The 144,179-nt window shown below is 38.0% G+C and overlaps 5 protein-coding genes across 7 annotated transcripts; 2 read left to right on the plus strand and 3 right to left on the minus strand.

Moving 5' to 3' along the window:
• The first annotated feature begins 55,971 nt into the window (after window positions 1-55,971).
• Window positions 55,972-67,127, plus strand: LOC104220684 (uncharacterized). Its single transcript, XM_009771589.2, has 18 exons — window positions 55,972-56,387; window positions 57,469-57,538; window positions 57,836-58,465; window positions 58,566-58,757; window positions 58,873-58,986; window positions 60,050-60,108; window positions 60,349-60,415; window positions 60,568-60,619; window positions 60,730-60,822; window positions 61,006-61,089; window positions 61,227-61,651; window positions 63,514-63,575; window positions 64,397-64,466; window positions 65,180-65,260; window positions 65,357-65,458; window positions 65,665-65,789; window positions 66,036-66,156; window positions 66,774-67,127. Exons 1-18 carry the CDS (start codon window positions 56,326-56,328, stop codon window positions 66,870-66,872), a joined length of 2,508 nt encoding a protein of 835 aa, XP_009769891.1. The 5' UTR covers window positions 55,972-56,325; the 3' UTR covers window positions 66,873-67,127.
• Window positions 67,128-69,368: 2,241 nt separating this feature from the next.
• Window positions 69,369-77,581, minus strand: LOC104220681 (protein TONNEAU 1a-like). Of its 2 annotated transcripts, none has more exons than XR_709562.2 (8): window positions 77,350-77,579; window positions 76,504-76,636; window positions 73,199-73,287; window positions 72,973-73,095; window positions 72,540-72,673; window positions 72,433-72,458; window positions 72,175-72,327; window positions 69,369-69,648 (listed from the first exon to the last, which is right to left on the minus strand). XR_709562.2 is itself a non-coding variant. In XM_009771588.2 (8 exons), exons 1-8 carry the CDS (start codon window positions 77,434-77,436, stop codon window positions 69,603-69,605), a joined length of 795 nt encoding a protein of 264 aa, XP_009769890.1. In that variant the 5' UTR covers window positions 77,437-77,581; the 3' UTR covers window positions 69,369-69,602. The 2 variants fall into 2 exon arrangements, 1 of the variants encoding a protein (XP_009769890.1); XM_009771588.2 differs by having other exon boundaries at window positions 72,175-72,331; window positions 77,350-77,581.
• A 7,729-nt stretch (window positions 77,582-85,310) lies between these two features.
• On the minus strand, window positions 85,311-86,194 carry LOC104220685 (large ribosomal subunit protein uL10c). The gene has a single exon (XM_009771591.2). The coding sequence runs from the start codon at window positions 86,130-86,132 to the stop codon at window positions 85,449-85,451; it is 684 nt and encodes a 227-aa protein (XP_009769893.1). The 5' UTR covers window positions 86,133-86,194; the 3' UTR covers window positions 85,311-85,448.
• A 1,032-nt stretch (window positions 86,195-87,226) lies between these two features.
• Window positions 87,227-91,820, plus strand: LOC104220686 (protein IN2-1 homolog B-like). 2 transcript variants are annotated; one of them, XM_009771593.2, is made up of 10 exons: window positions 87,227-87,472; window positions 88,278-88,352; window positions 88,747-88,807; window positions 88,921-89,007; window positions 89,476-89,574; window positions 89,652-89,754; window positions 89,832-89,908; window positions 90,498-90,605; window positions 91,450-91,530; window positions 91,623-91,820. In XM_009771593.2, exons 1-10 carry the CDS (start codon window positions 87,297-87,299, stop codon window positions 91,632-91,634), a joined length of 879 nt encoding a protein of 292 aa, XP_009769895.1. In that variant the 5' UTR covers window positions 87,227-87,296; the 3' UTR covers window positions 91,635-91,820. The 2 variants fall into 2 exon arrangements, with proteins under 2 accessions (XP_009769895.1, XP_009769896.1); XM_009771594.2 differs by having other exon boundaries at window positions 88,281-88,352.
• A 1,120-nt stretch (window positions 91,821-92,940) lies between these two features.
• On the minus strand, window positions 92,941-101,083 carry LOC104220687 (uncharacterized). Its single transcript, XM_009771597.2, has 12 exons — window positions 100,941-101,083; window positions 100,390-100,489; window positions 99,472-99,599; window positions 99,246-99,396; window positions 98,961-99,070; window positions 97,731-97,814; window positions 97,597-97,645; window positions 97,386-97,477; window positions 96,098-96,227; window positions 94,901-95,924; window positions 93,888-93,998; window positions 92,941-93,614 (listed from the first exon to the last, which is right to left on the minus strand). Exons 2-12 carry the CDS (start codon window positions 100,480-100,482, stop codon window positions 92,995-92,997), a joined length of 2,592 nt encoding a protein of 863 aa, XP_009769899.1. The 5' UTR covers window positions 100,483-100,489; window positions 100,941-101,083; the 3' UTR covers window positions 92,941-92,994.
• Between the last annotated feature and the right edge of the window lie 43,096 nt (window positions 101,084-144,179).

The raw sequence follows: 144,179 nt of genomic DNA on the forward strand, positions 1-144,179 counted from the left end.
AGGCCTGAAAGACTGACCTCTACCATGCTGGAACTGGCCCCTCGAAGGAGCACCACTATAACTGCCCGATCCTCGAGGCCTCTTGGCCTCCCTCTCTTTTCGATCCTGACGGTGAACCGTCTCAATCTTGCGAGCGATATAAACCACTTCCTCGAACGTAGCACCCAACACCCTCTCTCAAGTCATAAGAATATGGAGATGATAGTTAAGGCCATCAACAAATCTCCTGATCCTCTCACGATCTGTCGGAACCATCCAAACGGCATGACGAGCCAACTCAGAAAACCTCGACTCATACTGTGACATAGTCATATCCACCTGTCTCAACCATTCAAACTGTCTACGCAGCTCCTCTCTGCGAGACTGCAGTACATACTTCTCCAAGAAGAGAGTGGAGAACTCCTGCCAAGTAAGGGGCGCTGCACCAACCGGCCTATGCCTCTCATACACCTCCCACCAAGTGAAGGCAGCCCCGGTAAACTAAAAGGTGGTAAATGCCACACCACTAGTCTCAAGAATCCCTGCTGTACGGAGCATCCGCTCACACTTATCAAGAAAACCCTGGGCATCCTCGCCCTCAGCACCACTAAATGACAGAGGCTGGAGTCTACCAAACCTCTCAAGATGACGCTACTCATCATCCGGCATAACCGGCACAACAAACTCCTAAGCTAGTGCAACCGGCTGGGCTGGAGGTGCCTCCGGTTTCTGTAGTCCCTGCACAACCTGCTCAGGTGTGCGAGCAGCGGGGGTCTGATTGCCTCCCCCGACCTGTGAAGTAGCTGTTGTTGCTGTGGTGGCTGAAACTGCCTGAGCCAAGCCAGTGCAAACTATCAAAGATTTGTGCCAAGGCCTCCTGTAGACCCGGGATCACGATGGGCACAGCTGGTGCCTGAATTGGTATTGCTGGAGCCTGATCCGGAGTTGGGGCAGCTGGTGGACCAACATGTGCTACCCTCTCTACTCTGCCTTTGCCATGACCATGACCGCGTCCACGGCCTCTGGTGGCCTCAGTGGGTGGCACTGGTGGTCGTCCACCTCATCCAGTAGCTCGCATCCTCGCCATCTGTGAGAGAATAAAATAATAGAAGTTTAGTTCTCGGATCAACAAGGTCGCACGACAAGAATTTCAAGAATATGAAGTTTTTCCTAAAGGTTCTGCAGCCTCTCGAGGATAAATACAGACGTCTCCGTACCGATCCGCGAGGCTCTACTAAACCTGCTCATGACTCGTGAGACCAAAGTAACCTAGGCTCTGATACCAACTTGTCACTGTGAGCACGTGATTTTTGCATCACATGAATTACTCCAAAAGAATTCCCAAAGTTAGATATTTTTTTTAATTATTTGTTATTTCAGGAATTATCGTAGAATTTTTTTTCTAATTGTTTGCATATGTTTGTGTGAGTATTTAATTTTATTAATGCATTAAAAATACAAAAATATAGTATCTGCATTTAGGATTTAATTTTATATTTTTTAGATTAATTAAGTGAATTGTTGTTTTACAAAAATAAAAAAATAAATTCAAAAATAACGTATTTTGCATTTTTAGTGTTTAATATCGAAATTTCGTGATTTTATTTTTGATTTGGTAAATAATATTTGGGATAGTTATAATTTAGAATTAATTAATATTTTTGATAGAATGATTTGGTTTTATAATTTAATTTAGGATTTTAGTTTTAATTTTTTTTTTTTAAAAAGGAAGAAAAGAAAAGAAAAAGAATTAAAGAGAAGGAAATCAAAAGTTGGGCCAATTTAATTTAAAATCCCATGCCCAAATCAAATACCCACCAAAACCAGCCCAAAAACCATGTTTCACCCGGTCCAAACCTTCAGCATGTAAAGCCATTGAAACGATGTAGTATAAGTCGAATACTACGTCATTTCACGATCAACAGATGTCAAATCGTCCATTCCACCCACATCCAACGGTCAAGATCTCGCCGCATCGCCCGTTACCTGACCCGACCCGTCTTTCCCGTATCCGGTCCAACCTCACTAATAACAAAATGACCCCATTTTTATTAAGGATTTAATCAGAGCCGTTGGATTTCAATCATCCAATGACCCCAGTTAAAACGTTAATTTAAAATATTCAAAAACCCATCAGACCCCTTACCCTAAAATCAGACACCTCATTGTCCCTTACTAACCCTAGAGACACCACTGTCTCCCACCGCCTCACACCACCTCCCTCCGCCCACCGGAAATCGCCTCACGGCGGTTCTGGTGGCCCAAACAACCTTAAATTAACACCATCGATTCTCCTTTACCTCCCCATCCCAAATCCCTAAACCGTTTCCTTCGAATCGCAGCCGAACTCGTCGAATCTTCGATCGAAGTTTGAACCCCAAACCCTAGGTTACCCAATCGACCTCAAACTAACACCTCATAACCTCCTTGACCTACCCATACCCAATACATATCTGGTTTCCCTCGAATCTGGTTGGAATGGGTCGAATTTCAAATCTTGAGTCCGCATGCTAAAAGACAAATTTAAACTCAAGGATTGTTGATAATTTCAGGGCCCGGTTTCGTCGCAAAATGGTGTTAATCACTTGTTCTAACAAAGAACAAATGACTAACATCATTTGGCGATGAAATCGGAAAAGATTCGAGTGCTAACTGAACCCGTTGAATTAGTGAGTTCTCCAGTATTATTATTATTATTATTATTATTTCTTTTCTCTTGTTATTATTTCACTTCTGCCTCGTCTTCTTCTCTTCTTTAAGCAATTTAATTAAGTCGAATTAGGTTTAAAATTGTGGACTATCCGTTCGTTGTCTTTAGTTCATATTCACGTATGACGTTAATCAATTTAATAGCTGATTTTGATTTTCAATCCAGTTGAAGGTTTTAGTCTTTTGTTTTCTGTAATTGTGATAATTCAAAACTTAGGAGTGATAAATAACATAAGCTTTGAGAGTAATTTGGGTAGTTTAGCCTAAGGAAACTTGTCAATAATTGAATTAGGAAGCTTCTCAATAGTGGTAGGGTAGAAATTGCATTGCTGAATTAATTAAAAAGCACTAAGCTAGTATAGATAATTTAAAAAATAGAAAAGCTGAAATTGATAATTGGAATGGCACTAATTGATTAATTTAGAGAAAATGAGTTAGTGGGGATAATTAAAATAAGGGAAGGGACAATAGGAATGGAGATTGCATTAATTGAATGCCTATAAAAGGCTGAAGAATACATAGAGTTAAGAAGCAGAACATTCTGAGAGAGAGGGAGATAGGCATTGAGTTCATATACATAGTCAGTCTGAGATTCTGAAAATACTGAAAACAACAGAGCATTCACAGAGAGAACATTGAGAAAAATACACAGATTCACATACTGATATACAGAGAGGTCTAAGAGAGATATACACACAGACACACACAGAAAAGCATAGAAGAAACTAAAAATACTGCAGAGGATATTGAGTTTAACATTCCAAAAATGTTGAAAGTTGAAATAACTTTGAATCCTTGGCAGTTTCCAGAAAACTATTCTGTTTAGTTTTAGTCTTTCTGATCTTAAGAGTTTAGTTCAAATCATTGGAAACTAAAGCCTGCACCTGGGCTATAATAGTTTGAGATTGGGTTCTTTAGAGTCTGGTTTTTAAATTTTGTGGCTAAGGGAACACTGTTCCATTGTTGATTTCTTTAAGCTAGTGTGTTTGCTTCTGTTTGGTATGAGAAATGGTTTAAGTTTTGTTTGGAATCAGTTTTTTTGAAGCTCTTCTATTGTTCCATTGATTCATCCTGAGATGTGCACTATTGTTTGGTTAAATCTGGGCTCTTTTCCTGCTTCTGCTTACTGTTGATCTTCTTACCTCTCTTTCATTTTGCCTTCCAGGTACATGTTTCTACACTTTACTTAATTTAAAAGTTGGACTTGGGAATTGAAAATGGAATTCAAGAGATGTGATTAATAGCCATAGCATTTATGGTCATAGTTAGCTCTTTTGTTTTACTTTCGATTCCTATCTCTTGTTTTTAAATATGTAACTGGAAAACTGATATTCAGTACATCATATATTGGTTTCCAAATTGGATGAAGCCTTTGGGATGTAGTTATTATGTGTTGCTCATCTTTGTTTAAGATTTGGATTCAAAACTGTATAAATATGGCATGATTCAGGTTGTTCTGGACTTTTAAAATGTGTATTAGATAAGTTATCAAGTCTGTTGTAATATGAATCTCCTATGCAAGTCGGGCTGAGGGACAATACTATAGTATCTGAACTTGATTCGTATGCATGGCTGCTCCCTTACATCAGGAATTTGGACATGTTTCTTCGTTTTCTTTAAGAACCAGTTTAAGTTTGTTTTCAGGCTTAGCTTAGTTTTTTTTTGTTTTAGAACCTGAGTTTTTATATCTTAGTCTTTCATCATTTGTTTTGGAATTCGAGGGATGCATTTATGGTCTTGAGAACTAGGACTCAAATAATGAGTTTATGGTTTGGCAAGTGACCAAAATTAGTTAGTCAATTCAATGTTTCACTCATTTGCTATTGTCAAGTTTGTGACTAGGCTTTATATTTCATCTCATGCGTTCAAATCTAGTGTTCTGCACAATGTTCAACTTTTCTTTTTTTTTTCTAAAAAATGACTATTTGAGGCAGACCATAATACTGGTTTCGTGTGCATTTGTTGTTATGTTTTGGTCAATGCTATTGGGCCCGGATTTGGACGATTATGTGGGCCTTGGACCATGAGTCCATTTGAATTAAATTTGCCGGCCTCATTAGTTGGGCTAGTGCAATTGGCTTTATGAATTACTAGTTGGGGCAACCATGGCAGGTTGTTGGGCCTCACGCCTAGCCCAAGCTTTTATTTTAAAACCTTCAGCTTTAGTCTTTCTTGAATTAACCCATGCAGTAGTACAGTTCTGACTCTTTATTTTCTCAAATAATCAATTTCCTCTAAATAATTGAGGTGCGCCATATTAGATAAAACAAGTAGTTTGTGGCCCTCCGAGCTTTAGTTTAAATATATTCACTTTTAAAAAATGGAATCGAGGCGCGCCGCGCTAATCAAAATCTCAAATGCGTGGCCCTCACTTAATCATACCTTTTAAAGTTCTTAGAATTCGAGGCGTGCCATTTAGCACATTTTCATGACCCTCGCAAAGCTAAAAACGCCTAGTTGTTTTAGGCGCATTATTTTAATAATGCTACTTTCCTAAACTTGGGTGCGCATTTATATGACCCAAATCCAAATCTCAACTTTGGATAAAATGTGTTGCGGACTGCGGGTGCATTTATGTGACGTGGTTCAAAACATATTTTAAATAACGTTGCAATCTTCCTTTAGTTAATTAAATAAAAGCGATTAAAATTTAAAATTGCACATAGGTTCAAAAATGTTTTAAAATCAGATAAATAAGCCGAATATAACAGTTGAGTGACCGTGCTAGAACCACGGGACTCGGGAATGCCTAACACCTTCTCCCGGGTTAACAGAATTCCGTACCCGAATTTCTGATTCGCGGATTGTAAAACAGAGTCAATCTTTTCCTCGAATCGGGATTCAAACTGGTGACTTGGGACACCATAAATATCCTAGATGGTGACTCTGATTCTTTAATAATAAATCCCATTTAGATTGTCCTTTAATTGGAAAAACTCCCTTATACTCCCTTTCGGAGGGGTGTAGGAAAAAAGGAGGTGTGACAGCTCTGGCGACTCTGCTGGGGACAAGAACCCAGAATTTCTGGTTCAGGGTTCAAGAATTTGAGCTTAGAATAATTGTTATATTTGGCTTTATTTATTATCTGGTTTATTCACATGTTTGGGCTTAATGTGCTAAATGTTGCTTTTTACCGCTTTGATATTATTTGAACTGTATATATAAATTGTTACGAAACCCTTCTTCTTTCTGAGTCTTCTGAATTTATGGTGCACACGTGCGCGTAACCCACTTTTCTGTTAGAATTCATACCAAGTAGAACGAGGTTGGGTTAAGTAACTAGACCGACTACACTTTCGTGCTCCCGGTACGTTGCCCTCGCTTCGGCTTGAGTTGTCCGCTCGGGTACGCCAGGTCTTGAACAATAAATCCAGGTTTTCAAACCTAGTATAACATAGCCTCATGCCGGATCCCTAGTAGGAGCGCTTGCTTGCATCATGTGCATTTTGACTTTGGGAACTCAACACAGAGGTTGGGTCCGTCTAGGACAGGTGCACCCAAAATAACAGACCATCTTGATGCATCCTATGTGCCACATGTTGCATTTATTCAAGGGTAAAAGGATCATTTGGCGTACCAATGATAGTTGAGGGCAAATGAAAAATGAAAAAGAAAAAAGAAAGAAAAGAGAGAGTGAAGTGTGGAGATAAAGCAAGTTGGCCCAATTATGTTGTTAAAAAAAAGAGTTTGAAAATTCAGAAGAAAAAAAAAAGATTTTGCACTATTTCATCATTTTTCGAAAATCAAAAAATAAAAAAAAATAAAAAAAAAATCCTAAAAGATTTTGCATGTTTCATCATTTTTCAAGAAAAAGCAAAAAAAATATGTTTTCTCTAAATTAGTTGTTTTTTTTAATTATCGCCCGTATCTAAGCTGCCCGAACTACGCGAACCTGATTCTCGTCTCTCGGGGCGGGATACGTAGGCAACCCACATAGAGTCCGGTCTTCCTAGTAAATCTTAGGTTCTTGGCTTTGCGGGGTCTTAGCCAAATTTTGCACTTCTAGCCACCTTTTGGCCAAATAAGCCATTTTGCAAAAATAGCCTCAAGCATGTCTTACATTTGTCCAGTAGGGAGTGTTATTGTCTCACATAGTGTTGGTTTAAAGTTTTCTCATACAGGTGTGGATTTATTTACCGGAGTTTGAGCATGACAGACACCCCGTGACCATCCAGTCAGGATCGCTCAATCAGGAGTTGCTTAAGGAGATTTGTTTTATTTTTATGTTTTGAGTCTGTTCTTCATTTTATGTCGTCTTTTACTTTCTAGTTTTGTACAGTAATGTTAAGTCTTTTGTTATTGTATTTTCTTCTTTATATTTGAAAAAATGTGTTGTAACTCAAAAATCCAAAAAAAAGAGATATTGCATTTTATATTTCCGTTATAAGTTTTCTTTAGATTACTAATTCTAGAAATGAAAAAAAGAAAATTTTTTGAGATTGTTTTTCCTTTAGGTAATTAATATCTAGGACTTAAAATGAATTCTTTTTATGTTTCCTTTAAGTATATTGGGATCAAAATTAAAAAAAAAAAAATTTTCTTTCAGTACTTCTTTAAAAGCTTTATTTAAGGTGTTAATTCAAAATCCAAAAAGATTTTCTTTTGAGAAGTTTCTTTGGGAAATTAGTGAAAAATGAAAAAAAAATTCTTTTTATTTTCATTAGAACTTTAGGATATTGTACATAGAAGAAAAAAAGACAACATACTTTATCTTTGATTTATTTAGAGTTTCACTTTTAGGCAATCAAAATTGAAACCCAAAAATATTTTTTTGCTTGTTTCGAAATCTTGCGTCAAGATATCAAATGAAAATTCAAAATATTTTTCTGTGGTTTATTCTTTAGATTTTCTTCCTAAACAAAAAAGAATAAAAAAAATATATTTTTTTCTCTTCTAGGATATTTCCTTAATAGAATATTTGTTTCAAAAGGATAAAAAAAAACTCATGCCCGTTAAGCTTGAGTTTAGAATAGGTCATAGAATGTTAAGTCTAGAAAATTCAAAAAAAAAGGATTTGCTGATTTTATTTATCTTTTCTCATCAGAGTAGTCGTGGAGGTAAAAAAAAGAAAAAAGGAGAATGTCAGTTTGTTTACTTTATTCCCGTTCTTCCAGAACTACGCAAAGATCTGATTCATGCAGCATCATAATACGTAGGCAACCTACATAGGGTTTGATCGAATCATTTTATTTTATTTTACTATTAAAAGAAAAAAAAGTGAAATTATGGGACGTGAGAAATGAGAGGAAAGAAAAGAGTGATAATTAGAAAAAAAAAAGGAAGGAAAATGATCAAGCAAGTGCTAGAAAAGCAAAGAAAAGGGAGGTTGAAATGAACAAATTGGGATGATGCCAAGTGACCTTATGACCCTTGAAGTCATTCTAGAACCGTTAATTGTGGCTAGGTACATTGCACGCAATGTGACATTTTTGCTGTTAAATGCCCTAACGTTAATGTGATAGCCTCATTTTGTTATATTCATAGTAGAAAGATGGTTGGTTTGTGGTTTTTAAAGTGGTAACTCTTCTCTACAACACAAAGTCAAAAGGCAATGGCACACAACAACAAAACTGAGTTGGTTGATACCGGTGTCCGAAAGTAGTTGGTTGAACATGACAGTGGGTTGGTTGAAGAGGTAAAGATGTTAAGACAACACATGGCAGACATGTATCAGGCTTGGATGACTGGGAAGGCACCACCCCCGCCACCACCTAGCTTCCTAGATGCTGCCCTTATCCAAACTCCGGACACAATGCCAGATGATCCTCCATACTCTCCAGATCTACCCGCTTATCACAGCTTTCCCAACCACCCTAGTAGCTCCATCACTCGTCCTCCAACTATCTTTTCCCAAAAGTGCCCTCCTGTCATATCCACTATTCCCAACAATGAATATCCACTCAAAGCTCATAACCAAAACCACCCCGTAGAGGTTGCCTACAAGGTTCCTGACTCATACAAGAAGAGCCCTCGGGATAAGCTTCATGTTGAAAATGAAAGGTTCACAGGAAGAAAAGGGAAAGATGGGATATCCAGGAGGCTGAAAAGCATAGAACAATCCTTGAAGAACAAACAAGGAAGGGAAGACCAGGGTAGCATGGCTTACAAAGAACTGTCTGTGTCCCCTGATGTTCGCCTGCCCGCGGGGTTCAAAGTACCAAAATTTAATTTGTATGATGGGTGTGGAGATCCGGTAGCCCACCTGAGAATCTATTGCAGCGAAATGAGAAGCGTTGGAGAGAAAAATGACATGTTGATGACATATTTAAGTAAGAGCCTGACTGGGGCAGCTTTGGACTGGCATATTCATCAAGATGTTGGTAAGTGGCCTACATTGGATGACATGGCTCAAGATTTTGTTCGATACTTTCTATACAGATTAGGCGTTACCTCAGACCGCTCCTCCCTATCTAGAATGGAAAAGAAGTCGGAGGAAAGCTTTAGAGAATTTGGACTCAGATGGAGGGAGCAGGCTGCTCGAGTCAATACCCCTATTGGCGAAGAAGAAATGGTTGAGCTTTTCCTAAAAGCCCAGGGCCCCAGCTACTTCAGTCATTTGATCCCGGCCTTGGGAAAGCCTTTTAATGATGTGTTAAAAATGGGGGAGCTAGTAGACGAGGAAATCAAGTCAGGCAAAATCATGAGTTGTTCGAAAGACATTCAGAACATCCCAATAAGCTTGGGTGGAAGAAAGAGAAACAGAAAAGATGATCCGATGGGCTTTCCCGATCAACATTTCCAGTCTCGACATCGTCCCCGTGGATATCCTTGTGCACCAGATAACCCTCCCCAATGCTACTTCTCTCCACAGAACTCCTAAAGTCGCACATCACTTTTCCATTACCCAGCTCCACAAAATGCCTTTCTACCCCCACGAGCCTACCGAAAACCCCCTGGATCAGGTTTCCGGCCCAATCAAGCCTTTAAGAACGAGAAGTTATAGAAGAAGAAAACATTCACTCCATTGGGAGTGTCATATGTCAGTATGTTCCAGAGGCTAAGGAAATTGGACATGTTGAAGCCGACCCAGATAAAAATGTCAAACCCTCTTTCAAAGAAGTTTGTTTTTTCTCAAAGGTGCGCCTATTGCTCAGATGCCCCGGGGCATGACACAGAGAAGTGTTGGAATCTGAAGAATGCGATTCAGAAGCTTATTGATACAGGCGACATTGTCGTGCAAAGTCCAGATGCAGTAGACACTAGCTAAAGTCCATCACCTGTGCATAATGAGAGACATATGGTAGGTATGATTTGTTTTGAAAGGAATATGAGAATTCTTTTGAGGTCATTGGAGGTCCACGTGCTACGAAACTTTCAACGCTATCAGAGGTTGATTCTAAGAACGAGCAAGCAAAAGGAACCCAAAAGCAATTTGTTAAGAACAATGTGATGGAGACTTGTGAAGGTCCTAATATTGTTGATGCAGAAGTCAGTGGCTAAGATATTGAGTTTGGCAATTGGAAAGATGCTCCATCTCTTGGCTAGCCAGGGAGGAGTCTTGATGGTTTATTTTGTTGTCATTTCTGTTGTCCGGGTTACTTCAGGGTTGTAATCCGGGTATTGTCTTGTGATTCAAACCCTTCTATCCTTTTATCTTGTCTAGTTCCTTTAGTCGTAGTATCTCATTAAGTGTTATCTCGGTTTGTTCTAGGGTTGTACCCCAGTTTATTTTGCTTGTTCTGTTGTTCAAACCCTTTCACCGTCTGTCTAATACAATTCTTTGTTTTCTACTATTTCTAATCATTTTTGTTTAGTTCTCTTCTCCTTTTATAGTTCTTTTCATGCTGGTCCTAGTGACATGACATGCACGCATAATTCTCAGCCTAATATTTAAAAGTCAGTTTATTCAGGAAGTAATGAAACAATTTTGAAGATGATAGAGACATTTCAGGGAAATAAGTTAAGGCATTATAAGAACACTTCAAGTCCGAATTGTGTGAAACTGGGCAGATAAAGCATAAAGAGACCCTATTGAAACGCATCATGCCATATCAGGTTGAAGCTAACGGCAAGTTTGCCCAAATTAACAGGGGTCGTTCGTGGTAATGAGAGTGAGGGTGTTGTCCAATGGTGCTTTGTAGTTAACAGATGTAGAAAGCGAATGCGTGGATATAGTTATCATGTCTAGTACAATCAAAAGATGATACAAATATTTTCCTTGGTTTGTTTAATTGTGTAGTTTGCACTTGGCATGTTTTGGAGATTGGAATGACAAAGGCATTTTGTTCTGCTATCTAAACACTTTATCCTTTGTTACCCCTTTGAGCCTTATTTATTTTCTTTCATACCCCTCTTTCGGAATCAGTAGCAAAGATCAGAAATGCAAGCGTGAAAGATAAGTAAAGGAAAAAAAAGAATAAAAAGAAAAGAAAAGAAAAGAAAAGAAAAAAACAACAACAAAACAACAAAAAGAGAAAAAGAAGAAAGAAGAGAAAGAGGAAGAAAAAGGAAAGAAAAATCACAAAAACAAAGTAATTTCTATGACATGAACTACGTTCGACCTGATTCCTTTTAAGGATACGTAGGCAGCCTCACGGTTCGGTTCCATTAAAATAAAAATCCAAAAGTCCCCAAGCAAAGAAACTGGGGCAGAAATTATGTTTGCTGTAGGAAATCTGATTCTGAAAGTTGTAATTTTGAACCCATTTGAATTGTTTTGAGCCTTTTATACCTTTTTTTTCTAATCCCGTCCAAAGGCCTACGTTACGGTCCAAAGAAAGACCTTCTGATCAGTCTTTGAGAGATGCCAAGTCGAGCAAATAGAGGTGATTCATATCAGGGGCAACACTCTGGTCCAAACAGGAAAAATAATGAAAATGAGAGAGGCTTGATGGTGAAAACCCTTTGGGCACTACAAGTGGAATAAGGAGTGTAAATTAGATTGGATAATCGGAGCATTGAAGCCCAGTTTCACGGTTTAGGGGGTACAACAATAGTTGAACATCAGACTTGCTTGACATAATAGGCCACAGGTGCATGTCATGGTCGTTAGAGCTGGTATCCAATCTGATAGGTTTCTCCTTTGTAGTTTTCTTGTTAGGAATCATCTCTTTCCCTTGTCCTTACTCTGTTTCTTTTGTCGTGTTTACTTCCTTTTTCTGAGTCTGTTTGGTTAAAACAAGCGAGAAATGACTTCAAAATTTTCCACCAGCTTTCCAAGTGCACAAAATGAGATCTGGCTACCACATCAAAGCGTCATAAGTCAGGAAAGAACAATAAGCGCACTGAGCTAGTAACAATCAACATGTTTTGGGATCCTCGTGAAATACAAAGCTTTGGTACATATCAATCCCTGGACAATGCAACAAATGGAGGGTGTTAGGTGAACGGATCAAAGGTATCTTCTGTGGTAAGATTGACAAAAGTGGTTAACCAGTGGCAAACGAGGTCTTCCAAGCAGAAATCAAAGTTATCATGGCAAGCGAGGGAACAGTAGACCTCAAGACCAAGGCCAGTGATTTAAATCAGGAAAGAACAACGTGCGCATTGAAGTTGGTAATAATCAATATACCATGGGGATCATGTGAAACACAAAGGTTTGGTAGATGTCGGTTCATGAGCAATGCTACAGATATAAGGTATTGGGTCTGAACGGATCAGAAGTATTTTCTGTGATAAGGGTGATAGAGAAAGTGGCCAGTCAATAAACAGGCAAGGTCTTTCAAGTTTAAACCAAGGTTATCATGGGAAGTGAAGGAGCAATCGCCCTCAAAGTCAATGCCACAAACTAACCACCATATTTATAAACTCACAAGTTTTCTTTGTTTGAAACAGGGACAAAAATTGTGTCCAAATCAAAGCTTGGAAGTTTGATTTTTTCTTTTTCTTTTTTTATTTCAAGTGTCATGCCAAAATTTTGTCAGCCTAAAGGCGGTTTGAGAAGGGGAAAGGAAAATTTGTTCGATCTGTAGGAACCCTCAATGAGGAAAAGCATGGTTCAGAGGCAAGGAATTTTATTCGTTCTGCAGAGATCCTCCAGAAAGAAAGCATGGCTCAGGTAAGTTCATTCTCGGCTCTTCAGGACCCTCCTGGATAATGGGATTTAGTTTTAAGTGTTCAGGACCCTCCTGGACAATGGGATTTAGTTCTAAGACCTTCATAGAAAATAAGATTTAGCGTAAGTTTTACCTTTAGGAAATAGGATTTAGCTTTGAAGTTGTCACTATTAAAGTGAGATTTATTTTGAAAATTTTAGGACCCTCCTAGAAAATGGGACCTAGTTTAAAATTCAAAACAATCATGAGTAGCAAGATGTACCCCAAAAGGATATAAGTTGGCTTTAAAGCTTTCATTCTTAGGGTAGGATTTAATTTAAAGTTTTCAGGACCCTCTTGGAAAATGGGACCTAGTTTAAAAATCAAAACAATCATAAGTAGCAAAATCTAGCATAACTATACCCCAAGGAATATAAGTTGGTTTCAAAATTTGCATATTTGAGACAGGATTCAATTAGGAGTTGTCAGGACCCTCTTAAATAATGGGATCTAGCTTTAAGATTTCCATTAGATAACAAGGTTTAGCATAAGTTCTGTTGTAGGGTAATATAATTTAGCCGTAAAATTGTCAATCTTAAGATAAGACTTGATTTTTGATTGTCAGGACCCTCCTAGATAATGGGACATAGTTTAAAACTGGCTTGGATAACAAGATTTAGCATAAGACATACCTTCAGTAGATATAATTTAGCTTTAAAATTGTCGTTTAATTAAGAGTTGTCAGGACCCTCCTGGATAATGGGGAATAGTTTAAGACCCTCTTAGATAATAAGATTTAGCGGAAGTAACACCTTTAGAAGATATAACTTAGAATTGTCGTTTAGTTAAGAGTTGTCAGGACCCTCCTGGATAATGGGGAGTAGTTTAAGACCTTCTTAGATAACAAGATTTAGCAGAAGTCATACCTTTAAAAGATGTAGCTTAGATTTAAAATTATCGTTTAGTTAAGAGTTGTCAGGATCCCTCCCTGGATAATGGGACCTAACTTTCAAATTCTTAGTAATACTTGGTAATATGATTCAGTTTAACACTCACAGATGCGCCCAACTACCAAACTGGGGCAGAAAATTTTCTTTTGTTTTGTCTATTTTGTTGAAGTTAGGTGCCCATCTAAAGAACAGGGAGAACAACACGGATCTTAAAGATAAGAGCGTGACCAAGTACTAGCAATCAGGCGTCCACCTGGAGAACAAGGAAAAAGAGTTGAAATATCAGCAATCAGGCGTCCACCTGGAGAACAAGGAACAACAGTTGAAGTATCAGCAATCAGGCGTCCACCTGGAGAATAAGGAACAACAGTTGAAGTATCAGCAATCAGACGTCCACCTGGAGAACAAGGAACAATAGTTGAAGTATCAGCAATCAGGCGTCCACCTAGAGAACAAGGAACAACAGTTGAAGTATCAGCAATCAGGCGTCCACCTGGAGAACAAGGAACAATAGTTGAAGTATCAGCAATCAGGCGTCCACCTGGAGAACAAGGAAAAGCAGTTGAAGATTCAGTAATCAGGCGTCCACTTGGAGAACAAGGAACAACAGTTCAAGTTTCAGCAATCAGGCGCCCACCTGGAGAGCAAGGAGTACAGTTCAAGTTTCAGCTTTCAAGTTCTTACTGATATTTGGTAACATGATTTAGTTTACACTCACATATATGCCCAGCCACCAAACTGGGGCAGAAAATTTTCTTTGTTTTGTCTATTTTTGTTGAAATCAGGAGCCCACCTGGAGAACAAGGGAATACATTTCAAGTTTCAATAGTCAGGAACCCACTTGAAGAACAAGGGAATGCAATTCAAGCTTCAGCAATCAGGCGCCCACCTGGAGAGCAAGAGAATACACTTCAAGTTTCGGCAATTAGGCACCCACCTGGAGAGCAAGGGAATACAATTCAAATTTTAAGTAATCAGGAGCCCGCTTGGAGAATAGAGGAAAGGAAACAATAGTCAAAGGAAGACATTTAAAAGGTTCAGCAATCAGGTACCCGCCTGGAGGAGAGGGAAAGCATCTCAAAAATACAATTCAAGTCAGCAACAAAGAAACTTCTGAAGAAAATACAAGTCAACAAGGCAACAACAGTCACAAGACCAAGTTTGAAAATAAATCTTTGTAAAGCATAGATTATAGCTTAGTCTAGCTTCTTCATTTTGTCATGGTGTAATAAGGAGGTCAGTAAGCAGTATCAGCAGCAGCAGCAGTAACAGTGAAACCACAGCTTTATGGTAGTCCCAGCTACCGAAACTTTCCGAACTACATTGACCTGATTCCTTTATAGCCAAGGATATGTAAGAAGCCTTTGAAGTAGAGGTTCGGTCAAATATTTCAAAAAAAAATGCTTCCCACGGAGTATTCGAATGGGCAAAAATCGCTCGTATCCGCTCACTTTATCTTTGCATGAAAACTCTTCATGTTTTCGGACAAAGAGGGGCAGCTGTGAGCACGTGATTTTTGCCTCACATAAATTACTCCAAAAGAATTCCCAATGTTAGATATTTTCTTTAATTATTTGTTATTTTAGGAATTATCGTAGAATTTTTTTCTAATTGTTTGCATATGTTTGTGTGCGTATTTAATTTTATTAATGCATTGAAAATACAAAAATATAGTATCTGCATTTAGGATTTAATTTTATATTTTTTAGATTAATTAAGTGAATTGTTGTTTTACAAAAATAAAAAAAAAATCAAAAATAACGTATTTTGCATTTTTAGTGTTTAATATAGAAATTTCGTGATTTTCTTTTTGATTTGGTAAATAATATTTGGGATAATTATTATTTAGAATTAATTAGTATTTTAGACAGGATGATTTGGTTTTATAATTTAATTTAGGATTTTAGTTTTAATTTTTTTTTGAAAAAAAAGGAAGAAAAGAAAAGAAAAAGAATTAAAGAGAAGGAAATCAGAAGTTGGGCCAATTTAATTTAAACTCCTAGGCCCAAATTAAATACCCACCAAAATCAGCCCAAAAACCATGTTTCACTCGGTCCAAACCTTCAGCCTGTAAAGCCATTGAAACGACGTAGTATAAGGCGAATACTACGTCGTTTCACGATCAACAGATGTCAAACTGTCCATTCCACCCACATCCAACGATCAAGATCTCGCCGCATCGCCCGTTACCTGACCCGACCCGTCTTTCCCGTATCCGGTCCAACCCCACTAATAACAAAATGACCCCATTTTTATTAAGGATTTAATCAGAGCTGTTGGATTCCAATCATCCAACGACCCCAATTAAATCGTTAATTTAAAATATTCAAAAACCCATCAGACCCCTTACCCTAAAATCAGACCCCTCATTGTCCCTTACTAACCCTAGAGACACCCCTGTCTCCCACCGCCTCACACCACCGCCCTCCGCCAGCCGGAAATCGCCTCACGGCGGTTCCGGTGGCCCAAACAACCTCAAATTAACACCATCGATTCTTCTTTACCTTTCCATCACAAATCCCCAAACCGTTTCCTTCGAATCGCAGCCGAACTCGTCGAATCTTCGATCGAAGTTTGAACCCCAAACCCTAGGTTACCCAATCGACCTCAAACTAACACCCAATAACCTCCTTGACCTCCCCATACCCAATACATATCTGGTTTTCCTCGAATATGGTTGGAATGGGTCGAATTTCAAATCTTGAGTCCGCATGCTAAAAGACAGATTTAAACTCAAGGATTGTTGATAATTTCAGGGCCCGGTTTCATCGCAAAATGGTGTTAATCACTTGTTCTAATAAAGAACAAATGACTAACATCATTTGGCTATGAAATCGGAAAAAATTCGAGTGCTAACTGAACCCGTTGAATTGGTGAGTTCTCCAGTATTATTATTATTATTTTTTCTTTTCTCTTGTTATTATTTCACTTCTGCCTCGTCTTCTTCTCTTCTTTAAGCAATTTAATTAAGTCGAATTAGGTTTAAAATTGTGGACTGTCCGTTCGTTGTCTTTAGTTCATATTCATGTATGACGTTAATCAATTTAACAGCTGATTTTGATTTTCAATCCAGTTGAAGGTTTTAGTCTTTTGTTTACTGTAATTGTGATAATTCAGAACTTAGGAGTGATAAATAACAGAAGCTTTGAGAGTAATTTGGGTAGTCTAGCCTAAGGAAACTTGTCAATAATTGAATTAGGAAGCTTCTCAATAGTGGTAGGGTAGAAATTACATTACTGAATTAATTAAAAAGCACTAAGCTAGTATAGATAATTTAAAAAATAGAAAAGCTGAAATTGATAATGAGAATGACACTAATTGATTAATTTAGAGAAAATAAGTTAGTGGGGATAATTAAAATTAGGGAAGGGACACTAGTAATGGGGATTGCATTAATTGTGCCTATGAAAGGCTGAAGAATACATAGAGTTAAGAAGCAGAACATTCTGAGAGAGAGGGAGATAGGCACTGAGTTCATATACATAGTCAGTCTGAGATTCTGAAAAAACTGAAAACAAGAGAGCATTCATAGAGAGAACATTGAGAAAAACACACAAATTCACACACTGATATACATATAGGTCTAAGAGAGATCTACACATAGACACATACACAGAAAGCAGAGAAGAAACTAAAAATACTGCAGAGGATATTGAGTTTAACATTCTAAAAATGTTGAAAGTTGAAATAAATTTGAATCCTTGGCAGTTTCCAGAAAACTATTCTGTTTAGTTTTAGTCTTTTTGATCTTAAGAGTTTATTTCAAATCATTGGAAACTAAAGCCTGCACCTCGACTATAATAGTTTGAGATTGGGTTCTTTAGAGTCTAGTTTTTAAATTCTATGGCTAAGGGAACACTATTCCATTGTTGATTTCTTTAAGCTAGTCTGCTTGCTTCAGTTTGGTGTGAGAAATGGTTTAAGTTTGGTTTGGAATCAGTTTTTCTGAAACTCTTCTACTGTTCCATTGATTCATCCTGGGATGTGCACTATTGTTTGGTTAAATCTGGGCTCTTTTCCTACTTCTGCTTACTGCCGGTCTTCTTACCTCTCTTTCATTTTGCCTTCCAGGTACATTTTTCTACACTTTACTTAATGTAAAGTTGGACTTGGGAATTGAAAATGGAAGTCAAGAACTGTGATTAATAGCCATAGCATCTGTGGTCATAGTTAGCTCTTTTGTTTTACTTTCGATTCTTGTCTCTTGTTTTTAAATATGTAACTGGAAAACTCATATTCAGTACATCATATGTTGGTTGCCAAATTGGATGAAGCCTTTGGGATGTAGTTATTATGTGTTGCTCATCTTTGTTTAAGATTTGGATTCAAAACTGTATAAATATGGCATGATTCAGGTTGTTCTGGACTTTTACAATGTGTATTAGATAAGTTATCAAGTCTGTTGTAATATGGATCTCCTATGCAAGTCGGGCCGAGGGACAATACTATAGTGTCTGAACTTGATTCATATGCATGGCTGCTCCCTTACATCAGGAATTTGGACATGTTTCTTGGTTTTCTTTAAGATCCAGTTTAAGTTGTTTTCAGGCTTAGCTTAGTTTTTTTATGTTTTAGAACCTGAGTTTTTATATCTTAGTCTTTCATCATTTGTTTTGGAATTCGAGGGATGCATTTATGGTCTTGAGAACTAGGACTCAAATAATGAGTTTGTGGTTTGGCAAGTGACCAAAATTAGTTAGTCAATTCAATGTTTAACTCATTTGCTGTTGTCAAGTTTGTGACTGGGCTTTATATTTCATCTCATGCGTTCAAATCTAGTGTTCTACACAATGTTCAGCTTTTCTTTTTTTTTTTCTTCTAAAAAATGACTATTTGAGGCAGACCATAATACTGGTTTCATGTGCATTTGTTGTTGTGTTTTGGTCAATGTTATTGGGCCCGGATTTGGACAATTATGTGGGCCTTGGACCATGAGTCCATTTGAATTAAATTTGTCGGCCTCATTAGTTGGGCCAGTGCAATTGGCTTTATGAATTACTAGTTGGGGCAACCATGGCAGGCTGTTGGGCCTCACGCCAAGCCCAAGCTTTTATTTTAAAACCTTCAGCTTTAGTCTTTCTTGAATTAACCCATGCAGTAGTACAGTTCTGACTCTTTAATTTCTCAAATAAACAATTTCCTCTAAATAATTGAGGTGCGCCATATTAGATAAAACAAGTAGTTTGTGGCCCTCCGAGCTTTAGTTTAAATACCTTCACTTTTAAAAAATGGAATCGAGGCGTGCCGCGCCAATCAAAATCTCAAATGTGTGGCCCTCACTTAATCATACCTTTTAAAGTCCTTAGAATTCGAGGCGTGCCATTTAGCACATTTTTATGACCCTCGCAAAGCTAAAAACGCGTAGTTTCTTTAGGCGCATTATTTTAATAATGCTACTTTCCTAAACTTGGGTGCGCATTTATGTGACCCAAATCCAAATCTAAACGTTGGATAAAATGTGTTGTGGACTGCGGGTGCATTTATGTGACGTGGTTCAAAACATATTTTAAATAACGTTGCAATCTTCCTTTAGTTAATTAAATAAAAGCGATTAAAAGTTAAAATTGCACATAGGTTCAAAAATGTTTTAAAATCAGATAATTAAGCCGAATATAACAGTTGAGTGACCGTGCTAGAACCACGGGACTCGGGAATGCCTAACACCTTCTCTCGGGTTAACAGAATTCCTTACCCGGATTTCTGGTTCGCGGACTGTAAAACAGAGTCAATCTTTTCCTCGACTCGGGATTCAAATCGGTGACTTGGGACACCATAAATATCCCAGGTGGCGACTCTAATTCTTTAATAATAAATCCCATTTCGATTGTCCTTTAATTGAAAAAACTCTCTTATACTCCCTTTCGGGGGGTGTAGGAAAAAAGGAAGTGTGACAGTCACGACCCTGACTTCGAACCCGGTCGTGATGGCGCCTCTTGTGAAGACAATGCCAACCAAACCAAAATAGAACACCTCATTTAAATAATTAAATACCATAAATAGTTCTAAATCATGATATAATAGCCATAATTTGCGGAAATAACGATAACAACAGTAGAAACCATCCCGACACAGTCCAAACCGGGGTGTCACAAGTCATGAGCAACTAAGAGAAATCCTGATACAGTCTACTAATCACTAAACCCGATACAATAGTTCTAAGAACATGAAAATGATAAGATAAGGGAGGCACGGGGGCTGCGGACGCCAACAGCTACCTCGTGATCTCTGAAACACTGCCTGAACGGGAAGATCAGCACTTAGGAGCGGACTCTGCGATGCCTGAATCAGCACACACGGTGTAGGGAGTAATGTGAGTACTCCGATCCAGTGAGTAATAATCATAAATAATGGCTGAAAGCAAGAAAACACGTAAAGGCACAAAGCAGTTCTATATCAAGCAGTAAAATCACTTAAAGCAATAGATCAATAAAGAAGTCAAATGGAATCCCTTTAAACCAAGTAAAACAGGTAATTTAGCAGGTAATTAACAAGTAAAAATCCGCCCCTAGCGCACAGCATCAATCACTCAAAACAGTATCAGCTCCTAGGGCTCACTCTCATCACTTAGTGCTCATTCTCAGCTCTCAACCCATATATCTCTCATAATAACAGAAATCAGAATAACCGTTGTGGCGTGCAACCCGATCCGTACATCGCTGCAGCGTGCAGCCCGATCTATATAGATAGTCGACTGCGCTCACTGGGGGTGTGCAGACTCCGGAGGGGCTCCTACAGCCCAAGCGCTATATTGTTGCGGCGTGCAGCCCGATCCATATAAGTATTGTTGTGGCATGCAGCCCGATCCATACATATATAATATCCTCACCATTGGGTTCTCAACCTCTCTCAGTCATTAACCTCACAGCCTTTCGGGCACAATAATAGAAGATAGGGATCTCAGCCCACAAATTCCTCTCATTTAGGAATAGTATGATAAAAACCAGCCCGAATCGTTTAAAACAGATAGAGCCATGACCGAGGATATGATTGTTAACAAGTATAGTGAGGAAAAATCAGTCAAAATCCCCGAAGGGTTCAAATAGTTGGCACGAAGACCAAATATGGCAATTAGCCCATTTCGTGATGATAACAAATAAGTTTCAATCAAATACGCGGTAAAATCATCAGTCGGGACGGACCAAGTCTCAATCCCCAGTAGTAAAAGACCCTACGCTCATCATCCAGCGTGTGTCTCACTTCAATATAGCACTACGATGTGCAATCCGGTTTTTCAAACCCTTAGGACATCATTTACAATCATTACTCACCTCGAACTGGCTAAATCTCTAGCTCGTGACGCCTTTGCCCCTCAAATAAGCCTATACGCACGTCGAATCTATCCAAAATCAGAACGAATACGTCACAATATGCCAAGGGAGCAAAGCCCAAGCAAAAACAATCGAAAAATACCAAAAATCCCGAAAATAGCAAAACCCGAGCCCCGGTCCCACTTCTCGAAACTCAAATTTTTTTACATCATTAGATTCCTCGTCTCCCCACGAGTTCATACATATCAACAACATCAAAATCGGAGTTCAAATGGCCCCTCAAATCCTCCATTAAAGGCCTCTTAAACTCAAGCCCTAATCCTCCATTTTTAGCCCTTTAAACCCATTAATTACAGCCTTAATTCATGAAATTCTATCATAAGAATGTGTTTTAAGTCCAAAATCTTTACCTCCACGAAGTCTCTTTGATTCCTCTCTTCAAAATCGCCCAAAGCTCCCAATTTCGAGTGCAAAAATGGTTAAACCCTTCAAAAATCGCGAAGGAAGTACATTCTGCCCAGACATAACCGCATCTGCGGTCCAAAAATCCACTTTTGCGGTATCGCATATGCGATCAACACATTCGCTTCTGCGGAGTTCATTAAACCGGCCCAAGCCGCATCCGCGAACCTCTTCTGCATCTGCGCTTCCGCAGATGCGATCCCTTTAGCCGCTTTTGCGGTCCAGCTCACCTGACCCATTTTTGCTTCTGCAAAGAAACACCTGCATCTGCGGTCCACAAACCGCAGATGCGAAAATACCAGAAGCAGCAAATCTAAAGCTACAACACAAATTCCAATTTCTCCGTTAACCATCCAAAATCACCCCGAGACCCCCGGGACCTCAACCAAAAGCACCAACATGACCCAATATCTTATTCTAACTTGTTCCATCATCAAAACACCTCAAACAACATCAAATCTACTAACTCACATCGAATTCAAGCCCAAGTTTCTAAAATCTTCCGAAATACGCTTTCGATCAAAAACCCAACCAAACCACGTTTGAATGGCCTGAAATTTTACACACTCATCCCAAATGACACCACGAAGCTACTGCAACTCTTGGAATTTCATTCCAACCTCTATATCAAATTCTCGCCTAATAACCAGAAATCGCCAAAATACTAACTTCGCCAATTCAAGCCCAATTCTACACCGGACCTTCAAAACCAATTCCGATCACACTCCTAATTCATAAATCACCTCCCGAAGCTAAACGAACCATCGGAACTCACATCTGAGCCCTCTAACACATAAGTCAATACCAGGTTGACTTTTCCAAATTAAACCTTCTTAAAAGAGACTAAGTGTCTCATTTCTTACCAAATCCACTCTAAATGCAACCTACCCAACTCGATCATATAAAATACGGATAACAAAGCATAATAAAGCAAAAATGGGGGAAACAGAGTGGTAACTCATGAGACGACTGGCCGAATCGTCACACCTTCCTTCTTCGATCTGCACTTCGGTGAATCGAAGGCTTATTAAAAGCATAGGCAAAAAAGCATATTTATAGGACTTATTAAAATGTCTTATAACTACAAATAGTGATTCTAGTCTTACTTTTCCAATGTGTTCCATCCTGCATGAGTCAATGGAAGTATTTTTTCAATCAGCACAGATATTCAGCAAGCACTAGCACACAGTTTTCTCCCAAATTGTGAAATACAGATTCTGATTAGATAAAGGGAAGTGCAAATCCCTAAAGAAGGATATGAAGGATAAAGAAATGTTAGTAAGAAAGGTAAAATACTAATTATAGATAATTGTTGCTAGAACTCATTTGTAACCGTAGACAATTAACAAAATAGTTGTGAAATAAAGCTAGGTAGAGGACTGAGCTATAGAGAATTCTAGATGGAAAAACATGAAGAAAGACATGTGTGTTATTAGAGAAATAAAAAGTTTAATTTCAAATCAGCTGAAATTACAGAAATACTTACTAAAGTTGGAAATCAGTAATCAAGTGTTTTTAAAGCAACACATAATAAAATAGATGAAACCTAAAAGTTAAAAATTCGAAAACTCTTCCATGGCAAAGGAATTCTCAAGATATCTATTTCTATATTAGCATTAAACTTAGAATTTGAGACTTTAGGTCTAAACAAATTAATAACATGAAAAAAGTGCATTAATTTTTTCAAAATTATGGATACACCACGATAATACACATATATTATTCAAGATAATAATCATTCAGTGTGTGCAACCAAGCATAAGTCATTTGCGACTTCATTTATTTATTCGATATTCTACTCCGAATGTCAAACCAGAAACAACAATTCTTTTTCTCTTTCATCTGGACATGAAATTAGAATTTGACAACATCCAATGCTAAAGAAAAGAAACTCTAGGAACTCTTGTTATCTCAACAGAGTAACATGTAAATGAAAAAAGTGAGCAAGCAACTAAAGATGGATCGCCTCAGGAAAATTATTTCAATATTGCAACCTGGAATAGGCCTCAATAAGTCCCTCAATGAACTTTGTCACAACATCTGTAAATCATTGTACTTCAGTATGTACAGAAAATAGATATTTAGTCTTTCAATAGATAATATAAGACCAGTAGTATCTATTATATAAGAATGACAGAACCATACATCATACACACAAATGTACATACACAGATACTGAAACAGAATCATTTTCACTCCTCAATACGAAAAAACTAAAATGAAAGCCCCTAGAAGAGAAATATTTATCGGGCTCTGAATTGATGAACACACAAATAAACAAATATAACTACCACTACAAAGAGCAAAAAGTTAAAGTAAATAAGATAAAACAAAACAAAGTAACAAAAGCATCGGTAATAGACATTCGCAGACAAAAATCCGAAGAAAAGGCGAAATTTTACGACAACATGTGACGACCCGACCAGTCGTCTCATTAGTTATCGCTCTATTTTCCCCATTTATGCTTCTTTATGCTTCGTTATCCGTGTTTTAGGTGATCGGGTTGATTAGATTGAGTTCGGAGAGGATTTGGTAAGAAATGATACACTTAGTCTCTTTTAAGAAGGTTTAAGTTGGAAAAGTCAATCGGGTGTTGACTTATGTGTCAAAGGGCTCGGATGTGAGTTACGATGGTTCGGTTAGCTTCGGGAGGTAATTTATAACTTAGGAGTGTGATCGGAATTGGTTTCGAAGGTCCGGTGTAGAATTAGGCTTTAATTGGCAAAGTTAGTATTTTGGTGATTTCCGGTGGGTAGGTGAGATTTTGATCCGAGGGTCGGAATGAAATTCTGAGAGTTGATATAGCTTTGTTATGTCATTTGTGATGTGTGTGCAAAATTTCAGGTCATTCGGACGTGGTTTGGTTGGGTTTTTGATCGAAAGCGTATTTCGGAAGTTTTTAGAAAACTTAGGCTTGAATTCAATGTGAATTGATGGATTTGATGTTGTTTAAGGTATTTTGATGATTGGAACAAGTTTTAATGAGGTTTAAGGATGTGTTGGTGCTTTTGGTTGAGGTCCCGGGGGCCTCGGGTGAGTTTCGGATGGTCAATCGGACCATTTTGTAATTTGAAAGTTGCAGAAAAATCTGCCCAGCTGTTGCAGAGAATTATCTCTTCGCGTTCGCGAGCGGAGCCTCGTGTTCGGGTAGAAGAATTGAGGAAGGCCAGAATTAAGCCTTCGCGTTCATGAGAGGTGCCTCGCATTCGCGGAAGGCTAGGAGTTTGTGCTTCGTTCGCATGAGGCTCTCCGCATTCGCGTATAAGGATTTAGGGGTCTAGTGGAATTGGCTCTTCGCGTTTGCATCAGGTGTCTCGCATTCGCGAAGGTCAAGACAGAAGAGGTATCGCATTTGCGACTGGCATGTCGTGTTCGCATAAGGTAAAAGTTGGTCAACGTAAATTTGTGCTACGCGAACGCGAGAGGTAGACAACGTTCGCGTAGAAGGAAAGACAGACCTGGGCAGAAGGTTTATAAGTTATTTCATCCACGATTTTGAGTCATTTTTCCTCCATAGTTGACCATTTTGAGAGATTTTTGAGGGTGATTAATGAAGTATTCAAGGAGAATTGATTGGAGGTAAGATTTTTGAACCTAAAACGTGATTCTATTGTGAAATCAACCTAGAAATTCTTGGAACTTAAGCTAAAAATGGAAAAACTAGGGCTTGGAATTTTGAACTTTTAAATTGGATTTGAAGGACCATTTGAGGTCGGATTGGAGAACTTTTGATATGTATGAACTCGTAGGGTGATAAGAAATCTAATGATGTGAAAATTTCTGAGTTTCGAGAAGTGGGCCTGGGGCACGGGTTTTGCTAATTTCGGGATTTTTGATATTTTTCAATTGTTTTCGCTTGGGTTTTGTTCCCTTAGCATATTGTGACGTATTCGTTCTGATTTTGGATAGATTCGACACGCGTGGAGGCCGATTCGAGGGGCAAAGGCGTCGCGAGCTAGAGTTGTATCCGGTTCGAGGTGAGTAATGATTGTAAATGATGTCCTCAGGGTTTGAAACCCCGAATTGCACATTGTAGTGCTATATTGAGGTGAGACACGCGCTTGATGATGAGTGTGGGGTCATTTACTATTGGGGATTGTGATTTGGTTCGTCCCGACTGATGTTTTTACCGCGTATTTGACTGGAACTTGTTTGTTATCATCATGATTTGGGCTGATTGCCATATTTGGGCTTCGTGCCAATCATTTGAACCCTCTAGGGATTTTTATCACTATTTCCTCACTGTATTGATTATTACTTGAACTCAGTCCTGTTATTTCCTACTGTTTTATAACTCAGCTACTTTTACTCAGTTTTGAGACTTAAATGATATTTCTAAATGATGTTTTGGGCCGAGAACCACTGTTGTACTAATGCCCGAGGGGCTTGTGATGAATTTTCGGACTGATTGAGGCCGAGGGCCATATGTGAGGATATGCTGAGTGATATGAGGCCGAGGGCCTGAGATACTTTTATACCCCACGAGGTGGCTTGAGTGATGTGAGGCCGAGTGCTGAGAGATGATGCCACGAGGTGGCTTGATATAGCGCTTGGGCCGTAAGGGGCCCCTCCAGAGTCTACACACCCACAGTGAACGCAGGTACCCATCATGATCTGAGAGTGAGCCCGAGGGGTTGATACTATACTGAGAGTGAGCCTGAAGGGCTGATACTGTTCTGAGCGATTGTTACTGTGCCCGAGGGGCATATTTCTACTTGTTATTTACCTACTAAATTATCTGTTTTACTTGGTTTAAAGGAATTTTAAAGTCTCAAAACTGAGTAAATGATCTATTGCTTTACTAAATTATCTGTTTTACTAAATGATCTATTGCTTTAAGTGATTTTACTACTTGATATAGAATTGCTTTGTGCCTTTACGTGTTTTCTTGTTTTCAGCCATTATTTATATTTATTACTCACTGGGTCGGAGTACTCACGTTACTCCCTGCACCGTGTGTGTAGATTCAGGCATCGCAGAGTCCGCTCCTGAGAGTTGATCCTCCCAGTCCAGGCAGTGTTTTCGGAGACTACGAGGTAATTATTGGCGTCTGCAGCCCCCGTGCCTCCCTTATCTTATTACTTTTATATTCTTCAAACAGTTGTACCAGATATTATATCTAGTAGACTCGTATCAAGATCCTTAGTTGCTCATGAATTGTGATACCCCGTTTTGGGATGTGTCGGGATGGTTTCTACTAATGTTATCGTAAATTCCGCAAATTATGGTTATTATATCATGTTTTAGAACTATTTATGGTATTTAACTGTTTAAAAGAGGTGTTTTACTTTGGTCTGGCTAGCCTTGTCTTCACGAGAGGCGCCATCACGACCGGTTTCGGGGTTAGGGTCGCGACACAACAAATAAAGCAATAATGCACATGCAACTAAGAAATAGCCTATGCCAATAATGTAATTTTATTGAAGTAAATAAAATCCTTATCTTCTGAATATGCCTCTCATAAGAAATTGAATATCGGGAAGGCTGTTACTGAAAAAAATGAATTGTCACTATAACTATTTATAACCAAAACAAATAGGTTTCTTTATAGTAAATTGCAGTACTCCCATGAAGCCAATTGAAGATTGGATTGAATTCACTTGAACAGAGGGAGCACCAACAGATTGAGGGAATTATTTTCCGTTATGCCTTACTTTGGAATTCCCAAAAAAATACAATCAAAACTTTTACAAAAGAAAAAAAGTGAAATTATAAGTCAGATAAGGTAAGGATGAAGAATCAGACAGATTGAGGGAAAATTGAGTCTAGATTTAGCCGAAAATTCGTTTTTCAAACCCATAATGAGAAGTCCACCATTGTTTCCTAAAAGATTCAAACTACAAAGTTTTTTAGAAAACCTACAAAAGTGCATACAAATTTAAAAACAAATAGGAAGACATGGCCAAAAATCGAAAGAGTAGCTAACCTGAAAATTTAACACCACAGTTGAGAAGAGAGAATAGAACTGAAAAATGGGTAAGAAAAGAAGATGAAAAGAGGCGGTGGGTGAAAAGCTCAATAACAAAGTTATAGAGCCCGTTTGGATTGGCTTAAAAAAGTAGCTTTTCAACAGAAATAGTTTTTATACCAAAAAGCAGTAAGTTGGGGTTGCCCAACTTATTGCTTTTAGCTTGTTTTAAGCATTTTAAAACTTATTTTAAGCATTTTTTGCCTTTTGCCAAACACTGAAAAAAAAGCTAAAAGGAGCTTAAAAGCTAATTTGACCAGCTTAAAAGCCAATCCAAATACCCTCATAGACAGGTAACCACTTTTATGGCTGTGCGAAATGACTCTTTTACCCTTGGTCGACTATCTTCTCTTTTCTATATAATAGAAAAATAGTAGAATATATATATATATATATATATATACACATACACACACACACACACACACACACATATATATTTTGACTAACATGGATCATATTATATATATATATATATATATATATATATATATATCACGTAATAGTAGAGACAATATTGTTCATATTGCTCGGAGGGGCATTATCTACTTTGCTATTACAAACCAAAAATATGTCTCTAAGGACATTTTTGTTACCAAGAGCTTCTAGTCTAGAGCAAACATCTTTGTTAACGAGCCTAGCTACATAAGTCTTGCCTTCACAGTCTTATTTCAAGATATTGGTTACAAAATCAGTAGCATAGTAGATAACATTGAGATCCCTGTTGTTGTTGCCACTCAACGCTTTTTTAGCCAGCATGTGTGTCGGCTTGTTTGCCTCCCTAAAAATGTGTTGTATTCCCTGATCACCTGCCTCATTAACAACCTGCACTCATGAATAATGTCATTTAGCATTATCATTCCATTATCCAAACAATTAATGACATCAGTTGAATCTGTTTCTACTTCTAATTTAGTGAATCCTTGTCTAATGGCAGTCTGCAAACCGATCTTCAAGGCCATTAATTCTGCCTGAAGCGGTGTTGTTCCTGGGATGTTTCCATGGAAGCCAACTATCCATTGGCCATTGCTGTCTCAGAACACTCCACCAAATCCACAAAGCTATTGGTCTTCATTGAAGGAACCATCAATATTAAGCTTAATGAGTCCTCTAGGGGGTTTACTCCACATAACGTTTATTGGAATTTTTACTGACGTTGTATTTTGTTTTTCAGTTAAAAGCTTAAACTCTAATGTTAAATTAATAGCACTTTTAAGGCTAGCTAAGTACGTATAGTTATTGTATAAATTGTTGTTTCTGTTAATCCAAATTGTCCATATGAAAAAGGAAAATAGATCGTGCCATGTGATAATTAGGTTTTTAAAAGTAGAGTTATGGTCTCGAATATAAGTTAGCCAACTATTGACACCATTACAATTTTTGGGATCAATTCCTAAGTGTGACCACAATTGTCTAACTGCCATGCATTCCAAGAAGACATGTTTAATAGTTTTCTTATCAGTTTTACAAGTAGAACATATAGGATCAATGTTTATACCAATATGGTCTAATAAGCTTCTTGTTGGAAGTCTATTATGGTAGCATTTCCATAATAGAAATTTTAACTTGTTTGGGCACTTAGCTTCCCAAATCCACGTAAAATCCTTGTTGCATTCCATCTGACTGCCTAAGAGGGAGTAGCATGATTTGCTCGTAAAGAGACCATTGTTGTTCAGCGACCAAACAGGTGTATCATAGGATTTGTTTGTGGGGTGTGTAGCATTTATCTTCTTAATAATCCCTGGTTCAAGAGTCATTGAGAGCTTTGATAACTCCCATGTGTTTTGCTTCCATATATTCTTTATGGTTAGGGTGTCATCTTGGAGGGTCAGAGGACCCTGAATACATTGACGGAGTGGATTCGATTGGGGAATCCAACTACTATTCCACACACTCAAGTTTGAGGAATTATGAGGCAGCCATGTAATCCCTTTGGTACATCCTTCCCAGCCTAGTACAATACTATTCCAGATAAATGAGTTATTTTTCAGTGCTTTCCTAGTACTATATAGACCTAAAATTATTTTTGCCCAGGGTGATTGAGTATTGTGAAGGAGTCTCCAAGTGAGACTAGCCAGGCTTACTAGGTTTTTCTTTTTTGCGCCATGAAGACCTAGCCCACCATCTTTTTTGTTATGAGTGATATTATCCCATTTTATGAGATGGAGTTTTTTTGAGGTACCATTAGTACCCCATACAAAATTCCGTTGGATCTTATCAATTTTACTAAGAATCTTAGCCGGTAGAAGGGTGTATTGCATTAAGTGATTTGGAAGGCAGTTTAAACAAGAGGTTGTTAAAGTGCATCTACCAGCCATGATTAGTAAATTGGATTTCCAAGTACTAAGTATAGAAATCATGTTATCAAGGACAAATTGGAAGTCTTTGACCCTAGGTTTGGAGCTCGTAATAGGAAAACCTAAGTATTTTCCGAAAGAGTTACTAACTTTGATCTTAAGGATTTGTGAGAGGATAGCTTGTGTAGGCTTAGGGCAATGTTTGTAGATAATAATTTTGGACTTAGATTTGTTGATGGATTGTCCTGATAGGGGACAAAAGGATGTAAGACAGTCTTTGATGGCTTCAATAGATTTATCATTAATTTGAGCCATTAAGATTAGATCATCTGCAAAAAATAGATGAGATATTTGATACTTTTTTATGCCAATTGTAATGGGGTCACAACAACCTAGATCAACTTTATGGTTAATTAGGGTAGAGAGTATCTCCATACAAAGGATAAAAAGATATGGAGACATAGGGTCACCTTGTTTAATGCCTCTACTTGGTGAAAAGTAACTAGTTCTAGTGCCATTAACTAAGATGGCTATTCTACTAGAAGAAATACAGTTCATTATGAGCTTTGTAATATTGGGAGGAAATTTGAAAAAACTTAAGGCTCTATAGACAAAGGACCATTCTAAATAATCAAAAGCTTTTTCCAAGTCAATTTTTAAAATCATGTTGTGCTTATTACCACAATATTTATTTATTTTAAGAATTAATTCTTGAATAATAATGGCATTATCACAAGCTTTTCTATTTTTTAAGAAACTACTTTGGAAAGGGCTAATTATGTTGTTCAGGAATGGTTTCAGCCTGGTTGAAATGATCTTAGTAATGATTTTATAGACAGTATTGCATAGGCCTATAGGTCTAAAAATGTTTAAATTATTAGTATTTGGAATCTTAGGAATTAGGCATAGCAAAGTATCATTAATATTTCCAGGGATAATGTCAGTCTTGAAAACTTCTTGGCAGAGATTAGTGACAGAATTACCAATAATATTCCAGTAATTTTGGAAGAAAAAGGGGTGAAGACCATCAGGCCCGGGTGCCTTATAGGGTTTAAAAGAAAAACAAGTTTTTGTAATTTCAGAAGTTGTAACGGGGTCATCTAGGGAGAATAAATCTAAGTTAATAAAACACCTAGGATCTTCCTTAATATGTCTCCAATTGCTACTAGTATGAGAGGTTGTGAAAGCTTTTTCACAATATGAAAAAACTTGTTTTCCATATGGCAAAATTTTAGGTCATTCGGACGATATTTGATAGACTTTTCAATCGAAAGCATAATTTAAGAGTTCTTGGAGTTCTTAGACTTAAATCCTATGTTAAATTGGTGATTGATACTGTTCTGAGCGTTCCGAAGTTTTGAACAAGTTTGAACGATGTAATGGGATGTGTTGGTACAATTGGTTTGAAGTTCTGGGAGTTCCGGGTAGGTTCCGAGATGTTTTAGGCCGAAAATCATAGTTGTAGCAGGTCTAGAAAGGTTGCAGGCCTCGGAACTCACCTGCGCGGTCCGCACAAAAAGGTGTGCGGCCACGGTATGTTCTGTGCGGACCGCACAAAATGAAGTTCAGCCGCGGTAGGTGTTGTGCGGACCGCACAAAATGGTATGCGGCCGCGGTGAAGAACATTCTGCTGGTCCTATTTTAGAAGCTCATATCTTTTGATCTACAAAGAATTTTGAGATAATTTAGAAATGAAGGTTGTAGCCCTTCGTGTCTAGTTTTCAAAAAAGTAAAGATATAGCAATTTGGACATTTGTGGCGAAAGTTATGGCCAAAATACTAAAGCCTATTACTGTAGAGGAAGCATGTGCGGCCGCGGTCATTTTTGTGCGGACCGCGGTCGATTTTCTGCAGCCCGCGGAGGTGGAGATCTCTGGGATACTCTATAAATACGAGGTTTTGGATTTTATTTAATATTTTTACCTACAGAGCTAGGATTTTGGCAATTTTTCGAAGGTTTTTCAAGAAATTCATCGGGGTAAGTGATTCTAACTCAGATTTGGCTAGAGTACATGAATCTGTCATTGAATTCATCATTTAATTCGTGATTTGGGATGGGATTTGGGAAGAAAATTGTGAAATCTTTCAAAAATGTAAAATGATGATTTGAAGGACCAAATGGTATCGGAATTGGATAATTTTCATATGGTTAGACTCGTGAGAGTATAAGGATTCGAGTTTTGTGAATTTTGTCAAATTTCGAGATATGGGCCCGGGGGTCGGGTTTGACCAAATTCTAGAATTTTGTGGTAATTCGATTGTTTTCGTTTGGGCTTTGTTCCCTTAGCCTATTGTGATGTATTCGTTCTGATTTTGGATAGATTCGACGCGCGTTAAGGCTGATTAGAGGGGCAAAGGCGCCGCGAGATAGAGATTTAGCCGGTTCGAGGTGAGTAATGATTGTAAATGATGCTCTGAGGGTTTGAAACCCTGAATTGCACATCGTAGTGCTATATTAAGGTGAGACATACGCTCGATGATGAGCATGGGGTCTTTTACTACTGGGGATTGAGACTTGGTCCATTCCGACTGATGATTTTACCGCGTATTTGACTGAAACTTATTTGTTATCATCATAATTTAGGGCTAATTGCCATGTTTGGTCTTCGTGCCAACTATTTGAACCCTTCGGGGATTTTGACTGATTTTCCTCACTATACTTGTTAAAAATCGTATCCCCGGTCATATTTCTCTCTGTTTTAAACGATTCGAGCCGGTTTTGTCATACTATTCCTAAATGAGAGGTATTTGTGGGCTGAGATCCCTATCTTCTATTATTGTGCCCGAGAGGCTGTGAGGTTAATGACTGAGAGGGGTTGAGAACCCAATGGTGAGAATATTATATATGTTATAAATCGGGTTGTACGCCGCAACAATACTTATATGGATCGGGCTGCACGCTGCAGCAATATAGCGCTTGGGCTGTAGGAGCCCCTCCGGAGTCTACACACCTCCAGTGAGCGCAATCGACTATCTTTATGGATCGGGCTTCATACCGCAACGATGTATGGATCGGGCTACACGCCGCAGCGGTTATTCTGATTTCTTTTATTATGAGAGATATATGGGTCAAGAGCTGAGAATGAACACCAAGTGATGAGAGTGATCCCGAGGAGTTGATACTATTCTGAGTGATTGACATTGTGCCCGAGGGGTGAATTTCTGCTTGTTATTTACCTGCTAAATTATCGTTTTACCTGATTTAAAGAGATTTCACTTGTCGTCTTCACTGATTTACTACTTTAAGTGATTTTTACTGCTTGATATAGAATTGCTTTGTGCCCTTGCTTTCAGCCATTATTTATGATTATTACTCACTGCGTCGGAGTACTCACATTACTCCCTGCACCGTGTGTGCAGATTCAGGCATCACAAAGCCCGCTCCTAAGTGCTGATCCTCCTAGTCCATGTAGTGTTTTCGGAGACTACGAGGTATCTGTTGGCGTCCGCAGCCCCGTGCCTCCCTTATCTTACTATTTTCATGTCTTTGAACTTCTGTATCGGATTTCGTATCTAGTAGACCGGTATCCGGATTTATTAGTTGCTCATGACTTGTGACACCCCGGTTTGGGCTGTGTCGGGATGGTTTCTACTGTTGTTATCATTACTTCCGCAAATTATGGTTATTATATCATGTTTTAGAGCTATTTATGGTATTTAACTGTTTAAATGAGGTGTTCTACTTTGGTCTGGTTGGCATTGTCTTCATGAGAGGCGACATCACGACCGGGTTCGGGGTTAGGGTCATGACAAGTTGGTATCAGATCCTAGGTTACTTAGGTCTCACGAGTCATGAGCAGATTTAGTAGAGTCTCGCAGATCGGTACGGAGAAATCTGTATTTATCCTTGAGAGGCTGCAGAACCTTTAGGAAAAACTTCATATTCTTGAAATTCTTGTTGTGCGAACTTGTTGGTCCAAGTACTAAACTTCTGTTATTCCATTCTCTCACAGATGGTGAGGACGCGAGCTACCGGACGAGGTGGACGACCACCAGTGCCACCAGCTGAGACCACCAGAGGTCGTGGACGCGGCAGAGGTAGAGCAGCAAGGGCAGCACCTGTAGATCCACCAGCTGCCCTAGCTCCGGATCAATTATAGCGGTGCTCCTTCGAGGGACCAGTTCCAGCATGATAGAGGTCGTTCTCATAGGGCATCTTTGGGTCATGGTTATCACGGTACTCACCAGGGCCAGTCATCACTTAGTGCCCTCCCAGCTCAGAGTTCATCTCGTGCCCTGTCAGTTTAGGGTTCTTCCAAGCCAGGTCCTTATACTGGTCATTCCGGTGCTAGGGGTTCCCTTCAGTCCCCATCTCCAGCACCGAGTAGTTGTTATGAGTGCGGAGAGTTTGGACATATGAGGAGGTAGTGCCCTCGACTTCATGATGGTCAACTTCAGTAGAGGGGTTAGCCCTCGACTCCTGCTCCAGTTACTTCACCACCCCCCCAACCAGCTAAGGGTGGGGGTCAGGCAGCCAGGGGTCGCCCCAGAGGGGGAGGTCGAACAGGCGGTGGCCAGGCTCGTCTTTATGCTATTCCAGGCAAGACAGATGCTATTGCTTCAGATGCTATCATTACAGGTATTGTTTCAGTTTGCCACAGAGATGCCTCTGTATTATTTGATCCCGGTTCCACCTTTTCCTATGTGTCATCATACTTTGCTCGTTATTTGGCTACGCCCCATGAGTTTCTTGCTTTACCTATTCATGTATCTACCCCGGTGGGTGATACTGTTGTTGTAGACCGTGTGTACCGATCATGTGTGGTGACTATTGGGGGTATGGAGACCCGAGTAGATCTATTGCTATTGAGCATGGTGGATTTTGATGTCATTTTGGGCATGGATTGGCTATCTCCTTGTCATGCTAAGACAGTCACCTTGGCTATGCCGGGTGTACCGCGGATTGAGTGGCGTGGTGTGACTGATTATGTTCCTAGTAGAGTGATATCTTTCTTGAAGGCCCAGCGTATGGTCGGGAAGGGTTGCCTTTCATATTTAGCATTTTAAGGGATATGAGAGCTGAGACTCCTAGCATTGATTCTATTACAGTTGTAAGGGATTTTCCCGATGTGTTTCCTGCAGACCTACCGGGTATGCCACTGGATAGGGATAATGATTTTGGTGTTGATCTGGTGCCAGGCACCCAGCCTATTTCTATTCCGCCGTATCGTATGGCACCAGTGGAGTTGAAAGAATTGAAGGAGCAGCTTCAGGGACTCCTAGATAAGGGGTTCATTCGGCCTAGTGTGTCACCTTGGGGTGCGCCAGTCCTGTTTGTGAAAAAGAAGGATGACACCATGAGAATGTGCATTGATTATAGGCAATTGAACAAGGTAACAATTAAGAACAAGTATCCTTTGCCTCGCATTGATGATCTATTTGACCAGCTTCAGGGAGCGAGAGTGTTCTCCAAGATTGATCTCCGTTCGGGCTATCACTAGTTGAAGATCAGGGATATAGATATTCTTAAGACTGCTTTCAGGACCAGATATGGTCATTATGAGTTTTTTGTCATGTCTTTCGGACTGACCAATGCCCCAGCAGCGTTCATGCATTTGATGAACAGTGTATTTCGACCTTATCTAGATTTGTTCGTTATTGTATTCATTGATGATATCTTGGTGTACTCACGTAGTCAAGAGGAGCACGCAGAGCATTTGCGAGTTGTATTGCAGAGATTGAGGGAGGAGAAGCTTCATGCAAAATTCTCCAAGTGTGAGTTTTGGATTAGTTCAGTGGCTTTCTTGGGACACGTGGCATCTAACGAGGGTATTAAGGTTGATCCAAAGAAGATAGAGGCGGTTCTGAGTTGTCATAGACCGTCCTCAGCCATAGAGATTCGTAGCTTTCTTGGATTGGCTGGCTATTATCGCCGGTTTGTTCAGGGATTCTCATCGATCGTATCGCCCTTGACCAAGTTGACTCAGAAGGGTGCTCCATTTGTATGGTCGGACGAGTGTGAGGAGAGCTTTCAAAGGCTCAAGAGAGCTTTGACCACAGCTCCAGTATTGGTATGTGATGCTTCAAGAGTTGGGATTGGTTGTGTATTGATGTAGGAGGGTAGAGTTATTGCTTATGCTTCTCGTCAGTTGAAGCCCCATGAGAAGAATTACCCCGTTCATAATTTAGAGTTGGCTGCTATAGTTCATGCATTGAAGATTTGGAGGAACTACTTGTATGGCGTATCTTGTGAGATATTCACTGATCATCGCAGTCTTCAGCATTTGTTCAAGCAAAAGGATCTTAATTTGAGGCAGCGAAGATGGTTAGAGTTGCTTAAGGATTATGATATTACCATATTGTACCATCCGAGAAAGGCCAATGTAGTGGCCGATGCTTTGAGCCGAAAGGTAGTGAGTATGGGGAGTTTGACATTATTCCAGTTGGGAAGAGACCCCTTGCAGTTGATGTGCAGGCCTTGGCCAATTGGTTTGTGAGGTTAGATATTTTGGAGTCTAGTCGGGTGTTAGCTTGCGTGGTTTCTCGGTCTTCCTTATTTGATCGCATCAAAGAGCGCCAATATGATGACCCACATTTGCTTGTCCTTAAGGACAGAGTTCTGCATGATGATGCTAGAGATGTGACCATCAGTTATGATAGGGTGTTGAGGATGCAGGGCCGGATTTGTGTACCCAATGTGGATGGTCTGAGAGAGTTGATTCTGGAGGAGGCCCATAGCTCGCGGTATTCTATTCATTCGTGTGCCGCAAAGATGTACCAGGATCTGAGGTAGCACTATTGGTGGAGAAGAATGAAGAAAGATATTGTGGGATTTGTAGCTCGGTGTCTCAATTGTCAGCAGGTGAAATATGAGCATCAAAGATCGGGTGGATTACTTCAGCAGATGGTTATTCCTGAGTGGAAGTGGGAGAGGATCATTATGGACTTTGTTGTTGGACTTCCACGGACTTTGAAGAAGTTCGATGCTATTTGGGTGATTGTGGATCGGCTGACCAAGTCCACGTACTTCATTCCTATCTGTTCGATGCTATTTGGGTGATTATGGATCGGCTGACCAAGTCCGCGCACTTCATTCCTATCTGTACTACCTATTCTTCAAAGCGGTTAGCAGAGTTATATATCCGAGAGATTGTTCGGCTGCATGGTGTTCCAGTTTCTATCATTTCAGATCGGGGTACTCAGTTTACTTCCTAGTTTTGGAAGTCTGTTCAGCGAGAGTTGGGTACTCAGGTAGAGTTGAGCACAACTTTTCACCCTCAGACGGACGGGCAGTCCGAGCGTACTATTCAGATATTTGAGGACATGTTGCGTGCTTGTGTTATTGATTTCGGAGGTTCATGGGATAAGTTTCTACCGCTTGTAGAGTTTGCTTACAATAACAGCTACCAGTCGAGTATTCAGATGGCTCCATATGAGGCTTTGTATGGGAGGCGGTGTAGATCTCTAGTTGGTTGGTTTGAGCCCGGCGAGGCTAGGCTATTAGGGACAGATTTGGTTCAGGATGCCTTAGAGAAGGTGAAGATGATTCAGGAGAGGCTTCGTACAGCGCAGTCGCGACAGAAGAGTTATGCGGACCGGAAGGTTCGAAATGTGTCCTACATGGTTGGTGAGAAGGTCTTGCTGAAGGTTTCGCCCATGAAGGGTGTTATGAGATTTGGGAAAAAAGGAAAGTTGAGTCTGCAGTTCATTGGGCCTTTTAAGGTGCTTCGGAGGATTGGAGAGGTGGCTTATGAGCTTGCTTTGCCACCCAACCTGTCGAATGTGCATCCGGTATTTCATGTTTCTATGCTCCGGAAGTATATTGGGGATCCGTCTCATATTTTGGACTTCAGCACGGTTCAGTTGGATGATGATTTGACCTATGATGTGGAGCCAGTAGCAATTTTGGGTTTTCAGGTTCGAAAGTTGAGGTCAAAGGATATAGCTTCAGTGAAAGTGCAGTGGAGAGGTTGGCCCGTGGATGAGGCTATCTGGGAGACCGAGCGGGAGATGCGGAGCAGATATCCTCACCTGTTTGAGTCTTCAAGTATGTTTCTTGACTCGTTCGAGGACGAACCGTTTGTTTAAGTTGGGAAGACTGTGACGACTCGACCAGTCGTCTCATGAGTTACCGCTATGTTTTCCCCTATTTTAGCTTCTTTATGCTTTGTTATCCGTTTTTTATGTGATCGGGTTGATTAGTTCAAGTTTGGAGAGGATTTGGAAAGAAATGAGACACTTAGTCTCTTTTAAGAAGGCTTAAGTTGGAAAAGTCAACCGGATGTTGACTGTAACGACCCGACCGGTCGTTTTGAACTTTTGCACTTTGATCTCTAGTTCCCGGGCATGACTTGCCCCGTGTAATGTATTATGACTGATGTAGATCGTTGGTTTTGGTTTTCAGGAAAAATCGGAATGAATTTGAAGGAACAGTCTCAGTTGAAAGCTTTGAATTTGAAAGGTTTGACTTATTTGTATATGAGCTCGGATTGAAAATTTTATGATTTGGATAGCTTCAGTGGGTGATTTATGACTTAGGAGCGCGATCGGAATGCATTTTGGAAGTTCGTGGAAGGATTTGGCTTGAATTGGCAAAGTTAATATTTTGGCGAATTCCGGTTGATAGGTGAAATTTTGATCCGAGGATCCGAATGGAATTCCGAGAGTTGTTGTAGCTTCGTTATGTCATTTGTGATGTGTGTGCAAAATTTTAGGTCATTTGGACGTCGTTTGGTTGACTTTTTGATCGAATTCGGATTTCGGAAGTTTTGGAATTCTTAGGCTTGAATCCGAGGGTGATTTGATGTTTTGATGTTGTTTTGAGCGTTCCGAAGGTTGGAACAAGTTTGAATTATGTTATGGGGTGTGTTGGCATGTTTGGTCGGGGTCCCATGAGTCTCGGATAAGTTTTGGAAGAGTTTTTGGAAGATTTTGTCGTTTTGAGCATAAGCATGTAATGATCCAAAGATCCATTTTGCCGTTTTGAGCATAAGCATGTAATGATCCAAAGATCCATTTTTAGTTCTAGAGATCGAAATTTGATTTCGAGACTTCCAGAATTTTGATAATGAATTATAGGACTGATCTGAAAAGTTTGGTCTAGTTTCATCAAGTCGCGATTGAGTTTTTGACACGACATGAGTTAATTGTTTAACGAGTGAAATGGGCATTGAACTGAGCAAATGAGCTCCGAATTGAGTTTCGACTGAAGGGCTATGTTCGTATTATTATTTGTGACTCATAGGAACAAGAATCATCGAATTCCAAGTTCGTATGATGGAGTTAGAGCCTTTTTAGTGAAAAGAAAAGCTGTTGCAATTTTCTAGGCACTTTCTGCATTTTTCGCACGTGTGAACAGTGACCGCACCTGCGTGAATAGTACCATGTACAGTACCCCGTGAACAGTGTGAACAGTTTGAATAGTACCAGACAGAATGTTAAGTTCTAGAAAATGGGACGAATCCCATTTTCCATTTTTACCAAATTGGAGCTCGGGGAGAGGCGATTTTCGGGAGATTTTCAGAGAAAACAATGGGGTAAGTGTTCTTAACTTAATTTTGGTTAGGTTACCCGAATCTATTACTAGTTTTGGTATTTAATTGGTGATTTTAGTTGAGAAAATCTTGAAAACCCTCTTGGTTTAATTTGAAGATTTGAGGGTCGAGTTGATGTCGGATTTTAGTAAAATTGGTATGATTGGACTTGCGGTTGGATGAGGTTTCATATTCCGTAATTTTTGTCGGGTTCCGAGATATGGGCCCCACGGGCGAATTTTGAGTGCAATTTCGGATTTTTAATGGAAAATGTAGAATTTCATATGAAATTAATTCCTATAATTTTTATTAACTGAATCGAATTATTGTGGCTAGATTCGAGGCATTCGGAGGTCGATTTGAGAGACAAAGGAATCGCAAGCTAGAGGATTAGCCGGTTCGAGGTAAGTAATGATTGTAAATACTGTCCTAAGGGTTTGAAACCCCGGATTATACGTCGTTGTGTTACTTTGAGGTGACTTGCACGCTGGATGACGAGCGTGGGGTAGAGCACCGCTGGGGATTGTGACCTAGTCCATCCCGAACGAATATTTTAATGCGTATTTGATAATTAATTGTTTGACATTATTATATTTGGGTTGTATGCCATGTTTGGGGCCTTGTGCCGACTTGTTGAGACCCTTAGGGGTATTTTTACTATCTTTCCTCACTTTATTTGTTTAAAAGTATATTCTCAGTCATGTTTTACCTATTTATTGCTCAAATCTGGCTTTATCACTATATTCTTAATATGTGAAAATTGTTTTGGGCTGAGTTCTCTATTTTACTGAGATAGACCGAAGGTCTGATTGTGAGATTGATGACTGAGATAGACTGAGAGTCTGATGGTGAGGTTAGTGACTGAGAGAGGCCGAGGGCCTAGTTGTGAGGATTATATATCTATGGATCGGGCTGCAAGCCGCAGCAATGTATATATATATATATATATGGATCGGGCTGCACGCCGTAGCGATACTTATATGGATCGGGCTGCGCGTCGCAGCAATATAGCCTTTGGGCTGTAGGAGCCCCTCCGGAGTCTGCACACCCCCAATGAACGCAGTTGACTATTTATATGGATCGGTTGTGCGCCACAGCGATGCATAGATCGGGCTGCATGCCGCAGCGGTTACTTTGATTTCAGTTATTGTGAGAGATATACGGATCGGGCTGCACGCCGCAGCGGTTACTCTATGGTACTAATTGAGTGTGAATGCTGAGTGCGAGTAGTGATTGGTAAGAGTTGAGTCTCGAGTGACAGAGAGGCTATCCCGAGGGGCGATAGATATATACATGCATATGAGTGGTGTTTTGCCTGAGAGGCCTGTTTATGGACTTATTGATTTCACTCCTCTTAAAATAAGTTTCTATCGAATATGTTGATTTATTGACTGTTTTCACTCATCTTTATATTGAGCCTCTGTCGGAAAGTTGCACAAATATTTTAAAACAACTTTTATTTAAACTGGGGTTTATGAGATGTTCAAAAATTAATCACTGATTTGACATTGGTTATTTCCACTGAGATTTTCAAGTTATGAAGTGTTTGTGATTACTGTTTTGCCCGAGGGGCTATTTTACGAACTATGCTTTGTCTGAGGGGCCGATTATGACTTTAATCTCTATTATTATTTTAAATGGTATTGAACCCCTACTGAAACTGTTGGAAGGTATTTCAAAGATGATTTTTACTAAAAACTGGATTTTAAAAGGGAAGATTGACTCGTATTATGATTTAAAAGCCTGTTGTGTTTATTGAACCCAGCGTAAATGTGGACTCATTGTTTCCTACTGCTCAACCTTTATTTACTCTTATTACTTACTGGTTTGGAGTACTCACATTACTCCCTGCACCTCGTGTGCAGATTCAGGTATATCGGAACCTGGTAGCGGGTGTTGATAGCTCAGCTGTGGAGTCATCAGAGTTAGCAAGGTGGCTGCATGACGTTTGCAGCACCGCTTCCTTCCCCTCATTGTTGTTACTGTATTTAGTACATTTTTAGACTTTTGTTGTATTCAGACCTTGATAGTTGCTCATGACTAGTGACACCCCGATGTCGGGCTGGTATTTTATTCCGCACTGTTATTCCAAGATTTTATTATGAAACATTGTTCAATTTAAAGACTTAAAAATGATTCTTAATGCTTAAAGGGTTAAGGTGAGTGTTGTGTCGACTGGCCTTGTCTTCACGAGAGGCGCCATCACGACCGGGCCGGTTTGGGGTCGTGACATTGATTTATGTTTTAGAAGGCTCAGAAGTGAGTTCTGATGGTTCGGTTAGCTTCGGGAGGTGATTTGTGACTTAGGAGCGCGATCGGAATGGGTTTTGGAGTTGTAAGAGAAGATTTAGGCTTAAATTGGCGAAGTTGATATTTTGGCAGTTCCGGTTGATAGGCGAGATTTTGATATAGGGGTTGGAATGGAATTCCGAGAGTGACAGTAGCTTCGTTGTGTCATTTGGGATGTGTGTGCAAAATTTTCGGTCATTCGGACGAGATTTGATAGACTTTTCGATTGAAAGCATAATTTAAGAGTTCTTGGAGTTCTTAAACTTGAATCCTATGTTAAATTGGTGATTGATATTGTTGTGAGCGTTCCGAAGTTTTGAAGTTTGAACGATGTAATGGGATGTGTTGGTACAATTGGTTTGAAGTTCCGGGAGTTCCGGGTAGGTTCCGAGATGTTTTAGGCCGAAAATCATAGCTGTAGCAGGTCTAGGAGGGTTGCAGGCCTCGGAACTCACCCGCGCGGTCCGCACAAAAAGGAGTGCGACCGCGGTATGTGTTGTGTGGACCGCACAAAATGAAGTGCCGCCGTGGTAGGTGTTGTGTGGACCGCACAAAATGGTGTGCGGCCGCGGTGAAGAACATTCCGCTGGTCCTACTTCAGAAGCTCATATCTTTTGATATTCAAGGAATTTTGAGATGATTCAAAAACGAAAGTTGTATCCCTTTGTGTCTAGTTTCCAGAAAAGTAAAGATATCACAATTTGGACATCTGTAGTGTATGGCCAAAATACTAAAGCTTGTCACTGCAGAGGAAGCCTGTGCGGCCGTGGTCGTTTTTGTGCGGACCGCACTAGTTTTGTGCGGACCGCGGTCGATTTTGTGTGGCCTGCGGAGGTGGAGATCTGTGGGGTACTCTATAAATATAAGGTTTTGGGTTTTATTTGATATTTTGACCTACAGAGCTGGATTTTGGTGATTTTTCGAAGGTTTTTTAAGAAATTCATCGGGGTAAGTGATTCTAACTCAAATTTGGCTAGAGTACATGAATCTGTCGTTGAATTTATCATTTAATTCGTGATTTGGGATGGGATTTGGGAAGAAAATTGTGAAATCTTTCAAAAATGTAAAATGATGATTTGAAGGACCAAATGGTATCAGAATTGGATAATTTTCATATGGTTAGACTCGTGAGAGTATACTGATTCGAGTTTTGTGAATTTTGTCAAATTTCGAGATGTGGGTTCGGGGGTCGGGTTTGACCAAATTCTAGAATTTTGTGGTAATTCGATTGTTTTCGCTTGGGCTTTGTTCCTTTAGCCTATTGTGATGTATTCATTCTGATTTTGGATAGATTCGACGCGCGTGGAGGCTGATTTGAGGGGCAAAGGCGCCGCGAGATAGAGATTTAGCCGGTTCGAGGTGAGTAATGATTGTAAATGATGATCTGAGGGTTTGAAACCCCGAATTGCACATCGTAGTGCTATATTAAGGTGAGACACGCGCTCGATAATGAGCGTGGGGTTTTTTACTACTGGGGATTGAGACTTGGTCCGTCCCGACTGATGATTTTACCGCGTATTTGACTGAAACTTATTTGTTATCATCATAATTTAGGGCTAATTGCCATTTGGGCTTCGTGCCAACTATTTGAACCCTTCGGGGATTTTGACTGATTTTTCTCACTATACTTGTTAAAATCGTATCCCCGGTCATATTTCTCTCTGTTTTTAAACGATTCGAGCCGGTTTTGTCATACTATTCCTAAATGAGAGGAATTTGTGGGATGAGATCCCTATCTTCTATTATTGTGCCCGAGAGGTTGTAAGGTTAATGACTGGGAGGGGTTGAGAACCCAATGGTGAGGATATTATATATGTTATGGATCGGGCTGCACGCCGCAGCAATACTTATATGGATCGGGCTGCACGCCGCAACAATATAGCGCTTGGGCTATAGGAGCCCCTCCGGAGTCTGCACACCCCTAGTGAGCGCAGTTGACTATCTTTTGTGGATCGGGCTGCACGCCGCAGCAATGTATGGATCGGGCTGCACGCCGCAATGGTTTTTCTGATTTCTGTTATCATGAGAGATATATGGGTCGAGAGCTGAGAATGAACACCAAGTGATGAGAGTGAGCCCGAGGAATTGATACTGTTCTGAGTGATTGACATTGTGCCCGAGGGGTGGATTTCAGCTTGTTATTTACCTGCTGAATTACCGTTTTACCTGATTTAAAGAGATTTCACTTGTCGTCTTCACTGATTTACTACTTTAAGTGATTTTTACTGCTTGATATAAAATTGCTTTGTGCCTTTACGTGTTTTCTTGCTTTCAGCCATTATTTATGATTATTACTCACTGAGTCAGAGTACTCACATTACTCCCTGCACCGTGTGTGCAGATTCAGGCATCGCAGAGTCCGCTCCTGAGTGCTGATCCTCCCAATCCAAGCAGTGTTTTCGGAGACTACGAGGTAGTTGTTGGCGTCCGCAGCCCCGTGCCTCCCTTATCTTACTATTTTCATGTCCTTGAACTTCTGTATCGGATTTCGTATCTAGTAGACCGGTATCCGGATTTATTAGTTGCTCATGACTTGTGACACCCCGATTTGGGCTGTGTCGGGATGGTTTCTAATGTTGTTATCGTTACTTCAGCAAATTATGGTTATTATATCATATTTTAGAACTATTTATGGTATTTAACTGTTTAAATGAGGTGTTCTGCTTTGGTCTGGCTGGCCTTGTCTTCACGAGGCACCATCACGACCGGGTTCGAGGTTAGGGTCGTGACAAAAGGTGACTGGATACTGGGCTACTACGAGAAGTATCCCACAACATCTCATATTCAGGCAGAACTCCAAGCATTACGACATGTGTCACACCTCCTTTTTCCGCCCCCGCGAGGGTGAAGGAGTTTTCTCCAATTAAAGGACAGTCGAAACGGGATTTGTTTGTTTGTTTCAGAGTCGCCACTTGGGAATTTTAAAACGTCCCAAGTCACCAATTGTAATCCCTGAATCGAGGAGAATATGACTCTGTTTATTATTCTGCGAACCAGAAATCCTGAGTAAGGAATTCTGTTAATCCGGAAGAAGGTGTTAGGCATTTCCGAATTCCGTGGTTCTAGCACGGTCGCTTAACTGTTTTTATTCTTGGCTTAATTATCTCGATTTTACATTTTTATTGCATGATTTTGTTACCGCTTCTGTTTAGATTGTTTATAATTAAAGACCCTTCTTCGAATCGAATCACGCGTACGTGTATTCGTTTTATATATTATATATTTTTTTAACGTGAGGAATCGTGTCACGCGTACGTGTACACAATGATATTGATAATATATTTATTATAAACATAATTATTTTTATTTTTTTTCGAAATTGTGTTTAAAAATAAAATCAAGAACATTCGCCCTTTGGTATAATTAAGTAGTGAACATCACATCTCGGGTTTTTATGAAATTAATAATGATATTCTCCGAGAAATCTCTTTTTAGTAAAAATTTGCTCGAAGTTGCGCGAACGCATAATCCGAATCGCCTTTAGAAGTATAATCAAGTCACGCGAACGCATCCTTAATTATGCAAATATTCTTGACAGTAATATAAATTCTCTACAAATGTTTATTGCATCCATCTATTTTTAAATGTAAGAGTCATGGAGAATCACCGATTGGGATGCCACCAAATTTCTTGACAAAGAATTCAAAATTTATTAGGCGTTGCTACAAGTCTTATTTTACGCGTATGAATTATATACCTCAAAACTATTCAAATTTTAAAGAATTAATGATATGAAAAAGAAACAAACAACATGTAACTAAAAATACTACCATTCTTATCGTGGATACGACATTAATATATCCAAAAATCGAATCGCATATAAAACTGGAAAAAGAATTAATTTGATAGACAAATTAATAATTTCTGAAGAATTTTCATTGTTATATTTAATGCGAACTCTATTTCTACATATCCTTGACATAAAATGTTGCAATTCGTGCTTATAAATCCCATATCCTTCTCATATACTTGTTTTTAGTCCAAAGTTATAATTATTTAGTTAATTTTTGATTACGAAGATTGAGTTTGAGATAAATAAACCAATTCTTATTCTCTGCCTACGCGAATATTTGCAAACACTAACTCTATATTTTGTAAAAAATCATCGACATTATTTCATACATTAAAAGAAATGAGTTGATCGCGTTCCTAAAATAACTATGCCATTTGTTATTAAGAAAGAGAACTAATCTACCAATTGATTTAATAAGACGACATCATCTAGCCTTAAACAAAATTGGATATTTGACAAAATAAGCTAGTAATGTAATTTCTGGGTATTTCCGTACTATTCTTTACTTAGCTAACAATATCACAAGATTTAATTAATGGCCAATTTTCTGCAATGTTCCCTATCTCAACAATTTAAACAGTAAATGTCATCACTAGTCCTCAAAACATATAAGATTATCGTGGAATTTACTACTCCAGAAGGTTAATTAGTTAACAGTTTATCATGTCAAGTATAATACTATATTAACCAACTAAAACAAAACTGAAACTTAAACTAATAAAATTTAAATGAGTAGAAGACATCCTTATAATTCCAAACTTCATTTACTTGCCATGTTGAAGCTTTTCATGCCATGAATTTAAAATATATACCTGATATTGGAAGCAAAAGAAAATGATGATGAGAATCAGCAGCAGTAATAACAGTACAATAGCAACAACTGCCCAGCAACAGTAACAACCCAGTAACAGACCGGTGGAGTAGTAATCCCAAAAACAAAAGCTTTAAGCTTTAAATGAAACAACAACCATTAATACTAATTTCAAACAAAGAAAGAAAGCAGTAGATTTTTTAGCTTTTATTTTTATTTTGAAAGCTTAAATATTTTTCGGAATTTTTCTCTCTTCTATTCTCTGTCCGTTTTTTCTCTCTATCTGTGTGTGTATTTTTTCTTATCTGTTTCTCTTGTTGTCTATCTTGTCTTGTGTTCAAGACTTCATATATATAATCTCATCCCATAAATCTTTTAATCAATTAAAATCAATACTTTTTCTCTACCCAACTCATTATCTTCCCACTCATCCCCATTACATTAAATAAACATATCACACCACCCCATTATATTTTGTCCCCCATGCTTCACATAAAATAATGCAAGATTCCCCCTTTAAATTAAATCTTGTCCCCCCTTTATATTAAATAACCATATCACCACCCACCCCATTTCATTTTGTCCCCCATGCTTCAAATAAACAATTACAAAATGTACAATTCCTAAACTACCCCTCCGACCCTATTGCAAATTACTATTTTACCCCCGAAAGTACTATAAATTACCAAACTACCCATCAGCTATAACACATCAATTAATCAAACTTAACCAAAATATAGACAATATGATCAATTTCTAACAATGTTCAAACAACAATATGAACACGGATGAACATCATAACAACAATATCACATGAACACGATTTTAACAACATTTCAACAACAAATCACATGAACACAAATTGAACAACAAAGAACAACTAAAATTTGATTGAACAATATTTTAGCAACAAACCTATTTTCGGATTTAAACAACAACAACAATCAAACAAGTACATTTAGATTAAATTCAATAATATTGAACTTAAAATCAACCATAACAACATTACAACCAACAATTCCTATATCAAACTTAAACAAGATTATGAGACAAATTCACGAAATAATCATAAATGATAAACAAGAAATCAAACTATACAAAATTCGGATTCAAGATCATCCAAACAAAGTATGAACATGAATGAATCTATTTTAACACAACAAACATGACGGATTAAACGATTAAATCAATATATTTCCTTTAACACAACTAAATTCTTTTTTAGACAAATAACAAGATTTGTTGTTAGAAACAATTATGAACTTAAACTTGAACTTAACAATATTAACAATTTCTAAAAATACATAAACACATGAAACAAATTGAAGAAGCATTTAATTAAACTTCAATTTGAATCTAACAAACATCAAACTAACAAACATTCACTTAAACAATAATACAAACGTGAAATGAATATGAAAACAACTAATTAAACTTCTATTTGAATTTTGAAAAATTAATTTTAACAAAGCACATGAACATGAACAAACTAGAAAAATGATTTCAACAATGAACAAACACAACAAGAATTGAATCATTTAACGATTTTGGATCCGGAAAATATCAAACAAAAATATGGACAAAATAAAACTCAAAAACTACTAACCGGATCGAAACGAAATATGTACGGACTATTTCGACGAGCCTCGACCTATGTAGGGACTGTTTTGACGACCCCCAACCAAAACTCGACGTACCGGACCTCGACTCAACCAAAGACCCTTGAACTTTGACGAAGAAGATGAAGCAACAATAGAAGCAGCACGTGAAGCAGAAGCAGCTGGTCGTGGCAAAGGTTGAAGCAGCAGCAACAACATCCATGTGCGCGGCGAGCAGAAACAGGAGCGTCTGGTTGTTTGGACGTAGCGAAGCAGGAGGAAGCCGCTATGGTTTCAGAGAAGGGACTGAAGCAACACCAAGGAACGGACAGCAACAGCCATGTGCGATGGAGGTCGAAGCTAAGGCAGCAGCTACCATGGGTGTCGAGCTTCAAGCTCGACGCCGGAGAAGACGAGACAGTAGCCATGGGGTCTGTTTGGATGTAGCAAAGCTGCTGGGCAGCGACTGAAGAAGATGAAGCATCGGACGACGTCATGTTTCGTGGTGGAGCTTTGGTGTTAAAGGGCTGTGGTCGTTTGGGGTTATGTCCGGCGGTGAGGGGTTGTTCGGAGGTGACGAACGTGGAGTGGGGTTTGCTTGGAAGCTTGGCCGGCTGTGTGGGGGGCGGGGAACAACCATGGCTTCTTGAGGTTGGGGGTCGTTTGGGGAGAAGACGAGAGAGAGAGGAGGGGGGGCGGATGGGATTAATTTTTAGGGTTTTCTTCTTTTAATTTTTTTTTTGTTTTGTTTTGTTTTGTAAAAAATGAAAGACAAATGGGGTTTGGGTCTTTTGGGTTATGGACTGGGTCGACCCAGTTCGAAATGGACTGGGTCGTAGGGAAGATTGGGCCATTTTTTGGGCTTGTGGCTTAAATTTGAAGAAGAGATTCAATTCCGACTTTCTTTATATTTTCGCTCTCTTTTCTTCTTTTATTTCTCTAAAACTAAATTATAAAAATACTCAAACTATTATTAAGAACTAAATTAAGTTATAAAAGCGCAAATTAACTCCCAATAACAATTAACGCACAATTAAGTATTAATTAAGCATAAAATTGTATATTTGGACATTAAATGCTAAAAATGCAAACGATGCCTATTTTTGTAATTTTTTAATTTTTGTAAAACAAATTTAATTACTAACAATTGTAGAATTAAATCCTACATGCAAAATGCGACATATTTTTGTATTTTTTATTAATTTAGCAAATAAACATGCACAGACAAATACAAATAATTATTCAAAATATCACAAAATATCACAAAATTGCACACCAAAGAAAAATCATTTTATTTTTGAATTTTTTGGGAGTAATTCTCATATAGGGCAAAAATCACGTGTTTACAACATGCACTTCAAATAATTATCAAGGAAAACATATTCCCAGTTAAAGTTGAAACAGATGCCACGGAGGTCATACGCTTCCTTCATGACGATTATCCAACTTACAATGATTTAATTCATGAATGCAGGTAGTTAATGGAGAAGGAAACCCAGCAAGGGGAGATCACAATGAAGCATAGCTTTCGTGAGGGGAACATGATAGCACACCAGTTGGCAAAAGAAGCTCTAATGGCACCTAGTTATAATAAACCTTATTATTTTATCTTACCTCCTATCTTTGTAATGGATGCCTATTGCAAGGATCAGGGTGGCCATATGTATGTTAGATCGTGTTCTATGAATGTGTAGTAACTTAACTACATTAGGCAATGACAGTGCCTTGGAAGGCATATCTCTAGCGCCTCGAGGCGTATGTACTAAAAACAATGCATGGGTTACGTCTCTAGCTTGCTACTATTATTATTAGTATTTTTTAATAAAAACCACCTTTTTGGTGGTGGTGGTGGTGGTGGTGGGGATTACGCAGACCTTTACCTGTGGATTAATAATCAAATGATCTATGTCATTCTTCGTAGTATACCTGACAAAGCGGGAGGTGTAGCCGCAATAGCACCAGAATGAGAAACATACAACAAAAGGAACCAAATATCTATGTTCCTATATGAAGTAGAAAGGACTGGACATGCCCAATCCAATATAAGTTTACACCAAAAAATGCCAGCTATGTTAATACTACTATGATTACAGGAAGTGAGTCTTCCATGTACATGTGAGTACATGTGATGCTATGACAAAAATGTACAAACACAAACGTAAATACAATAATCATCCTATTCCATCTAGGCGCAGGTTCTTCATTTTTGATCTCCTGAATCTAAATGAAGGCATTTGCCTCCTATCCATTTGATATACCCCAACAATCTCCTTAGGTAGATCTTGGACATTAAGGAAGATGGTAGTAATAGGTAGAATATCCAATGTAGCACCATATTTTGAAAGTGTGTCTGCCACTGAATTTCCTTCTCTTTAGCAATGTTGAACTTAAATCGATGACTCTGATTAATCTTTTTCATCTTTAAAATATCATCATGAATCTCCCAAAACGATGAAGAAGATCCATTAAGCATATTAACAATCAATAAAGAGTCCATTTCTAGAATTACATTGTGAATCCTATTAAAGGCAATCCACTCAATTCCAAAAAGTGCAGCTTGTGTTTCAGCCGTATTGTTAGTGCAGAAGTGAAGAGTCTTAGCATATGCCATGACAAGCTTTCCACTGCTATCCCTAACAATACCCCCAATATCGGCCACTCTTTTCATAACATTACTACTCCCATCCGTGTTAAGCTTCAGTCTACCTGAAGGAGGAAGTGACCACATCACCTTGAGAGCTTTCATTGGAGGTTTAAAACCTTCCAGGAACCTGCAAATTCCAGCCTAGTCGTCTTGCCATTTGATTCCCTTGTAGTGAACTTAAGAAGCATGATTATCAGTGATTGCACTCGATCTAGCAAGCTTCGTACAGAAGCATATGAACCTTCATATTTACCTTTTTCCTTCACAAAAAAAAAGAAGAAGAACTCTCTCTCTCTTCTTTTTTTAAGGTAAACTACTTCCAACATCCTAATACTTATAAAATATATATAATCTACAATTTTTTGTCAAACTAATTTATCAATTATTACATTTTACACTATTACTAGTAAATTATAGTATTAGCTAAAACAATATTTTATAACAACTAATTTCAGTCACGTTCGATCATATAAAATGGAACCAAATGAATATTTTATTTTTTATTATACAAAGAAAAAGTAGGCTATAGAAAAATTTAGTGGCTAATTGTAAAGCGAATTTTGCATATTTCCAATTATCACGCTTGTAAATAAAAAAATTACGACTCCTTAACATTTAAATAATAAGGTTTATTTAAGATTGACTAACATAACATCACAGTTTAATTATATTGAGAGCATAAGATCACTACAAGTTTTTTTCTCCTTCCTTTTTCATGACCTTTTTGTTTTTGTGTTTTGCTCCATTAGAAAACTACTAATTGAAAAGAATGTTGCATAGAATAAAAAGTCATAGACAGCTGAATCTTGATGTATAATGTTCCAATTAGAATCTGCCACCTTGTTGTCCTCTTAGACACAAAGGCAGAACTACGAGTTTAATCTTATGGGATCAGGTTTTTTGAAAGATGACTTTAAGTTTTAATGACTGAGTCTTAAATTAATATTTATATATATTATTTGAGCAAAAGCTGATAGGTTCAGCCGAACTTATTATCTCAACTTAAACTGTATATTGCACGGGGCTCGAGGTGCTATATTTTTTGTGCTGATCAATGATAATTACAATAACGGGTACTCCTGTCATATATTTAATCCGGGGGATCACTCAATTTTTTTTTATGAGTGTAATGCAATTTTCATTTCCATTAATCATAATGAGTGTTGCGTGCTAGTCCATGCCAAAAGGGACAGGGTGAGTCCTTTTTGAAGGCCCTTTTGATAGTGGCAGATACCAATTTTGCTGGGGTGTCGGTGGTGTTATGTTAGCTCCATCAGTCACCACTTTCTTTTTTAATTTTTTGCCTTACGTTCAATATTTGCGTTAGAACATTATTAATTCGGATTCACGTCGTATAAGGGTTATTAAAGTGAAAAATGGTTCTTACTAAAGATATTTATTCTCAGAATTTGAATTCGAGACCTATCATCTTTGATGGTATCTATTTACCATATTCACTACTATTTGTGGATGAACCTTGAGCTTGAATCCTACTCCGATGGAAAATCTCAATCGGCATTTTTCGAACTTACAGTAAATTCTTGATAAACTTATAACCTCAATTAGATAATATATATGGCATGCCTTGATTTTGGAGCAACAATGATAAATTAAGAGAAATTTTCATAAAGCACTATCTTTTAGTAGTAATTAGCTATCTATAGATACCATTTGCTATATTACGGATTGTAGATACCTTTTATGTGGTTATATGATGTATTTGATGTATTTAAGCTATTGTATTCATGAATACAGTAGCAAAAATAGGCGTGAATCAGGGAAGTTCAGCTAATCAGTTGTTGTATTCGAATGTATTCGACTGTATTCATGGCGCGAAACATGAGATTACAACTGGACAGATTACTGTATTCGACTGTATTCACGGCGTGAAACAGGGGATTACACTATTTTTAAACGGAAAGTGTATCAATTAACATAATAGACTCCTAATATAACTCAACAAAATCAATTATAACACATAAAATTTGTATTTCCGGTTATAAAAAAGATTCTCAACTGCAAAAAAAAATTAAAAAATATAGCAATCTTCAGGGAAATTATATAATACATATGAATACATAAATTATGTTAATTAAAAAACATATGAATACATAGAATACATCGGGATACACTGAAATACAATGGAAAAAAGACAGTGAATACAATGAAATACACGGAATACAGCAAGATACATTGAATTGCAATTAAAAAAAAGACAATGAATACAATGAAATACATGAAAATGCAGCGTGATACGTTGAAAATACATTGAAATATATTAACAGAAAATCAAGTTGCTCAGTCCCAAACTCCGTCGTCTTTGCTCAAGAACAAACCCTAATTTCCGCCTTATGGCCAAATAGTCCTTCCATCTTCAAAGATCTTGCACGCTCAAACCTGGAGGAAGTGATGATGTCTTTAAGGTTTCAGTTGGGCTTTACTTGATTGGAACTATAGTTTTGAATGCCTTTTCGACTGGTGAGAAGATTATTGACTGAAACTTGTAAGTGATTTCCATGGAGGCAGCAACTTAAGCCCTTCGAGTTATGCTGGACGATAGCTGCAATCACAAAGGCATGACTATTCGAGTTGAAAAGAGTTTTAGACCGATTTAGTTGAGAATAGGTGGGAATACTTTTGGCAATGCCAGAAGACGAGAATGGGGAAGGAGGAGGAGAGCAGAAATTTTAATGGGATGGGGGAAGAGAATGAGATGTATCAAAGTAGAGAGAGAAAAAAAATAGTGTAACTAAATAGCGTAATTAATGGCTTAGGGGTAGGAGGTAACCAAAATTAGATATTTTGCTATAAACATTAAAAGGTATCTATAGAATATAATTTTTTTAAATGGTATTTATTTAAAATAAATAAGATGTTAATATTTGCTATAGGAGGTACAAATTCCATAAATTAATACTTCTTCGGTAATTTAATAAGATGCAATAAAATCATATGTTCCAAATATAAGTGAAACCAACAAATAGACAAAAAATGTTTATTGGGCCTTATTGGATTAGTTTTAGTTTGTGACTTTGTGTTTTCATTACTTTATGACCACTTTTGTAATACTTATACCGGGAGAAATTCAAAAATAGTCAGATTTACAAGCGGTCATTCAAAAATAGCCACAGTTTCAAAAGTAATCGAAATTTAGCCACTTTTCATGTAAAGATAAATTTGAACGAAAACACTGTTCAAAATCCGGAAAATGAGCTCCAGTATAATATACCGGTCCAACATAATATACTGGAGTTTGGAGCACCGGTGCTCCAGTATATCGGTCCAGCATAATATACTGGAAGTTCATATATAGATGCACCGAACTCCAGTATATTATGCTGGACCGATCTCTGTTGCAGCAAAATAATAGCTATTTTTCAATGACTTGGCAAATGTTGGCTATTTTTGAATGACCAGTTCGAAAATTGGCTAGACGTGCCATTTTAACATTATACTTGTTGCACTTGTTTATCTATCTTAATGAAGAACGTTTTTTAATTTATTCTTGCAATGACTTATGGGCTGGGATTAAAACCCAGTTTGGAATAAAGCAAAATAATGGAGTCCGCTTGGATTAATTCAGAGGAAACATTAAATGTTGAAAAGCATTTTTAAATATTGGAATTCATTTTTAAATGGGTTTGATAGGAAAGCTGCAATTATCAAACGGCTAAGGTGTTATGTAAAAAAATTAATGATAAGAAAATTTTCTATTAGTACGACTAACATAACCATAACGTTCTTTACAAAAATTACAAAATAAGAAGACCTATAAAAGGGGAAGAATGAAGAACGAGAATGAATGGGAGGTTGCCACATACCACCAAGTATTTTATAGTCGGATTGATAAGATCCTCTTCTTTTTATTAAAGTTTGGATACCTTATTGTATACTTGTGGAGACACTTATGTATTGGTCAAAATCTTACCACCTCGACCAAGATGGTCACGACCCCATTCTTGCCACTGGTAGAAGAAGTCAATGAAGTTAACCTCATCCCTCCTTTAAGACATTCAGCACAGCGACAAAAGCAACGCCTTTCCATGACCAGGAAGCTCTGCTGACCCAGACACGCCAAGTCGTGGCAAGGGTAAGAAGGTTTTTCGACTATATATACAAGCAAAAGGAAATTTGAAGAGGGAGGCAAGAGGGAGGCTGCTCTTTTCTCCAGGCCCTCTCATAGAATAAAGAGAAGAATAAAACTGCACTAGAAAGAGGAAGGAGGGAGGTAAAGAGCTCCATTTTCTGGTACCTTGAAAGGGCAAAACAATTGTAATTCTTCTTCCCTCTCTACGGAGAGGGAAGACAATGCTCAATTTTAATAAGATCTTTGATACTCAATTCGTCTATTATGCAATTGTTGTCATTCAATTTTTCGATCCAGTATTAATTATGTTTGACTATGATTTACCCCTTCATCTTTGATTGATTTGCTTAAAAGGAGTTCGAAATCTTTTGAGTCAAACAACTTAAAATTAAAGTTGTTATGGTTTTTTAATTAGACCTTATTTCAATTGAACATATGTAATAGGCTTAAAATATGACAATCAAATATATTTTTTATTGGCTTGGAAATACCTCAAGCTTATGTTTACCCGCGCTCCATACATAGAATAATTAACCATTTAAATCACTTTGGTATGAAAGATGAACCTAAGAAATATGAAAAGCAGTCCAAAAAGGTTTGATAATGATCAATTCCAATTGTAATTAAGGATTTAGTTGGCTAATTAATCCACGTAAGGAGCACTTGTGGACACATGCTTGAGGTATTTCCAAGCTAGTGCAGGTGTAATATAGATGTCTAATTGGAGCAAGACCTAGTTGAGATGTCTATATGAAAAAATCATTGCAACTTAGGTGTATGCTTATGTATTCAACCTTAGACGTTTGGAGTTCAAACATTGGGAATGAAAAAATCATGACCAAGGGGCACTTTTTTTGAATGAGCCTCAAAGTCATGAATTCTCATGTTCAGAAGATGCAAGTATTAGAAACGAGAATACGAAGATGAAGGTGTGAGCATACTATGAGAGATAAGATTAAGAATTGAGATATTCGAGACAAAGTGGGAGTTCGCCCCTATGGTTAACAAGATGAAGAAAGCGATGCCGAAATGGTTCGGACATGTAAAAATAGATGCATATATTTCCCACTAAGGAGGTGTGAGAGGTTGATCTTGGTAGGTCCAAGGAGAGGTAAATGTAGGCCCAAAAAGTATTGATGAAGGGTGATTAGATAGCACATGACCCTTGATAGGAAGTTGTGGAAGTCGAAAATTAGAGTAGAAGATTAGCAGGTAGTCGAGCGTATCTTTTTTTCATACCAGTAGATTTGATATTATTCTCCTATTTTCTTATCCTTAGATTTCTATTGTTACATGTGTTCTTTTGCTTCGATTTCTTATTATTTTGCTGTTGTTACTGCTTTTATTGCATGGCTTCTCCATTACTATATTTCTTTTTCAACAGTGTTGTGAGTGTCCTTTTCTTGAGCCGATGGAAAACAGACTATCTATCTTCACTAAGATAGGAGTAAGATTTGTATACACATTGTCCTCCTCGAACGTACACTAATAGCAGGTGTAAAACAAAGAAATAGGATTGCCACATAGGACATTCTTTGTAAAATAAAGAGAGAAAAAGGATAAAGGTAGACTCTTAAATCCTTAAATGCAGTCCTTTCGGTTAAAAAAGTTTCCTACTTTCAAAATGGTAAAAATTTGGTCCCCTCGGCGTCATGGATAAATAGAATTAAGAAAATTATTTTGGAGTTTGGACAAAAGACATGGGCCAGCCACTGGCCTAGTTTTTACCTGATCCAAAACTTCCTGCCCCCACACTTTCCCTGAGATCTCTCAACATTGAAATTCGCTCTGACGCTAAACTCGCTATTCCATGTGAATGCCACGTCTCCTTCCTCATACATTGAGTAGAATGCTAGTCACCGACTTCACTATATGAAACTGCATTTTGAAGTGTTATCTTCATCTTTGAAAAATGGAAGAAAAAGCCTTGAATTTTAGTTGAAAGTCAGAAATAGGGAAGAAATTCAAATCAGAATCGACGAATTTTGGCGAAGTGTTTGATACTGTGAACTGTCTACCGACAATGAAGGCAAGGGCAGAAACAGTTGTGTTGAATCCTTGTATCATCTCTATCGACCACAAGAGGTACCATCTATTCTCTGTACTACCTGCTTTCTCTGCCCTCCACGTGTCCCTTTCACATTGTTTTCTGTTTTTCTGAATCGTTTCTCTCTATTTGATTCTATGGATTATATACTTCGCGGGAAAAAATAATATAGAAAATTGATGATATTAAGTGCTCTAGTATTCAGATGAACTTTTTCACTCACTGTTTTGATATGATTTGGTTCCAAGTGAGCATATTGGTAAGTGCGGTTGAGATTTGAGGTGTTGAGTAGCTATTAAAAACTGAGCTTTTTGTCGAAAACTTGTTTTCTAATGTAATCAGTGATTTTAGTCGCTGCCAGCTGGTAAACAATGAAAAAAGTAGAGTGGATAGAGTTACTCGCTACCTGTATGAAGGATGCATATATAAGGTGGAATAGTCTAGGTGTTCACGAGGAAAAATAAAAGCAAAAATAGAACAGTAAAGACACGTGCTTCAAACTTGGTTTCTGTTTCTTGATAGTTAGGATGGCTCTTCACATTTTTTCCGCATTAATGCACTTAATTTGTGACTCATCTAGGCCACATTGGGAGTGTAGTGCATTTGACAAATAATTGCGTTTTAACATGAATGCAGATATTTAAGTAGTTGGTAAATGCTTACTAGTTGCGTTAATTTGTACCAGAAGTTTTGCAATAATTACATTTGGCAAAAGATCAAGCTAGGAATTTATGGAACTGCTTCAATGCCTAAAGTTTGTCCTTCAATTCAAAAGATAATTGGCTCCACCGTCAAATCAAAGCAAAAGTTTATTGTATGAGGTCATATGTAAATATTAAACACTAAAAATGCTTTGCAAAGTAATTATACTGAACTCTTGGTGAAATATTATTTGGAAATTTTCAAAGTGTTTCTTTTAAACATACTGTTTTAACAGGCAGTTACTGTGTTCAATTAGTTCAGGTTGTCTTATTTTGATTTTTATAATGCTCAGTCATGAAAAAGAAATAGCTAAATTAATGTGGTTTTTGAAAACTTCTGCTCATAAAGATTTTGTTTTAGTAAAACTTTGTCCTTAAAAGTTTTCGACTAATAACTATTAAGTATTAACATGGACAGGGATGCTTATGGGTTCTCTGTGCGGCCTCAGCATGTACAAAGATATCATGAATATGCAAATATCTACAAGGTATTTCTTCTCATTATTACAGGTTTACTAATTAATATCCTGTTTATTGGTGAGGAAGTTTGTGTAAAGAAGAGAGAAGGAACAGAAGAAAGAGGAGCATTAAACTAAAAGAATTTTCGTCTAATTATTTAGTTACATAAGAAGCATAAAAAACCAGCTGAATCACGTTGAGAACAGCTTCCTTCTATTGTACTTCTACCACATTTCTCAGCAATCATTCCCATGTAGAAACTTTTCTTTGATTGTCTTAATTTAAATCTTTCTCTGATTGTGTCAACCTGTTTGCGTTGTTTTAAGGAAGAAGAGGAAGAGAGGTCGGATAGGTGGACGGACTTTTTGGAACGGCAGGCAGAGCCTGCTCAGTTAGCCATAAATGGGGTGTCTGCAGACGGCAACTCCGGCAAGCCTGGTACTGAATCATCCATGCAGGATGCAAGCTCCTTTTCGCAGAATGCAGATGAAACCAATAACCAAACTGATGAAAAGCATGGTTCTGAGGGTCATCTTGAAGGTGCAAGAAAGAAGGATGATACAATAACCTCAGTTGAGAGGAAAACTCATCAGGCCCAAATATGGTCGGAGATTAGACCAACTCTACGTGCCATTGAGGATATGATGAGCATTCGTGTAAAAAAGATGGAAACTTTGGCCAAAAATGAGCAAGACCATGGTCCGCAGGAGCATCTTCCTGCAATTGAAGAGGCTAGAGCCACAAAAGGAGAATCTGAAGAGGACTCGGACGATGAGTTTTATGATTTAGCAAGATCAGAATCTTTCGACAGATCTGAACTGGATTCCATGCAAGATGTTCCTCTAAATGAAAATAATAGCCATTTGGCTACTAAGGATCATGAGTCTTTACCTCCGTGGAAAGAAGAATTGGAGTGTCTTGTTCATGGTGGAGTACCCATGGCTCTCAGGGGAGAGGTTAGATAGAATGCTCAAAATTTTCTTATGCTGTTGCTCTTTTAGTCATCTGAGTTCATGAGTTAGCTTTGTTTATGTAATGCTGATACTTGAATCACAGCTTTGGCAAGCCTTTGTGGGCATGAAGGCACGCCGAGTGGAGACCTATTACCAGGATTTACTTGCTTTAGGCACTAAATCTGGTAATAATGCAGAGTGTAAAAATATTGTACCAAAGGGTAATGGAAGTTGTGTGGACCCAAGCATAGATACTGTATGTCTTCCTGAAAAATGGAGAGGGCAAATTGAAAAGGTCATTGAGCATGCTACTTATCAACTCCTTTTTCAGTACTGTCTACATGAAGGCAGATTGAAAGGTCATTGAACATCCATTTTGGCTTCAATCTTGTCTTGCATCTTTCATGCAGGATCTACCACGAACATTTCCTGGACATCCTGCTCTAGATGAGGATGGAAGAAATGCTTTAAGACGTTTACTTACTGCCTATGCTCGGCATAATCCCTTTGTTGGCTATTGCCAGGTAATTCCGTTGTTGGCGATCTCTTACTTTCTTTTCTTTTGGGGGGAGTGGGGGAATAATTATGTCTGCTTTGATGTTTGACATTTGGATTGACCATCATGAACTGGTTATCGATTTAGTTTTGGCGTTTGTTGTGCTTATTTAGAGAGCTAGAAATAACTAGTGCGAAGTTTTTGTTCAAAATATGTTTTGAGAGGACATAATATAGTTGCTGAAGTTTGAAATACAGCCCAAAGCATCCTTTATCTTCAGTTGCTAGATTACAGCTTCCAACTTCTGATTGAAATTTATGTATTACAGTGTCGTTTATGTATTTCTTTGAAATCTGCTTGCAAAGTTGTCTGCAATCATTTAAGCAAAGTTAAAATGTGTTTAGAAAGCACCATATAAAAAGTGTTTTCACAGTGTTACTGTATAAATTTTCAAATGACAGCCGCCCCCAGTTGGAGTTTATGAGAGTTAACAATAGTTGTAGCCTGAAAGAAATGATTTCCACATTCTTTTGAATGCCTATTATTATCTAACACGGAACCAAAAGATCATAAAAGAAAGTTTTGAAAACTTTTTTTTCAAAAATTCCGGATGAGCAAGATAGAATGAAGATATATAAAGGGGCAATTTTTTCAAAGTTGGAAATAACGAAAAGATGAAATTTAGGATGATCGAATGATAATATTTGCTACCTAGTTCTAAATTCTTCTTTTTTCCATTCACGTGCAATTTGAATGGTTAAGCCACAATTTTTTATTTTTTAGCTTCAGGTTCTCCATCAAGTACTTCTCTATTATTTGATTTCTGTTGGTCATAAGAAGTGTTGTAGACACGGTTTTCTTTCTTCTGTGTCAATGCCGAATATTTCATTGAATTTCATTATTTGGGAATTTTACCAAGTTGTTTTTTATCCTCTATTGCTTCTGAAAATGATTGTAAACATGGTGATATATTTCCAGTTCTGTATGAAGGTGTTGATTCTTTCAACTTGTGGTTCACCCGTCTGGTCATTACACAAGCTTTCTTTTCCTTCTAAGTTACATTGCTCAGTTTTGCTCGTCTAATAATGCAGGCCATGAATTTTTTTGCTGGTTTGCTATTGCTTCTGATGCCTGAGGAAAACGCCTTTTGGTATATTTTGAGCTTCATCTACATCTTGTTCTTCCAGATGGATATGTCATCATTTATGTTCTAAAATAAAGTTGCTTCTGCTATTGGTTTATTTGAAATTGCAATTCAGAGTTGGAACAGCTTTAGTCTTCTTTAATACCTTGCACTTTAAGAGTTATGTTTGGTCTGAAGTGCTAAATGTGTGTCTGTATATTTGGGTCCGTCTGGCTTAGTTAAATAAATATGTTGTTAAACTTACAGGACTTTAGTGGGGATTCTAGATGACTATTTTGATGGCTATTACTCAGAAGAGATGATAGAGTCTCAGGTAACAAACAGGTTTTGCTTCTACTAGCTGTAGTTCACTATTTCATCTGCAGACAATTACTTTTCCCCTTCATTTGTTCGACACGGATAGATTGCATTGTGAGAAATATGAAGATATCAACAGTTTTTATTTGCTACATTGTCTCTTATCAGGTTGACCAAATTGTTCTTGAGGTGTTGGTGCGGGAGAAATTTCCAAAGTTGGGTATGTCTCTTGTTCCCACTTCTTTAATTCAAGCTCCTTCTCCAGATCTTTACTGATTATATTGCTTCCCATATGTTTTGACTTCCTTCCCCATTGATGCATCTGCGCAGTTAATCATCTTGATTACCTGGGAGTGCAGGTAGCATGGGTTACTGGGCCATGGTTTCTCTCCATATTTATGAACATGCTTCCATGGGAAAGTGGTCAGTTGTTTTTATCTCATCTTGAAATGTCTGATCTGTAGTGTGGCTGATACTACATATTTAATTAGGTTTTAGGTTGACGAGATATTAAAGTTGACGTCAATTGTCTTAACCTTATTCTTGGCACTTGGATTGTTTTACTGGTTGTTTGCTTCCTTTCTCATGAAATTTTCTTGGTTTTAGTCCTTAGAGTCTGGGATGTAATTCTGTTTGAAGGAAATCGAGTGATGTTATTCCGTACTGCACTCGCTTTGATGGAGCTTTATGGTAATTCTTTTAAATTCATGAGAGCTGGAAAGTTTCTAAACAGTGTGTTAATGCAAGTTCTTTTCTTCCTTGCCATTGTCGTTCAATTCTCTTGTTTGTGGAGCTCAAAAGTGATATACATATTTGATCTTGTTCAGGACCTGCATTAGTTACCACAAAAGATGCAGGGGATGCAATTACCCTGCTGCAGTCACTTGCTGGATCCACATTTGATAGCAGTCAATTGGTGCTGACAGCCTGCATGGGCTATCAAAATGTGAATGAAGCTCGATTAGAAGAACTAAGAAACAAGCATCGACCAGCTGTGAAGGCTGCGGTTGAAGAAAGGTCCAAAGGACTTCAAGATTGGAGGGATTGTCAGGGTTTATCTTCTAAACTGTGCGGTTTTAAGCATGATCCTGGATCTGTAGTTGTCGGAACCACTGAAACAGATCAGAAAGCTTATGAACTGACAAATAGTGATGCATCTCAGACAGATACTGGATCTGCTAATGTGGATGAACTTTACATGAGCCTTAATGGTGGTGTGGAAATAGCTTCTGCTCCGGATCTCCAAGAGCAGGTAATTTTCTTCCTATGTTATGTTCCCATACATATTCCATTGAAGTCTGTCTTTTTAACTTGCACCCCTCCTGATCATCTTTTATTAATCCTGGTTTACCAGCTTTATCTTCTTGTTGCTTAAATGGCGACTCCAGAATTGATTTCATATGATTATCCCAAATAGCAGAATGTACTGAAATTAGTTTTTCTTTCCAGCACAATATTGTTATTCGTATGGAAATGTGCTTATAAAATGAAACTTGGGTCTTTATAAAAAGAGTGAACTTGGATGGTCACTAATAAAGTAAGGATTGAGTAGTAAGATACTTCTCTCTTTAAGTAAATATTGTCTGCTTCAAAATGGCTTGGAAGGGAATTGCCTGATAAAGCAGAATTGAAAAAGAGAATGGATAAAACGGGGTGCATAAGTTTTAGTTAATGGGGATATATGCGACTCTTTTTACTTAAAAGTGATCTAGCTTACTAATGTGTAACTAGCTTGCAACACCTTGGTTCCAGGCCTGATGTGGTAAAAATCAATGTTGTTTCTTCTTTTTGAGGATTAGAGGCTGCAGGGGAAATTTTTTATTGCAGTTTTATGGCTAAACAATCCTGAGAATTAGGGAAAATACAGAACAAGTGGGAAAAGGAGACAGATTGGGGGTTTTCCGTTAAGGGGTAAGGTTTTGTGATGTTCATTGAGAAAGTGAGTTGGTCCAGAACTGTGAAATTAGGTAGTAGAAGTATCTTCTCAAAGATTAGTGTTAAATAAAATATGACCATCAATTTTGTCCAGAACTGTGAAATTAGGTATAGGCTGGTGACATATCTGATTTTTTTGTCCAAATTGTTTGGGTTTTGGAGAAAAGTTACAGTCTACAACACAAAGGGCCAAAAAATCCTTAAAGTAATCAAGCTCCATATAATGACCCCTACATTATTATTCACCCTATAAACAATCCATGCATTATAATTCCAGGCATAATTAGTCCGTGAACCAAATGACCCTTTTAAGTATTTCTCTTGGGAGTCAGTTACTTTACCTGGAGGGCCTCAATCAGCTTTGTAATAGGATGAGACAATAAACGCCATATAACTCTAATCAGTCTTGTTTACTATGCGAGTGCAATCACATCTTATAGCTCATCAAAAAAAAATATACTATGTGAGTGTAATCATTAACAGATGCCCAATGAATCACTTGTATGCCAATCCATATACGTTTACTCTCAAGTGAATGCTATGTCCATCCTGAAGAATCTCGTGGTACTTAAGTCAATCAACTTAACTAATGAAAGGTGAAATAGTCATTGGCTGGAGTATAGTCTTTTAACTAATGACACTCAAGCATTTTGTTAGGTAATAATTAATGCTCCACCTTCTCCCGACATAACTTTATTTAAGGTCAAACAGTATTGGCTATACAAAGCAAGAGAATTCCATTGACATCAAACTGGTGATATAATCAAATGTAAGACATGAAGACTCTGCTTGTCAAGAAATTGAAGTGACAGTTCATTTGAGGACATATTTTAGTTGGCTAAGTTAGAAATTTAAGAAAACGCATGTTGACTAAGTTTCTAAAGGTAAAGCACTCGCCGGTTTTTCTCTGTCTACTTTCTCCTTTTCATTTTCTTCATTCTTGTTTCCCTCCCCTCCCTATCTCTGTTATCCTTTATTTACCTACTTTCAACTCCAATTACTTCCTTCCTGCCCTTTTTCTGGTTTCATTTTGTTCTGAATATTTAGAAATTTGTGGGAGTATGTTATCAGTTGTTCTGGATATCCTAAAAGTAATATTCCCAATAGCATAACCTATTAGTTCGCCGACAATTCTGACTTACATCTGTTTTGCCTACATTACTACATGAATGTTATCAGGTGGTTTGGCTGAAGGCTGAGTTGTCCAAGTTGCTGGAGGAGAAACGATCTGCTGAACTCAGGTGCATATTTTAGGTGCTCATGCTTCTTTATATAGTGAGCACACTATTCTGCTGCAGGTTGGAGTTTCTCAAAACTATTCCTAGGAAAGTATGAAGTTCCAGTATTAGCTCCTTTTCCTTTGTGTTCCATATGAATGTACTGATTTTGAAGCAGCTAATTATTATACTTTTGGGTAGAATTTCAAAAATTAATGTTTTATGCTATGATCAAGCTGTAAACTCTACTGAAGCCAAATGTTGTTCTTTGGCTGCATCGACAATGACCTCTTTTTAAGAAAAAGGAAAAAGTAAAAAAAGAACTGACGCCATGTACTCTCCTATTTCTGCCCGTCTAAACCCAGCATATTGTGATTTTCTACCACCTTTTCTCCTTATTCTTGTCCTCCCCCAGCACCATCAAGATTCAGGTATGGGGCAGAGAGACTAAATGATAAGTGGTGGTGCAAATTAAACTATTCAAAATGGAATTAGGTTCAGCTATGGCTTAATGTTTCAAGGACGAGGAAGCTTCTGAAAGGGCAAGTTGATCTCATCCCTGCCAGCCTTTAACTAAGTGAAAAAATTACAAAAACTCTATAAAAGAAACGGAAAATCTTGATGTTTGCGGACTGGCAGTTCAATTGTCCATTTAGAGAGCAACCTGTTAAACTGTAGAAGGTTTCATTGAAGTTGAATATTTCTCAGTTTCTACTCCAAATCTTATTTGAGAGCTTTCAGAATGAAGAACTCTCGTACCTTTGTGTATAGAAAGCTGAGGGACCTAGACCTCATATTGATAGGGGACTGATATCTTTTTCCTCATTTTTTTCCCTTGTCCGCAGAGCTGAGGAGCTGGAAACAGCATTGATGGAGATGGTCAAGCAGGATAACAGGCGGCAGTTGAGCGCAAGGGTATTTGAGAAGCTTCTTGATAAATGAATTATGTCTTTCTTCAGAGTAGGAAGTTATATACCCAACTCATTTCCTCCCAAACACCCAAAACAAAGGAAAAAGAACAACCGTGCTTCCAGTCCATTCCTTCCAGCTTGCATTTAGCCGCCTCTCCTATTCATGGAGAAGGTATAAGCTGAGCCACCTAACCTTCCAGCTTGCATTTAGGTGCCTCTCCTATTCATGGAGCAGGTATAAGCGGAGCCACCTAATAATCTAATTAATGTTAGCCCGGATTCCCTGTCTCTTCTAACATGTATAATCTGCTCCTGCTTACATTGATCTATGGGAGAATGGTGGTTTTATAGGTATGCTCGTGCCTTCAGCAGTATCCCAGGTTGAACTTGACTATGACAATAAATGCAACTTTTCATACCCGAATATACACCTGAACCACATTCTCTATAAATAACACAATGTGCCGTGAATCCTTTTGGCGTACTGTGACTGTGCTTCCACGCATCTATTTCAGTAGACTTGAGGAATTTCTAGATGGTTAGCACAATAGACTCCCTCACCATTACCTGCTGTGCATTTGAACTTAGAGCTTTTATTTGTCGTACTCTGCTCCACAAAGTGATGGTTGCTTTTGGCATATATCATCTTCCTTTTACTTGAAAATTTTGAATTTAACACAATTACATTTGAACATTGGTATTTTCGTATGGACTCAGGTTGAGCAATTAGAAAGACAGGTTGCTGAGCTTCGACAGGCACTTGCTGCTAAGCAAGAACAAGAGAATGCCATGCTTCAGGTGACAATTTTCATTGCTTGTTTGATGATGTATCGGAACATTATCTCCTAATCCCCCTTTCTTTCAATTTTGGGTTTATTTATTTAATTTTTATAGGTTTTGATGAGGGTGGAGCAAGAACAGAGGGTAACAGAAGATGCTCGTATATCCGCTGAACAAGATGCAGCATCGCAAAGACATGCCTCTCAAGTGCTACAGGTTTCTTCTTTGATTGAATTTCATGGTGAAACATTTGGATTTCTAATTCTTTATCTGGGAACTCTTACTCCATCAGATTCTTTGTTTCTCTACTCAAACTTATCTAGTTCATCAGTTCATGCATGATAGGGGAACTTAAATTTGGAAATATGACATTAGTTTGCTGATATGTTGAACATCTTGTGTGTCACTGCGACAACCTGCAGGAAAAGTATGAAGAAACCATTGCTTCCCTCGCTGAGATGGAAAAGAGGGTGGTTATGGCAGAAACAATGTTGGAGGCTACCTTGCAGTACCAATCTGGTCAAGATAAAGTACTACCTTCTCCGAGGTATATACCCGCGCTTACATCATGTACTTTTATTGCAGTATTAAACACACTATCATATGCCCTGGTAATCATGGAGTTCTTTACTGACACTATTTCTAGTTAGTCTTTTACTTGCCATTGAAACTGCTTTATTGTTGCCAAAGGAGAATACCATGTCTATGTTAAGAGTGATAAGAAAACAATACTACATTTATTAATGCATATCTTGTATTTTCTCTTAACATGGAAGAGCACATTCTTTTATAGATCCACACAGCAAGATTCATCTCCTGTAGGGAGCAATATAGATTCATCACAAGAGATACCTGCTAGAAAGATCAGCTTGCTTTCAAGACCGTTTGGACTTGGCTGGCGTGACAGCAGCAAGGTAAGTCGTAAAATTTCTCCAATTTAGGGATGAAATCTAGTTGACTGGCTTATCACCTTTCTGGCAATTGTTAGACATCACATTTTCACTTGTAAGATTGCCAGCCTCCAGCCTTTATGATTTACCAAGAAAGTTGACTAGTCCAATTCACTATATTTGTTGATCTGTCTAACTTGCTAATGCTGTGACTTATTGCTGGTATGTCCATCCATAGACATATTGCAAATTGAACATCTCAATTAGCATCAATATCAACCTTTATGTATTCTATTGTCATGCTTTATTACCCCGCTAGATTGTTATTATGATAAGAGTAATAACAAAATACTAATATGAAACATTCACATATGTTTCTCATTTTCATGTGTGATTGTACATGTCAACACATTTAATTACGAAGTGCAAAAGAAGTTGTGATGCAAATATCCATGTTAAAGTATTGACTAGAATTATTTGATGGTGCAACTGCCGATTTCCTTTACTTAAAAGTTACAAACCACAGAATTTTAGTAGGTGGTTGAAATTGTAAAAATATATCAGCCTTCTTGTTTCTTTGTTCTTTAATAGCAAACCATGATCGGTTCAATATCTAGTATAAAAATAATTGAGTGAAACAGGGGAAGCCGGCCGAGGAGGTTAATGACACCAAAAATGTGAATGAAGAGCAGAAGGAAATGAACGGTCATCAGTTGGAGGAGAAAGTGCAAGAATCCTAAAGATGGAAATCTCGAAGGGCCAGAAGTGGAATGCCCTCAATAGTGGTCCACTATAATAGAAGAATAATTTTCGTATTCTTTTCTTCCCTTTATCCCTTCCCTTCCTTCAGGGCATTCGTATAATCAGTTGCTTGTTCATTAAAAGTGAGAATAATATGTAGAATGGTGTAAAGCAAAAGGAACTTTTGATTACTCTTTGTAAAATCGTTCTCAATTGTCTTCTATCTTCAAATGTATATTTTGTTGGCTGACCAAGACAAGGACTTCTTGATGCATGTAAGAAAATACTAGTTGCTCCCCACCCCCACAAAAAAGGCCACCCTTTGGAGACTAATTTTGGAAAACTAATACTAAAAAGTATTCTTCGACTGCTGTTGCACAGTACGGGAAATCACAATGATGGATATTATACATGGGGTAGCAATAAATAGCAGAATAGTTATTTTCCTACTAATATGATCGACTGGGCAATGATTCTTGACGAGGTCTGTACTAAGTTGACAATATCTAGTTTTTTTCTATTAGGCACTAGTCCGGCCCTTCCCCAGACCTGCGCATAGCGAGAGCTTAGTACACTGGGCTGCCCTTTTTTCTATTAGGCACTAGCTATCGAGCATTTGAGCTTATCTTGATTTGCTTTTATTGTCTTTTGTTTTCTTACCCCATAGATTAATTCAGTTGTGGAAGGAAATTAAAATAAGTCATTCTAAAACACGCTTTTTCCGGTTGTGATGGGGTTGCACCAGGGATCATCTTTTAGTCCATTCCTATTTTCCTTGGCGATGGACGCATTGACGAGACACATTCAAGGTGAGGTGCCATGATGTATGTTATTTGCTGATGACATAGTTTTAATTGACGAGATGCGGGATGGTGTTAACGAGAGGCTGGAGGTTTGGAGGCAGACCCTAGAGTCTAAGGGTTTCAAGTTGAGCAGGACCAATACGGAATACTTGAAGTGCAAGTTCAGCAACGGTACCCAGGAAGGGGATATGGTGGTGAGGCTTGATACGCAAGTCATCGCCAAGAGAGGTAGTTTCGAGTATCATGGATCTATAATACAAGGTAATGGAGAGATTGATGAAGATGTCACGCATCGTATCGGAGCAAGATGGATGAAGTGGAGGCTCGCTTCTGGTGTCTTGTGTGATAAGAATGTGCCGCTAAAACTTAAAGGTAAGTTCTTGTGGTGAGACACCAACTATGTTGTATGGAGCAGAGTGTTGGCCGGTCAAGAACTCTCATACCCAGAATCTAAAAGTAGCTGAGATGAGGATGTTGAGGTGGATGTGTGAGCATACCTGGTTGGATAAGATTAGGAATGAAGTTATTCAGGAAAAGGTGGGAGTGGCCCCTATGGAGGATAAGATGCGGGAGGCGAGGTTGAAATAGTTCAGGCATGTTAAGAGGAGAAGTATAGAAGCCCCAGTTAGAAGGTACGAGCGGTTAGCCTCAACGGGTAGCAGGAGGGGTAGAGGTAGGCCTAAAAAGTCTTGGGGAGAGGTTATTAGGTGGGACATGGCGCAGCTGGAGCTGACTGAGGACATGGCCCCAGACAGGAGGGTGTGTAGGTCAAAGATTAGGGTAGAAGGTTCGTAGGTAGTCGAGCATTTCTCTTTCTCTTGCTCAGTTCGTTAGCATTAGTGTTAGTATGATATCTTTTATCCATAGATGGCTATTACCACCTAGAGTTTGACTTCAGTCTTGGATTCAATCTTATTTCATCTTGCTATTATTCCTACTTGTTGTAATTACCTTTTCTTTTTCAATCGTTCTCTAGCCGAGGGTTTATCGGAAACAACCTTTCTGTCCTTCCAAGAGTAGGGGTAAAACTGCGTACATCTTACCCTCCTCAGACCCCACTTGCGGGATACTACTAGGTTTGTTGTTGCTTCCTTTGATTAACTAATCATATTTGTGTATACTGGAGCTAAATGTAAAACGAAACAATTAAATTTTCATATTGAGGCCAATATAAAATTGATTCCTTATTACATTTACATTTATCACTGATATGTTAATCTAAAGTTAAAAACTCACTAGATTTCATCCCATTTCGCGCTTGTTTTTACAACATTAGATGCATCAAATATTCGTCCAACAACTGCAACCCTTAGAAACATTTCTACTCCGAAATAGCACAGAATAAAAAGTTGGACAAGAATTAGCAGTCGTTATAGTTGGATTCGAAATCAACGCTACCATTCCCAGCCTTTCGTTAAAGAACAAGAAAAGAACATCTACCAGTTATTTGAACAAGCAACACTCGAAAATCGGTTACTTTCAGTTTTAGCAAAAATGAATTTTTTAAAGTAAAATTTTACACTGTTTATAAGCCTGCTCAGGAACTGAATTTCAGTCTCCCTACTGTCAACGAGTCAAATGAAGGGCTACAAATAAAGGTCATATTAGTTGCTGACTTGCTGCAAACAGTAATACCACAGAGAAACAGCTTCTAGTAATCACGCATGGCATCCAACTCAAGAGCAACCGTCATATGATAAGAAAAATTCTTTAAGCGCGGCTGCTTAGCCACAGAGGGATTTCGTAATACAGGGGGGAAATGATAAATGATACAAGAAAAAAGAAAAGAAAATGAGAAGCTCACACCAATTACTACAAGCAATATAGTATTTAAATCATACACAGCATACATCAGAACATTGCATTTCTAAGTTAGAAGGACATCATCAATTCCCATCTCGGTGATTTGGAGACCACACATCTCATCTATTCTCCCCTGCTATCATCCTCAGACATGTCATCACCTCTGTGCCTGCAATCCGATTCAGCACAAGTTGAGATACCGCTTCATTTGCTGGAAAGCAGTTTAGGAAGTATGACAAACGACAGACATCAATAAAAGGAAAAACTAGAGTATGCAATTTTTTTCAAGAAAATCAGCAGCTTATCATCAGTTCTTGGTCATCGTTTATCACTATGTAACAAAATTTTCTACTCAATCTAATAGCATGGGAGCACTTTTGAACGATGCAATGTGCTTTTTTTAGATTAATTGGAAATGAAATTTATAATGACGTACAACCTGTTCTTAACTATAACAGACCGACATTTTTACCATACGTGTGCGCGCACCCACCCACACACATGTGGGATTATACTGGGTATGTTGTTGTTGTTGTTGCGCGCGCACACACAGAGGGTGGAAGAAACAGTGACAAGGGAGACATACATAGTAACAAGGGCTAACGCTTTTTATCCCATTCGACCATTGGTATATTGATAGGAACCTTGGTGCAGTCAATAAAAGTTATTTTACAAGCCAAGGTAGAACTTGAAGGTCAACTATGCAATGCCTGACAAATGGAGAGACAAAACCTTATTATGGAAAAGGGGTGACAAGGTGAGAGAGGGGCGGGCCCATTATCCACCGAGTTTCGAAGGCTGCGGTTGGTCCAAAGGATCGGCCCCAAACGGATTTCTCGGTCATCAAAAAAAAAAAAAAGGGGTGACAAGGTGAGAAAGTATCGGCAGTGAACTCGAAGGTGGAAAAACTAGAGTATGCAAGTTTTTCAAGAACTTCAGCAGATTTTCTTGGTCATCACTTATCACAGTGGTAATTGAACAAATTCCCTCTGCTCATGTAACAAAAACTTCTACTAGGTCTAATAAAATGGGAGCACTTTTCAAGGCAATGTTTTTTTGTTTTTTTTTTTTGGGTGGGGGGGTGGGGGGGTGGGTGGGTTAAATTGTCAATGTCATTTATATCAATGTACAACTTCTTAACTTTTAAGTATAACAGAAGTACAGAACAACCTTTTTACTGTACACACACACACCGAGAGAGCGCGACAAGGGCTAATGCTTTTTATCACATTTGATCATGGTATATTGACAAGAAACTCGGTGCAATCAATACAAGTTATTTTACAAGCCAAGGTAGAACTTGAAGAAGCTTGAAAGCACATGGATTTAAAGTCAACTGACAAAGAACAATACTGGTTAAGGCCAAAGGTGATGAAAACTTAGGCAACAGCTACAATTTCTAGCAAGTGAACATGACTCTATCTCAAAAGGTCACAACCTCTTAATTGTACAAGGAATATGGGCATGGTGCTACAAAGCAAAATTGTGCTGGGATTTTAGTTTTCAACAGATCAGAATGGTTGTCATTTGGACCTTTCTACACAAAGATATGATCAATTCTAACAAAGTCACTCCATACAGCGTTACAGCACACGCTGCAATCGCAGGCTAAGGTGGTATTCCAATGCAAGATTGGGTCACTCCGGCGATGTACTTGGATCAACCATTGTATTTCTCCCACAAGATATGTGAATTCTAGAATTTGATAACTGAAAGAGAGGAGAAAAGGTCAGCAAGGTGGCAGAGAGATACTAATCCAAAGAGCGAAGGAAACACTGATTGATAATAGCTCTTGCTTTACCACCCTGCTGAGGGAAGGAAAACTGATAATGAGCACTTTATCTAGTATACTTCCAAACATAATGCAGAGTGAGGATATGTTTTGAAGTTGAGGAGGAACTTACTGGATTGGGAAGTTGACGAATTTCAGGACTTAGTTTAGATACTTTATAAGCAGAATCTCACCGACGGTTCAATCTTTCGAAAGCAAGGACAAAGCAAAGGAATTTTTCACAGTTAAGGATTTTTATTACATATAACTGAGGCTGGACGACCTGGCTTTTTGTCATGCCTCAGTACGAGTCCACGGGAGCCTAGAAAAAGTGCTTCCGTTGGTTGGCAATATGGGGGGCTATCTTTTGCTGAGAATTTGAGGAAAAGGAAGATGACTCATATTAACAGCCTAACAGGTGCTACGTTTAAGAGGTTGGGTAAAGCTATGGACCACATGCTGCTACGCTGTCAGGTTGCACACCAATTATGGAGTACAATTAAGAACCTGTTTGGTAATGCCTACACCCCCACCCCCGAAAACAGAGGCCATGCTGACATCATATTTAAGCTGCTTTTACATTGACATCGTCCCATTCATCACGGAAATGTCTATAAATAAGTAGCATAAGCCCTCCCATCAAAAGAACGAAAAGTAGCATAAAACCTACACCACAATCTGACTCTTCTGAAGTTTAAGCTCTAAATGAATTTCACAATAAGCACATTACTAACACTCCTTAATAGAAGCGATAAGGTTGCCTTTCTTCTAAAGATTACCCTCCAAGCCAGAATTTTTTTGATAAGTTGAAGTACCCTCCAAGCCAGATCTTAAAACATACGAATTCTTTTGCACTCACGCCAATAGATAATTATATTAAAACCAAAACTGTAATTAAATCCCACTGAGAGTTTAAAGCCTGACCGCCATGAAGAGGTAAGGTTCCAAGCTTTTCTGTCCAATTGAAGGTTTTCTAAGGCAGATGAGGCAAGCATTACATCCTGCGGAAGCTCATCATTTTCGTATCTCCAGTTGTATTCATCTTTCCTATATCCAGATATAGATGAACCTGCCCTTCTGTCTAGAATCTCAACAAGATCAGAAATTCATGCACTTATCTGGGAATTAATTACCAACAGGAAAAGAAAAGGGGGAAAAAAAAAGATCAGCTAGACTACTTACCAGATGACTGGGCAGCAGGACCTGACCTGTGGTGTAAAATGGTACCAAGTCAAATTTAAATCAAATGAGAGGGTAAGAGAAGAAGTGATAATGTTTTATATGTTAACCTTCCCAATGGAGGTAAGCCTCCAGCAACTGAAGATGAAGAAGGCTTCCTAATGTTCCTAGCTTCAGTATTGGAAAGAGATCCAGCATCTGGTGCAGTAAATCTCCTTCCAGCCCCCATTGCTTGAGATAAATTCTGCAAAAAAAATAAATTTTAGTAACAATACTTGCTATAATTCCTAACCGCAGACTTCCATATTTACCCACATTTTGAGAGAATCGGTATGGTCATAGCAAGATCTTTCTTATTACAGCACAACCCACAAAAACGGAATTGTGTATAGAGAGGAAGTCGCAGCTAAGAAATAGTACAGGAAACTGTTATTTGCAAATACTATATTTAAAAAAAATTACACATATCAAACAAAATAATAATAATAATAATAATCATTTGTCAGACTATATTGACATCTAAACTAAAAGATTTTACCCAACCTCATATTTCAAGAATCCTTCAAGAACATCCAAAAGCAAGGGAGCGCTATCACCATTCCTGTTAAGATCATATCCATTCTTGCTGCTAAATTCTTTTAGCTCAGATTTCCACGAATCCTTTGGCTACACAATCACATAACGGGTCCTTCATAAGTAGAACAAGATACTGACAAGATTTTGCAAAGAACAGTATATATTTGCTCGGGAGAATCCCGTACATGATTACCAAATTACACTCTGGCAAATAAACTTTAAGTGAATGGTTTAATTGAGCCCAATCCAAATATTCACATATAAGGGCAGTTAGTAGCCTTCCTGCACATCAAGAGAGGGGAAAAAACAAAAGTTAATACGAACAAGGAAAGTGATCTACTATAGGAGGATGTATCAAATTTTAACACTTCTTAGAGCTAAAACACATCAATGCTGATGCATTGATCATTAGACAAACAGAGTGCAATAACAGGTATATTATCGTCACAATTAGATTCAGATAAAATATGTCTAGGTACCTTCGGAAAATTCTAAGGTAACAAGAGAAGTTTTTAATTTGAAGGGAATATCCCTCAAAATATAGTATCTTTTGTAAACGAAGTCGCTTTATGCTTTCTGTAAATCACATGTGAAGAGGCATATCCATGTCCCATGAAACTTAATATCTTTATTCTAGAGAGGATTCTTTCTCCTTAAAGTTAAATTTTCTAGAATTCTTTTCAAAATGAGGACTCTTTCCAGCAAAAGAATTTGCATTTAGATAGTTCTATCATATATTATTTTTTTGTAATGGAATTAATCTGATGTATGATGAGCAAAAGCCATTATGTTTCTCCCCTTCATATCTTTATTTTTAATATTTGTATACAAGTAAGGTCTGACCAAAACCTTCCACATTGATAGATTTTAGTTCAAAAGAAAATCATAATACGAGAAATAGTAGGCGTCAAAAAGGGATAAGGAGGCCATAAAGGAAATAGACATTGCCTAACTCAATCCCAAAAGGTTGCTCATGAGATGAGGATTGTCAAAACAATATAACAAAAATCCATTCCTCAACCAATGTGAGACACTCTAACACCCTGCACAATATAATTTGGTTGGAAAGGCCATTTGAAGAAGAAGAGGTACTGGAAATTATCAATTCTAGTGCACCTGAATCCTGATAAAGCATATGGACCAGATGGCTTTACTATGGCATTCTATCAAAAGGCATGGAGAAATAAAGAATGGCATTCTGCGAGCACTTGAATCTTCCATCAGAACGGGCAGACGATCAGAAGCTGTAATGCCACATTTATTGCTTTAATACCAAAGGAAGAAGGTGCAGTAAAATTGAAGGATTTCAGGCCTCTTAGTTTGATTAGTAGCATTTACAATATAGCTGCCAAATCTCTAGCTGAAAGATTGAAGAAAGTGATCAGCAAACTTGTTTGTGGATATCAGGACGTATTTATTCAGGGAAGACAGATAACTGATGCTGCCCTCATAGTGAATGAAGTTTTTGGTTGGGGACTGAAAAAAGGAGAAAAAAGGATCCTTTTGCAAATTGGATGTAGAAATGACTTTTGACCATTTAGATGGTCCTTCCTATTGCAGGTACTACAAAAGATGGGCTCTATAAAATAGAGTCCCCAGAACAATATGTAAACTAGAGTGATACCAAAAAAAATTCTAAAACCAAAAACAAACTTGGAAAGAATAGATTAAAGAGAGGAAAAAAACTTAATGAAGCATAAAGAAGAAATATGCAAGCGTTGAGGAAAAAGCTCTTGCTTTGTAGTTTGCACTTTGCAGACCAAGGGCCAAAAAGTATTTGTTACAAAACAACAAAGAGAACAAACAAACCAGCTTTTAAGCCATTTTTAACTTCTGGAAGCGTTTGGCAACCAAAAAAAGGGCTTAAAAAAAGCTAAAATCTGCTTTAAAAAGGGCAAAACCAATAAGTTGGGTAACCCAACTTTTTCAAAATTGGCTTAAAAGCCATATTGTTTTGACCAAGGATATTACTTTCTTGTCCATTATAAGTTTTCATAATACCAAATTTACCCTCAGTCAAATAAAATCCTAAAACCTCGTGTTTCTCCTCTTTTCTACACTTATGAAGACAACAATCATCTTCTTTCCTCTTCCTCTTTGCTTCATCTTCATTTGTCTGCATTTTTGGTATGTGTTCATGCCAAAATCCACTCTAAATCAAAAAGTTAACTCAAATACAAAGAGAAAGCTTTGGAAAAGAAAGAGCAAGATCCGTAAATTTTAAAAGAGAACATATGCGAAAAGAAGAAAAAACAGAACATAAATAGCAAACCCTTTGAATTTGACAACAACGTTGCCACTAGCTGCTGCTAGATCTCTAATGAATTTGAGTTACTTAAGTTTTGAGGTTGGCCAATCAAACCTAAGCCTGAATAAAAATTATCTAAAGTAATCAATTAAATTAAAATATAATTTTTTTTGGATTAATTCATAATTAAATAAATTGTAGTAATCAACTACTTTATTATGTTAACTTTAAGGATATTTCTGTCTTTTTAACAGAAAAAGTGCTTACCAACACTTGTTTACCAAACACTTAACAACTTTTTTTTAAGCTTCAGCACTTTTATCCAAACAGGTAACTGCTTATTTATAAAATAAGCTCCAACACTTAAAAGCTACTTTTTTCCAGCTAATCCAAACGGGCTCTATGAAATTAGAAAAAGCTTTTTGACTTTTGAGTTCTTCTGGTTTGAAAATTTACTATGAGTTAACTTCTGAGTATTATCATACTAAAAAAGATAATTAAGCAATTTTGGTTCCAATTTGGAAATGTTATCTGGGCGCACGCCCCAAATGAACACCCAAAAAGTTGGAACTTACGCCTAAGCGAATGCCCGGAGGATTGGGACTTATGTTGCACGATACTTATGCCACGCTAGTACGCCTCGGTGCATTTTTACCCTGGGGCTCTCAGCGAAACTCGTTCAGAAAATGCCTTTTAAGACACAAATGCAGAGTTCAAGTACATGCTTAACTTTGCTGATAGATGACACTCTCTAGGACTTTCTCTAAGACTCTTTTAATATAAAGTACTGGAAATTGATTTTGGGGATGGTACTTTGTAGTTATTTTAGATATCAAATTTCATCACAACTTACAAACTAAATCAGTTTGAAACAGGAAAGTAATATCATGCTTCACAAAACAAGGCATCAAAAGCCAAATCATGAATTATTAAAAAAAAGGTGTAGCCATTTGCAAGCAAGATTTAGATTTATCATGCGGGAGGTTCACAGCAGTAGATCCTAAAACAGATATTTAGATTGAACTCCCATGTCCTAAACGACCAAAGGTCAATACGTACAATAGATTGAGACTTTTAACAAGTGGTCTGCTGCAGTACTTTAAAACAACTCAGCTTTCTGATATATTACCAAAGTCAGATAGAATTCTTCTAGACAAGATAAGTATGTCTTACCTTCCATCTTTAACACAAACATTTGCAAGGATTTATAACCAGAAGAATAACAAAACGGACAAAAACATTAAAATGACCTGAAGGTGAATTATGGAGGTGTTTTGCCTGATCATTGCAGCTACCCAATAGTGCAGGGGGCAAGCCTTCATCCTTCTCAATTACCTTATCCTCCTCTTCAATTGCCTCGAAAACACTCGCTCTAAGTTCAGCCTAAGAAACGTCACACCGTAAAATATGTAAAATTGTAAAATTATCTCATAGGGTATGCAATCTACAACAAAAAAAGAATGATCCAACTAAAAGGAAGGGAAGCAAATGTGACATAACAATTAGAGATCATCAGTTTTTAGTTTTTTCTACGATTCTCGAGCATTAAATATCCAACCTGGTACACATTCACTTTCAGCCTTTTTCTAACTCTATTTCCTCTTCTTTTTTGTACATAAACGAATTCTCTTGTCATCTTCTTGAGCCGAGCGTCTATCGGAAACAGCCTCTCTATGCCCCAGGGTAGGGGTAAGGTATGTGTATACACTACCCTTCCCAGACCCCACTTGTGGGATTATACTGGATTGTTGTTGTTGTTATTGTACATAAAAGAATTAGTGCGATGCGAGTGGAAAAATGAGTTGAATATCTTTATCTTGTAAGCATGAAATTTGATATTTCTATAAGCTGCTGTTACAGTCAATCCAAAAGTTCCACTTTGAAGCATAGACAATTCTCACTACCCATGAATTCTGCACTGAACATTTTCTTTTTCTTTTTTTAATTTTATAAATAAATAGTCTTTTAAAGCATAGATAGATAACTACCAGATCGGATCCTAGCATCATTTTAGGTCAAGTAAAGGAGAAATTAGAAGAGAGCACATATAAAAAAGGAAAATGCAGAGGAGATAAAGTGGGGAAAATAGTAAATACTCGGATCTTGGCGAGGACGCCTTTCTTCTCCAGGGTTCGAGTGACTAGGGTTTTGAGGTCCATCATTTCTCTTGTGTAATCGTCCATTTCTGTAGATATTGAAATTCTTCTCTACTTTCGGGCTACACTCTGCTAAGAACTAGAAATGTTGCTCTTTTGTAAGGAAAGGCCGCTCCGTTTTGCCCTCTCTCTGCGGATTTTTTGGTTCTACTGCCAAATTTTGAACGAAAATGGTTTGTTTGGACAATATTTGGATTCTAACTTGACACCATTTTTCATTTTGGCACTCTATCTCTAACTTGTTTCATTTTGGTCCTCCAATTCTATTTTATATGTTCCATTTTGGCCCTCCAACTCTATTTTTTAAATTCCATTTTAACACAAAAGCTAAAATCAGTGCAAAAAATATAATGCGCATGCATACACAAATTTGAGGTATAACAAATATCCAATTAAATATTGCCACCTGATTTTTTCACCCATGTCAAACGGGTCAATATTAAAATACCAGAACCCGATCATATTTTTTATTGGTTTATTTTATCTAAACGGGTCAGGTATGAAATCGACAGATAAAAGCTTTGGAACTTAGAGAATGAAGATGGAGCAACAGTGGATGGAAATATACAATCGGGTTAGGGTATTTTAGTATTGACCCGTTTGACATGGGTTATAAAACCAAGTGTTAATATTTAATTGGATATGTATTACACCTCAGATTTTTGTATACACACGCACTATATTTTTACACTGATTTCAGCTTTTGTGTTAAAAGTAGAACATAAGAAATAAAGTTGGAGAGCCAAAATGGAACATATAAAATAGAGTTGGAGGGCCAAAATGGAACAAGATATAAATAAAGTGTTAAAATAAAAAATAGTGCCAAGTTGAATGGTATGTATATATGTATTTGGCCTATTTGGTTAAAGTTGAATCTGTGATACTTTACATTCTGAGTTTTAAATTATTTGCACAGACATTGTTAACAAATACTCCTATTTTGTAATCGAACATAGATTCCCAAATATTTTTTTTGAAAAGTAATCCCAGAAAAAATTAAGTTATATTTGGATTTTAAAATTTTAGTTTTCAAAATCTCCCAAAAACTAGATTAATTCTATAAGCAAACACATATTTAAAAAAAAATGAAAAGAAAACTTCCAAAACCTATGGCCAAACACCTACTAATTGTCATGATTACTAAAATAAATAGTCCAAAATATTTATTACTTTAGAAAATTAAGATTTAATTAATTATTTTTTCTTTATTTTATCCTTAGTATTATTGTTCGTAAATATAAATAATATTGAGATTAAATTATTTGCACAGTCATTGTAATTTTCTAATAAATAATTTAATTGAATGAATTTTTTTTAGGTACAGAATATACACTCATATATTTTACAATTTCACAATAATGGAGAATAGTGTGAACACCAAGCTTCAGGACTTGAAAGAGAAATATAAGTTTATTATATCTTTTTTTTTCACTTTATATGATATTAGTACTATTTGAGAAGTTAAATAACTTTTTCTTACTACAACTTTTTGATACATTATTTAAATATTCTTAATATAAAAGATGCAATTTTTAGTATATTTTTATGTAGTTTCTTATTGTCTAAATTTTATTTTATTAAGACTGTGAAATCGATGTCCTAATTAAGAGCGAAAATTAGAAGGTCTGGTCATCGTACTCTTTTTGTAACAGAGAGTAAAATTTTATTAATGATTAAATATGAAGTAGTATTATTCTTTAACATATGAAGAGTCATAAATTAGGTAAGTGCAACTTTTAGTTTGAGATTTCTAAATATGCATATTAGTTGAAGTTGTTTTTGAGTTACTCCTATAAGTTATGTGTAATCGTAGAGGCAAGTGGTGATTCTAATTGAATTGATCATGTGGGTGATTTGTGTGGATTTTCCTTCTTTAGGTTTTTTTCTTTTTGGACGATAGATTTATTTTATTTTGATAATCTCATGTGTTTCTCGTTAACATGTACAAATCTATGATGTGCTTTGCTTGTTTCACAGTGAAGGGAATTTTAGAACAATGGTCAAGTTGTTTCCGCGTGATCTATAGGTAGGTCGCATATATCACACCCTAAAAGCCCTTTCCCGGACCCTGCATGAAAGCAATACTTTCTGCACCGAGCTGTCTTTTTTTAAATATATTTATATATAATGAAAATGAAATTTACTTTGTTGATTATGAAAGTAAGAATTTTTGGGAACAAATAACAAAACAATGAAGTCAACAAGCGATTGACAAGATGGAACAAGGCAGGAGCCAAGAAGAGTTAGAAACTTGAGTAAAGAGTAATACATTCTATCAAATAAATCGTGACTCAACTTTATAGATTCGTATCTCTGAATATAACAGTTAGTTTGTTTATGATTTGACTCTCATAATATTTGCCTCTCCTACATTAGGTTTTGATCTTCGCGACTCCAGCTAAAATATGGTTGTAGTAATTATTTAGAGTTGAAATAATCACCATTTTTGTTATGTTTAAAATTGGGCCAAATACATTGATAGCCCCTTAAATCATACATTGAGCTTAATTGTTGTACTACGCTCAAGAGCAGGAAGTTAAGGTATGTGAGGCTAACTCTCTATGTTTGGGAATGTTAACAATTCTCCTTTACTACGTTTCTTTTACGACGTTACTAATTGCCTCAAAAATATAGTTAAACTTAGTTCCTTGAATAGTTGCAGAACTTCTATTATCTACCTTCATAACTCATTCATGACTTTCATTTTGAACGTTGTGAGCTCAGTGCGTAATCACTATAGACTTGGGTTTGATACCCATGAGTCTCGGTCTAGATTTCTCAGCATGTCATAAACAATTGAAGTTTTAGTTTTCATAATCAGTTCAAGAATACATGTCTCAGTCTAGTCCAATTCAGTATTCCAGTATCTTGTAACTCAATATGATTCAGTATTTCAGCATCACATATTGCAGTATGATTCTCAGTTCCTGAATTTAAATCCCTGAATGTTGAACACTTGTATTTGGGCCTGAGGCCGTAGTTTATATGCTCTATGCATATTTGGATTTGAGGTCGTAGTTTATGCTTTATGCATGTTTGGGCCTGAGGCCGTAGTTGATGCTTTATGCATTTTTGGGCATTTTTGGGCTTGAGGCCGTAGCTTGTGCACATATATATATATATATATATTGGGTCGGAGGCCGTAGTTTATTCAAATAAACAGGTTGTTCATCATTCAGAAGAGTGAGTATTCATATCCTTACTTCCTTTGTTCTGTTCAGTTATCAGTTATCATTTCAATTTAATGCTGTATTCTGGCCCGGGCTCGGGCCTTAGTGGGCCTAACGGGCCGGGCTTCGTGGGCCTGGGCTCTGGCGGTCCCGGTCTTCGTGGGCTCAATGGGTGGAACCGGCCCGTGACGGGCCTAAGTCCACATGGTCCTGTGCTTAACGGGCCGGGCTCGTGGGCTTCGCGGGCCTAGCGTTTTTTTTAAGGCAATTTCTTGTAGTATCATGGCTATATTAAAAATTCACTATGTAGTATATATGTAGATCTAATTATTAAAGTGCTTGACGAAAAAGAAAATAACAAAACAATAGTAAAACACTAAATTGTCATGCATAATATATTGTCTTGTAGTATATATATTGTATCTTATGTATATATATTCGCATAATATATTTTCTTGTAGTATATATATTGTATCTTATGTATATATATTCGCATAATATATTGTCTTGTAGTATATATATTGTATCTTATGTATATATATTCTCTTATATATTTTCTTGTAGTATATATATTGTATCTTATGTATATATATTCGCATAATATATTGTCTTGTAGTATATATATTGTATCTTATGTATATATATTCTCTTATATATTTTCTTGTAGTATATATATTTTATCTTATGTATATATATTCGCATAATATATTGTCTTGTAGTATATATATTGTATCTTATGTATATATATTCTCTTATATATTTTCTTGTAGTATATATATTGTATCTTATGTATATATATTCTCTTATATATTTTCTTGTAGTATATATATTGTATCTTATGTATATATATTCGCATAATATATTGTCTTGTAGTATATATATTTTATCTTATGTATATATTGTAGCTTATAAATAATTCTAAGTATAGACAAAGAAATATTGCGAAAAGATATTCATGGGTAGAAGCAATAAATTTTATTACCAAAAATGACATATCTTTCTTAGTCATCCTTCCCCCAATGGAATGAGCACAACAAGGTACTAATACCACCATTAGAAGAAAAAAAAACTAAGGAAGATATGCCAAAATACAAGTTACATATTAGTCTATGTATTATCTCTAACAAATCTCATAAATCCTTCAAGGTTCATAATTTCATCATCTAATCTTTCACCTGGTGCAACATTATGGTAAAATTCACTATCGGTAAATTGAAAACAAGGGTGATCACTATCAAGAATTACGGAAGGAGGAGGACGTCTAGGTTGGCGACTACTTTCAACTTGCTTATCTTTTCTAGGTCGGGGAGCCGGGGGAAGGGTAGTTGGTTGGCCACTACTTTCACCGGTTTTATCTTTTCCTTTACCAAACATTTTTTTCAAAGTAAATGCCATATTAATTATAATTATGCAAACTAAACCACACAAAAATATATTCTTAAAACGTAAGAGTTGAAACGAGTTTACCGGATTGCCGAACAACTTCTTGAAAATTGAAAATCGTTGAACACTTGAAAACTTCAATTCAACAACTTCACAATTTTTCACGAAATTTCAACAATAAATTAAGTAATTGTAGTAGAGAGATTGAGAGAGATTGAGAGATATTGGGGGCCAAATGGCCATTTTTTAAACTTAAAAACGGTCATATTTTCAGCCCAAACGGCTAGATTTTAAATATGGCCGTTGGAGATTTTTTTTTTTTTAAAAAAAAAAATAGTCGTTAGGCCCGTTAGGCCCGCCAGGCCCGGCCCAGGCCCGGCTGACGGTCCCGGGCTAAACGGTCCCGAGCTCGTGGGCTCATATTAGAAGACCGGCCCGTCACGGGCTTCTGAGGACCACCAGGACCGGCCCACTAGGCCCGCGGGCCCGGTCCGGTCCGGTTCAGGCCCGGCCCACCGAGCAGCCTCATTTCAATTACTCAGTTATCAATTATCATTTCAACTATCAGTTATCGGTTATCATTTCAGTTATCAGCTATCAGTTATCATTTCAGTTTCAACAATTATCATTTCAGTTATCGGTTCAAGATTAGTTTCAGCATTTATGTTGGCTAGACAGAGTCGCAGGCTTTTCATATTAAGCTATGTTGGCTACACATATGCTTCAGAATTGTATTAGCATTTCCGCACTTTGATTTATATCATCCATACTTCCAGTATATCAGCATGTGTTAGTTTATCTTCTGCATTCAGGATGTTATGATATCACATGTTGATTCAGCCAGCTAGTTGGTTCGTTCAGGCACGGGTGCCGTGTTACGTCCAGGCCCAGGTTCGGGGCGTGACACAACCAAATTGAAAAAGATTACGATAAAGTTAAATATCAATTGTTTAGCATCGTCTTTTCAGGATTACGCTCATTGGCAAGGAAAAGTATGCCTTAGAGCCTTGATGACGACTTTGAAGCGCCCGAATGCAAAGCGCACATGTTTTGCGCCTTGCTTCAGTGCTTAACCGCGCCTTTGACAACACTAGCTTCAGAATAATTAGTTTTAGTTACATATCCTCTAAAATTCTTGGTTTAAACTCCTTATCATACGTAGAGGGAGCCTGCCATTCATCTAATAAGTTAGATTGGCACAAACAATTCTAATCCTTCTGCACATATAAATGTTCATGAGATCAACAACAACAACAACAAACCCAGTGTAATCTCACAAGTGAAGCCTAGGGAGGGTACCTTACCCCTACTATTTGAAGGTAGAGAGGATGTTTCCGGTAAATGTTCACGAGATCCCCAACAAAGAAAATGTTCATGAGATGAGATACAGAAGAGTTCATGCAACATGCTTGACGAGTAACTAAACCTTAAGGGATCCGAACTCTGGAGAATTTGCCAAAATTATATTCATAACACAAATATATGCTGAGATGAAAACTTCAGTTGAGATGGCAGAAATTCATCTTTGAAAGTAGGTAAAACAAAATATGGTACAAGAATGGCAAGTCAAACAAGAACCAGCAATGGAACCTGGCAAAGTTAGAAACAGACAAGAAATGAGATGTACATGAATTTGTACCTACCACCAACAGAGAAACTGCACTATTTTAAAAAAAAGAAGAGAAAGTTCAATCATTTTCAAGTGAAGGCAGAACTGATAGTTGGTAGCAGTAGAGGAGAAATCTTAACATCATATATATATATTAGCTGAGACATCAAATTTCTTTTATTGCAGCGGAGCAGTAAAAGATGAGGTCATATTGTAAAGGTTGGCCAAACCTATGGTCATCAACATTTTCTTGTTTTTCCATTTTTTGAATGGGAGCCTTGGAGCAAAAGTAAAGTTGTCTCCAAGTAATCTATAGGTCACGGGTTCAAGCCCCGGAAGCAGCCACTAATGCTTGCATTAGGGTAGGCTGTCTACATCACACTCCTTGGGGTGCGTCCCTTCCCCGGACTCTACGTGAAAGCAGATGCCTTGTGCACCGGGTTGCCCTTTTTTTAAGCTAAAAAAACAAGCAGCATACTGCAAAGGTAACATCTCTTCATCACCATTTCAGACTAGGCCTTAGCTTATGCTGATTTCTCACATTAACATCAGAATGATTCAAACTAATAACTTGTGATTAGTCCCTTTTCTTCCCATTATGAGGGAATAATCTTACCCTCTCTTAACTGCGGATCATCAGTAGAACTGTGCATCTCATAGAATCCGAAGGTCCCAATATGTCAAGTGGATATAAATCTTTGGCATGATCAAGAATGGTAAATTGTCCTTGTACGCCTACTACTTGGTCATGTCTAAAAATAAAAACAAGGCGTAGTTATCAAATTTGGCTTGCAACAATAAACCTGATGCCTATCTGCGCAACCATGTAGCAGAATCCAAATTTCCAAAGCTTGAACAAACACTGCTTTTTCTCAACAATGATCAGGTCCGCTCTGACATAGAATTAAACTAAAAGTTCCTTCACTCAGTGAAAGCCATCCGGCTAACACATTTGCTCAAAAATCTAGAGAATCCTAATCCGCCGAGCCTCCAAAGGAGGCAGCTTTTCTAAAGCAGAAATAAAGGCATGCTTTGACATAGAACAGAACTCAGATTTTGTTCACTCATTCAAAACCAGATAAACACATTGCTCTCTTTTCCTCCTAACACTATTCCAAACTAAGAGGCCTTTAACTAATTCCAGAAAACAACACTGAAGTTGTAAAAGAATGTTCTTCATCTATCACAGAAACTAATCCATCCATTCCAAAACCAAAAGGCACGAAACATATTTTAAAGAGAAATTATCCACCATATTATAGGCACACAAAACTAAAAGTTACTCTTGAAATGCTGGAAAGGGAAAAGAGGAGGAAAGGGATTGTGCGCCAAAGCGAGATGATTCAACCTTTTCAATTACAAAGTAGAAGTTGCATCTCACAATAGGTAGGTCGGGACACTGGCTTCCTTTAGTAAAATTTTACTCTTCTATTTGACAATACGGGAAGGGGAGATTTTGGTGCAACGGTAAGACTTAGGTTCAAATCGTGGAAACAGCCTCATGCAGAAATGTAAGCTACGGTTACCTACAATAGACGCAATGTGGTCCAGCCTTTCCCTAAACTCTGCAAATAACAAGAGCTTAGTGCACCGAGCTAACCTTTTTCAATTTAACAAATATACTGAGCTGGGGCAGGAAGACAAATTATCTTCTTGGATCAATAATAATGGAAAGTGCAGAAACTACATGTCACAGTTATGAACTAACAAATTTTATCCACCTAAAATAAGAACACAAATCAGAAGAAATTGCAGTAATCAATTACCATTCTACCAAATATTAAATTTACAAAAATTCCATGTCCAAACAAAATTTCAAATTTTGAATCAAATTAACATAACATTAAACATACCATATCCAAGAAATTACAACGAAACTATTGACTTCCGCCTTCTTCCTCCAATTTCTTAACATAAGCTTTAAGCACCATAACCAAATTCCTAGCTGGAGCTTGAATAGTTCCAACAACAGCCGAAGCCGGTCCTTTCAAAGACCCAAGAAGCTGTGAATAAATCTCAGCCCGTGTAGGTAAAGTTTCAAGAGCCTTAAATTCCTCAGGTCCATAAAATTTCCCTTCAAAAACAGCACCAGTAAAATCATTATCCTCTAATTTCTTTTCCTTCTGGAATGTTCTATAAGGTTTTAAAGCAGCTGGAATTTCCTCACTATGTACAAATAACCACGCATTCATTCCTTTCATACATGGCTTTAACGCTTCCCATTTCGTACCTTCAATTGCTTTAAGTACTAAAGTGTTTTTAGCGACGAGAAGTTTTGTAGTATCAGGCAATTGAGATCTCAGTTCTTGAAATTGTTTGACTGTTAAGCCCTTGTAACTGATTCCAGCTAAAAGGTAACAATCTTCGAGCTGTTGTTTTACAGTTTCGACTGTTTCTTCTTTCTTGGTTCGGCTAATAGCTGAACGAATGGTTAAATTTTTGGACTTGGGTTTGAAATGGGGGTGGGTGGGGAGGGTGAGGGGGTTGTTGAAGTGGGATTTGAGGGAGAAAGGGTAGGAGTGAGAGGTTGAAGAGGGTAAGGTGAAGAAAGTAGCCTCCATTGATGAAAGCTTGAGAATTTCGATTGGGAGAGAGAGATAAGGGAGATGTTGTTGAATGTCCTTTGGTTGCCTTATCTTTTGTGCTATAATAGAATTTGGGGGTATTTTCGGAATAATGACTTGAATTCTAAATATGTCTTCTTAATTAAACAAATATTTTTTGGGAAATGTTTTCTTTAAAAAATGACTTATTTTTAAGTGTTTGATTGGAAATTATTTTTCAAAAAAAAAATATTAGTTGAAGATTGATAATAATATTAGCTAATTGGACAGTATTTTGATAAAGTTTTAAAATAGATTGATAATAATATGTAAGAGTTGGTTAAATGAGTAATATGAAATTAAGAGTTAAAAAGATGATTGTGAAGATATATAACTTTCGACTAAATAACTGAATAAGTACGAGTTTAATTTTTAAAAAATATTCTCAAAAGAGAAAAAAAAATGTAAAGTTGTTTAGTGCAATTGTAATATTCAAAATATTTTACTTTTCTTTTACATTTTTAGCATATTCATAATCTTATAAAAAAATGGCAGTCCGGTGCACTAAGCTTCCGCTATGCGCGGCGGGGTCGGGGAAAGGTCCGGACCACAAGTATTTATTATACGCACGCTTACCCTGTATTTTTGCAAGAGTTTGTTCGTGATCTCATGGTCACATGACAGCAACTTTACTAGCTACGCCAAGACTCCCCTTCATATTTATAATCTTATAATTATCAAATTATTTAGTATTTGCCTTTACCACTAAAAGAACTCCAGCATAAAAATGGATAAAACTCTATGCCGTCTAATTTTTTGAAAATAAAAATTTAGATTTATTTCTCATTATGATTCAAAATTAGCTTGATAGATCAAGGACAAAAATGAAAGTTTTTCTAAAGAATATTACACAAAATTTAACTGAGTGCAAAGTTGCTCAATTATGATAGATAAGCAATTTATACTTGCGAGAATGGAATAGTAATAACATAATATACCAAATGATGAAAAAGAAATAATACTAGAATAATTAATATAAACATAACTTTGTCTTCAAACCAACCGAGCCGACCGTCTTGTAGATAAGCAAATTCATCCTTTTTTAATTTTAAGGATATACTCCTATAATATAACGTACTAACGATTAACGAACCTCCTCTCCCCAACAAAGAAAAAATAGAAATGGCAGCTTTGAGCATTGGATATCAAATTCATTTCCATTTCAATCCTCCTAATTTTCCTCCTTTACCGACCAAATTCAGTTCTCTCTCTTTTACTGCTAAACACCCATTAAGATGCCATCACATTGGGTGCCCCAAAATCTATGCGCCACCAGCTGTTTCAGTAATGGCTTTTGGGTAGTTTTCTTTCTCCATTATTTTGCTAAGTTTTTTCTGGAATTCATGTTAGAGAGACCATATTTTTCAAACTTAATTTTAGGCAGGACTTTGGCGTTGCTTCAGCTCACTAAGGACATGACCCTAGCAAGGTGTGGAGGTCGAGGATTAGGGTAGAGGGTTAGTAGGTAGTCGAGTGTGTGTCTTCCCCATACCGGTAGTAGTAGTTAGTCAGCCTTGTTTTTCGGTTACTGACAGCCTTGATTACTACTTGTTTTCTTATTATATTGATGTTGATACTTGATAATGCTTGTTCTCATATTATCGTGTTATGGTTACTGCTTTGTTGGTATTGCTTGTTGTTACTGCTTTCTTTTTCTTTCCTTGAGCCAAGGGTCTATCGGAAACAGCGTCTCTACCCTCAAGTTAAGGATAAGGTCTGCGTATACATTACCCTCCCCAAAAGTGAGATTATACTGGGTTTGTTGATGTTGTTGTAATTATGTTCGCAACGCGCCCACACACAAATTGGCTTGATTGAATGGTGGTGAGACTCGAATCTAGGACCTTTGTATGCTCTGATATCATGTTAAAGTGTGTGATCATTTCATCTAAAAGCTTACGTTGTTAGAAAAAATGCACTTTTTATTTACTAGTTATATTCTTAGTTTGTAATTTCTTCTACTCTGCTTACTCCTTTGTCTTCTAACTTAGATTTTTAGTTGTGGCTATTAATTTGGAGGTTCTTCAATTGGGTTCATTGCTTTTTTTTTTTTTTTTTTTTGGTTGTTGTTAGTTTCACCATTTGATTTCTTATTTGACTCAGAAGTTCCAGAGAGGTGCTTCCCCCTGCCCTTGATTCCTCTTCAGAGCCACCAGTCATCTTTGATGGAACTCCCAAGTTAGTTGCCTTTACTTTACTGATGTTTTTTCTTTTGGATCAGATGCGATTTTTGCCTTTTAATGTAGGATAAAATATGGTTAATTTCACGAATTGCCACCGAACTTTATCCACTATAACACCACCACCGAACTTTAACCACAATGACAGTTCAATGAACTTTATCCACTGTAACGATAAAACTTGTGCATCAAGGCAACTTTACTGTTATATAAGTATACAATTTGGTGGATTTATTATTATAGCGTGTAAAGTTGTGACAAAAAGAAGCTTTGTGACTTTGGTGTTATAATCGGTAAAATTTGGTGACCATATGTGAAATTAACCCGATATATTATTGATCTCTTCTGTGATAGTCAATTTGATCTATTCTGCTTCATTTTCTTGGTTGAAGGCTTTATATCTCTTACTCATGCCCATATGCCCAACGTACGTGGATTGCTAGAAATTATAAGGTCTGTAACCAATCGTTGATCTAGGATTTGCTTACACATTATATTTAGTGTGTACTTGAATTCCTTCCATTTACCTATGAACTTAGTGATGTACATTCTTGTATGTGAATCAGGGGTTGCAGGAAAAGATAAAGTTGGTTCCTATTGATCTAAAGAACAGGCCAGATTGGTACAAAGAGAAGGTTTATCCAGCAAATAAGGTGAAAGTGACATTTCCTTTCAAATAAATGGTGACAATTATTCAAATGGTGTATAGTCTCTCCTTTGTTTGAACTTTCCCCTGTCCATAATAACCATAGTAGAATTAAGCTGGTCAGCTTGTTGTTTTAGCACAGTAAATCTACAATCAACCTAATTTATCGACTCCTAAATGATAAGTTGAAACCAAATTATGTCTCTCTCTGTGTGTGTATATTTGTATTTGAAATTTTGCTCTGTGGTCTAAGTGCCTGTCAATCAATCTGTTTACATATCGTGAACTCCGAAATTTTGCAAAAAAGAAAGAAAATTTTATCTCTGAATAGCTGATAGATCAAAGGTAGAAAGGTGGCAAAATGTTCACACCCTTTTCATTGCATTACACTTCACTGTCACTTTGTTGTGCTGATCCATGTGACCACCTTTTCATCCCAAGGCAGCGCCAAGAACTTAACTATTTTCTGTCACAGGTTCCATCACTGGAGCACAACAATGAAGTTAAGGGAGAGAGTATGGATCTAATTAGATATATTGACAGTAACTTTGAAGGGCCTTCGCTTTTCCCAGATGTAAGTTCTTTGGATAGGATTTTCTTTGAGATTTTCCTACTTTCGCCGCCTCACAACTTGTGTGCTAACTTCTGTAGGATCCTTCCAAGAGAGAATTCGCGGAAGAAATGTTCTCCCACTTTGACTCCTTTTACAAAGCTGTAATTTCATCTTTCAAGGAAGACACAGTAAATGATGCCAGTAAGTTTCAACTCCTTTAGAATTACATACTTGCTTTGACATAGAATCTTTAAGTCTGAGATGTGCTGTTGGTGTAGTTACAGCATTTGATTCCATTGAGACTGCTCTTTCCAAGTTTGTTGATGGACCTTTCTTCCTTGGTACGTTCAGTCTGGTGAGTATCCATCCCTTATTTTTGGTTGTTCTAAATTCAACTGCAGGAAAACTATTCGTAGATGGATTAGTAGGTGAAATTGGTAGTTACAATTTGTTTGGATGGTTGTTACCTATTGTATTGTATTGTGTTATTACTTTAAATACAATGCTTATCTTGATTGTTACTCAAATTTTATTGTATCGTATCGTTAAATCCGTCGTTACATAACGACGAAAGGTGTCACTTTATGCAACGACCGATTTGGTGTGGTCGTATTGTTACCTTGTGTTTTTCTTTTATTTTGTCCTTCCTTATTACTATATAATCCTATTTTATCCTTTATCCTATTTTTTTATATAATAATTCTATCATGTACCCTACTTTTTATTCTAGTTTATTCTTCATATTGATGGTGTGCGACATCATGAAATAATGAAAAATGATACAATCTATCCAAACATTGTATTCATCAAACAATACAATATAATACAATACAATGCATTATGAAATGATATGTAACAACCATCCAAAATAGCTGTTAGTGTTCACCATGGGATTATTTCTGTAAGTGCATGAATATTTACTACCTTATATGTGTGACGGACAGGTGGATATAGCTTATGCTCCATTCATTGAAAGATTCCAGCCCTTCTTGCTCGATGTAAAGAACTTTGATATTACAACAGGCAGGACAAAACTTGCAGCATGGATCGAGGTATTATGGGGATTAACGTTACTTGGATGCTTTTTCCAATTGCATGGTTTAACTGCCAGAATATAATTTTATCTATAGCTATAAACCAAAATATAAGAATTTTGAGTAATAGAACATGGTGTTTCTCTAAGCTTTTACTGGAGTTTGCTTCTTTCAAGTTTATATTGACATTCTGCCCCCCAAAGCTTTGGTCTAGTGGTAAGAGGGCAGCTTTTAATGTGTGGGTTAAGCGCACATTAAGGTTTGAAACCTGCTGCATACAAAAGCCTGGTTCTGGAGAATGGTAGAGGGGCGGGCCTATTATCCACCAAGTTTCGAACCGTACGCCACTGTCCCTCGGGGATTTCTCAATTATCTTTGAAAAAAGGGTTTATACTGATGTTCTACCTGAGTTCTATAGTGCTATCGTTATGCTTAGCATACAATAGGAGAATCTACAGGTCACCTATAATTTGAAGTCAAAGAGCGTATGCACAATTATATGCCCACATAGCTTCCTTAACTAACTTAGATCTGATAGTGTCCATTCTATAATAGAAGTATATAAGAAGTTCCATAATCCAATCAGTGGTGTATCGTTTGTTTGAAGTTAATTTACTCCGGAAACCGTTGTAACCGTTATGCTAAACACCCAACAATCCATGTTATACCTTTTTGCTCATTCATTTCCAAGCCACATTATGTGGAGTTATTCTAATGCTATCTTTCTTCATTATGTGGACTTTATGTGCAGATAACATCTATTACTGCCCTAATATCTAAGTTTTCTGCATGTCTGTATAAACATATAGACATTATGACCCAATGCAACATAACTTGATGAAGTGTGGTGCATTTATTGCAGGAGATGAACCAAATTGAGGCTTATACAGTAACTAAACGCGACCCAAAGGAGCTTCTGGAAAGCTATAAAAAACGTTTCTTGGTAAATCGATTATCTACTGCCTTTGTTTCGATATTTCTTTATCCAAAAGTTGTTTTATACCCATATTCACCACCACTTTTTTCTTTTTGCAGTCTCAGGTTTGAGCTCTGCCATTACACAGCATCCACAATGATGCAAAGCTTACTGCTAAACAGTTTGTATGTGAAGTAAATTGACGTATCACTGAAAAAATCACTTTAACCAAAATTTCATAGCCTTCCTTCTACTTTGGCAGTCTAAGGAGAGAATGTCAAAAGATTTTTGAAATGCAAGAACTTTCTTTTGGCATTCATCAGGCACATGAAGTTTGATTTTGCCCCCAAAACCTAATGCCCCTTGACTCAGAGCAAGCAAGCATGCTTAACAAAAAAATGAACTAAGCATGCTTTAAAAGAACGAAAAGGGTCATATTTACCTCTCTACTTTCAAATATTGTTCATATTTATCCTCCATTTTACTATTTGGTTGTATATACTGTCACCGTTATACATTGGCCCAAATATGCCCTCCATCCGTTAAGAGATCGGGGCCTACTAATTAATTGGACCCAGGCGAGTTGGCTACCAAAACTTCAACCTTGTTGGCGAGGGTTTGATTCCCCCCTTGTAATCCCCCTCCCCCTTTATGTAGTAATTTTTTTTATTTTTGAAAACGATGATATATATATATATATATTACATTGAAGGGGAACCTTGCCGCAACTAGTAAAGTTGCTACCATGTGATCAGGAGGTCACAGATTCAAGTTGTGGAAGACTGGAAGCAGCCTCTTGCAGAAATGCAGGGTAAGGTTGGGTACAATAGACCCTTGTGGTCCGGCCCTTCCCCTACTCCGCGCATAGCGAGAGCTTAGTGCACTGGGCTGGCCTCTACTTCGAAAAGGATGATATTCAAATTAGGGGTCTGACCTCAAATTGATGGATGACTTGGTTTAGCTACATCTTGAGTTCCTCTGGTCCATGGTTTGTGTTCTTGCATGACAATAGGTGAAGATGAGCTATGTTGTAGCCTGGTTCGTATTGAGGCAATAAGCAACTAGGTCAATCAAGTCTAGCAGCTGCTACGGAGTGGTATAGTCATGCAATTGGTCAAATGGCTAGTGAGTCGGGGGGGAAATTGAATCAATATGATTTTAGTCAAGAACTTTTTGTTTTGACCAAAAAAAAACAAGATTTTAATCATGAGAAGTGACAGTCAACATTGTCAAAAAACCGTTCTATTCTTGCAGCATTTAAAAAACTAATTACCATGATAATAATTGAGAAAAGTTATTTCTTAAAATCCTGATAATAACGGATGATAGGAAAATGAAAAATAAAAATTGATTGGCTCAATTTCAACACCCCCCCCCCCCCAATCCAAACGAAAATTTGAAAGAAATTAGTAACATATTTATAATTTCCGCAGACAACATAGCAAAATAGTAATTGGGGACAATTTCATTCTGTTTTCAAAGAGTCACAGGTTACATTCCAAAAACTCTGGTGTATACATCGCCAGACCTGGGCGCCTGGAACATCATATCTCCATATCCAGCATAGAAATTTTTGAAACCTAATCTCTCATTTTTCTGGAGTTCTGTCAAGCAGCCTACTTCATTACTATGATGGATATCGCGGAAACTATTGTGCTGGAAGCCATTAAAGATGTTACCATTGGCAAGCTTTTGTTGTGGGAATTGTGAATAGGAAGATGGATCAAAACTTTGGTGTCGGTTCACCATCGATGAGAAGCCATATATATCATCTAGACCAAAATATTCATCCCCGCCATGACCAGGAAATCTTTGTAATTGATGAACAGACGGTGTTTGTGAAACAAAAACTTGAGAGAATTTCCCTTCTTGATCTACAGATTTTTGTTGCATCAAATGCCAGATTCTTGCCTCGTCTTCAAAGGCTCTAATCTGTGGTACACAAGCTGACCCGATTTCCAGGGCAGAGATATCAAAACCATTTGTTGGCTTGCCGCTTCCACAGCTTGATATGGCAGGTTCAACAAAATCAATATCACCTGCACTGCTAATACTTCCAGTTGATGGTGTGTGAAGCAAACTTGATGAAGAACTATTTACTGAATGACTTCCTGTAAATAACAGCAAAAGAAACTATATATTAACTTCATTCACAACGGAAAATTTTATTTTGTGTCTCATACAATTGACACTAGTTGTATGAGGCAACTTTTTTGTGTCACAGTTTTGTGGACCAAGAAGTGTAAGATTGGGGTCCACAAATTTGTGAGACAAAAAGGAGCCTCATACAACTAGTGTAAGTTGTATGAGACACAAAATAAAACTTCTCATTCACAACAAACCACAGCTTATCATGCAATGAAAAATTGAAATGTAGTTGTTACCGGAGAGAGCACGAGGGATTCGTCCTATTTCATCAGATGAGGCAAAACCGCGAAGCAGGTCCCCAGAGGGCATTGAAAATCCAGGTGGAGCCAAAACTTTTGGTCTAGTGCCTGTTAGGCAGCTCAGAAGTTTCAGTATACGGAAACCAATAAACTGCAACATTTTTCAATAATGTACCGCTCTACTACAGTGTAAAGATGCTCAAAAGTATGAAATAGAACACTATATAATGTACCACTCTACTACAGTATAAAGATGCTCAAAAGTATGAAATAGAGCACTACAGTGCAGCAACTGGTTAAATTAAAGAACAGAGGTCAGCAGAAATGCACATGTATATATAAACCCCTTTCATTAAATCCCTTCATATTTCCTCATTGGTATACATACACCTTGAAGCCTGGCAAACTCAACTGCTCTTCCTCCCTTGAGAGCAAAACCAAACAAAGCAAAGATAATAATTCCATTTCTCCAGCTACGTGTGCTAATGGTGTATTTATCTATTTAAATGATAATAGCAATCAACTATAAGCCAGAAAGCTTGTCAAACTATGACAAAATGTCTTTATATATATTAACTGAAACCGGTACAGGTTTTAACGTACTGATGAATAATCATTATCAAAAACTATATTAACTGAAAGAAACTAACACATTAACACAAAGCAGAGTTGGGAAATCCAAGATTATGTCATGTTTTATTCTACTAGCAATTAAAGAATGAAAAGCCTATAGATAAGCAAGGATTTCACTAATTTCAACAGAAAATAGTTTAATGCAAGAAAGTAAGGTGCATGCAGCAGCAAACATCATAGAAGATCCCAATTTTATAACATTCTTTACTGATTTTACAGAATTTCTATCCAATAGGCACATTAGAATAAGTAATATAAAATTGGAAAGCCACTTGAAAGAAAGAAAAAAGAAGAAAATCAATTTAAGGATAAAAACATGTTGCAAAAATCTAACTGTTTTACTTGATAAAATAAGGAAAAGCTTTGCCAACACTTACTTTGATACGAAGCCTTCTGCACATACTGATCCTTGTTCTCTCTGAAATCTTGAGGGATGGATGAATTCTTTGATACCTGACCGATATTACTAAAAGGAGACTCTAAATCACATTCTTGCCTTGAAAAGTCATCTTGCTTCACGAAAGAGAACCCCGATTGATCATTATGCAAAGAGTTCCAGGTAGCACCAAGCTTCCCATCAGATTCATTATACGAGCCAGCAAAGCTACGACGTAAGGCCATTGAATCATCACATGAATCAAAGTCAATTGACATAATATTTGAAATAATACTGCTTTCTACAGCATTGAATGATGAATCCTCATAGTTAGTCGAGTTATCACTATCAATCCTCCGTAGGTGCTGCACTATTTCTTCATTGGAGAATGAGGTAGAACTTCTGTAAACCCTATCAGATTTGACAGAACTTTGGAATTTCATATCATGTATTCCTTCATTTAATATTGCATTTACACATGAAAGTGGCAGAGAAGCTTCATCCACTTGATTATGTAAAGCTCCAAAATCCCTTCCATTGCTACACGGACTATATGACTTATGTACTAATGAATGATCACCGGAGTCCTCTGTGGATTGAGCAGAACAAGATGACATAAGAAAAGCCCTTAGAGCCACGCTACTTGAATCCTTCAGTCCTTGATCATCAGAAGATATATAATGTTCCCCGAATGGTTCATCAGAAAATTCAACAGAATTTTGGTTCCCCCACAGATTATTGACAAGGTGACTTGAAGATGAAACTTTGAACAGAGTTGTGTTCGGATATGTTTCATGACCATGATTACCATTAGTAATGGTTACTGAAGATAGGTCAGAAGATAAATCCAAAATCCTACAATCTTCATTGCTATTTCCATCTCTCTCTGTACCTGAAGTGTTGGACCGTCCAACAATATCTACAAAAGTTGTCATTCGGTTCGGCACACCAGAATCTATATCCTTAACATAAGGAATTCCATGAGCCGTGTAGCTACTGTAATTAATTGCATCATTTGCTGCATCCTAAATCACATAAAAGCTTTTGATGAACATGTTTGCAGTTCAAACCAAAGAATCCATAAACACTATATAAGAAAAATACAGAAACTTTTGTGCTGAAAAATGAGAACTAATGTTCAGATACTTTGCTAAAAAAAACAACTCCACAAGCAGAACTAAACACCAAGGTTTCTTACACTTGTTGCATTTCTAATGCTAGATTTCTCAGTCGATGTATTCGATAATTCATCAATCGGAGGTGGCAAGACATTTCCTGAGCGATTCGTCATATTACTGATGTCGCCAACAATTTGTTGAACTCTATTCCTGAATAACCAACAAAATTAAACCAATGCTTAGATATACCCAAGAAAAATGTACCATTATGCAACAACAACAATTACAGAAGACCCTTTAGCTAAGACCATCACAGATATATCAACTTCAGGAACCTCTGAGGTCCGCTAGAAAAAATCCACAGGGCACTCCTTCAAAAAAATCATTGAAGATTTCAAGTCCCAACATACGCTTACGCAAGAAAAAGAGCTTGTCAATTCCCATATATTCTGATAAATGAGAAACGAGGACAACACAAACTGCCTCCTCATATTTATCCACAATGAATAATCCTCTTACTAGAACACTCTTAGTATATTAGAGATATAACTACTAAAGTACATTAGAGAGCCCCTAGTGTGAAATATCCTCAAAGTACCGAGTATTGAAATATTATGGACCCAAATAGAGCATTCATGATATTGAGTATTTCATAAAGTAAATTCCAACTAGCTTGGGGTTGAGATGTAGCTGTTGTTGTTGTTGTTGAATAACAAATCCTTTATGATCTCACCCAGAAAATAAACAGGTAGGTGTTCATCAATTCTCAGAAGATTATAAATTCACGTAACAGTATAAGGCAAGAGTTTGCATGTTTCATCGGATATTATCATGCAACTTCAATGTCAATCACCACAAGTTTGAGATATTATAAGGAAACTAGTGAAGGCACATTGAGAAATAGAACGTAAACTCTTTCAATATGGGTAACTACAATTTGACTTCCCTCATTTGTCGATCATTACTACATGAGAACATTCAAGAGACCTTCAGCACCTTTAGGCAGCCTACAACACATAGTTGACCAAAACGATATCTCTATTTAGGTACAACAGGACTATCATTCTTGTCAACCAAATATCAAAATCAGATACTTGGAATACCAGTTTCTGCATGTAAAGCTTGCGGACCACATGTTGGATTGCAACGATTTCGCTAATATTGCTAAACTGAGAAACTGAATGTTTCTTTTAGGCACTATGTTTCATCCCACCCATAAGAGGGCACTGGAAATAAGACAACTACAGTTTATTATTGGCGATGCAGTCATATACTGCCCTCTCAATATTAACCTCAAATCACATACGCACATCGAAGGGAGACCACATTTATATTGGAGGCTAAGAGGATTTTTTGTGTACTTAATACCTTGTATGAATTGCAGCTGCATCATCTTTACCAAAACTATCTTCATCAGCACCAATGCTATGCAAATATAGACAAGAAGGATTACCGCAAGGCTGGACAAACGAATAAAGCATGTCAACACTGGTTATTCATTTGTTCGGTAAATTATAACATGCGCTCATAAAGGAAGTGACAGGAAAAATGGTGATCACAAAAGCATCACACTCCATACCAAGTTTCTCAACCACGCATGGCAGTACTTTGCAGTCCCAAAGGATGCTCTGCATAGGCCATTTTCACATTGTCAGAAAAAATGACATTATGCCTGCATGACCAATAACGGAAAGGAAGGGTGTAGCTGCTTACCTCAAATACCTATCTTCCAAGACAAAACCATGCACAGATTGAATACATCGTACGGCCTCCTCTTCTTTTGAATACGTAATATATCTGCAAGAAACAAGATGCAGAAAGAGATCGAATATAAGAACAACAATCTTGCGGGGCAACAAATACAATCAAATCAAAATTGAACAGTAAATTATGCACACTTTAGAAATGCACAAGTTTATGACACTGTTATGATTATCTTAATACACCAAGAGTCCAACAGTTCCAACTTCCATAGCATTGAAACAAAATCCAAACAAAGACATTCAATTAAACCTTCTATCCTCCCCCTAAGTTTCGGCAACTAGGTAATTTTAACAGCTTCTACAATTCCAGCCTCTTAAAAATCATGGCTATGGCCACCTTTCAATTAAGCACTGCCAACTTCGCCTCTTTCAAGTTTCAACTAGTGATACAACCAATAGTTATTATCATGCAACATCCTGATTGAAAGCTTTTTTTAATAATTGAAAAAGGAACAATAAGTTAACCATTATAAGCTTCAGTAATATTCAACAACCCAAACACCGCTGTCAAAATTGTGAAAACTGGCTCACTTTTTAACCTCAAATTTAAAAATTTCCTCAGAAAGAGTTCAGAGATTTGAGTTTTTCTACAACAGGACTTAGAAATATATATCCCAAGCTAAAACCAATTCAAAAAGAAAAAGCAAAACAAAAGAACATACATATCCAAGGTATAATTTTTTGAGATGGACATATCCAAAGTATAATTGTTAACAAAAGACTAACTAGGCAAAAAGATAGCTGAGGGTACAAGAACCTACAATTGAAAGGATCATAAAATCTAGAACATTATATTTGTATTAATACAACAGTGGAAATTTCAGGAAATGAATGATTGTCAGCAAGACCAATAGGAAGAAACCCAAGACATTAGACCTTAGCAACATAAGATAATAATATTGCCCTTGAAGAAAAACAATAATATTTCCCTTGAAACAGAAATAAGATGTAAACAAGGGACCAATCAGAATGAAGTACTGGGAACATATTGAAGGTACTGGGTACATAATATCAGAGAAAAATAAAAATTAACTCCCACTGTTTGAGACAATACTTGGACTAATTGAATCTAAGGAAACAAATAGCCAGAATCCAGGGAAACAAATAGCCAATAACAGCAAATCCCTCAGTAATAAACACCTACAAACCAAGATAACCAAGATATGAATCATTTACTCACACACTACAGGAATCATTAACAAATTGCTGAATTGCACCACCAGTCGTCCGAGAAAGAGAAATTTTAGTAACTTTTCCATACTGCCCAAAATATTCTTTCCGCTGTAAAAGCTGGTCAGAAGTAAGAATCATCAGTAGAGAAATGGAGAAAAGGAATTTTTACTATAATGACAAGGTTAAGAAAAAATTAGAATAAACAAAACCAATTGCTTCACTAAAAGATATAAAAAGGAAACAGAAAAAAGAAAGATACAGAAGAAATTAGCAAGGCGTAAAAAAAACATACATCTTCATCTGCAAGACTAAGAGGCAGCCCAATCACATATGCCATTTTACGTTGAATGACCCGAACATTTGTGAGATCTTTCTTGACTTCATTAGTTTTTGGCTTTGCTTTTGGTTGTTTGCTTTTCCGGTGGACGTTGTTGTTCCCTGCTCTGTTTGAAACTAAATGTGTGTTACATTCTGTCTCCAAACACCTTCAAAAGTAAATTAGTCACGAGGGAAAAAACCTCTCAATATTTGCTTGCATTTTAACAACTTTCTCCTTTTCATATGTTGTTCGACATGCAGGACATCGACCCTCTGACTCGTCTTTTTCTGCCATGTCCATTATGTGATGCCAACACCAAAGACACACCTGCAGTAATAAAAGTAATAAAGAAGCCACACAAAAAAAAAACTGTTTACATATTTGAAAGTCTACATCTTAGAATTCCTTCCTTAAATATTATATTATCAAGCGAGCAGTCTTATCGAGATTTCAACAATACCTAATAGTGGGGACAACATCAACTACTTGAAAGTGTGATAGCTAAGATATATCTTATTTATTCCTTTCAATTTTGGCTTTAGATAGCTGAAAATTCTGAACTGGATCAAAATTCAAATATGAAATAATCATTTAGCATTGCTTTCTCCAGCTGAGGGAAGGCAATTCTGATATGCAAATAGATTAACAACTGCTCACAATCCTCTCCTATTGTGTAAATATTAAAAGATGGCATTCCGAGTATAACCAAAGTCACATACATCAAGGAAAGAATCTTTTATCATGTTTTATTATTAACTTGAAAAATGCGTGTTACAATGGGAAGAGCCTAAGAGAGCAATAGTTGCATCCTTTTTATACATAGAAGAGCATGAGGTCATATGATGGTGCCAAATCCCGCAAACCTACTACCTAAACACAATTACTATTCCAAAGGGTCACAAACGCCACAGTAAAATATGGACTCCAGAATGCGTTGTTGCCTTTTGATGAGCAGTTAAGCAGCTGGGTCACAATTTTTTTTATGAAGTAATGACTAGCAGCTTAGTTCACACGTATGGTTCATAAATTACCACTAAAATGTTTCTTCTACAATTATCAGATAATTGCAAATCACAACAATTGAAATTATAATGAAAATAAGCTCAAGAATTGAGACCTGATAACCACATTTACAAGGCTTAAACTGCTGATCTGTCCAGTCCATCTCTTCGGCACAAAGAGGACACCTTTTCTCTTCTTCATTGCTCATGATTGCCCTGTAATTCCAATAAAAACATATTTACATTTTACTTAAACCATAAATTCAATTAATTTCTACTACACATTAACAGTAACATTCACCTACATTTCCTCCAAATCTAGTACATTTATTTTAAAAGGAAAGCAAATACTTCAAAACCCTAATTTAAAGGTAAAAACGCCACAATTTCCATTACAGATCAGAAATTTTGAAAATACATAGCCAGATTCAACTGCATTCAATTGCCACATCGCATGATGCGATTGACACATACAACATATATATGCACATTCATTAAAAAATGTACATGCATATAATTTTACTCATATCGAAATTTAAAAAAAAAAAAACGAATTTACATACATTTCAGCATCAACTGCAAATGTGGAATTCAAAGTTAGGGTTTTGAAAGTTTTCAGATTTGCAAAAAGAGAGCGTAAAAATGGAGAAAAGAGAAACAAACTTACAGTGACTTTTTGATGATAGAGAGAGAAAGGCAGAAAGAGAGAGAGAAAGAGAGGCGAAAAAACAACTGGGGAAAAATACGGCACTCAAAGGATTGAATTGAAAGGCACAAGATTACAGATAGAGACCGCTTTTAATGGTTGGCTTTTGTTTAAATTGATGAAATCTGACTTTTGTATTATTATTATTATTATTATTTGGTTTTTATTATAGTCGGTAGCGGGAAAAGAAAAAAAAATGAAAAATAAGAGTCCCGCTTTGAGGAGGGAAAAGGAAAATCGATAGGGAAAAGGGACCACCACGCTTTTCGATTATCTGAGTTAGGAGTTAGGAGTAGTTAATTGAGTCGTTAGCTAATTTATTGGAGGAGAATATAAATTGTCAAGATCTATTTTTGTACTTTTGTATTGTTTGTACTAAAATGTGTTTTGGTAAGTTGCTAGGTTAAGAAAGAATACTTGTACTAGTTCTATTAAGATGACTACAACAACAATAAACTCGGTGGATTATCACGAGTGAGATTTAGGTAGGATTTGGGCAGGGTAAGATGTACGCAGTCTGGAAGGCCAGAGAGCCTATTTCCGATAGACCATAAAGAAGTAACACTAATAAGTAGTGACAACAACAAGATAAAACAAGAAGACCGAAGCCAAGAAAGCAAAAAATCACTAAGTAATAATAACAATCTAAGAATAAAGAGAAATCATACTAATGATGACGCACTGAGAAGACATAGGGAGAAGCCTCAACTACCTACTAACTGACTACCATAATCTTCGACCGTCACATTTTCCTATCAAGGGTCATGTCCTTAGTAAACTCCAATTGAAGATAGAAGATTAATATTTAAGTGGATAAAGGTAGAGGGACGAGTTTATTATTCATCGAATAAAGTATTGATATAAATGGATAAGGATATAGAAGTAGACCAATTATTTATTAATAAAAATTCAATATTTAAATATATAAATATTAAAGGGGTGAACCTATTGTTTGACCCAAAATTTAGATTTAGGTTTAAACAATTATATTTTCTTAATAAAATAGGGTATTAGCCAATAATAATATATACTAGATTATTCAACTAGTGACGTAGCAAAATGTCCCAAGGTCTGTGGTGATAGTGATGGACATATTATAATAAACAACACTTAATGGCACAATTACGAAGTAAATGGCATTAAATAGCAATAACTAGTGTGTAATGGTATTTATGTAAATAAATGTAACGTAGATGGCCGAAAAGGGGGATAAAGTCGTGTAATATTCCTTCTAACAATGATAAATGATTGATGAGTCTTTGAATGTTCGGGTTCTCCCTGGATCATGAGAGAAAAGCTAGACATGGATCTCAAGAAAAATGTCATTTTTGTATGTATGTAATAAAGCACGAATCTCTAGAGAATGTCAAAGTATTATTTTACAAATGAGTGTTCAATCACCTACTATAACTGTGTCTCTCTCTATTTATAAGGGGATACGTGCCACAAAAGCCTAATAGTACAGATTTCGAGAATATTTCACTTGAATATTCTCTTTAAAGTCTTATCCCTAAAACTAGTTGTTATTGCTCCGTTAAATGAGAGTGTCCATCCTCAACCTCAGTCTCTGTTAACTCCTCGACCTTGCCTTCGTTATTTGTCAAACTCATTCTGATGACGCGTGGCAACCTTTGAAGGTTATCCTAATGTTGATTTGGCTTTAACGTAACTACAATAAATTTGACCCATACAGTTAGTCACTCCGCTTGTTGAGGTCGTCTTCGTGGGTGAGTTCAATGAGCGAATTATGTCGTTCATGGTCGTCTTTATAGTCGAGCTCGCTTAACAAATAACATTGGTCATCTTTGTTGTGGCGAGAGGCAACGTGGCTCTTTATGGGCCGCACGTTTTAAACCCTTGGATTTCCCGGATTGCTTGCTGGAACCATTTGATCCAAGAGAAGAAGTGACGTCAAGACGTCATGCGTCATGATGACGCTGATTCCCGATGTGTCGCGTCGATTCTCGTGTGGCTTTTGATTGGCTCTGTCGTTTCGATCTTTATGCCAATTATGGCAAACCGTTTCGATTTTGGTGCCTCAAACTCTATAAGGCGGATGGATTTGTTGAGATTTAAGTTTTTTACATTATTCTCACTTCTCCTTTGGAATTCTCTCACTTTCTTAATAAGATTTCATCGCACTTCGACTTCCTCTTCTATCTTCTTAAAATTTCATCACACTTCTGATTTCTTCTTCTATTTTCTTACAAACCTCCACAACAATGTCAAACCTTTCATCCGATGCCATTGGGGAAGATCATTATGTTCCTATGACCGTCGTGTTTCCCGCTCAGGAGGAAGACATCGTTGGCATTGTTGAGGAAAAAACTCTCCCCTCGGTGGAAGAGATTGTATCTCGATACCCTGATGCTAAGCCCGATTTTCACAAGCCATCAGAAGTGGTGACTGAGAGGTTTCAATCCACGATGATGGTTGAGCGTTTAGCCGAGTTTAAGGCTAAGTTCAACCTTCCCGATTATGTGGAGTTAGTTCATACGGGAGACGATAAAGTACAAGTCCATAGTCCCGGATATTGTGCTCTCTACGCCTATCCGTTCACTATCAGCTATTCGTTCCCCTTCCCTCCGCTGATAGAAGAGTTTTGTAGCCATTATAATGTGTGCCATGCGCAACTCGCCCCTATGTCTTCAAGGTGGTCAATATATTGGCGAAGTTTCCTGAATTGGCCGAAGTTGAGGTCACGGTACGCCATTTGGTGCACCTTTTGGCCCCCTATTTCTACCGAGGAACGTTACTGAACCTTCCCCACCGTGGGGGGTGGAAGGGGAAAGTACTTGGTAGTGAGGATGGATGACAAGGGTAGTTGGCATTTCTGGCTCGACTATTTATTCATCAAGAATGAGGACGTAATGTCTGATGTCGTCGGCTTCCCTGAGGCCTGGAACCCCCATCCGTAAGTATTCATGCTATTTGTGTTTCTTCTTTTCTCAAAATATTTTTTGTTGTGGACAGACCAAATAACTCTTCTCTTTCTGCAGCTACTAATCGACCTCTCTAGTTGGTGACATATCTCGTTGATTAGGTCATGCGGATCCTCCCCTATACGGTGGGGATCCATGACCAGCCGAGCTTCTTCCAGAAGTTCAAACCAGTTTTCCCCTCGACAGGTAATCTCTTTCTTCCCATCGATGTTGGTTTTATGCAGTGTATATTCATTGTTTTTATTGTTATCTTTCTTTTTGTTTTTTCTTTAGATTTTGTTAGAGGGACCGTGATAAGGGCTAGGGCCCCCGTGCCCTCATTACGGAGGAGAAGGGCTGGTACGCCTTCAATATCTACCTCTGATCCAACTGTTGCAACTTCTATCTTTGCCCCAATTCCAAATGTTGCAACCTCTACCTTCGCCCCTATTCTGGCTGTTGTAACCTCTGCTCATCCCTTATTTTCACTCGTTGACGAGGACGACAAACTCTCGCCCCATTAAGGAGACCTTCGACCTCGCAACAGAAGATCTGTGGATGTGCGTGGACTAATTCTTTTGGCTGTCGACGCGGTGGAAGGATTCACATTGCATGAGACGCTGACAATATATGTTGGTGATGATATTAGGTTGAGCCTTTAGGCCCCATAACTGGTAGAAGTCAATGAGGGCATGCCCTTGCATTCCAAGGGGGAGATGGTAGCATTCGGCGACGGCTCCGTGCCCGCGGGACGGGGAGAGGCTTTATCCTCCAGGCGCCAGCAATAGATGTCTTATCGGCCGCCGGAGAAAAAGGAAAAGATGTTGTCGATAAGGGCGATGACTCATGTTCCGACATGGACCTTGACGACCTCAGGATGATCGACGAGGGGCTCACCCAGATCGAGGTGAGGCTGGTGTCACACCTCCTTTTTCCGCCCTCGCGAGGGTACAAGGGAGTTTTTTCCGATTAAAGGACAATCGAAACGGGATTTATTTATTTATTTCAGAGTCGCCACTTGGGAGATTTAGGGTGTCCCAAGTCACCAATTTTAATCCCGAATCGAGGAAAAGAATGACTCTGTATTACAGTCTGCGCACCAGAAATCCGGATAAGGAATTCTGTTAACCCGGGAGAAGGTGTTAGGCATTCCCGAGTTCCGTGGTTCTAGCACGGTCGCTCAACTGTTGTAATGGCTAAAATATCCGATTTTAATACATGTTCAAAAAAACTATAGTGCAATTTTAACTTTTAACCGCTTTTATTGTTATTATTATATTTTAAAGAGTGTGAACATCGTTTAAAAACATGTCTTTCGATTGCGTTACATAAAATGCATCCACGATCCGGAACATATTTTTATTCAATGTTTTGGGATTTAGATTTGGGTCGCATAAATGCGTACCCGTGTTTAAGAATGTATTATTATTATATCGCGCCTAAAGCGATTAGCGCTTTATTACTTTGGAGAAGGCCGTGAAATTTGCTAAATGGCCCATCCCGAAGTTTAAGTAATCAATTGAATTTTTATCGAGGGCCCCGCAATTTGTGTGTTTTATTTAGCGAGGCTCGTCTCATTTATTTTAAATGGACAAATCTTAAAGCGACTACATTTTGCTATTTAAAATTAGTCTCTAAAATGAATAAAGAAAATCCTAATTAATTACGTTTTTTTATTTATTTATTATTATTATTAAGAAAACATGACATGCTAATTGCTTGATTAATACAAATATTGATGAAAAAGGAATTTTATTCTTAATTTCGAAATTATAAATAAAATAAAAGCTCAACAACTAATATCCAAAAGAATCAAATATAGCTAGATTAAAACTCAACATTGTTAAAAAAAAATAAAAAAATATTGAGATTAATTATTCACAACCATTTGAAACTTGATTTAACCATAATTACTAAAGCTTATTAGAAAGTTTGTTAGACTTAAACGTTCTTCTAGTCTTGCTTGAACTCAAGTCATGCCTTAATGCCTAATTTACGAAGTTTTAATTTAAATTCATGTCTTAGCTAAATTTAGCTAGTTATTCATGATTAACCTACTGTTGATAATCTTGAAACCTTCATAACTAGTGAATTAACCTGTTTTGCCGAACTGATTCATTAAAGACTAACTTAAGTTATTTTTTTTATTCCAGTTATTATTTAGTAATACATGGAATAGCTTAAATATAATCAACAAAAGGAAACAAAGAAAAACGAAATTAAAACTTCAGAATTTCATTCTTCATATGTATTCATGCTTCATATTTCGGATTACAATAACCAGCTTTTCAGTTGTGTACCTGATATTGGAAGCAAAATAAATGAAGATGAGAATCAGCAACAGTAATAACAGTATAGCACAGCAGCAACAACCCAGCAACAGTACCAACCCAGGAAAAGAGTTTGCAAACCAGTAGAGCAGTAATCCCAAAAACAAAAGCTTCAAGCTTTGATGAAACAACAATTAATTCTGATTTCAAACAATGAAAGAAAACAGAATATTTTTTTAGTTTTCTTTTTTTTGAAAGTTTAAATATTTTTCGGAATTTTCTCTCTTAAATGTTCAGCCCTTTTTTTCTCTCTTATTTTCAGATTCGTTTCTCTCTCGTTCTTATTATCTGTCTGTGTATTTTCTTCTTCTCTCTTAATCTGATTTCAAGACTTCCTATATATAACCCATCCCATAAATTTTTTAATTAATTAAAATCAATACTTTTTCTCTACCCAACCCATTATCTTCCCACTCATCCCCATTACATTAAATAAACATATCACACCACCCCATTATATTTTGTCCCCCATGCCTAACATAAAATAATACAAGATTCCCCCCACTAAATTTTGTCTTGTCCCCCCTTTATATTAAATAACCATATCACAACCCATCCCATTTCATTTTGTCCCCCATGCTTCATATAAACAATTACAAAATGTACAATTCCTAAACTACCCCTCCGACCTTACTGAAATTACCAAACTACCCCAGAACGTACTGCAAATTACCAAACTACCCCATCAGCTATAACAAATCAATTAATCACACTCAACCAAAATATAGCCAATAGACCAATTTCTACCCAAATTCAAACAACAAATCTCATGAACATGATTTCTTCAACATTTCAACAATAAATCACATGAACATGATTGAACAACAAAGAACAACTAAAATTTGATTGAACAATATTCTTAGCAACAAACCTATTTTCAGATTCAACAACAACAAACAAGTATATTTAGATTTCTAAATTCAATAATATTGAACTTAAAATCAACTCTAACAACATTACAACAAACAATTCTTATATTAAACTTTAAACAAGATTATGAGACCAATTCAAGAAATAATCACAAATGGTAAACAAGAAATCAAGCTATACAAAATTCGGATTCAAGATCATCCAAACAAAGTATGAACATGAATGAATCTATTTTAACACAACAAACATGACGGATTAAAACGATTAAATCAATATATTTCCTTTAACACAACTAAATTCTTTTTAGACAAATAACAAGATCGACGAATAAACAATTATGAACTTAAGCTTGAACTTAACAATATTAACAATTTCTAACAATACATAAACACATGAAACAAATTGAAGAAATAGTTAATTAAATTTCAATTTGAATCTAACAAACATCAAACTAACAAATATTCACTTAAACAATAATACAAACATGAAATGAATATGAAAACAACTAATTAAACTTCTATTTTGAAATCTGAAAAATTAATTTAACAAACAACACATGAACATGAACTAAAAATTAATTCAAACGCTAAACAAAACAAACATTTGCCGATTTTAGATTCGAAAATATCAAAACAAAATACGGACAAAAATAAAACTCAAAAACTACTAACTGGATCGAAACGACGAACAACGACCAAACAAACAACGAACTTGACGAGCCTCGACCAAAGCTCGAACTAACGATGACGAACACGAGCAGACGACGACGAACATGAACCTACGAAGCAATATCGGCAGTTGACAACTGAATCCACGCCGAAGCTATACCGGCAGTTGGCGCGGCAGAAGTGAAGCAGCAAAAGCATCCATGGACGACGAGGTTTCAGTACAGACCTATATGAGAGGTCGACGGACAGCGGAGACGCGACAGCTGGGGACGACTGGACGTCGAGCAGCTGCTCGTCGAGGAGGAAGGCTATGGCGGACAGCAGTAGCTCGGGGGACTGCCGGACTGGTTTGGGTGGTGTCTGCGTGGGTTCGACGGGCAGTAGCAGCTGTTCGTCGAGGAGGAGGAAGGTAGTCGACGCAGCAAGCAGAAAACTCGAGCTTGAAGCAGCGTCAATGGCGGGAAGGCAGCGCCGCCATGGACGACGATGGCAAAGCTCAGAGACGACGGGGCAACAACAGTGACACTGTTAGAACAGGCTGAAGAAGATGAAGCAGTAGCAACACACAAAACATGGCATCGATGGCGATGGGTTTTCCTTCCATTTTGGCCGAGGGTTTTCCGGCGACGCAGCGGCAAAGTAGATGGGGAGGTCGATGTGGATGGTGGTCGTTTGGGCAGCCATGGACGAGCCTGAAGTTCTGAAGGTTTGGAGAAGAAGCCATGGGAGGTGTTCTTGAGTCTTTGGGAAGAAGAAAACCAAAAGGGTGGGGGCGAATAGTTTTTTAGGTTTTTTAGGGTTTTTTGGTTTGTCTTTTGACAAAATGAAGAAAGGGTATTGGGTTAATGGGTCAATGGGGCGGACCGGGTCGACCCGGTCTGAAGTGGATTGGGTTATGGAGAAGATTAGGCAATTTTTTGGGCCTTTGGCTTACAATTGAAGAAATGGCCCAATCCGATTTTTCTTTGTATTTTTGTTCTCTTTTCTTCTTTTATTTTTCTAAAACTAAATTATAAAAGTACTTAAATTATTATTAAGAACTAAATTAAGTTATAAAAGCGCAAATTAACTACCAATAACAATTAACGCACAATTAAGTAATAATTAAGCATAAAATTGTTCATTCGGACATTAAATGCTAAAAATGCAAAAGATGCCTATTTTTGTAATTTTTAATTTTTGTAAAACTAATTTAATTACTAACAATTGTAGAATTAAATCCTACATGCAAAATGCGACATATTTTTGTATTTTTTATTAATTTAACAAATAAGCAAACACAGACAAATACAAATAATTATCTAAAAATATCACAAAAGTACTCAAAATTGCACACCAAGGAAAATCATTTTATTTTGCATTTTTTGGGAGTATTTCTCATATAGGGCAAAAATCACGTGCTTACAGCTGGTGGTAGGCACAAGGACCATCATGATCCCAATAGACCGTGACTTGCTGAAAAACACCGAGGAGGTGATCTCCTCTCCTGGTCCTCTCTGGTTCAACTCTGAGGGTGTGACCCTCAGGGAGATAAATGACAGTACTCTGACAAAGAATATTGCCAAACTTGCTCTTAGGGTAAGTATAATAGTTGTTCGTTCTTTCCTCTTTACCTTAACTCATTCCTGGGTTTTAACTCTTGTCTTTTCTTTGATATGCAGATGTCCATTTTGGAGATTGAAAGCGCCCGAATGGAGAAGAGGCGAAAAGACATTTATGTAAAGTTTAAAGGCAAGTACCACGAGTACTGTGAAAATTATCGGGACTTTAGGAAACATCTTTGTAAGGGGGGTGGAGACGAGTTGAAAAATAAGGATGAGGAGTTAATGGCAGCCGTGGGGAGATTCAGTGTCCTCGAGGAGGCGTTGAAAAGAACGGAGGAGGAGCTTGAGCTAAGCAAGGGTGTGGAGGCCCATTGTAGTGACCTTCGTGCTCAACATGTTGAACTACGCGAATAGTTGAATGGGTGTTAGCTCGAGATTAATACTCTAAGGGGAGAGATCACTGAAAAACAGTAGGTACTTGAGCAGGCGGAGTCTTCCCAATTGGATGCTCGGAGAAAGATCGATATTCTTGAGCTGGTAAACAGGACTCTTCACTTTGAGCGGGAAAATGATCCATCAACAGTAAGGGCTAAGGATGATGGTCTTGAGGAGAGTATCAGGGAGCTGGACAAGGAGAACTCTGAGCTGCATGATCAAGTAGCTGCTCTCGAGGCCCAGAAGGTTCAACTGCTTGCACGACCCACTTCGCTGAATGCTTCCAAGTATCATAACATTTCTCGGGAGCTGTACGAGAAGTGGATCCAAGCTAAAGTCCGGCACATTCTCCGAGACTTACATTCAGCGGGTGCTATTTCGAGAACAACTCTTGAGGATTCTTGAGTCAAGGCTCATGAGGCTCGACTTGCTTTAAATTATGATCCTGCTACGCCTCAGCCTGGTGAGGAGGATGAGGAGGTGGGCGTAGATCGGCTCGAGGATGATGTCTGGCATGATTCTACTTACCCTCAAGGCGAGGATGGAGAGGATGTTGGGGGCCGAGATGGTGATGGTGTCGACGTTCGGGATGGTAACGTCGTTGAAGGCTGAGATGGCGAGGGTTTTGAAGGGCATCATAGCGATGGACAGTAGTTTTCTTTTAACTTTTTGTGTATTTTTTGTTGGTGTCTTCGATCCCCTTTTGTAAAAAACTCTTTATCTAAGTATGAATATCAAAGTTGATTCTTGTATCTTTTTTATTCCTGCAATTTGTTTCTGTACTTGTATATTTTTGCTTGTGTTTGCATGTTTAGCTTTTTGTCTTTTTTATTGTTGTTTCCTTCTAGCTGACCGTAGCCTTTGTGCCAAATAGTTGTTTATATATGTTAAGTATGCCTCTTAGTTGAGATGTGGCCGAGGTCCGATAGGTGTTGTTCAAACTTAGTTGAACTTAGCCTTTCGTTAAGTCGTGGCTGAGGGCCGATAGATGTTGTTTGAACTTGGTCAAACTTAGCCTTTTGTTAAGTCGTGGACAAGGGCCGATAGGTGTTTGTTTGAGATTGGTCGAACTTAATCTTTCATTCAGTCGTGGTCGAGGGCTGATTGGTGTTTGTTCGAGCTTGGTCAAACTTAACCTTTTGTTAAGTTTCGACTGAGGGCCGATAGGTGTTTGTTCGAGCTTGGTTGAACGTAACCTTTCATCAAGTCGGTCGAGGGCCGGTAGGTGTTGTTCGAGCTTGGTCGAACATAACCTTTCGTCAAATTGCGGTTGAGAGACGGTAGGTATTGTTCGAGTTTGGTCAAACTTAAGCTTTCGTTAAGTTGTGGCGAGGGCCGGTAAGTGTTGTTCGAGCTTAGTAGAACTTAACCTTTCGTTAAAGCATTTTCGATAAGAGTGAATTTCTATTACTTTGACGTCGTTTCTTTGATTGTATTGTTTTTTCCTCGGGCAATTTTTGGAGAGAGTTACAAATTTTGGGCGTTGGCTGGCATTCCAGCCCCAGTCCCAGTATATTTAGTCCCTTTTATTTTTGATTTGGAGAATATTAAGGAGTCGGGCTATGAAAGAAAATCAATATGTTCTCGTACACTCCGTCTTAAAGTGTCCCACTTGTCGCCTCATTAAAAACCTCCTTGAGAAAATCCTTTTGGGACAAAACTCAAGTGAGGGAAAAAAGAGTACGACTTAGGGGACACTTCTTATTTTCTAGAAGTTGAAGTATTTGAGGTGGCAGATATTTTAATTGTTTGGTAGTTGTTTTCCTTCCATTGTCTCTAGTTGGAATGAACCCTTATTTGCTTTGCATATAATTTTGTATGGCTCGTCTAAGTTGGTTCCCAATTTGCCTTTTCGTGGATACCTATTTGCTTGGGTTTTGGCTTTGAGTATATAGTCCCCGATCTTGAGCAGTCGGACCTTTGCCTTTTTGTTGTAGTAACATTTTCACCTATTATTTCTAGGCGATCATCCTTATGTATGCCATATCTCTTCGTTCGTCGACCTCATCGAGCTCTTGTCTCTTATTCTCGTCGTTGCTTGTGCCGCTTTCATGAGAGTACCTCTGGCTGGGTTCTCGTACCTCGACTAGTATAACTGTTTTTGTTCCGTAGACTAGGGAATATGAATCTCTTCTATGCTCGTCTTCGGGGTGGTTCTATGCGCCCGTAATACTTCTGGGAGTATTTTCGGCTACAGTCCCTTGGCTTCCTTAAGTTTCTTCTTCGTGATGTTTGATATGGACTTATTGGAGGATTATACTTGCATGTTGCCTGCTAGGTGATAAGGATTTGAAACTATCCTCTTAATGTGCCATTTGTCAAAGAATTCAGTGGTTTTCTTTCCCGTGAACTAGGGCTTGTTGTCGCAGCTTATCTCTTTGGGTAGGAAGAATCGGTAGATGATGTTTTTTCATATGAAGGCGATTACCTCTTGTTTGAGCACTTGGGCGAACGCTCCTGCTTCTACCCATTTAGAGAAATAGTTAGTTAAAACTAAAAGAAATCATACCTTATCTCGCCCCGCGTGGGAGTGGACTCATAATGTCCATTCCCCACTTGATAAATGGCAATGGAGAGGTGATCGAATGAAGGTGTTCGCCTGCTTGGTGGATTATTGGGGCGTATTTCTGACATTGCTCGTATTTCTTTATGAATTTCGAGGCGTCTTTCTTCATGGTGGGCCCGTATGAGGCACCTGATGAGTGCTCGATCACCGAAGTGAGCACCGCAATGGCCTTCATAGATTTTCTCGAGAATGTGTTCGGTTTGGTTTGGGCCTAAATATTTTGCCAAAGGATCGCCATAAGTTCTCTTATATAAGTCATTATGAAGGAGGTTGTATCTAGCCACTTGAATTCATAGTTTTTTAGCTTCCTTTTTTGTCATTTGAGAGGTTTCTATCCTGCAAGTATGTAATAATACGATTGCGCCAGTCCCAAGTTAAACGTGCAAATTTTAACTTGATTTGGTCTAGTGACAAGTTGAATAGATGGACTACACTTTGGTCCCCGGTCGTGATGCTTTTGGTGTGGTGGCCAATTTAGCGAGGCCATATACTTCATTGTTCGGAGTTCGTAGGATCTGGTCGAGCTGGCATTCGTCGAGTTGGTTGACTACGAGCTAGGAATCACAGTAGAGACTTAGCTGTTTTGCCCCATATTTGAGTTCTAGCCTCAACCTTGCAATTATGGCCTCATACTCGACCTCGTTGTTAGTTATATCCGAGCATCTTATGAACTAGAGAATTGCATCACCTGCGGGGGCATCAAGTACGAATCCCAGTCCGTATCTGGAGGCACTGGATGCACCATCAGTGTATAGGACCTATAGGTCTTGAGTTTGAAGAGAAGCTTGAACGACTTATTTCTCGGCATTAGGCATTACTTTCGCACTAAAGTTTGTAAAGAAGTTGGCGAGCACCTGCGACTTTATTGATGTTCGAAGCTAGTACGTGATGTCATGCTCACTTAGCTCGATGGCCCATTTGGCCAGCCTCCTAACAGCTCAGGTTTATGCAAAATGCTTCTTAGAGGGAAAGTGGTAAAGACTAAGATAGGGTGGCACTGAAAATAGGGTCTAAGCTTTTATGAAGCTACGACCAATGCCAGGGATAATTTCTCGAGGTGTGGGTACCTCGTCTCGACGTCGACAACTGTTTTACTGATATAATAAAATAGGAGATTGCGTACCTTTATTTTCTCGAACCAGGACACACTTACCACTACTTCAGAGACGGTGAGATAAACGAGAGGTGTTCCCCGGGTTCAGGCTTCGATAGTAAAGGTGGCGATGACAAATACGCCTTCAGCTCTCGCAATGCTTGCACACACTCGGGCGTCCACTCGAGGCCATTATCTTTTTTGAGTACACCGAAAAATATGTGGCATCTATCAGACAACCGCGAGATAAATCTCGATAGGGCGGCAATCTGACTAGTCAACCTTTGGACTTGCTTCTTAGTAGTCAATTGCTCAAGTATCCCGTCGATGGCCTTGATTTGATCTGAGTTGACTTCAATTTCTTGCTGAAAGAAACACAAATTTTTTCCCGAGGCTACACCAAACACGCATTTCTCAGGGTTTAGTTTCATCACGTATTGTCTTAATATGTTAAAAGCTTCATTTAAGTGGTCGATGTGATCCTCTGCCTTCATAAATTTGACCAACATGTCATCGATGTATACCTCTATGATTTTTTTCAGAGTTGGTCTTTGAACATTTTTGCGACCAACCTCTGATAGGTAGCCCCTGCATTCTTCAACCCAAACGGCATGCCCCTATAATAATATGTCTCCATGTGGGCGATGAACGTGGTTTTTGTCGTGGTATTATTCTTCCATGAGTATATGGTTATAACCTGTATATGCATCTAGGAAACTTAGCAGCTCGTGCCCCACCGTTACGTCAATGAGTTGGTCGATATGCAGTAACAGGAATGAATCTTTCAGGCATGCTTTGTTAAGGTCTGTGAAGTCCACACACATCCTCCATTTCTCATTTTTCTTTTTGACCATCACCACGTTGGCTATCCATTTGGGTTACTTCGACTCCATGATGGAGCCATTTGCTAATAACTTCTCTACCACCTCGTGGATGCCATCATTGATGGTAGGGATGAAATTTCATCGGACCTCCCTTACCGTTGGATAGAAGGGGTTGACGTTCAATTGTGTGTGGAGATCTCTTTGGGGATGCCTGGCATATCTGCGTGTTTGGAAGTAAAGAAATTTGCATTAGCTATTAAGAATTGACTAAATTTACCAAGTTCTCAGAGTTTGCAGCCGATCTAAGCCTTTTTGTTGAGGTCGTTGTGGTCTAATTGAAAGGGGTTGAGATCATCTAAAGTTGATTATATGGCTTCGACCGTTTTGGGTTCCATAATGACTTCCCTAGCTCCTTCTTGTGGTGACCTCGACCGTATTGACTACTACGCTTCTTTTTTTAATCTTTCTTTTGTTGAGTTGTCATACTATCCATGGCACTCGGTAGCATTCCCGAGATGTGAAATGTTCCCCCTATATGTTGAATATTCCCTAAGGTGTTGGGAACTTGATCATTTGGTATAAGCTGGAGGGGACGACTCTCATAGGATGTATCAATGGTCGCCCCACTATGGCATTGTATGCGGTGGCCCGGTCCATGATGCTGAACGTTGTCTCCATAGTTACGCCACCACGAGTACGGGGAATGTAATTTCTCTAGAAGTCTGTTTAACTACATTGTTAAAATTGGTTAGTGTGATGCAACGTGGCACTATCTTATCCTCGAGTGTCATCTGGGCGAGGACTCGGGGATGGATGATGCACGTTCCACTCCCATTATCTACCATGATACATTTAACATCAATATCTAAAATTTGTAAAGTAATGGCTAGAGCATCATTGTAAGGAAAAGTCAAATCATCGACATCTGACTCGTCGAAGATGATACTTTCTTCGAGTACGCTATACCGTTCATGGGTGATGGATGTTTTGAGATTATGGGTGGCAGTGAACTTGACATTGTTAATGGAGGTGTCATCGCTCCCACCAATAATCATAGTGATGGTACCCGAGCTAGTGAAGGTGGCTTCGGCGGGCCTTGGCGTTCTCGGCCCCTAGCGAAGGTGTTTCTTCTTTATTGATCAGCAACTCTTTGAGGTGTCGTTGCTGCAACATGTTCGCTACCTCTTCCCTTAGAGCGATGCAATCTTCTGTTTTATGTATGTGTTCCTAGTGGAATTCACAGAGGGCATCGCATTTCCTAGTGCTCAGATCGGATCTTATATTTGGCGGTCACTTCACCTTTGTTCCAAGTTTCTCAAGGGCGTATACCACCTCTGTAGGTAAAACGCAAAAATTGTGAGCGAACAACAAAAATGGCATACCTCTCTCGTTCTTATGAGTCCCTGTTCTCGGCCTATGTGGGCCATCATCATAGCAAAATGAGGGAGGGGCGGGTGCCCTGACATAAGGCTGATGTCGTTCCCTATTTGGCCGCGAGACCAGGTGATCCCTCGTCATGTTATCTCTTTATTCTTTCTTGGGCTTGGTTTATACCAAGATGAGTCGTCGGGTTGTTCCGTTGATGTCGTCATCATCTGCTTGGACCTATGCACAGTAGGCATTATGGATTTCATCCCAAGTGGTTAGAGGATACTTCATCAATCGGCTCAGCAACTTTCTGGTCGCTCTTGAACCCTCTCTACTCAACCTGTTTCTGAAAGGCTGGAAATCATCCTTATCTTGTTGAATCGGGCGAGGAAATCCCTCAGTCCCTCTCCTAGGGATTGCTTGATGGTGAAGAGGTCGTTTACTCTCGTTTCGGCTTTCTTGGCCCCGGAGTGTGCCGTCACGAATTTGTCAACCATTTCTTCGAACATTTCTATGGAGCGGGCTGGAAGTTGTGAAAACCATGATAATGCTCCTCCAATTAGGGTTTTGCCAACTTTCTTCAGCAAAATGGACGACACATGTTCCTTGGTGAGGTCGTTGCCCTTCGTGGCGGTGACGTAATGAGTCACATGGTCTTCGAGGTCGGTTGTCCCATCGTATATTCTGAGATACAATGGCATTTTTAAGGTATTTGGTACGGTGTCACACCTCCTTTTTCCGCACCCGGGGGGGCGCAGGGGAGTTTTTTCCAATTAAAGGACAATCGAAACGGGATTGGTTTAATTATTTCAGAGTCGCCACTTGGGAGATTTAGGGTGTCCCAAGTCACCAATTTTAATCCCGAATCGAGGAAAATAATGACTCTATATTATAGTCTGCGTACCAGAAATCCGGATAAGGAATTCTGTTAACCCGGGAGAAGGTGTTAGGCATTCCCGAGTTCCGTGGTTCTAGCACGGTCGCTCAATTGTTATATTCGGCTTGATTATCTGATTTTATACAAGTATGAACTTATGTGCAAATTTTAACTTTTAACCGCTTTATTATTATTGTTTTTACAAGAATGTGAACATCGCTTAAAACACGTCTTTGGACTGCGTCACATGAAATGCACCCACAATCCGGAACGCATTTTATTTGATGTTTTGAGATTTGGATTTGGGTCGCATGAAATGCACACCCGAGCTTAAGAAAGTAAATTATTAAACACGCGCCTAAAGAGACTATCGCGTTATTATTTTGCGGAGGCCGTGAAATTCGCTAAACGACCCTCCTGAATTCTAAGTAATTTTAAACAAGTATTTACTGAGGGCCCCGCAATTTGTGTTGTTATTCGGCGAGGCTCATCTCATTCTTATTTTTTAAAAGGAATTTGCAACGTCATGGAAATGCATCTCATACCACGTCACAGTCAATGTACCCGTGATTAGAGACACATTTCGATTTCGTTGAGATTTGGATTTGGGTCACATAAATGTGCACCCGAGTTTAGGGAGATAACATTATTAAAGGCGCGCCTAAAGCAACTAGCGCATTATTATTTTGGGTAGGGCCGTGAGATTTGCTAAACGACCCATCCCGGAATCTAAGTATTTAATACATATATTTTGTGAGGGCCCCGCAATTTGTCCCTTTTATTTGGCGAGGCTCGTCTAATTTTTTTTATTGTTATTATTTTTTTATATATATATTTTAAAGGGATGCCATTTTTACGCCTTTAACCATACTAAACCTTACAGCTTCTGTACAACTAAAATCTCATAACTTGTTAGAAGTTTAATAAGAAGAGTTTTAGCGAATGAGTATTTCGGGAGTAGTAATAACATGTACTAATAATTTTGTTCGAGTGAACTAAGCAAAGGACCCTGAACAAATTAACGTCAAACTTGTGTCATAGAACAACTAGTCAAACTTAATTAAATGACATCAAATAAACAAGAATCATATAACGCAAAATGAGCAAAAATGCATACAATGAAAACATAAGCAGAAAATTATCATACCAATTTCTATATTGCATTTTTGAACATTTGACGTAACATTTTCTTATCTAATACTTGAGGTTTACTAACATTTGAACCTCGGCAAACTCAGGGCGACAAACACGATCCCGACGGGACTCAAGCCGAACCTCACTGCACGATGAACAACGACGAAACCTCGGGACAAACTCGACGTACCGGACCTCGACGAACAACGACGACCTCAATGGAGGCGGAAAGCTCGGCAAAAAAACAATCAACGCACGAGATGTTAGCTGCTGGATTTTCTCAACGCAGCATGTTGGCTCGAGAGAATGCAACAGGAGGGGTCGTTCAGGTATGAGGAAGAAACAGGCTGTGGAAGGTCGCGAGGTGGGTTTTTGGGTAGGGTTTCGTTCTTGAGGAAAAGAGGAAGGCGACGAGCAGTATACACCGGGTTTAATGGAGGGACGCCGGACTGGTTTGACGGAGCTGGGCAAGTAGTTTGGACGGTGGTCGATGGTGAGGCTGGTAACGGAGCTGGGCAAGTAGTTTGGACGGTGGAAGGGTGGTTGTTGTTGGTGGTTTTGGGCAGTAGGGTCGACGCGGTGGAGCTGGAGGTTGCTGTTCCGGCGTCGGGGAGGGTTTGTGACCGTAGGGGTGCCGGGGAAGGTGACGGGTGGTGATGGAGGTGTTGCTTATGGTGGTTTTGGGTGGTGGAAGGGCTGGTTTCGTTTGGTGGTATTCTTGGCGTTGGTGAAGGTGATGGTATGGCGGTTGACGGAGGTGGAGCTCGTTTGTTTTCCGGCGTTCGTTTGGATAGTAGGGTGATGGAGTTGGACTGGTGTTGGGTTTGGACGCGGGGAGGTCGGGTTTTGGTCGTGGGGGGAGTCCCTGGTTTTCAAAGGAGGAAGAAGACGATTCCACAGTGATTTTTTCCAAAAAAATTCAAAAGTCCCCCCTTGTCCGTTCAAGTCTCGTGCATTTGTAGCTTTGGCCAAGACAAATGAGCCCCACGCGTGGTGGAGTTCCCCACGTGTCCTGGACACGGTTTATTATGGGTTAGGTCCGAAAATTAGGCCTAAAACCGGGTAGTTTGAACCCGAATATTATTCTTTTGCCCGGACTCGAGAAATAGGAACACGTTGCTTAACTAGTCCTATGTAAGCAAAATAACTACCAAAAATAAGACTAGTATTTAAACAAAACTATATCTTTTTTTAAAATATTTTTCAAGATTTAAAATAGCTACAAAATATTAATAAAACTATTTTTTTGTAATTTTCGTTTTTAAATATTAAGATAAAATATGAAGTAATATTTTTGTATTTTTCAAAGTTAAAATGACTACAGAATATTAATAAAACTATTTTTTTTGTAATTTTCGTTCTTTAATAAAGACAAAAAATATGAAGTAATATTTTTTGTATTTTTCAAATTATAATGACTGCAAACATTAATAGAACTATATTTTTTGTAATTTTTGAATTTATATAAAGTACCAAAATAAAGTACAATTTTTGTATTTTTCAAGTTTATGAGAGATACATAAACTAAAATTTATATATATATTTTGTGATTTTTCTTTTTGCAACAAAATAAGGTAAAATAGTTAAAATAGCTATACTAGACCCAATTTCACATATTCACGCTAAAAATGTGAAAATTCTCGGGGAGGGTCAAAAATCACGTGCTTACAGCTGCCCCTCTTTGACTGGAAACACGAAGAGTTTTCCGACAAAGAACGACTAGACGTGTTTTTGACCCGACCATTACTTGGACGGACTACACTTAAGGAAAGGGAGGGAATGTGACCGAGCCCTGGTATCTGAGCTGCCTACATATCCTTGGTTATACAGGAATCAGGCCACGTGTAGTTCGGGATGAGAGAGATAGTGAAGTGTACCGAGGTGAAGAGCCGATCGAGGTGCCGTTCCGTTGAGGTTCCGGTCCGCGGTCCTGTCATTACAACAAAAATGAAAACTGAAAAAGACTAACTAAGCCTATCAGCTACTAGTTACAAGGATTCATATCTCTTAAGTCTTCTGAAACTTGGTCTTGAGTCTTGAATGGTGCTTCATACAGACTTTGGATCTGAATATTGATACTTGCTAGTTGTAGGCGCTAGTTCTTGAACAGATCGCATTTGTTCTCCACTTCCGTAATTTTCTTTTTTTTTTCTCTTTTTCTTCTTGTTTCTTTTTTTTTTGTTTTTTTGGTGACCAGCTTCTGTTGATCATCCCAGACTGTTGACTTGCATTCTTGGGGCGAGCTTCTTGTTGCTTCTATCTTGGATTGAGTGCTGAGGATTTTTGTTGTAACCTTCTGCTTTCCAGTGGGTCACTGCTTGATCTTGAAAAATGTTTCTCCGTTCTACAGGCGGACTCCTGACTTATTCTATCTTCGACACGCAACAACCTCCGTTCTACAGGCGGGTCCCTGACAATCAAACAAACAAAACAAACAAAATTTCCTAACCCAGTTTGTACTGGGAAGATTTGTGAGTTGTTAGCAAAATCGTAACTCACTTACACTACTGATGCAATGATGAGAGTAAACTAAAGACTAGGCTAGGATGTGCATATCATATGAGTAAAACCAAAACTCTTGCTAGCAAATGTGTCTGCTAAAATAAAAACCTCAATGACTCAAACTAGAAAGTGTGTCTTCTATGGTTGAATCGGAATGAGCTAAACTAGGAAGTGCGTCTCCTAAGGGTGAAAACTTCAGTGACTAGAACTAGGAAGTGCGTTTCCTATGAATAAAATCTCGATTAGGAAGTGCGTCTCCTACGGGTAAACTTCAAAAACTGGACTAGGAATTGTGTCTCCTATGGTCGAACTTAAAATGAATCAAACTAGGAAGTGCATCTCCTAGGGGTGAAATCTCAATTCCGGAAGTGCGTCTCCTGAAATAAAATATAATCTAAAAAGCCAAACTCGGGAGTGCGTCCCCTAAAGCAAAAGTATAACCTGAGTGAACCAGACTAGGAAGTGTGTCTCCTAAAATAAAATAGTCTTAGGAAGTGCGTCTCCTATGGGTGAAACCTTAATGATTGTGACCTAGGAAGTGCGTCTCCTATGAATGAAAATATTTTAGGAAGTGCGTCTCCTATGGGGTAAAAGTAAACTTAGGAGGTGTGTCTCATATGGGCAAAACTAAACTTTGAGGAAGTGTGTCTCCTGTGGGTACAATAACCTTAGGAAGTGCGTCTCCTATTGGGGATAACTGTTCTTAGGAAGTGCGTCTCCTATTTGTACAATGGATCTAGGAAGTGCGTCTCCTATTGGTAAAACTTAACTTAGGAAGTGCGTCTCCTATTGGTGAAATCAACTTAGGAAGTGCGTCTCCTACTGGTAAAACTTGTCTTAGGAAGTGCGTCTCATACTGGTAAAACTTGTCTTAGGAAGTGCGTCTCCTACTGGTACAACTTGTCTTAGGAAGTGCGTCTCCTACTGGTACAATGGATTTAGGAAGTGCGTCTCCTATTGGGAAAAACTGTTCTTAGGAAGTGCGTCTCCTACTGGGTGAAACTATTCTTAGGAAGTGCGTCTCCTATTGGTGAAGCTGAACTTAGGAAGTGCGTCTCCTATGGTAAAACTGAACTTAGGAAGTGCGTCTACTATCAGTGAAATATTTTTTAGGACGTGCGTCTCCTATTGGTGAAACTGAACTTAGGAAGTGCGTCTCCTACTGGTGAAACTTATCTTAGGAAGTGCGTCTCCTACTGGTAAAATATTTTTTAGGACGTGCGTCTCCTATTGGTGAAACTGAACTTAGGAAGTGCGTCTCCTACTGGTGAAACTTATCTTAGGAAGTGCGTCTCCTACTGGTAAAACTTGCTTAGGAAGTGCGTCTCCTACTAGTGAAACTTGCTTAGGAAGTGCGTCTCCTACTGGTGAAACTTAACTTAGGAAGTGCGTCTCCTATTGGTAGAACTGAACTTAGGAAGTGCGTCTCCTATGGTAAAACTGAACTTAGGAAGTGCGTCTCCTATTATAAACTGAACTTAGGAAGTGCGTCTCCTACTGGTGAAACTTATCTTAGGAAGTGCGTCTCCTACTGGTAAAATATTTTTTAGGACGTGCGTCTCCTATTGGTGAAACTTATCTTAGGAAGTGCGTCTCCTACTGGTAAAAACTTGCTTAGGAAGTGCGTCTCCTATTGGTGAAACTTATCTTAGGAAGTGCGTCTCCTATTGGTAGAACTGAACTTAGGAAGTGCGTCTCCTATGGTAAAACTGAACTTAGGAAGTGCGTCTCCTATGGTAAAACTGAATTTTAGGAAGTGCGTCTCCTATTGGGGAACTATTCTTAGGAAGTGTGTCTCCTACTGGTAAAACTTGCTTAGGAAGTGCGTCTCCTATTGGTGAAACTTATCTTAGGAAGTGCGTCTCCTATTGGTGAAACTTATCTTAGGAAGTGCGTTTCCTATTGGTAGAACTGAACTTAGGAAGTGCGTCTCCTATGGTAAAACTGAATTTTAGAAAGTGCGTCTCCTATGATAAACTGAACTTAGGAAGTGCGTCTCCTATTGGTACAACTATTCTTAGGAAGTGCGTTTCCTATTGGTGAAACTTCTTAGGAAGTGCGTCTCCTATTGGTACAATGGATCTAGGAAGTGCGTCTCCTATTGGTACGATGGATCTAGGAAGTGCGTCTCCTATTGGTAAACTGGATCTAGGAAGTGCGTCTCCTATTGGTAAACTTATATTAGGAAGTGCGTCTCCTATTGGTAGAACTGAACTTAGGAAGTGCGTCTCCTCTGGTAAAACTGAACTTAGGAAGTGCGTCTCCTATGATAAACTGAACTTAGGAAGTGCGTCTCCTATTGGTACAACTGAACTTAGGAGGAAATGCATCTCCTATGGGTAAAGACGTGGAATGTATGCCTCTGTTATCTGGGCGGGCTCCCAATTTCAACACTTAAAAGTAAAGACTGAATGTATTCCTCTGTTATTATGGGCGGGCTCCCAACTTCAACACTTAAAACGTAAAGACTGAATGTATGCCTCTGTTATCTGGGCGGGCTCCCAACTTCAACACTTAAAAGTAAAGACTGAATGTATGCCTCTATTATCTGGGCGGGCTCCCAATTTCAACACTTGAAATAACAAGACTGAAATGTATTCCTCTCATTGTTCAGGTGGGCGCCTGGGTTCAACAAAATGTATTCCTCTCGTTATACAGGTGGGCGCCTGGTAAGAAACTTAAAGACTGAAAGTATTCCTCTCGTTATACAGGTGGGCGCCTGATGGTAAAGATATGAAAAATGATATGCCCGCATTATACTGGTGGGTGACCTAGAACAGAAATGAAAAGACAAAAATGTATTCCTCTCGTTATTCAGGTGAGCGCATGTCTTTAACAATAACTTTGAAAATAAGATCCTATTTGAGGGCGGATGAACCCGACATATCCTATTTGAGGGCGGATGAACCCGACATATCCTATTTGAGGGCGGATGAACCCAACATATCCTATTTGAGGGCGGATGAACCCAACAGATCCTATTTGAGGGCGGATGAACCCGACATATCCTATTTGAGGGCGGATGAACCCGACATATCCTATTTGAGGGCGGATGAACCCGACATATCCTATTTGAGGGCGGATGAACCCGACATATCCTGTTTGAGGGTGGATGACCCCAAAATATCCTGTTCGAGGGCGGATGAACCCAAAATATCCTGTTCGAGGGCGGATGAACCCAAAATATCCTCTTCGAGGGCGGATGAACCCAAAATATCCTGTTCGAGGGCGGATGAACCCAAAATATCCTGTTCGAGGGCGGATGAACCCAAAATATCCTGTTCGAGGGCGGATGAACCCAAAATATCCTGTTCGAGGGCGGATGAACCCAAAATATCCTGTTCGAGGGCGGATGAACCCAAAATATCCTGTTCGAGGGCGGATGAACCCAAAATATCCTGTTCGAGGGCGGATGAACCCAAAATATCCTGTTCGAGGGCGGATGAACCCAAAATATCCTGTTCGAGGGCGGATGAACCCAAAATATCCTATTCGAGGGCGGATGAACCCAAAATATCCTATTCGAGGGCGGATGAACCCAAAATATCCTTAAGACTTGAAAATGTCTTACCTGGAAAACTTGGTGGGGATTATTTACTTACCTGTTGGGGGGTAAAATGTTATCAGCTGGGGGTACCTGACTTCCAGAAAATTTTCTAAATGGAAGGAAAATTTTCTGCCCCAGTTTGATAATATCCCTTGTGGCATGCGTTTCTGCATCAATGCCATTTCCTTTACCTGTTTCAAATCAAACAAAATTGTTAGTTTAAAACATGGTGGTTTGTTGTGATACTCCTATTGGGATGACTTTCCCTTTCTCCTTCATTGCGCTGTGTTCCACGACTTATTGGGGATGATATTATGTGCTGGGGATAATCCCTTCCTGCTGGGGGATATCCCTCTTCTTTTGTGGCATAGCTTGGAAACTGGCATTTCCCCGACCTTTTAGTCTAGTATGGATTTCGCCAAATCATGCTCACTGCTCTCCTTGCTTTGTTCACGGGCCTTGTCTTTGAGGTTTATAACCTTGGTTTTGGCAAGGATATCCCTCTTGACGCTCGTCAATCCTTTTGTCAATTCCCTTTTGCTGGGGATATCTTTATTGACACTGGCCTCGCGCTTGTTCCTTGCTGACTATACCATTTGGATGTACTAGTCAGATCTCATCTTGAAAAGCTGATGGCATATTTGAAGTCATTTCATACTTGTTCTGGCCCGACAGACTCTATTGGGGAATTTTTCTATGAAAGGAGAAAGATAAAAGAAACAAAATAAAAGACAAAGGAAACGAATGACTCTTTTACAAAAGAAACTATAAATAAAAATCTATCAAACGCAGATACCGACTCTAATGGCCATGACATGCGTATGTGGCCTATCCTCTACCGTCAATCATCTTTCAAGATCTTCCATTGGCGATTCCCCCTCTGATTCTCAATCTTATTCGACTTGTAGTGCCCGAAGGGTTTTCACTATCAAGTCTCTCTCATTTTGGTTTTCTCTCAGCTTTCATCGCCTTATGGTGCCTGTGAAGGTTTTCACCAATAAGACTCTCTCGTTTTATATCTCTCTCCAGCTGGGGATTTTGGAGTGTTTCTGGTATGACTCTTTCTGTTGGAGATTAGAGTCCTTTCTGCTGTGGAACAGAATGTTATGTTCGCCGGTAAGACTCTTCATTTGTCTGACTTGGCATCTTTTGAAGACTGATCAGAAGGTCTTTCTTTGGACCGTAATGTGGGTTTTGGATAGGGCTAAAAGAAAGGGTATAAAAGGCTCAAAAATGCATTAATTTTGGGTTATTAATTACAACCTTCGGAATTAGATTTATTTACATCAAACGCAACATCTGCCCCAGTTTCTTGCTTGGGGATATTTTAATTGATTGATTTTTTTTTCATTTTTCAAAACTATGACCGAGCCGTGAAGCGCCTACGTATCCTCTTTGAGGAATCAGGTCAAACGTAGTTCCCAATTCCTCTTTTTCATTTGATTTTCTTTTTTTTCTCTTTGTTATCAATTTTCTTTTCTCATTTCTCCTTTCTTTTTTATCGTTTTCTCTTTCTCTCTTTTTCTTTTATTCTTCTTTTTCCATTTTGTTGTTTTCTTTTCTTTCTTTTCTCTTACCCGCCATGCTTGCGTATTTTATTCGTTGCTACTAATTCCGAACGAGGGGTATGAAAGAAAATAAATAAGGCTCAAAAGGGGTAACGAAGGACAAAGTGTTTGGGTAGCAGAACAAAATGCCTTCGTCATTCCAGTCTTCAAAACATGCCAAGTGCAAACAACACAATTTAAATTTGTAGTCTCTTCTGATGGTGCTGGACTTGACAATTATATTCAACATCTGTTTGTTCATTTGTCACTTCTAAAGCACCGTTGGGCGACACTCTCATTCTCATTATTATGAACGACCCTCATGCCAATTTAGGCGAATCTTTCTTTAACGGTTTTCTTTGTGTTTAACTTGCCCCAGTTCCACATGACTCGGGCTCCAAATAATCTCAAACCGTTCTTATTTCCTTTAAATGCTTTGATCACCTTCCCAGGGTTTTATGATTAACTTTTAAGACTAGGCCCAAACTGGGTGCGCATGTCATGTCCCTAGAATCGGCATTGAACAAAAATGATAAAAGGACTAAACAAAAGACGACTGGAACTAACAAAAGACCGACTTTGTATTAGACTACCGGCGAAATGGTTTGAATAATAAAACAAACAAAACAACCAGAATAAAATCCTAACACAAACTGGACAAAATTTAAACAAACTGCTATGACAAAATGGAAAGATAAGAAGGTTTGACACAGGACAAAATCCAAATTACAACCTTAATAATCCGGACAACAGAAATGACAACAAAATAAGCCACCACAAGCTTCTCTCTTGCTAACCAAGGAACGGAGCGTCCTCCCACTTTATCAAACTTGGCATCTTAGCCACTGAGCTTTGCATCAATACTGCCGAGACCATTACCAGCTTCAACCTCATCAACCTCCGTCGGCAAATTCTCGAGGAGGTTCGAGTGCTCCATGTCACTGTTATTAATCGCAACCCGCCCTTCTCGGATCATTTTCTCTACTTCCCTTCTCCAGCTATGACAGCTCTCAATGTTGTGCCCTATGACATTGGAGTGGTAGGCGCATCGTGCTGCCGGATCAAAGCTCCTTGCAAGCGGATTTATAGTACATGCGGGGAGTGGCTCAATCGAACCAGCATGCCTTAGCCTTTCAAACAGACTGGCATAAGATACCCCGATGAGGGCGAGAGCCTTTCCTTGTTTCAACAACCTTTTCATTCTTGCATGTTGACAGGGCCGGAAACCTGATCCAGGCGGCTTTTGGTAGGCTTGTGTAGGTGGGTAGGCATTTTGTGGAGCCGGGTGCCTGGAAAGTGAAGTATGGCGGGGAAAGAAGTGGTGTTGGGGAGCGGAGAAGCATTGAGGAGTGATGGAGCTACTCGGGTAGCTGGGAAGGCTGCCATAAGTGGGTTGGGATGGAGAGTATGGGGGATCTTCCATTATGGTGTTGGGTGCTTGGGAATTGACCGAGTTCAAGAGACTTGGCGGTGGAGGGGGTGGTGCTTTTCCTGTTATCCATGCCTGATACATGTCTGCCACATGCTGTCTCAGCATTTTCACTTCTTCTACCAACCCGTTGTTCCGTTCGACCAATTGTTGTCGGTCATCAGTACCGACCCACTCGGTTCTGCGGTTCTGAGCCATTGTCCTTTGATTTTGCTTTGCAGGGAGGAGTTACCACAACCAACCACTCTCTATATATGGACACATCAAAGGGAAGTCATCACGTTAGTGTTAGGGCATTGGACATACAATCATATATCAAAAATGTACCCAAGCAGTTAGGCAATTGTGCCCCCCTGAAAATCTTCCACACTCTCTTTCATTTATTTATTATTATATATTTATTTTATTTTTATTTTTTTTTTATTATTATTTTTTCATTTTAGCGGTGGTCGAGTCTTATGGAGATTGCCTACGTATCATGTCCCCGCATGAATCCGACCTTGCGTAGTTCGGGCCAATAAAAGATAAACAATAATGAACATTTTTTTTTTCAATTTTCATATTGAAACAAACTGGGTTTCAAGGATTTAAAGATGACCCGCAAACTTGAAAATCAAACAACCCGCATGTTCTAATCAAAAGATTGGTAGACTCAAAAACAAAATTCCAGCTCCCTTTCTCTGTTCGACAAATGCAACCAAATGGTTATTTTTTGCAAATGTGGCTCCTTCCAAATTTCACATGAATTTTGAGGCCGGGGAGGATTATTTCGACACTTTACAAACTTGTCCATTCTTTTACGAAAATAACCTTTCGACAACTGAAAGATACTCTAAGGCTATTTCGGCAAGAACGGTTTAAGATGCGGCCGAAGCTGGCTCGGCTTATTATGACAAAAGACGGTATTCACATGACCGCTGACTCTTTGATTTTTTTTTCTTTTCAAATTACAATAAAAGACTTGGCGTTGTAAACACGGCCCTTCAGCGCCTCGGGGACGAAGATTTATAAGGCTGTGTGGGTCAACTTGGACCAAAAATTCTAAACATGACCCGAAGGTGGCTATTTATGCAAAGTCAGCCTTCCGGCGTCCCTTTCGGGAACATTCGGCTATTTATGACAAAACAGCATCACCTGACTTATTTATGACTCTTTTGTCGTTTTTCAAATTAGAAAACTCAATATTGCAAGCACGACCTTTCAACGTCCCGGGGACGAAGATTTTTAAGGCTGTGTGGGTCAACTGGACCAAATCTTTTTTTAAAAAAAATGACCCAAAAAGGTGGCTGTTTACGCAAAGTCAGCCTTTCGGCGTCCCTTTCGGGAACATTCGGCTATTTATGACAAAACAACATCACCTGACTTATTTACGACTCTTTTAAAATTCGACATGTTTTTCATTATTTGTTTGTTTTTTGGCTTTTTTAGCAAAACGGTGGAGTTGGACCCGATGAGGGTTGCCTACGTATCTCACATCCGGTGAGAATCAAACCCGCATAGTTCGGGCAAATAAGAATAAGTAGGCAAATAATAATAAGCAGATGAACTAACTTTTTTTTGAATTTTCGTTTAAAAGAACTACTTTAAAAGAAGCAAGGAAATATTATTTTTTGATTGATTTTCTTTTTAAAAGAAAGACTAATATTTTTTGAATTTTCGTTTTTTTTATTCTAAAGAAAAGAAGAAAATATTTTTCGGAATTTTACCTTTAATATAAGAAATGCTCCTAAAATGTTTTTTTCTGAATTTTGAATTTTCTTTTCAATTTCTGAAAGAAGAATCAAAATATTTTCGGATTTGTTTTTTATTTATTATTATATATTATTATTATTTTTTTTTTAAAGAAACAACTAGAAAGACTTTCTAAAGAAGTCAATAATGGAAAATATTTTTGGATTATTTGTTTTGAAAATTGGGATTCTAAAAACTTTTGGTAAGACAAATGTTCTTGCAACAGATAAAGATATATATATACATATTTTGGAAATAAAGAAAATCTTTTGGATTATATATATATATATATATATATATATATATATATATATATATATATATATATATATATATATATATATATATATATATATATATATATATATTTGCAACAAATAATAAAACTACTTTCAACGCCCAACTCTTTTTATTTTATTGTTTTTATTTTTATTTTGACATTTTCATAAACAGATAAATAAATAAAAACCCATTTTAAAACAAAACCCTTTTTTTTTCATTTTTATGGCAAAACAAACTATTTTCTTTTCTATATTTTTTTAAAAACAAGACAGAACAACGATGATTTTTTTCTCTATTTTTCCTTTGCTTTTAATATAACAAACTAATAAGACATTCATTTTCATTTTCTCAAAATTTCGGCAGAGTTTCGATACTACTCGGACATTGATTTTTCTCTAAAAATAAGTAGTTATATCTCTACACTGTCATTTTTTCTCCTCTTTTTCACGATTTTTTTTAATCTGTGGAAAATAATGAAAACATACAAAATCTTTTTGAATTTTCATGCTTTGTTTTATTTGTAATTTTATTTTTTATATTTATTATTTCTTTCAAAAATGTGGCATGGGAGACATAATGATTTCCAAGACTTCTTGGATTCCGCAAATGCTCCCCATGCGCTTTTCCCAACATATGAAGCGTGGGGGACATATGGGAATTCCAAGACTTCTTGGATTCCACAAATGTTCCCCATGTGCTTTCCCAAAAAGCAAGCGTGGGGGACATAGGGAATTCCAAGGCTTCTTGGATTCCACAAATGTTCCCCATGCTTTGATTAAAATAACATCATGCTGGAAATGACCAAATGACCCATACGCCCTTGACTAAATACAACATGTAGCACATAGGATGCCGAAAGATTGTCTATTATTTTCAGGTTGCTTGTCCTAGACGGACCCAACCCCTATGTTGAGTCCCCTAAGTCAAATGCACATGATGCAAATAAACGTTCCTACTAGGGATCCGGCATGTGGCTTTGTTATACTAGGTTCAAAAACCTGGGTCGGTGTTCTAGACAGTGTACCCGAGCGGACAACTCGAGCTGAGGAAGGAGCTCCTTTCCGGGAACCAAAAGGCCAGCCGGCTTAGAAACTTTCCGAGCCTCTTTTATTTAGGGTATGACACTAACAGAATAGGGAGTCTCAACCAGTAAGCACATCCCCGGAGGTAAGAAGAGAAAGGTTTCGGCACAGTTTATATACAGTTCAAATAATATCAAAGCGGTAAAAGCAGCATTTAGCACATTAGGCTCAAAATATGTAATAATCAGATAATAAATAAAGCCAAATAATAACAATTATTCTAAGCTCGAATTCTTAACCCTGAACCAGTGGTTCTGGGTGTTCAGTCCCCAGCGGAGTCGCCAGAGCTGTCACACCTCCTTTTTCCGCACCCGGGGGGGCGCAGGGGAGTTTTTTCCAATTAAAGGACAATCGAAACGGGATTGGTTTAATTATTTCAGAGTCGCCACTTGGGAGATTTAGGGTGTCCCAAGTCACCAATTTTAATCCTGAATCGAGGAAAATAATGACTCTATATTATAGTCTGCGTACCAGAAATCCGGATAAGGAATTCTGTTAACCCGGGAGAAGGTGTTAGGCATTCCCGAGTTCCGTGGTTCTAGCACGGTCGCTCAATTGTTATATTCGGCTTGATTATCTGATTTTATACAAGTATGAACTTATGTGCAAATTTTAACTTTTAACCGCTTTATTATTATTGTTTTTACAAGAATGTGAACATCGCTTAAAACACGTCTTTGGACTGCGTCACATGAAATGCACCCACAATCCGGAACGCATTTTATTTGATGTTTTGAGATTTGGATTTGGGTCGCATGAAATGCACACCCGAGCTTAAGAAAGTAAATTATTAAACACGCGCCTAAAGAGACTATCGCGTTATTATTTTGCGGAGGCCGTGAAATTCGCTAAACGACCCTCCTGAATTCTAAGTAATTTTAAACAAGTATTTACTGAGGGCCCCGCAATTTGTGTTGTTATTCGGCGAGGCTCATCTCATTCTTATTTTTTAAAAGGAATTTGCAACGTCATGGAAATGCATCTCATACCACGTCACAGTCAATGTACCCATGATTAGAGACACATTTCGATTTCGTTGAGATTTGGATTTGGGTCACATAAATGTGCACCCGAGTTTAGGGAGATAACATTATTAAAGGCGCGCCTAAAGCAACTAACGCATTATTATTTTGGGTAGGGCCGTGAGATTTGCTAAACGACCCATCCCGGAATCTAAGTATTTAATACATATATTTTGTGAGGGCCCCGCAATTTGTCCCTTTTATTTGGCGAGGCTCGTCTAATTTTTTTTTATTGTTATTTTTTTTTTTTATTTTATATTTTAAAGGGATGCCATTTTTACGCTTTTAACCATACTAAACCTTACAGCTTCTTTACAACTAAAATCTCATAACTTGTTAGAAGTTTAATAAGAAGAGTTTTAGCGAATGAGTATTTCGGGAGTAGTAATAACATGTACTAATAATTTTGTCCGAATGAACTAAGCAAAGGACCCCGAACAAATTAACGTCAAACTTGTGTCATAGAACAACTAGTCAAACTTAATTAAATGACATCAAATAAACAAGAATCATATAACGCAAAATGAGCAAAAATGCATACAATGAAAACATAAGCAGAAAATTATCATACCAATTTCTATATTGCATTTTCGAACATTTGACGTAACATTTTCTTATCTAATACTTGAGGTTTACTAACCTTTGAACCTCGGCAAACTCAGGGCGACAAACACGATCCCGACGGGACTCAAGCCGAACCTCACTGCACGAGGAACAACGACGAAACCTCGGGACAAACTCGACGTACCGGACCTCGACGAACAACGACGACCTCAATGGAGGCGGAAAGCTCGGCAAAAAAACAATCAACGCACGAGATGTTAGCTGCTGGATTTTCTCAACGCAACATGTTGGCTCGAGAGAATGCAACAGGAGGGGTCGTTCAGGTATGAGGAAGAAACAGGTTGTGGAAGGTCGCGAGGTGGGTTTTTGGGTAGGGTTTCGTTCTTGAGGAAAAGAGGAAGGCGACGAGCAGTATACACCGGGTTTAATGGAGGGACGCCGGACTGGTTTGACGGAGCTGGGAAAGTAGTTTGGACGGTGGTCGATGGTGAGGCTGGTAACTGGAGGTGGAAGGGTGGTTGTTCTTGGTGGTTTTGGGCAGTAGGGTCAACGCGGTGGAGCTGGAGGTTGCTGTTCCGGCGTCGGGGAGGGTTTGTGACCGTAGGGGTGCCGAGGAAGGTGACGGGTGGTGATGGAGGTGTTGCTTATGGTGGTTTTGGGTGGTGGAAGGGCTGGTTTCGTTTGGTGGTATTCTTGGCGTTGGTGAAGGTGATGGTATGGCGGTTGACGGAGGTGGAGCTCGTTTGTTTTCCGGCGTTCGTTTGGATAGTAGGGTGATGGAGTTGGACTGGTGTTGGGTTTGGACGCGGGGAGGTCGGGTTTTGGTCGTGGGGGGAGTCCCTGGTTTTCAAAGGAGGAAGAAGACGATTCCACAGTGATTTTTTCCAAAAAAATTCAAAAGTCCCCCCTTGTCTGTTCAAGTCTCGTGCATTTGTAGCTTTGGCCAAGACAAATGAGCCCCACGCGTGGTGGGGTTCAAGGCATATGTCCCCCACGCGTGGTGGAGTTCCCCACGTGTCCTGGACACGGTTTATTATGGGTTAGGTCCGAAAATTAGGCCTAAAACCGGGTAGTTTGAACCCGAATATTATTCTTTTGCCCGGACTCGAGAAATAGGAACACGTTGCTTAACTAGTCCTATGTAAGCAAAATAACTACCAAAAATAAGACTAGTATTTAAACAAAACTATATCTTTTTTTAAATATTTTTCAAGATTTAAAATAGCTACAAAATATTAATAAAACTATTTTTTTGTAATTTTCGTTTTTAAATATTAAGATAAAATATGAAGTAATATTTTTGTATTTTTCAAAGTTAAAATGACTACAAAATATTAATAAAACTATTTTTTGTAATTTTCGTTTTTAATAAAGACAAAAATATGAAGTAATATTTTTGTATTTTTCAAAATTATAATGACTGCAAACATTAATAGAACTATATTTTTTGTAATTTTCGAATTTATATAAAGTACCAAAATAAAGTACAATTTTTGTATTTTTCAAGTTTATGAGAGATACATAAACTAAAATTTATATATGTATTTTTGTGATTTTTCTTTTGCGAGAAAAATAAAGTAAAAATAGTTAAAATAACTATATTAGTCCTAAATTAGATATTTAAGCTTAAGAATGTAAAAATTCCCGGGGAGGGTCAAAAATCACGTGCTTACATACGGCATGTGGGGTCGCTTCCTCGCTATGCGACTGCTCTACGAATCTACCAGCGTCTCTTTTCGTTAATAATTGAGGGGCACTCCTATCTTGTCTACTTGTTCTTGATGTTCTTTCATTCAGTCTCTGATCTCCTTGTTCTCATGCTCCATTTCTTGCATTCTTTTAAAACAGCGACGAGGATGATATCACATGCACTATTAGTAACATTGTGAGTTTTACCTGGAGTCGGGGGGAGGGGGTCTGGTTGATCACTCTATACGTCCCTTGGTTGTACCGTATGGGTTCTTGTGGTTTATGTGGTCGTGCATGGAGCTTGTTTATTGAGCATGCTTACTAGGGTTTTGATTATCCATGCTTCGAGGAGTTTTTTCATAGCGGGTGGCATCCATTCTCCTGTAGACGTGGAAGCTCCTTTCCTATCGGGTTTCGTTGTGCTGCAGAAAGGGGAATGCGACCTCTCTCGCCCGGGGGAGGCGGTGGGTATCACATGCTAGACTTGTGTTTCATAGCTTTCGTTGATGGCATTCATGAGGTTAAGGGGAATGTCCTCTATTCCTTTAGTCCCGTTTCCTTGGTTACCTGCCATGGAAATTTCTGCACGTGTAGAGAGGAGAGATAAACTTTGTGACTTGTTAGGTTAGCAAGTCACGTAAGTTGTTTATCTAATGGAAACTAAATGATTAGCTAATAAATCCCCATAGACGATGCTGTAACAACTAAATTTCGCTCCTTAAAAATAATAATCAAGACAAGAAATATAGCGACAAATATTATATTCGATATCAAGTGATGGGGTTACAATATCTAAAATATCTCTAAATCTAAAGAGATGTAGTCCTCTGATTCTTCTCGTCACGGACGATGGTTCAAGAGCTTGAGAGCTTGATCTTGAACTTGACGGATTTCAGATTTGTACTAGTAGTGTTGATATCCCTAAGAAGATTCACTAGAGGTCCGCATGATTGGGGATGAACTGTTCGTAGAGATTGACACTTGGAGTATCCTTTTCCAACCAGGCGAGTAAGTACGTGGCATATCTCCCCTTTTGTAGCTTGGCGAGACACTAGGAGTGCTACTCTTGCATCTTTTGCGAGCAAGTATGTAAAGTAGCCATCCTGCAATATTTGGGCTGAAACCACATCTTCTTTCAACTTGTCGAAAAAGTGCAGGGGGCGTCCTAAACTTCAAGCTTTGGAGTAGAACAACCTATTCTTGCAATTTGGAAAAGAATTGCATAGAACGCCCTTCTCACGACTTGACGAAAATATACATATAGTGCTCCATATTTCAAGCTATGGAGGAGAGCATCTCGTCCTTCAACCTTTATCGAAAGAAGCACATGACGCATTTTGTTTTTTCATACGGTTGGATGAAATAAAATATGTCGCATTATCCTTTAAGCTTTGACGTGGAATAACTACTTCTTTTAACTTACCAAAGAAGCACATGTCACATAAAAAGAGCTAACATCCTCTTTTGGCTATTGTGAAAAGGAACTGACTCTTTTTTTATGCTTAAATGACTGAACTTAGAATGAAATCTAAGTTGCCTACGTACCCCAGCAACGAGGATTAAGTCATTATGTATTTCAAAAAAAGTATAAGTTCTTTTTTTGTATGCAGTTTATACTCGTGCGGACAAAGAGTATAGCAACTTGAAAACTTTACTCAAATTTGAAGAGCTTGCAACTTGAAGTCTTTGTTCGAATTTAAAGAACTTGACATCTTGAAGGCTTTGCTCAAATTTGAAGATTTTGCTCGAACTTGAAGAGCTTTGTGACTTAAAGACTTTACTCAAATTTTGAAGAGCTTTGCATGTTGAAGATTTGGCTCAAATTCGGGAGCTTTACAACTTGAAGATTTCGCTCGAATTTAAGGAATTTTGTGACATATAATTTAGGCTCGTGTATCAAGGAGCATTAATACATACAGTTTAGGCTCAGGCGTCGAGGAGCATTGCGACTTGCAAAGCGATTGAGGAATTTTTGCTTGATTTGCTCCCCACTATCAATGGAACCGGGTTCAAGATATGTGTACCAATCGAAAGCATTTCCTTTGAGAGATCGAATAAACTGCTCGACAAGGTGATCATCACAAGTTCCAGCATCATTGCACGTCTCGACGAAGTGCGCAACATGTTGCTTGGAATTTCCTTTACCGGCAAACTGTTAAAGCTTAGGGGGTTGATATCCGCTTGGCATCTTCAAGTTATCAATCTTTTGTGTGTACGACTTTGTGTATATAAGAAAAGATTTGGGCGAAGGCTAAATTTTATATTTGATGGTCCCTATGATGAAGTCCTTCAATTGCTCAACATGAATCTGTCCATCAGAAGAGACTTGGAGCTTTTTGGTCATTGTTGCTAGCTTTGCAGAGGATTCTCCTTTCTTATGAATTTCTAAAAGCTTCCTATGTGCTTGGCTTGAATCTTCCTCCGTCATACTCTCCACCTTATTAATCAACTTGGAAAGTTTATCATCTTGATATTTCATGTACTTTGTCAAGCCTTCACTGCTTTTGTCAAATTTGCAAGTTGTTTTTCTATGGTAGAAGCTTCAATCATCATCGTTTGCATGACTAACGCAGAGGACGAAGAATTGTATGGAATATCACTTGGATACAAAGCATATTGTGCAGTGACATGAGGATAGATTGGAGAAAATTCGTTGCTCAAGACGTCATCATCTTTCTGCATGAAGGGATTGTGGGACTAGCGACGGAATTCGTTTGAAAGGCTGAATCGCGCCAAAGTTCATTCGACCACCTCAACGATGTTGTTCCCTTATTCTAGCATGTACAAAGAGGATCTTACTTCTTTTGGATAAGATGAACCAAAAACATGAGTTGTGGACCGCACTTCAAGCATTTGTTGTCTTAGCGTCTCAGCTTTGCTTCTTCTGATTTGGCCAACAAAATCCATGGCAACTTCCAATCTACTTTTGGAGTCAAATCTGGAGTTGATTTTTATTGAGGTCATCTTGGTGTTCTTGAACTTCAAAGAGAAGAGGTGAGAGGTAGAGATGGTCCCACTGGGCGTGCCAAAATTTGTAACAACTAAATTTCGCTCCTGAAAAATAATACTAATCAATACAAGAAATATAGCGACAAATATTATATTCGATTTCAAGTGATGGGGTTACAATCTCTAAAATATCTCTAAATCTAAAGAGATGTAGTCCTCAGATTCTTCTCGTCATGGGCGATGGTTCAAGAGCTTGAGAGTTTGATCTTGAACTTGATAGATTTCAGATTTGTAGTACGCCACGAACAATTTGAAGGTCGTTACGAACCTGGATTTGGTGTTGGGTTATCACGAATGGAAGACTTAAAGCCGCCCGCCTATGATTTGAGTTCGTCTTTAGAATTTGACCACAGACAAGGATGGAGACCTTGACGCTGTTCTTCAGATCTTCTTTAGTCTTTCCTTATGCTTCCTTTCTTGCCCTTCTAGACTTGTCCTTCAACCCCTTTATATAGGTATGGGATAGAGTAGGCTCCAAGAAAACCCTAGTATGTCATTGGGCTTGAGGCTTATGGGCCGATCCATTTGATAGAAGACCTATTGACGGGCTAGCCCAATAATATATTAAACTTTTATTTAAATTAATTTATATAAAATTTAAATGATCGGCCTGATTATACTAGCCCATAATATTATTTGGACTAATATGTATTTAATATATGATAAAAATTCAAATTACTTGTGGATTTAAATTTAATAAAATTTTAATTGTCTACAAATTCCCCCTACTTAAGGGTTGTCGGGGTGTAGACTTGACGAAACTTGAAAATGAGACTTGAAGTACCAAAGAAAATGTTATTTTTTCCTTTATTTTAGCCCACTTAAGAGCTAATTGCAGTTAACTAGTCAAACATAGTCCGAAATTTTATTGTTTTGAACTAGCCAAATATGCCTTCAATTTGAGGTCTTGGAAACTCTTGATTTGCTTCTACCTTGAATATCATCTTTGACATTAGGGCTTTCCTTATTTGAGATGATCAATTACGAAAACCAAAGTTTTCACCAATACTCTTCCCTTTTTTTATAGATTCTTTCTTGGAGTGCAAACGGTACGATTCCAGAATTCCATATTAGACATGAGAATTTCGTTTTCTTATAAGGAAATTTCTTTGTGCCAAGGGAAAATCACCAGCAGCTTAATTGTCTATATAAGAGCCTCGTTGTGTGGCTTTGTTTTCACCCGTGAAAGCAACTCGTCTCTACGATTTTTGCTTTTCTTTTTCCTTTTTTTTTAATCAATGAGTCACATTTCTTTTCCTTGGTTGCAGAAGTTGCCTGGAGTTATTAACTTTGTGCATCTACGAGAAAATATTCATATCTTGCCATAGGAGTATCGAAAATGCGAGCCACTCGATTCTCCTAAAACATGACACAAAGAACTGAAACATATCCAAGAATTGGAGCAAAAATCCTTTTGTACCATCTCAGGTAATGTTTTGATTTTTCTTTTTAGGTGCTGCCGCGTTTGACCTTTCAGATTGGCACGCCTTCACAAAAAAGTTCATAACATGGTGTACGAGCATATGAATTGCAGTTAGCTTGATTTCCTTTACACTAAACACGGAGCGCTACAACATATCAAAAATTTGAAGCCAAATTCGTTTTGAACTGTGTCAGGAGTATCTCTAAACTTTGCTTCAGATTTTGCCGTGCTCAGCTTTTCAGCTTTGTTCGCCTTCACTGAAAGATCCATATCTTGGTGCAGGAATATCAAAATTGCGAGCGGTTTACAGCTAAGAAAACTAGGCTCCCCAAACTTCAACTTCAGTAAAGATCACAATCAGATTGCTCCTAGATCGTTCCAGATACTATTCAAAAGTTACACGACAAGTTTCGACGTGCCGGATCTTTCAGCTTTGTGCACTCTCGCCGAAAAATTCATATCTCGAGGTAGGAGGATCAAAATCATGGCCGTTTTCAACATTGAAAAGAAGAATAAGAGAGCTATAACATATATAAAAAACTAGAAGCTCTACCCTTTTTGATCCAGCCATAATAATTTTTTTTTCAAGCTCCGAAATCAGGAGGATTATTTTTTTGGACAACATACCTTTTTTTGCAGGTTTGGCGAGGGAAAGCTTGGCGCATCCTCATCTTCTTGGAATTGGAGGACAAAAATTTTGCGCATCCACCTTTTCGGCCGAGGTTTTGGCAGACAACAGTTTGGTGCATCCACCTTTCCAGTCGAACTTCGGTAAACACACAATCACTCAAGTAGGTCCGTCTTTCACTGCCATGATTACGACTCGCATTCCTTCCCTGCCTTAGAAGGAGTTTCATGGCGTCCTCTTCTTGCAATTTGGCGAAGAAGTACATGGCAAGTCCTCCATCCACATTGAAGTGTTGTGTCATTGACACTGATACTTGTTGCTGAGCTAAAGCTCTATGTCGTTGGCACCGATTAATTAAGCAAAACCAAAAGCTTCGTGCCATTGGCACCGGGGTGCTCCAAAATCTTTCTCTTTTGCAGATTTTCAAGAGAAGTGTTGATATCCCTAAGAAGATTCACTAGAGGTCCACATGATTGGGTATTAACCATTCGTCTCTTTATTGCGGCTGGGAGAGATTGACACTTGGAGTATCCTTTTCCAATCAGGCGAGTAAGTACGTGGCATTTCTCCCTTTTTGTAGCTTGGCGAGACACTAGGAGTACTACTCTTGCATTTTTTACGAGCAAGTATCTGAAGTAACCATCATGCAATCTTTGGGCTGAAACCACATCTTCTTTCAACTTGTCGAAGAAGTGCAGGGGGTGTCCTAAACTTCAAGCTTTGGAGTAGAATAACCTATTCTTGCATTTTGGAAAAGAATGGCATAGAATGTCCTTCTCACGACTTGACGAAAAGATACATGTAATACTCCATATTTCGAGCTATGGAGGAGAGCATCTCGTCCTTTAACCTTTATCGAAAGAAGCACATGATGCATTCTATTTTTTCATGCGGCTGGATGAAAGAAAATATGGCGCATTATCCTTCAAGCTTTGACGTGGAATAACTACTTCTTTTAACTTACCAAAGAAGCACATGTCACATACAAAGAGCTAACATCCTCTTTTGGCTATTGTGAAAAGGAATTGGCTCCTTTTTTTGCTTAAATGACTGAACGAGGATCAATTCATTATGTAGTTCAAAAAAAGTATAAGTTCTTTTTTTGTATGCAGCTTATACTCGTGTGGACAAGGAGTATAGCAACTTGAAAACTTTGCTCAAATTTGAAGAGCTTTACATCTTGAATACTTGCTCAAATTTGAAGAGTTTGCAACTTGAAGTCTTTGCTCGAATTTGAAGAACTTGAGATCTTGAAGACTTTGCTCAAATTTGAAGATTTTGCTCGAACTTGAAGAGCTTTGTGACTTAAAGACTTTGCTCGAATTTTGAAGAGTTTTGCAAGTTGAAGATTTGGCTCAAATTCGGGAGCTTTACAACTTGAAGATTTGGCTCGAATTTGAGGAATTTTGTGACATATAATCTAGGCTCATGTATCAAGGAGCATTAATACATACAATTTAGGCTCATGCATCGAGGAGCATTACGAATTGCAGTTTAGGCTCATGCGTCAAAGAGCATTGCGACTTGCAGTTTAGGATCATGCATCAAGGAGCATAGTGACATGCATGGACTCTTCGATTTTAGTTTTGGATGAATAATTGCCCTCATTCTCGGCATCGTATACTTCTTTTTCACCGTGAGTCTCAAAGACAGACAACCTTTGATCTTCATGTATAGCCATACTCAATTCCATATCATGTGCACGGGTGGCCAACTCTTCAAAAGTTTTAGGCTTTATTCCTTGCAAGATGTAGCGAAGGCCCCAATGCATACTTTGGATACATATTTCGATGCTAGAAGTTTCGCTAAGACAGTCTTTAGAATTGAGGCTTAAACTCCTCCTACGATTGATGAATTCGATAACTGGTTCTTCCTCCCGTTGGCAGGCATTTGTAAGTTCAATCATGCTCACAATGTGTCTCGTGATATAGAAGCGATTGAGGAATTTTTGCTCAATTTGCTCCCCACTATCAATGGAACCAAGTTCAATATCTGTGTACCAATTGAAAACATTTCCTTTGAGAGATCGAACAAACTGCTTGACAAGGTAATCATCATAAGTTCCAGCATCATTGCACGTCTCGACGAAGTGTGCAACTTGTTGATTGAGATTCCCTTTAACGTCAAACTATTAAAGCTTAGAGGGTGATATCCGTTTGGCATCTTCAAGTTATCAATCCTTTGTGTGTACGGCTTTGCGTATGTAAGAAAAGATTTAGGCGAAGGCTCAATTTTATCTTTGATGGCCCCTATGATGAAGTCCTTCAATTGCTCAACATGAATCTATCCATCAGAAGAGACTTGGAGCTCTTTGGTCATTGTTTATAGCTTTGCAGAGGACTCTCCTTTCTCGTGAATTTCTGGAAGCTTCCTATGTGCTTGGCTTGAATCTTCCTCCGGCATACTCTCCACCTTATTCATCAACTTGGAAAGTGTATCATCTTGATATTTCGTGTACTTTGTCAAGTCTTCAACTGCTTTTGTCAAATTTGCAAGTTGTTTTTCTATGGTAGAAGCTTCAATCATCATCGTTTGCATGACCAACGCAGAGGACGAAGAATGGTATGGAACATCACTTGAATACAAAGCAGATTGTGGAGTGGCACGAGGAAAGATTGGAGAAAATTCATTGCTCAAGATGTCATCATCTTTCTGCGTGAAGGGATTGTGGGACTAGCGGTGACATTCTTTTGAAAGGCTGAATCGCGCCAAAGTTCATTCGACCACCTCAGCGATGTTGTTCCCTTCTTCTAGCATTTACAAAGAGGATCTTACTTCTTTTGAGAAGATGAACCAAAAACATGAGTTGTGGACCGTACTTCAAGCATTTGTTGTCTTAGCATCTTAGCTTTGCTTCTTTTGATTTGGCCAACAATCTTCATGGCAACTTCTAATCCACTTTTGGAGTCAGATCCAGAATTGATTTTTATTGAGGTCATCTTGGTGTTCTTGAACTTCGACGGGAAGAGATGAGAGGTAGAAATGGTCCCACTGGGCGTGCCAAAATTTGTAACAACTAAATTTTGCTCCTGAAAAATAATACTAATCAATACAAGAAATATAGCGACAAATATCATATTCGATTTCAAGTGATGGGGTTACAATCTCTAAAATATCTCTAAATCTAAAGAGATATAGTCCTCTGATTCTTCTCGTCACGGACGATGGTTCAAGAGCTTGAGAGCTTGATCTTGAATTTGACGGATTTCCGATTTGTAGTACGTCACGAACAATTTGAAGGTCATCACGAACCTGGATTTAGTGTTGGGTTATCACGAACGGAAGATTTGAAGCCGCCCGCCTATGATTTGAGTTCACATTTGGAATTTTACCACAGACAACGATTGTAGATATGGATGGAGACCTTGATGCTATTCTTCCGAGCTTCTTTAGCCTTTCTTTATGCTTCCTTTCTTGTCCCTCTAGCCTTGTCCTTTAACCCTTTTATATAGGTATGGGAGTAGGCTCCAAGAAAACCCTAGTAGGTCATTAGGCTTGAGGCTTATGGGCCGACCCATTTGATAGAAGATCAATTGTCGGGCTAATCCAATAATATATTGGATTTTTATTTAAATTAATTTATATTAGATTTAAATAATCGACCTGATTATACTAGCCCATAATATTATCTGGACTAATATGTATTTAATATACAATAAAAATTCAAATTACTTGTGGATTTAAATTTAATAAAATTTTAATTGTCTACAGACGCCAAACTGGTTGACCCAAAATTTAGATCTTGGTTTAAACAATTAGATTTTATTAATAAAACTGGGTTAATCTTAGTCAATAATAATATCCACTAGATTATTCAACTAGTGTCGTAGCAAAATGTCCCAGGGTCTTTGGTAATAGTGATGGACATATTATAATAAACAACACTTAATGGCACAATTACGAAGTAAATAGCATTAAATAGCAATAAATAGTGTGTAATGGTATTTAGGTAAATAATTGTAACATAGATGACCGAAAAAGGGGATAAAGTCGTGTAATATTCCTTCTGACAATGATAAATGATTGATGAGCCTTTGAATATTCGGGTTCTCCCTGAATCATGGGAGAAAAGTTAGACATGGATCTCAAGAAAAACGTCTCTTTTGTATGTATGTAATAAAGCAAAAATCTCTAGAGAATGTCAAAGTGTTCTTTTACAAATGAGTGTTCAACCCCCTACTATAATTGTGTCTCTTTCTCTTTATAAGGAGATATGTGCCACCAAATCCTAATAGTACAGATTTGTGAATATTTCACTGGAATATTCTCTTTAGAGTCTTATTCCTAAAACTAGCCGTTATTGCTTCGTTAAATGAGAGTGTCTGTCCATGACCTCGGTCTTTGTTAACTCCTCGACCTTGCCTTCATTATTGTCGAACTCGTGCCGATGACGTGCGGCAGCCTTTGAAGGTTATCCTAATGTTTATCCGGCCTTAACATAACTAGGATAAAAATTTGGCCCATACACCTATTATCCATTGAATCTGAATTGTGGGATACCGACCTCACAGATTTCTCATTAGAAAAACTTCGGACTTGATTGCATTTTCAAAATCCTATAGAGATGTTAAAGTAGTAAAAAATAAAAGTAATAATCTTTGAATTGATTTATTTAGCTAGTTAGTTATACTTAAGTTAAAATAGACGGTCTACCATTTTTTGGTCAGGTTTTTAACATGAAGCCAATGTTTAAATAAAATTGAGAAATAATTATATTTTAATTATAAAAAATTGCCTTTTTCTTAGCTCCCGTTTAGTAATATGTTTTGGTTTGTTATGAAACAATAAAAGAAGAAGAAGGGTATTACATAAAAAGGTAGAGAGAGAATTATTATTGATTTGAGATCATTTACAATGGAATAGAACCCCTCTATTTATAGGGAAAAGATGACTTAATCACCAAATAACAAACCCTAAAATCTCTCTAAAATATAGACATTCACCATAAATAAAATTTTATTTATAACACTCCCCCTTGAATGTCTATCCAACAGATAATGTGTCTCGTTAAAACTTTAATTAAAATAAAACCCATTGGGAAAAAAATTCTAGAAAAAGGAAAAAGAGTACACATGTTTACAAATATGCCCTTTGGTTGCCTCATTAAAAACCTTGCAAAGAAAGACCAGTGAGACAAAACCTTGTATGGAAAAAAGAGTGCAACGCGTATTAACTCCCCCTGATGAGAGCATCAATTCACATCATTGAGCCTTCACATTCCAATCTTGTGCACTAGCTTCTTGAAGGTTGACGTCGGCAAAGATTTGTTGAATAAAATAGCCATATTAACTTCAATGAATATGTTGCACCTTAAAAATCGTCTCTATCACATTATCATGCTTATAGTTATAGCAAGATACATATGTGTGCCAATAGCACTTAGGATATGGTACTTCAGGATCAAGAATTGTATATGCTTTAAGCGATTTAAATCCTTCAAGGATTGTCATATAAGTTAAGTCATATAATAGACTTTAGATGCATATCAAGTTTTTATGTCATGCTAGACAAATAAGATATCGAAAACTGATTGCAAATATCATTGACTTTATACTTTCAAGTGTTTGAACTACATGTCCAAAACTACATGTCTTTTATATGAAACCAATTCTATTTGAATTGTTTCTCCGGACTTATGATCCTCATATATATTTAACGCTATTATAGATGTCGTCGACAAACATTTTATATCGGTTCCAATCTCCTTATTTTTCATAAAGACATAACATAGAGATCTCTTCCTTCATATTTTCAGGTACCTGAATCTCTCATTAGATTTTATAAAGTGTTATGTCATGTGATATTCTAGATCACTTGCCTCCTTTATTATGATCATTTGTCCGTCTTCTTTATCAAGAAGTTTATTTGAAACTGATTTGTCTATATGCTTTAAGCATACCATAGACTTTGTCCTTCTAAGACATAATAGAGCATTTGCAATGAGAATATAATTACTTTATTTGGGTCAGCAAATGCGTCTAGCATGCTTTGCAATATATTGCAAATGAATCGTCCTTTTATGAACTTCAAGTTGATATTATTTTATTCGAGAATCTAGATGTACACATGATAATTCATTCCACATAACTTTTTCTCAAATGTTTATCATGTCTCC

Source organism: Nicotiana sylvestris, chromosome 4 (assembly GCF_000393655.2).
Source record: "Nicotiana sylvestris chromosome 4, ASM39365v2, whole genome shotgun sequence".
Lineage (NCBI taxonomy): Eukaryota > Viridiplantae > Streptophyta > Magnoliopsida > Solanales > Solanaceae > Nicotiana > Nicotiana sylvestris.

Coding starts and splice junctions, on each gene's coding strand:
- LOC104220684 (XM_009771589.2), top strand. CDS start 56,326: ATGAAGGCAAGGGCAGAAACAGTTGTGTTGAATCCTTGTATCATCTCT. Junction 65,261..65,356: donor AAGAGAATGCCATGCTTCAG/GTGACAATTTTC, acceptor TAATTTTTATAG/GTTTTGATGAGGGTGGAGCA. Junction 65,459..65,664: donor ATGCCTCTCAAGTGCTACAG/GTTTCTTCTTTG, acceptor GACAACCTGCAG/GAAAAGTATGAAGAAACCAT.
- LOC104220681 (XM_009771588.2), bottom strand. CDS start 77,436: ATGGACGATTACACAAGAGAAATGATGGACCTCAAAACCCTAGTCACT. Junction 72,332..72,432: donor TCCTGCTGCCCAGTCATCTG/GTAAGTAGTCTA, acceptor TTGAGATTCTAG/ACAGAAGGGCAGGTTCATCT. Junction 69,649..72,174: donor AACCTTACCTCTTCATGGCG/GTCAGGCTTTAA, acceptor ATCGGATTGCAG/GCACAGAGGTGATGACATGT.
- LOC104220685 (XM_009771591.2), bottom strand. CDS start 86,132: ATGGAGGCTACTTTCTTCACCTTACCCTCTTCAACCTCTCACTCCTAC.
- LOC104220686 (XM_009771593.2), top strand. CDS start 87,297: ATGGCAGCTTTGAGCATTGGATATCAAATTCATTTCCATTTCAATCCT. Junction 88,808..88,920: donor GGATTGCTAGAAATTATAAG/GTCTGTAACCAA, acceptor TATGTGAATCAG/GGGTTGCAGGAAAAGATAAA. Junction 90,606..91,449: donor AACTTGCAGCATGGATCGAG/GTATTATGGGGA, acceptor CATTTATTGCAG/GAGATGAACCAAATTGAGGC.
- LOC104220687 (XM_009771597.2), bottom strand. CDS start 100,482: ATGAGCAATGAAGAAGAGAAAAGGTGTCCTCTTTGTGCCGAAGAGATG. Junction 99,600..100,389: donor CTTGTAAATGTGGTTATCAG/GTCTCAATTCTT, acceptor TTATTACTGCAG/GTGTGTCTTTGGTGTTGGCA. Junction 96,228..97,385: donor GCAGCTGCAATTCATACAAG/GTATTAAGTACA, acceptor TTGGTTATTCAG/GAATAGAGTTCAACAAATTG.